The sequence below is a fragment of the Ranitomeya variabilis genome, chromosome 8 (genome assembly GCF_051348905.1).
Source record: "Ranitomeya variabilis isolate aRanVar5 chromosome 8, aRanVar5.hap1, whole genome shotgun sequence".
NCBI lineage: Eukaryota > Metazoa > Chordata > Amphibia > Anura > Dendrobatidae > Ranitomeya > Ranitomeya variabilis.
The window spans coordinates 63,802,604-63,946,782 of NC_135239.1; the positions used below are offsets into that span (position 1 = coordinate 63,802,604).

Genomic DNA, 144,179 nt, shown 5'->3' on the forward strand with positions numbered 1-144,179 from the left:
AGCCTTGGAAAAGTTCCCACGCTCGAGTTCATATGAGTTCATCCAGCAGAGGGTGCCTCACTGCGACTCAATGTAAGTACAGATCACCCAGCTTTCCTTTCAGCACCCGGGGTTTACAGGCACGAGCGAGTGCTTTAGCACAGCTCCTGCCTGTAAAATGATTAATCCCCTTCAGATGGATTTACTTCGTGGGACGTGACAGATCAACAGAAGGTATGTATATTGTTGGTTTATTATTTTGCCAAGCGAGGGTCTTCAGGTGGATTGAGAGAGCAATAAAATATTAAAACAACCTGTGTGTTTATTTCATTAAAATACTTTTTAATAATGTGTGTATGTTTTTTTAACCCTTTCATACAAGTGGATTAATAATGGATAGGTGTCATAATTGACGCCTCTCCATTATTAATCTGGCTTAATGTCACCTTACAATAGCAAGGTGACATTAACCCTTCATTACCCATATCCCACCGCTACACAGGAGTGGGAAGAGAGTGGCCAAGTGCCAGAATAGGCGCATCTTCCAGATGTGCCTTTTCTGGGGTGGCTGGGGGCAGATGTTTGTAGCCAGGGAGGGGCCAATAACCATGGACCCTCTCTAGGCTATTAATATCTGCCCTCAGTCACTGGCTTTACCACTCTGGCGGAGAAAATTGCGCGGGAGCCCACGCCAATTTTTTCCGCCATTTAACCCTTTATTTTAGCAGCTACAGCACCCAAATTTTGCACATACACACTACTAACATTAGTAGTGTGGAATATGCAAAAAAAAAAAGGGATATGAGATGGTTTACTGTATGTAAACCATGTCTCATATCCTGTCGGGTTTGGGAAGGAGAAATGAGAAGCCGGCAATTGAATAACCGGCTTTTCACATATATCGCGCTGAATTAAATATAAATACAGAATATATATATATATATATATATATATATATATGTGTCTCAATGACATATATATATATACTGTATATATGTTTTAACGAACATTTGAGCACATAAATCCATTAGATGTCGGTTTTGCAAGCCTGCGAGAAAATATCGCAGTACGGATGCCATACGGATTACATACGGAGAATGCCATGCGCAAAATACGCTGACACACCCTGCCTACGGATGACATACGGACCACTATTTTGGGGACTTTTCTGCGTATTACGGCTGTAAAAAACGGACCGTATTTACATACGCTGAGTGTGACGCCGGCCTATCACTGTATATTTTCTGTGGCACAAAATGAATGACAGATACCACAGACAACACTGGCACAGATTTGCCAAGATTATTCTCCCTTTATTTAATTTTTTTTTTTTTCTATATGGGAGACAAGTGATTTAATCAGGCCCACTATATCACTGTATATTTCCTGTGGCACAAAATGAATGACAGATACCACAGACAACACTGGCACAGATTTGCACAGTGACGTACACACAGCAACGCAGCGATCAGGGAGCCTTATAAGCTACAGAGCTGTTGCACAGAAATTTTGCCTCCACTGTCCCTGCAAAGAAAAGGTGGTGTTGGACAGTGGAAATCGCTACAGCACAAGCGGTTTGGGGGTTAATATACCCTGCCTAACGCTATCCCTGCTTCTGACGAAGCAGCAGCAACCTCTCCCTATGCTCAGATCAGCAGCAGTAACATGGCGGTCGGCGGGAACGCCCCTTTATAGCCCCTGTGACGTCGCAGAAAGCAAGCCAATCACTGCCATGCCCTTCTCTAAGATGGTGGGGACCGAGACCTATGTCATCACGCTGCCCACACTCTGTGTGCACCTTCAGTGGCTGAGAAATGGCGCTTTAAGCGTCATATGAAACGCGACTTTGGCGCGAAGATCGTGTACCGCATGGCCGATCCCATGCTGGGATCGGGTCGGGTTTCATGAAACCCGACTTTGCCAAAAGTCGGTGACTTATGAAAATGACCGATCCGTTTTGCTCAACCCTAGTCATTAGACATAAAAAAAGCCTTTGATTCTATTTCGTGGCCTTATTTGTTTACGGTCTTGCGGAAGTGGAAGTTTCCTGACCACTTTCTCTCTTGGATTTACGCTCTCTATAGTTCCCCATCCGCCTACGTACGTTATAATGGCTTCTCCCCTACGAGTTTTCCTATTAATAGGGGTATCCGGCAAGGTTGTCACCTTTCACCCCCATTATTTCTTCTGGCTTTTGAACCACTAGCTATTGATCTGCGCCGCAACTCCAATATACTAGGTGTGGAAGTGGCGTCAGTCTCTCACAAACTTATTTTGTTTGCAGATGACATGCTACTTTTTCTATCATCCCCACAGAAGTCCTTGCCGGCTTTAATTCACATCTTAAATCATTTTGAATCTATCTCCGGCCTACAGATAAATGCTGCTAAATCTTACGCCTTAAAAATATCCCTCCCACTGCCTATTGTATCACAGCCCAGCATGATTTTCCGTTTCAGTGGGTTACTAACCACTTAGATTATTTAGGGGTGAAACTGACGGCTGATCTAGACTCCCTTTATTCGGCTAATTATCCTCCTATGCTCCGTAAACTTTGCCTCCTGCTCCAATCTTGGGACAGGTTACATCTCTCTTGGCTAGGCCGTGTACGGGCACTAAAGCTGACTATTCTCCCCAAATTACTCTACTTATTCCGCGTCCTGCCTATCCCTATCCCCCTACATTTTCTTAAAATGGCCCAAAGATCAATAGATGCTTTTGTATGGAGAGGAGGCCTCGCCAGGGTAAACAAAGCTACCCTCTATCATCATCGTCTAAAAGGAGGCTTGGGAGTCCCCAATCTCTCAAAATACTACTGCGCAGCCCAATTAGGTCAACTGACCCTATACCACGCCTATACTGAACCTCCATTATGGCTATCTTTAGAAGCCTCAGAATTGCAATCCAGTACCTTAGACACACTATTATGGATTCTCCCATCCCAACGCAAACATATCTTGAACCCCATTATAAAACATTCCCTTACAATCTGGGACTCGGTGAAATATTCTTAACAGCTAATTTCACCTTTTATGCCCCTTGCTCCAATTTGGGGCAATATCCTATTTCCCCCAGGTATGGGATCCCTTCGAAATTTCCATATGTGGATGGCAGCAGGCATATCCAGAGTTCACCATCTCTTCAATGTCGACGGGATTATCCCATTCTCGGTCTTAAAAGAAAAGTACCATTTCCCTCCTGGAGAAATATTTCGTTACCTACAACTAAAGAACTTTGCTAATTCCTTACTAAAACATTCTACCCCTCCTTATTCCTTTACTCCTTTTGAACAAAAATGTCGTCAAAACCCACATGCTTAAGGAATCATATCCCTCCTCTACTGACACATCAACTCCCCCTCCCATAGACACTGCTTGAAATACACCTCTCGCTGGGAGTCCGACATTGGGTCTACCCTGACCGACCAGGAGTGGTCTCAAATCTGGTCTGCCTCTACTGGAGGCATACTGAATACTCTCATTTTGGAAACCAACTACAAGGTGTTGATCCGCTGGTACCTGACCCCAGCCAGAGTGGCTAAAGCAGTGGCTAACTACTCCCCAAACTGCTACAGAGGATGCAACTCCATAGGAGACATGTACCACATATGGTGGCTATGCCCGATTGTACGTAGGTTTTATCATTTAGTTTCCTTTATAACTAATACAAACCTAAAAAAAAAACCTTGGGAGGCCTTACTCAACAAACGCATTCCTAACATCCCCAAACACACTCAGACCCTTATCACATTCATATTTTTAGCCGCCAAACAAATCATAGCTTTGGCATGGAAAAAACCAAGTCTAGACTTTTCCGCAGTAAAATCATGCCTCTTTTGGTACATGATTAACAAGAAACTATCGGCCATACTCACTGGTAAAGTCTGAAAATTTGAGAAAATATGGTTCCCTTGGGCGGACTATGCCAACCATACTTTTTGCCGCACCTGCACTTTACCACACCGTCCCTGACCCGTCTGATTCAGAATGACTCACTACAGCTAGCAGATGCAACAAGCTTTTCTCCTCGGGCTTCCCTCGCCCCCCTGTCCCCCACTTGTTGTTAATTGATATGACTGCGTGTTATTTGTTTACATGCATTATTATATCTACTATATTTACAGCTCTGTATTGATATTTTCTTTATTATCACTGAATATGTAAATTGCAAACTTTCAATAAAAATTTATTGTTTAAAAAAAAAAAAATAATAAAAGACTGCTTCTAACGTTACTGTGAAAGTTGCTGTGTTTTCCAGAGACCTGAAGGAAAACGTGTTTGGCGCGGCTGGATTCCAGTTCTGGATACACGCCTTGTAGCCCACCCAAGCCCAATGTTGGGGGTTAATGACGGGTCCCTCACTTCGTTGATGCTGTTCTAAAGTTAATAATTGACTTGAGTATTAATTGCACTACCTCAATATTGAAAGACTTGAATGTTGACTTGTTGCACTTTGCCAGTTAGAATTATATGTTGCATGATAGAAAGTTATTATATATTAATGAGTTAATATAGTAAATAAAAATAAAATTCAGCTGTGAACTTAGATAGTATTGTATACAGATAGTTAAAATGAACAAGATATAGTGAGCCCATGGGGGTTGGTTGAAAGTTTTACACTTGAATAAGGAAAATGGTTGTTTTGCACTTTGAAGCCTTAAGATAGTATACCCATAGCGGGTAATAGCATTCCACAGTTAGTTAGTTATCTTACTGTTTTCTATTCTCAAAAATATGCATACAATGTAAATAGTTATTGTAACGTTCAAGTGTTCTCACCTCCCATAAAGGGAAGCTCTAGTTTACATAATATTAATTTGTTTCATAAGTTTATAGCATTCCAAAAATTGTTTGTCTTTTTGCTAATCTGTATTGTTGCTCTTCTTTTCCCAGTCTGGGAGTACTGGATTTAATGGGGGGGGTGGTGCCCCAGGGTCCTGGTCATCACAGTAGCATTGCTTTCCTCACGGGGAGAGTGATGTTACACTTGAAGGCAAGAAGGGATAACTGCAAGCAGGTACCACAAACATGCAACACATTCACACTCCAGGCCACCAGGGGGAGCTTTTGATCCTACTTGCTAGGTGACTTCCCATATATATAGAACTGGTAGTCTGTAGGGAAAGTCAGAGTCAGTTCCAGGCAGGTCCAGTCAGGAGACAGACTGGATCAGTCTGAGGCAGCAGAAGGTTTGCGGAGCTGTGCTGCCACAGTGCAGCAGCTCCTGGAAGGAGACATTGAGAATGCTGAATAGATTGCAGTGAACGTGCAGGAGAACAAAGCACAGGAGAGGATACCAGGGGGAGACCAGCCCCGAGCAGGCTGCCTCCTTCTGAGGCGCAGAGACCAGTAGCCGGAACACTGAGGGTGTAAGGACCTCTATGGCTTACATCAGAGACCGGCAGGACAGCTGAACTCTACGTTACCTGTCCGACCTAACACCCAGGAGGCACGGTGGCACCCCTCAGAGGCCAGGGCATGCTAGAGTCCCTATGAACAGCCTCAAGACACCAGTCTTATGGATTATTTCCTATCCTACCCGGGGGACAGAGAGAGGGATAACATCTATGAGGACCTTATGTGGAGCTTTAAGCTGTAAGGAACTACAACACCACAGCGCTAGAGGAAGGCTTTTGATGTCCACCTGGGTAAGGGGACTCCTAACTTGCCTTCAAGCCGGCCTGACCCTGCCTGCCCTGTGATCTGGTGCTCTGGACTGCGGATGCTGAAGTCTTCAGTAAACAGGGTAAAGAGACTGCAACCTTGTGTCCTCATTCTTTACTACACTCCTCACCATCTTCCATCTACACCACGGGAGCTCTGGGGATACACTTCACCTGTGGGAAGTTATACCATCTAGCTGCCATACCATCATCCCTGAGGACCCCTTAGCAGCATTGGTCCCCACTAACCGAATACCACAGGTGGAGTCACAAATACAAACTTTATTCCTTTTAAAGACCTTTCCCTTTTACATGAGCGCACAGGGCCACGGACCAGTTCGCAGCCACCGTGACATCCCCCTGTGAACTCAGGACCTGGTACCGAGTACCCCACAGCCCTGGCGGGGTGACTCACAAACCTAACCCATAGTCAGTTCTCCTTTACCAAGGTGCCTGTCTTTACACTCAGGCATGCTGTATCAAGGTACCTCTCTACTTTCTCAGCCCTGCTATAACAAGGTGTCTGTCTAAATACGTGACTCTGCCGTAACAAGGTCTCTCTATATACATGACTCAGCTGTAATGGAGTGTTTTTCTGCATACACAACTCTGCTGTACTGTTTGTGTATGTGTGTGTGTCCAACTAGTCTCTTGCACTGCTTGGTCCCTGACAGCTTTTAAAGTATGTTTTTCTTTGAAACTCCTTAGTGTTTCAGGGTCGAAAATCATGGTTGAAATCATACATTATTTTGGTCTCATCTTGGTCCACTGTGACTACTGTGACTTTTTGGAACTAATGGAGTCACAAAGGGGAGTAGCGTAAAGGTAAGTGCATTATGCCTACAGTAAAACATAGTGGTGGCAGAGTCCTCATGTGTGGCTGCATGAATGCTGCTGGTGTCGGAGAGCTACATTTCATTGATGGTATCATGAATTCACAGATTTATGGCTTTATATTGAAAGAGAAGTTGCTAGAATCACTCTGTTCCCTTTGTAGAAGTGCCACTGTTCCAACAAGTCACTGATCCAAAACACACATCTAAGACCACTGTTGCATTTCTGAAGAACAGGGTGAAAATGATTAAGTAGCCAAGTATATCTGTAAATCTGAAGCCAATTGAACACCTATGTGGAATTCTGAAGAGACAAGCTGACCATCACTGTCCATGCAGCATTCAGGCTCTATAATAGGTCGTTCTTGAAGAATCGAATAAGATAGATGTTGCAAGTGCAACATATCGCCGACTTGTTCCTTCCATTTCTAGAAGACTTGGTGCTGTTGATTAAAATTTTAATTTTCAAATGGGGTTTTCTCATTGATGCTCATTGTACATATTATATGCATATAAATATATAATGCAGACACAGTTTGACACCAAGAGGAAGCCACCTCCTGTGGTGACACGCGTGGGGTACTCTTTCCCACATGAGACTTTTTATATGACCCAATTTACCTGGGTGACTGCACACGACTCTTTATAGCACATAGTTATTGCTTATTTTCTTTTATGTATTCTTTTGATACTGTATTGTTTATTGACTGTACATGAGCATTGCACCTTTTCCTTTACTAAATAGTACTTGACATCGCTTTAGGGGTAGTGTCCATTCATACTTATCTCAGACATCAACCACATTTACATGGCCTCTATTGGTTATTATGCTTGCCATATGTGTTATATTCAGTGCCAATTTTTGGCCTAGGAAACAGGTTCTGTCATAATATGCGTAATTATAAATGTTCTTATTTGTCTTGTCTAGGTTTCCATGTTTGTTGCTTAATAAAAATGTACATTTTCTAAAATTTAGGAAGTGCAACTCATCTTTCATACATGTCTTTACCCTTTTTTGTGACCATAAATGGTGTAATGTACCTCAAAATGGGGCCACTGACAAATGCAACTAAGCCCACAAACTCCTACATCTAAGGCCCTCTTTACACGTCCGTAAAAAACCGACTTTGCAATGTTAATCACAGACTGAACACTGATGCCATCCATGCATGCGCTGTACGTGTTTTTCACAGACCCATAGAGATGGATATACTTTTTAACATTCACAGATTATAAACTAGGAAATCTGGAAGAGACTCCGACTTGCAGTTGACGCATGACATGGGCTGCGCAGTACACCTGAATCAAGATTTTTTTTATTTAGCATCAAAATATATGGAAATAATGAACATCAACTGCATTCAATAAAAAAATATTCATCTATTGATCATTTCTAGGTTCGGCTTTACATAGTTGGAGACATTCTCATTATTCAGAGATTCTGCCCTAAGATAGATAGTAACAGTAGATATAAAAATAGATATTACGTAATGTCAACACCATCAATGGTTACACAAGCTGTAATGACAGGTAACAGCAGATCAGCAGAAACACTACTGGAATTTTCACTATTTCCGCAGTATCATTTGTGCTGGTAGAAGGACGAGCGGTGGTGGCATCAGCAGGAGCAGCAGTGGTGGCATCAGTAGAGTTAGACCTGTCTACTCTAGGAATAATTAGAGCTGCCTGCGCTATGTTGGATGGAGATGATGCCTGAGAGGCTTTATCTGCTGCAGATAATGCAAAGTACAGGATTGTACCATTTTGAATGACAACATTTTCAGGAACAAAACTAAATGTTTCACTGGATCCAGCCACCTGTGGAATGAGGTTGGAAATATCCACGGGTAATGAGGTGTTAAATGAGTCCAGGAGCTCCTTGGGATCAGTGCTCATTCTCAAGTCATAGCTCGATGCTGAAATAAGAACACAAGAAAACAAAATGAGCTCAGGGCCAAAGGGTCAAAAACTAAAATGGTTCCTCATGAATCTGGGATCGTGGCAGGGTTACCAACCATCCAGGAACTCCAGGATAATCATGGATAAGCTGCCCCATTCAAGTTCCAAAGACATTCAAGCTGTCCTGCAAGCTCAGGTGCATCAGTGTCAGAGCAAACTAATATTTGACATTTGAATTAAATTAAACGCTATGTCAGGAGACCCAAAGGACCCTACTGCTGACATAGAGATATAAAAAAGCTAGACTGCAGTTTGACAAAATGTGTGTGAGTTAGTCAAAGTCCTTCTGGGAAACTGTCTTGTAAACAAATGAGACCAAGATAGAGCTGTTTAATGAAGATCATCACTCTACTGTTTAACAAAAATGGAATGAGGCCTATAAGAAAAGAACTCAGTACCTACAGTCAAATATGGTGGAGGTTAAAAGATGGTTTGGGTTTGTTTTGCTGCGTCTGGCAATAGTTGCCTTGACTGTGTGCAAGGCATCATGAAATATGAAAATTACTCAAGGATTTTTGGTAGAAATAGAGTGCCCAGTGTTCTGAAGTGACCAGGTCTACATCCCATTGAACATCTCTGGAGAGATCTTAAGATTGCTGTTGGGAGAAGTCACCCTTCAAATATGAGAGACCTGGAGAAGTTTGCAAAAGAAGTGTAGTCCAAAACTCCAGTTGAGAGGTATAAGGAGCTTGTTGATGGTTATAGGAAGCGATTGATTATAGTTACTTATTTCAAAGGGTGTGCTACCAAATATTTAGTTGAGGGTGCCAAAAATTTTGTCCGGACCATTTTTGGGGGTTTGTGGGAAATGATATCCAATTTGCCTTTTTTTCCAATAAACAAAAATGAAATAAACGTGTTTAGCAAAACGTGTGCAGTGCCGGCGTCTCTGCATGCTTCCCTCTTTCCCCGGCAGGGATGCCGACTCCCTTACTGCCGCGGCCCCTGTCCTCCATTTCCTCCTCTTTCTACCACTGCACAAGGTCTGCACATGGCTCGCTGATCCCCAGGCACTGTGCTTATGGAGCGCGAGCTCCCTTCTTGTTAAAGGGACAGCACAGGCCATCCTAAAGTGTCCCCGGCTGATGGCTGGGAGACACTAATTATTTAAGGCACCGTCACCTGATGGTAGGTGCCTGAGCAACATGTTCACTCTCCCTTGTTGCACGTTTGCTAATTATCAGGTCTCCTGTATCTGCCAGTACTTGCCTGTCACTGCATGTTCCTGCCAGTACCTGTCTTCCCATACCTGCTATGTGTTCCTGTATTCCAGACGTGCTTGTGTCACCTGCCTGTCTGTATATGAGCCATGCCCGCGAGCACCTCTACCTGTTGTGCCTGCCTGTATACCACCCGTACCTGCCTGTTTACCAGCTGTACCTGCCTGCACCTGTCGTGCCTGTCTGTAAACCAGATGTTCCCGCCTGCACCTGCTGGGCCAGTTTGTATACCAGCTATACCTGCTTGTATTTGCCATGCCTACCTGTATATCAGTCATACCTGCCTACACCTGCCATGTCAATCTGTATACCAGTCGTACCTGCCTGCACTTGTCGTGATAGTCTGTAAACCAACTGTTCCTGCCTGTACCTGCCAAGTCTACCATTCCTGGTACTTCCAACTGCCTTCCCCTTTGGGAGTCAGCTACCGTGTGTCTGAAGTCTGTGCTGGAGTAGCACCTGGCGTAGATCCGGTGCTAAGTCTAACCCACCATCAGTGGCTCTAGCGGAGAGTCAGTTGTTCACCTAGTCACGCCCCTCCAGGCTACCCTCAGTCCACAGAACAGTGTTTCCAATACTTTTGTTACAATGTGTAATTGCACTCATTTTCTGGAACAATTTCAAGGGTGTCAACACTTTTGGCCATGACTATATATGTTAATGTGTGTATTTGTTGAACCCACACAGATTAGATATTGATATTATATTTTAGGAATATACAAGATTACCAATGTGTATAACAAAACAACTTGAGTTTTGTTTTGTGATTGATGTGAGCCCAACCACTTGGACACCATGAAACCTGAGAAAGCAAGGAAAACAGTACTTTTGTAGCCCTGCACCCCATAACTGTTTTCTCTTGCAGACTGATGACAAAGCCCGATTTATTTATAAGAAGAATTATTTATTTAAAGGGAATTCATGAGGATTTCACATCCTAAATTATTTATATGTCAATGAAGTGCTTTTAAAGACCTCTTTTAGCCATACCTTTACATGGCCAGCCCATTACTGAGAAATCAGTGTTTCAATAGATATGTAAATGAGGCTATAGATCTGATGCCTCTGTCACTCCCACCTAGTGCTACCTTTCCTTGCAATCAAAGGAACCGTTGGTCAAGTAGGAGGGGGGGAGACACTGGTCAGGAAATTGAGCTGTAGTCCAGACAAAGGACGCTAGAATGCGTTTTGAAACTCATATCTTTTTTTTTCTGGGAGTAATATGGAATACAATTTTACATTTTTCCAATAAAGGTTTGCATTTTATCTCGAACTGGAACTACTTTTCTTCTATTGGATTTTCTATGTTTGCTGAGAACAGAATCCTATGCCCCTGTACTTTATGAGCCATATGTGGGGAGCTGCCTGCAATTTCTTCTTTTTGCTATTTAGCCGATACTAATAGAGCTGGAGTGACAGAGGCTTCAAATCTACAGCCCCATTTGTATATCAATTCAGCGCTGTTTTCTAAGTAACGGAGGAACAGACTAGACATAAAAAATTATTGCTGGAATTGTCTTTTTGCCTACATGCACAAATAAATGATTTAGAATGTGAAATCCTGCTGATAAATTTCTTTTAAATAAGTTCTTCTTATATACACAATGAGCTCTGCCACCAATCTGCGAGAGAAGAACAGTAATGGGGCTGCAGGGCTACTCAAGTACTGTTTTCTCTTCTTCCTCATGCTTGATGGTGCCCAAGTAGTTGACCATCCCAAGTACAGTAATAACACTTCATATGAAGAATAAAAAGTGTAATTACAAGAAAAAAAAACAAATATCACAAGTAAATGTCTCACCAGCTCCTTGGTCCAGATCATCACCAGTGGCCGTCCAGGAGAGCACAATTCTGTCTCCCTCTATCTTTGCTTTTAAGTCAGATATCTTCTCAGGTGGAAAAATATCTCGACTGGGACCAGAAGGCACATTATTTACCACAAATGATCCTCCTGATGATATCCTGCTGAAATTTCCCAAATTAGCATCAACAGCTGTATCGTTCTCAATAGGATTTGGAGCATTCATGACTATTGTACCTGCAATAGAAATAGAATATTTCTGTGATGTGAAGAAACATGTCATTTGTTTTATTAGCCTGTTCTGAGAAATTAGTGTAGGGTTTACTTATAAGATTCTAATCTCTAAGGCTTCATTCCCACAATGAGAATTTTCTGAGTTTTTAAACCTGTCGATTTTCTACAGAATTTCTACACCCATTAGCTAAATAACGTTAATTTTGTTTTTTGCCTTGTGTTTTTGAGTGCGTTTTTAGCATACGTTTTAATCACGTTTTTGACAATGCGGCTTTTCTCTCTTTTTTTTATGTCATATTTTAAATTAAGCTGCTTTGTTTTTGACACTTCCTGGCACTTGGCTCTAACAAAACTTTATTGATGTAACCGTGTGGATCACAAACGTATTTAGTGAGTTTCTGCAGCATAAATTCAATAAAAGCACAAAAGCATTTTTCTACCTGCAAATGAAATTCATTGGAGAAAATCCACAAATAAAATTCCACGTACCCGCAAGAGAAAATGAATTCTTGAGGATTTCAAACACGCAGCGCTGGTAAGTTTACGCAGTGTGAAGAAAAGGCACAGTGGGGATGAGATTTCTATAAATCCCATCCACTTTTCTTGAACTGTAATTTGCTTCATTTTTTTGTGCAGCGAAAATATACAGTGTCGAAAACTCACCATAAACTCAGTGTGTGAACTTAACTTTTGCCAGAGTGGAAAATGGTTACAAAGACTATGGGGCTGGTTTTCTTTTACCAGAATTTTGGCATTAAAACTGTTTGAAATATCACCAGATTTTTGGGCATCTCATATTTGCTGAAACAATTTGCAACATTTGACATTTTTACGTCAATTCCCAGCTAACTATTCCAAATTTTTGAAAATTGCCCAAATACAGCTAGCAAATTCATCATAATTTACACTACAAATGTGCCATAAAAAATGAAAGAACTGTTCTTCCTTCTCTGACTGAAATACATTTCTCACAGTGCTATATGGCAGCTGAAGGGTTATCCAAATTCATTTGGACCACATGTCTTAATGAAGGCGGCACATCTTATGCAAACTCATTTTTCACAAAGACTGGCATGCAAAAATGCAAAGTCTTGATGATTTGGGGCATGTATATTTTTAAGCTGATTGCTCAAGCTCCCAGGTGAACAAATTTTACTAATGAAGTGATATAAAAAATGTTTAAAACTTGGCTCTTGCAACTGGTCTTCTATTTTAATACAAACCAAATATGTTTTAATTTCCCTATCAACACAATAGGTTTTATTGCAGGTGTTATTGCCAACCTCACAAGTATAATATTTTTGCGACTTACGACGTACATATATGGGCAAAAGTCTGGCTTTACTGCACAGAGCAGGCTCAAGAGTTGATCCTGCTACATTCAGCATGGGTGATGCAACTGCAATGATCGGAGCTAACTTTGATAGCCATAGTTCAACCTCTTAAATGCTGCTTTCACACATGACAGGAGCAATTAAAAGAATTTAAAGGCCTCCAAAACTGCAACCTCCACTCTGGAGGCCATCGCCCACCTTCTTCCCCCATGAAATGTGTTCATAGGTTGCCATGTCAGCCAGGGGCCTTCTGAAGGCCTCGATGTCTGTCATGATATTTCTAATATAAAGGAGACTAGTAATCATACAACAGACTGCATTAATTTAATATAGTAATATAGTTTACAGGCAACTAAGAGATTGCAGGTTCAAGGTGCTTATGGGGACTAATACAAAAATTAAAAATAACTTGAGAATATATGGAAAAAAATTAAGAAAATATATAACATCCGACATTATAGCAGCATAATCTGCTATGTTCAGGAGTAACAGGGACTCTACAGCAATAAAATTGAAGGACGTTTCTAACAAAAGTTTATTCACAAGACATATTTCGAAGACATTTGCTTGATATCTAAATTTTAAGTAGATTTCAATGGACATATGCTACTTACCATTTTCCACATAGCCAGGCACATAAAGGGCCCGATTTGTGGGTGCTACCAGTTGACTACCATCTTTTCCTTCTACACGTACTTTTAAGCTATATCTTCCATTTCCAGTATAAGAGAAGAAGTACTTTGAGTAGATTCCATCATTCTTCACTACATCCGCACCTTAATAAAGCAACCGAAACAATTTTCAGCCACAATTGCATGAGTAATAAAATGTAACAAAGCAATGCAGTACAGTATAGCACACAGAGGGTTAACGAAAAAGGTTTTAATAACTTTGGAATAAATTACTCTTGAAACCATTTTGTCATGTACTGGTAAACCAATATATGTAGATATGGTTATATAATACAAGAGTTACAACGTGCGAGAGTCACTATAATTATCTGAGACCAAAGTAATATAAGCTCACACAAAACAAACAAACAAAATAAAAGACTAAATAACAAAAGGATAAAGGAGATAGTTCCAATAACAAAAATGGTCCAGGAATAAATTTGAAGAATTGAATTCGAAAATCCAACCCAAAAACAAGGTAATGACTCTATTGATTTGTCGGCTGTTTATAAGGTCATGAAAACAGACCAATTGCTTTTTGCACCCAATACATTTTTCATACTGCCAATATTCCATACATGCAATAAAGCTGTTGTGTGATAGCTAGTGATGGACGAACCCCTGGATGCTCGGGTCTGGCGATTTCAGCCGAACAGTTAAAACAAAGTTTGACTTGGGTACCAGAACAGTACACGAAGCCGGATCCTATTCAGATGAAAGGGGGTCCAAACATCCTTATTTTCCATGCTGTCAACTGCATAACAGCGTGGAAAACACAGGCTCTGATCGTCAGCAAGATCATTACCACCTGTCAGAAACCTGCGGTTCCCACACTGTCAGATGACAACGTAAGCCAGCAGCTGTGATCGGCTGATACCAGCAATAGCAGGCTTCGGCCAATGGATGTATATATCAGTGTGAAAATGACAGAACAGTCTTTTCTTATGTCACTAGTGGCAGTTATAGGTCCTAGTGAGAGCCACTAGGCACTTGAGGGCATGTGCCTAGGGCGCCAGGATGTGGGGTGGCAGCACCTGAGCAAGCTTTTTTTTTTTTTTTTTTAAGTCTGGGGTCAGCCGCCTGCGGACCTACCTCCCCACCTTCTTGAAGACATCATACTCTCCCACCTCCAGTGGTGCCTGCAACTCCGATGGTCTCAGCGCTGGCAGCTCTTCCTGTGCTCAGTGGTCACATGGTACCGCTCATTAAGGTGATGACTATGGACGCGACTCCAATCCCATAAGCAAGGAGTGCATATTCCTTAGTTTAATGAGCAGTACCATGTGCCTGCTCAACACTGGAAGGAGCTGCAAACCCCAGGACGAAGCAGGGAAGTGCAGAGACCGCGCCAGGAGGGTGAGTATAATGGGGGAGGGTGAGCCATGCGATATTCACAAGTCCCTGTTCCACCGCCGGGCTGGGTCTTTCACGTCCTCTGGCTGTGATGTTCAGGTCAGAGGGTGCGATGACGTGTTTAGTGCGCGCCTTCTGCCTGAACAGTCACTGCAGAGACCCGGAAGACACAGTGGCGCGCTGCGGTGGAACGGGGACAGATGAATACCGCAAGTGCCGGGGGCCTGAGCCAGCGGCGACACCGGCACCTGGCCCCCATAGCGCGCCAGGGTCCCCGCCTGCTCAGGACACCGGCACCTGGCCAGGTTAGAATGTCATTTTATTTTTTTTTTAATTGCAGCAGCATACGGGGCATATTATTCTGTGGAGCATCTTATGAGGCCATCAACTTTTATGGAGCATTATATGGGGCATATTTTAATATAGAGCATCTTATGGGGCCATTATTATCCTTTGTGCAACATTATATAGTGCATATTTTTTGTATAGACCGTCTTATGGGGCCCATCATGAACTCTATGGAGCATTTTATGTGGCATATTTTAATATGGAGCATCTTATGGGGCCATCATGAACTGTATGGAGCATTATATGGGGCTCCTGATTCAATATGGATATTCAAAAACACTTAAACTACTGATGTCTCAATTAATTTTACTTTTATTGGTATCTATTTTTATTTTTAAAATTTACCAGTAGTTGCTGCATTTTCCCACCCTAGGCTTATACTCGAGTCAATAAGTTTTCCCAGTTTTTTGTGGCAAAATTAGGAGTCTCGGCTTATACTCAGGTCAGCTTATACTCAAGTATAGACGATAATTCTCATGTTTTTATTTATGCTAGGAGCATTAAAGGGAATGTCCAGGTTTGTAATGAGTCTGCAGTCATTCTCTGTGACTGCAGACTTCTGACTTCTCACAGTGCACACTGCACGCTGTCAGGATTCTCTCGTGCTGGGGATTTACATTCATGCTGTCACGTGCTGACTAGACATGTGTGGCCTCAGTCAATGAAAATGAACTGAGTGAGGCCGAGCACGTCTAGTCGGAATGTGGTCAGAAGTATACAAATCACATACTTGTGCAGACATGACCGTTCACCGGCAAGGGAGAATCCTAAAAGTGTGCAGTGCATTAGCTGTGAGAATTCAGAAGCCTGCAATGTGAGGATTCAGCTCTGCAGGTTCCAGTAGTCATCACATGGACACTTCACTCATATGCGAATCTCATACTTGTGGTCCTGTGACACCGAGCTTCTCTTCTGCTTCTCTCAGTTTTGCACTGAACATTGAGAGCATTAGGGAGAGGAGCTCGTGGGTACATGACTAAGTGTGCAAATCGCATATGTGCTTGGGAAGGGGGGGCACCAAAATGAATTCTTGCCCCTGGTGCCAGAAAACCTAGACACACCTCTGCTGGTATGCTACTGTGAGCGGTGGTTACCGGGTCTGGTGGAGGGATGTCTGTGCACAGTGCAGCACAGGCAGTGAGGCAGGGACTGAGGGTGTGCACGGAGAATGGAGACCTGGAGACACCCGTCCCAGTCTACGCCGTAGCCTGGAGCCCTCATTATCATAGGAATATGTAAGTTAATAAATTGTTTTTCTAAAGCTTTATAGTGTAGTTTTAGGTCAGAGAGGGATGGCCAGGGATGAGCTAGGAAGCTGCAGGGACAGGTAGTGATGGCTACTTGCGGATATGTGCGGCACTTGCGGTTTTGCACTTGCAGTGAGACAAAAAAACACTGCTAGCAGTTTTTTTTTTTATTGCTGCAAGTACCATATTTTCCAGATCGCGGCAAAACCACAAGTGCCGCACATGTCCGCAAGTCCCATAGGGAATGAATGTGGCTGAACACAGTGTTGCCATAAGTGATCCGTTACGCGGCAGATGCAGGAAAACTGCTGGATCTGCTGCAAAAGGCTACTTTCACATCAGCGATTTTTGCCAAAGTCACTGCCGATAGTATCATACTCGCCAATGGGGGAGGCAGCACTAAAAGTGCCTAGGGCAGCAGAAACTCTAAATAAAGCCCTGGTCCTAGTGGATCCACATGTGAACAATGCAAAAAAGTAGACCCCAAGAGAGAATTTGGATGACTTTGGAAATCCAGAGTTTCTCAGTCTCCATCCATTTATATCAGCTTTATTGACAGACCCAATTGAACAGATTTGTTACCAGGGATTCAAGCTTGAGGAGGATAATTTGCATATTCCAGGTGCCTTCTGGGAAAAGTGAAGAGTCTCCCTCAGCAAGAAGATCATTGGGTACAGCCGGGACCAGCTGCTTGGAAAGCATCACCAAACCAGGGATTCAAGCTTGAGGAGGATAATTTGCATATTCCAGGTGCCTTCTGGGAAAAGCGAAGAGTCTCCCTCAGCAAGAAGATCGTTGGGTACAGCCGGGACCAGCTGCTTGTAAAGCATCACCAAACCAGGGATTCAAGCTTGAGGAGGATAATTTGCATATTCCAGGTGCCTTCTGGGAAAAGCGAAGAGTCTCCCTCAGCAAGAAGATCATTGGGTACAGCCGGGACCAGCTGCTTGGAAAGCATCACCAAACCAGGGATTCAAGCTTGAGGAGGATAATTTGCATATTACAGGTGCCTTCTGGGAAAAGCGGAGTCTCCCTCAGCAAGAAGATCATTGGGTACAGCCGGGACCAGCTGCTTGGAAAGCATCACCAAACCAGGGATTCAAGCTTGAGGAGGATAATTTGCATATTCCAGGTGCCTTCTGGGAAAAGCGAAAAGTCTCCCTCAGCAAGAAGATCATTGGGTACAGCCGGGACCAGCTGCTTGGAAAGCATCACCAAACCAAAGAATTTTTGCCTGTAGGTCATTATTGCAAGAAAGCTTGGTGCAGACAACAAGGATTCGGATTCCTGGACCACGGTGTGAATTACTTGTACGATGGACTCCTCGCCAGAGACGGACTACACCTCAACAAACCTGGGAAACACACATTCACCAGAAGACTCGCTACACTCATCAGGAGGGCGTTAAACTAGAAGAAGAGGGGACGGGAAGAAAAACATTAGACTCGAACAAAGAAGACCCAGGAAAACATACTCAGAAGGGAGGTAAGAACATTTCTAAAACAATCCACAGCGAGGAGATTGAAACAAAACAAAATCCTCTAAACTGCATGCTCGCAAACGCCAGAAGCCTGACAAACAAGATGGAAGAACTAGAAGCAGAAATATCTACAGGTAACTTTGACATAGTGGGAATAACCGAGACATGGTTAGATGAAAGCTATGACTGGGCAGTTAACTTACAGGGTTACAGTCTGTTTAGAAAGGATCGTAAAAATCGGAGAGGAGGAGGGGTTTGTCTCTATGTAAAGTCTTGTCTAAAGTCCACTTTAAGGGAGGATATTAGTGAAGGGAATGAGGATGTCGAGTCCATATGGGTCAAAATTCATGGAGGGAAAAATGGTAACAAAATTCTCATTGGGGTCTGTTACAAACCCCCAAATATAACAGAAATCATGGAAAGTCTACTTCTAAAGCAGATAAATGAAGCTGCAACCCATAATGAGGTCCTGGTTATGGGGGACTTTAACTACCCGGATATTAACTGGGAAACAGAAACCTGTGAAACCCATAAAGGCAACAGGTTTCTGCTAATAACCAAGAAAAATTATCTTTCACAATTGGTGCAGAATCCAACCAGAGGAGCAGCACTTTTAGACCTAATACTATCTAATAGACCTGACAGAATAACAAATCTGCAGGTGGTTGGGCATCTAGGAAATAGCGACCACAATATTGTACAGTTTCACCTGTCTTTCACTAGGGGGACTTGTCAGGGAGTCACAAAAACACTGAACTTTAGGAAGGCAAAGTTTGACCAGCTTAGAGATGCCCTTAATCTGGTAGACTCGGACAATATCCTCAGAAATAAGAATACAGATAATAAATGGAAAATGTTTAAGAACATCCTAAATAGGCACTGTAAGCGGTTTATACCTTGTGGGAATAAAAGGACTAGAAATAGGAAAAACCCAATGTGGCTAAACAAAGAAGTAAGACAGGCAATTAACAGTAAAAAGAAAGCATTTGCACTACTAAAGCAGGATGGCACCATTGAAGCTCTAAAAAACTATAGGGAGAAAAATACTTTATCTAAAAAACTAATTAAAGCTGCCAAAAAGGAAACAGAGAAGCACATTGCTAAGGAGAGTAAAACTAATCCCAAACTGTTCTTCAACTATATCAATAGTAAAAGAATAAAAACTGAAAATGTAGGCCCCTTAAAAAATAGTGAGGAAAGAATGGTTGTAGATGACGAAGAAAAGGCTAACATATTAAACACCTTCTTCTCCACGGTATTCACGGTGGAAAATGAAATGCAAGGTGAAATCCCAAGAAACAATGAAAACCCTATATTAAGGGTCACCAATCTAACCCAAGAAGAGGTGCGAAACCGGCTAAATAAGATTAAAATAGATAAATCTCCGGGTCCGGATGGCATACACCCACGAGTACTAAGAGAACTAAGTAATGTAATAGATAAACCATTATTTCTTATTTTTAGGGACTCTATAGTGACGGGGTCTGTCCCGCAGGACTGGCGCATAGCAAATGTGGTGCCAATATTCAAAAAGGGCTCTAAAAGTGAACCTGGAAATTATAGGCCAGTAAGTCTAACCTCTACTGTTGGTAAAATATTTGAAGGGTTTCTGAAGGATGTTATTCTGGATTATCTCAATGAGAATAACTGTTTAACTCCATATCAGCATGGGTTTATGAGAAATCGCTCCTGTCAAACCAATCTAATCAGTTTTTATGAAGAGGTAAGCTATAGGCTGGACCACGGTGAGTCATTGGACGTGGTATATCTAGATTTTTCCAAAGCGTTTGATACCGTGCCGCACAAGAGGTTGGTACACAAAATGAGAATGCTTGGTCTGGGGGAAAATGTGTGTAAATGGGTTAGTAACTGGCTTAGTGATAGAAAGCAGAGGGTGGTTATAAATGGTATAGTCTCTAACTGGGTCGCTGTGACCAGTGGGGTACCGCAGGGGTCGGTATTGGGACCTGTTCTCTTCAACATATTCATTAATGATCTGGTAGAAGGTTTACACAGTAAAATATTGGTATTTGCAGATGATACAAAACTATGTAAAGCAGTTAATACAAGAGAAGATAGTATTCTGCTACAGATGGATCTGGATAAGTTGGAAACTTGGGCTGAAAGGTGGCAAATGAGGTTTAACAATGATAAATGTAAGGTTATACACATGGGAAGAAGGAATCAATATCACCATTACACACTGAACGGGAAACCACTGGGTAAATTTGACAGGGAGAAGGACTTGGGGATCCTAGTTAATGATAAACTTACCTGGAGCAGCCAGTGCCAGGCAGCAGCTGCCAAGGCAAACAGGATCATGGGGTGCATTAAAAGAGGTCTGGATACACATGATGAGAGCATTATACTGCCTCTGTACAAATCCCTAGTTAGACCGCACATGGAGTACTGTGTCCAGTTTTGGGCACCGGTGCTCAGGAAGGATATAATGGAACTAGAGAGAGTACAAAGCAGGGCAACAAAATTAATAAAGGGGATGGGAGAACTACAATACCCAGATAGATTAGCGAAATTAGGATTATTTAGTCTAGAAAAAAGACGACTGAGGGGCGATCTAATAACCATGTATAAGTATATAAGGGGACAATACAAATATCTCGCTGAGGATCTGTTTATACCAAGGAAGGTGACGGGCAAAAGGGGGCATTCTTTGCGTCTGGAGGAGAGAAGGTTTGTCCACCAACATAGAAGAGGATTCTTTACTGTTAGGGCAGTGAGAATCTGGAATTGCTTGCCTGTGGAGGTGGTGATGGCGAACTCAGTTGATGGGTTCAAGAGAGGCCTGGATGTCTTCCTGGAGCAGAACAATATTGTATCATACAATTATTAGGTTCTGTAGAAGGACTTAGATCTGGGGATTTACTATGATGGAATATAGGCTGAAATGGATGGACAAATGTCTTTTTTCGGCCTTACTAACTATGTTACTATGTTGTGGAATTTTCTTCAACTGAAAGTCTTCTCTATACATCTCAATAGGGTAATATGCAGCTTGTGTATGGATTTCTGAGATGCCCCATTATGACGAAATGGACAACTGCAGAAACTTCAGTGGCGAATGATTTAAGTATGAAAACATTCTGTACATTTAGCCATTGAAAGCTGTAATCAAATATTTTAACATTTCGCACAATGTGAAAGTGGTTATTAGTCTTTCCTAACATTCACATTTTTTTAGTTTACACAATAGATTACCTGCTCCATTGTCCAATAGGTCCAGATAAGTTAAATTTCCCACATCGGGTTCAATAATGGCGGTAACTTTCACCCCTGTCACAGGTTGGAGCCCCTGAGTGACTGATGCATAGGCAATCATTGGATTAGGATAGCTATTTCGGACGGCATTCATGTGAGCTTGGACGGTAATCGGTTGCACGTTCTTATCTACGGCTTTAGAGTTTACAATAATTGATATGTTTTCACTAACTGTAAGTGAGTTGCACAGGCTGTACCGCCACGTTCCTCTCTGAAAATATAAAGATACCGCAAGTCAAGAAGTCCAAAAACACAAATTAAACCATTAATTAACTCTTTAATTCAAAATCAGCTTTATTAATTTCCAAGTGACTTCAACCTATCTAGTAAGGAGTAAATGGATGGTAACCGGTGGTAATCAACAACGGTATTCAGGTAGCACGTACGGTTCTAATAATAAACTAGTACAGCAGTGAAGTATGCAAATATGTATACACAAACCTTTGTTTCAGGATTTATGTTTAGTGGCAAAATTTGGACATGGGTATTAAAAGGAGCACCTTGCTTTCAGTGTGGGAAAAATAATAAAAGATGCTGTTAAAGCGTTTTTCTTATTGCAGTGAATTACAGATCAATCAATTCACAGTCACACTGACTATGCAGGTACAACACCTCCCTATATCACTTGAATCGTTGGAATATTATTCACAGACTGAGAGTACCACTCCCATTTTCTGCAGTCTGGTACTGCAACACAGTCCAATTGGTCATTTTTCTGTCCCTATGTGGAATAAACTGTGTGATCTGACCTCTATCCCTACATAGGAAAAAAATGGCGTTACTTGGCCAGCTCTCACATTTAGAGTCCCTGTGATAGTCTCCTCTGATTGGTTATGCTTGACCATGTGATCTGATAGCTGCACAGTATAATTGGGAAACCCGCATGTCAGCGTGGCCCACTCTCTGAGTCTCCAGCAGTGCGTGAAATGACTCGGGGCATTTTTTTCTTTTGCAATCCTCGCGAATCGAATTGGAAAGTGTTCAAATTTGTAGACACCTGAAAAGTCAAGGAAATTCTACTCAAAGTCGATCTTCTGCAAATTGATCTGCTCATCTCTATTTAGCAGCTGTTGTTGAGTCCTGCAGATCAGCACTTATTCAAGAGACTAAGAGATGGTCTGCAGTACATGGCAGCGATCACAACACTTTGAATAGAGCTGTACACAATGTTCACATCCAACCACCACCAGAGCTGATAACAGCTGATCCCCATTGGTGCCAGGTGGTGCTATCTACCTACCCCACAGATTTGATATTTATGACCTATCCTGAAGTAGGTCATAAATATCGTGACCAGACTACCAATATTGATAACTGATTAACACAAAATATCCATAATTACAGATAAGTTTTACCTGAGCCGTTCCTGGGATTGCCAGTCTGGAAGATTTCGAGGTAGAGTCACTGACGAAATTTGCCTCTGTATATAATAGGCCATTAGGATCATGTAACGTAATGTTTGGTTCTGCAGTTCTCCAGGTAACTAGAAAGAAAGTGTCATTTCCCACCGTGCTGTCTATTATGACGCTGCCATTCATACATTTGCTCGGCTGAACAGTTGATCCAGTGCTTTCCAGCTGTTAAAAATATCAACAGGAAAAGTTTCCATAAAAATACAAGGAAGTTCACTCATCTCTGGAAATATTCATGTTAACATCATTTGTTACATGTGAAAATTTTGCAATAATTGCTATATTTAATGTATATTTATTCTGCAAACATTCGGTCAGATTTGTGAAGCTGTCTTTGTTTCCAATCACAGCGTAGTTTTCATTTTTCAATAGCAGATTATGAAATAAAAGCTGTGCTGTGATTGGTTAGTACAGACAATAAAGACAGTTCTTATAAATGGCTTCATAACTCTCTCCCTTATAATGTTTCTCATTATATTCTGTTTTTTTTCTACTTTTCTCTTTTAGAAATTATGCTTAGCAATATTCCTTTCACAAACTTTCAGAAATCAAATTAGAAGCAACGGCCATAATTTTTTAAAACATTTTAAATATTTGTTTCAGATTTGACACTATTGGTGTGTCAGTTGGCTTCTGTAAATGTGTAAGGCCTCGTTTTCCTGAGCATACTCTGTTTTCAATGCCACTGGTCCAATAAAAATTCCAATACAACCCCTCAACCTAAAATGCATTTAAGGGATTGTCAGGGAAGAAATTATTGAAAATGTAAAGTATTTTTTCATTTTTTTTTTTACTGGCTTGTGTCAAGTAGAACTTATCCCCTGTAAATATGATAGCTGTTAACTTCCCATTCACTGGGTATCTGACCACTGAAACTCCAGAAACAAGGCTCTTCTTGATGGGTAGAGTCAAAGGAGCCTCACAATCTGCCTATAGTCTTTTGAGATGTAAATCTGGTACTGGAGATTTCTGATATTCCTTTATTTTCTTCTTTAATGAGACACTAATCTGAACATTTTTAGATTAGGCTGGGGCTACAAGACGACTTTGGTCACAGAATAAAGTTGATAATGGTTACATTGTGACCCCTAGGGTACTGCATCCACAACAAGCAAGTCGCAACAAGTTCAACCCCATTGGACTTTTTACAACTTGCTTGTTGCGGTCTTGTATTGCGCTATGATGTAGCAAAGTCACCGTCTAGTCCCATCCTTAAACTATGGAAAAAATGGAATACAGAAACACCGCGAAAAATATTAAACGTTTCTGATCTGATAGAGATACAGATATAGAAATGTGAAGGTGTCCCACCTGAATAGAAACGTCTCCAGTTAAAGGCTGAATTCCACTGAAAGCATCTATCAAACCATTGCTGTCCACTTTATCCGTGGCTCTGTAGTTTAATCCACCTGGGGAAAAAAAAATTAAATGTTATTTGTTTGTTGCAATCACCCTAAAATATACTTTGCACATTCATTCCTTTTCTTCCTTTTCTTGTCTATTCATGCCTAAAGCTACTGTAAATTCAATAGTCTTTTACTTTCCCTTTGGCAGCTTTTGCATCACGACGATCTTTCATCCACATACAGTTGGGCAATTTTTACTCACTTAACAGGTTTCATACATGCGAACAGAAAGGGGCACATTTTTACGGTCATGGCTCATGCACTGAGCTGCAGTACTGCTGTTTTGTACTTTTTATGAGGGGCTGTAATAAGGCTGCTATTAAGGTGCATGAGGTCTCTACTGTACCCCTTTATATTTTTGTTTTTATGCAGAATTTTATATTTGATTTTGCACAAGCTCCATACGTATCCCATATATATTGGATGTTTTCTCCTAGGAGCAATGCTTCTAGGAAGAATATCTCATTCAGAACCTGTTCATCATTGCAGATTTCTCTAAAGCTCCAAGTGCCATAAGGTTCTGTTACAGTGTGTATGAGTCTTTATTTCTAATATTTGTAAACCCACCTGTCATTTCAGCAATATCTTCCAGGGATTTGGAGGCGCTTGGACCAAGAGCTATGAAATTAATAATTGCGCCACTCTCTGTTATATTAGGAAAGCAAAGGCTGGTGTTATAATTGTCTTCTCCATCTGTCAGTAAGACAATTTCTGTGCCGTCTGTTGACCCATCAAATTTTTTGTTCACCTATAAATACGTGACAAATGCATATATGGAATGTAAAATACATAAAAGGTATATTGCAGTATATCTCGTGCTATAGTAATAAATTCTTATATTTCATATTTGCATGGATGTAAAGTGCAAATAATTTGCAAAATATCAGGTCAGAGAAGGTGGAAATCATTAAAGAAGTTGGCTCACGAAGACTGCCAAGCTCAGACTGGCCCATCAGAAAACTAAAGAATTCTTCAATGGGCCCAACACCAAAAATGTTTACGCTTCGAAGTCAACTAACAGATGTGCAAAGTGTGTTAGAACAAGGATAATATCCTGTGTCCTGTTGCTCTCCGATCACAGAAAGGCCCAACTACTCCCTCTCGATGGGCCTCTCCTAGAAGAAGGAGAAGGTAAGTCACAGCAGCAATGCATAATTCATCACTACGTACTTCTTCAGGGAATCTGCTGCTCCAGCCAGTTTGCAGAGGCAGTACTTTTGATGGACAGGGAAGCCTCCTGGTCCGCCAGGCTGTGTTTTGATTATAAAAAAATTGCAAGCAAAGCCATAATTTCTCATGATTCTTCAGAACATGGAGAGAGATAATCACTGAGCAGCCATGCTAGTAAGAGGGTCAGAAGGCTACCTCATTGCCGAGAGACCACCAGCTGGAAGAATCTGCAGGCTCCATCACCCACAATATCCCGCATCCCACCCACATAGCCCCTCATCTGAACCAGGTAAGAATTATATACATATAACATACAGTAGAACAGATGACAGATGCCAGGGGCACAGTCTTTTAGGCTGCCTATCAATGGATTGTTTGATCAAGTCAACTTGTGGTACTAATAAATATTGCAAAAAAATACATTTTTTCAGTATACAGTCTTTTAATCTCATAATAAAAAACAAAAGACACATATCTTACATGTATTGCCATGTATGTAACAGCCAGTACAATAAAAATATATTACTATCCAACCAGGTGAATATCGCACAAAAAAATCCAAAGACTATGTCTTACTTGCCATTTTTGCTCATTCTTCCTCACATACAATGAATATCACTTATCAACAGTGAAATTGCAACACCAAGTCATTGAATTATGAAAATCACAGGTCCAAATGACATGATAATGATGAAAAAAGGGAAACAACATCTTAAAAACCTCTCAATTTATTCAGTATCAAGTGTTATGCTGTGCACAAAAATGCACGCACTAACACGCCCCATCTGCTATTAGTGAGGTTATTCATGGTTTTCTGAGGAATGTTCTGCCACACTGAATGCATTTTGGGCAAATCATCAAGATCCGCTGCTGGCAGCTCACTTTGCAATTGCCCATCAATGACGCCCCAGAAGTGTTCGATGGTACATAAGTCCAGAGACACTGCAGGCCATAGTAGCATGATTAAACCATGCAGGCTGCTCACAGTAGCACGATCAACATGCGGACTGGCATTGTCATGTTGAAAATGACTCCTGGGACACTGAAGAAATAGTTGTACCACTGGTTCCATGACCAAACCAATGTAAAGATGATTTGTTAGTTTTTCTGGAATGAAGACTAAAGAGATCCGGCTACTGTACATTATGCCTCCCAACACCATAATCTCAGGAGTAAGACTGATGTGACATTCCCTCCAGAAAAACTTTTTATAGCATTTGACTCATCAGATTTGAAGAATGGTGTGTAGTGATCTATTTTTGCAGTCTAAGTGAAATTACTGTAAATATCATGTAAAAAGACTCTCAGTATATTCTACAAAAAAATACATTTTTCTTAAATGATTTTTTTCTGTGTGTGCAAAAGCAAGAAAATATAACAAAAGACAATATAAATTCTATATCATTCTAATCAACCCATACTATGAAATGATATCTTTATCAAGAGAAAGCCAAAAAAAAAGAGTTAACTGTATAATAGGTGTAAATCTTGACAAGCATCCATGGTGATCGAGTCACTGAAGAGAGTGTTTCCCAACCTCCGATCCACAGGGACCAAAACAGATCATGTTTTCAGGATCTCCTTAGTATTGTCCAGGAATGAGAGAATCTGTTCCGATTTCTGATGCCTTGATGATAATTCCATCACCAGTGCAATACAATGGAAATCCTGAAAACATGACGTGTTGGGGACCCTGAGGACCAGAGTTGGGGAAACACTGCTGTAGAGGAAGCACTGGTTGCTTATTAGTTATTTGACATTTCGGTGGTTGTATCAATGAACATAAGGGTCATGGGAAAACTGTCTGAAATTAAATTGGCACCGTGCTTGCAAAACACAAAATAATGCTACATAAAGCATGTCTAATAATTACCTGAAAACCAGTCAGGATTCCTCTGCAGATGTCTGTTCCACTAATGGTCGCAGTTGGAAGTAAAGATTTTAGATGGTTTCGTTGGACATCGCTGGTTATTTTCACCAATGGTGATATTTCATATGCATCAGTTGAGAATGTGACGATTCCAACGGAGGATCCAGTTTCAATTATCTGAGTGATGAAAATATCTGCAGCTTGATAGAGTCTCTGGAGACGAAATTCCTGTATGTGTAAAATAACGAAAAGTCAGTTTTTAAAAGTTTTTATTTAGTTAACCAAAATAATTGATAATATGTTCTCATCAGGCAAGAGACAAAAACCAAAGACAGAAACATAATGATTGAATACCCTGCAGTAAAGAAATAAATAGCATAGTGCATGAAAATAATATAGGGTTTACTGCTTTTGGAGCGCCCCCAGTAGGGCAGCGGGGTACTCGGTACCGGGTCCTTCAGTACTCTCTCGGTGGGGATGTCATGGTGGCTGACCCGGTCCGTGGCCCTAGGGGAACGTCCATTGTAAAATAAGGGAAAGGTCTTTAAAGGGGAAATGTTCGTGATGCCACCTGTGGTATTCGGTCTGGGTGACTGACGCTGCTTAGGGGTCCGCTGGGGTGATGTTATGGCAGCTTGATGGTATACCTTCCCACAGGTGAAGTATGTCCCCAGGGCTTCCCAGTGTGTAGATGGTGGATGGTGTGAGGCGCAGTGAATAACGAGGACACAAGGTTGCAGTCTCTTTACCTTTACAGAAGGCTTCAGTGTCCACAGTCCAGGGTACGGACCACAGGACAGGCAGAGTCCGGCCGATCTGAAGGCAAATCCAGAGTCCACTTATCAGGTGGAATTCAATAGCCTTCCTCTAGCGCCTGGGTGTTGTAGTACCTCCCTGCTGAGCTTCTCGGTAAGGTCCTCACAACTATTGGAGATGTTAAGTCTCTTTCTCTCTGTCCCCCTAATGGATAGGATAGGACAAAACCTGTATGACTGGTGGCCTGAGGCTTTTTACAGGGACCCTACGACGCCCCGGCCCCCACAAGTTGCCACCGTGCCTCCTGGGTATAAGGTCAGGCAGCTAACGTGGAATTAACTGTCCTGCCAGTCTCTGAAGTAAAGCGTAGAGATCCTTACTCCCTTGGTGTTCTGGCCACCGGGATTCCTGCGCCTCAGAAGGAGGCAGCCTTTCACTGGGCAGAACTCCTTCTGGTTTCCTCTCCTTTTGCTATGACTTTGTTTCTCACTCACTGCAATACACTTCTCTTCAATGTCTCTTTCTTAGGATGCTGCCGCACGTGGGGCAGGCGCAGCTCCGTGGACCCTAGTCCTCCTCAGACCGCAGTCTTGATCTGGCTGGAGCTCACTCCAGCCAGCTTCTGCCAAACTCCGTCGGGTTCTGACTGGGTGAAGCCCAGTCACTTTCTGACTAACTTTCTAACCAAACCACCAGTTTTACCTAACCGTGAGGAGTGCCCTAATAGATAGAAGCGTAGCTCCCCCTTGGCGGCCTGGAGTGTGAAGTGTGTTGTGTGGTTTATGATACCTGGTAAAGAGATCTCCTTTATTGCCTTCAGACGTAATATCACTCCCCCTGGTGGAAGAACGACATTACTGCAACGACCAGGACTCTGGGGCGCTGTACTTTATTTTCTGCAGGGAATTTAATCATGTTTCTGTCTTTGTTTTTTTTCTGTTCAGTGGCCAGTGTGAACGTGCGCTTACACGCTGCATGTACACCATTTTATATCCCAGTCAATACTTTTGGGTTTTTTTCAGGCATGAGACAAGTCATAGGCAGATTGGTGACTTTAATACAACAGCCTCCCCTTTTGACAGTAACTGACGCAAATTATATTGGGGTCCTGAGTGTTGACACAGTATAGGCAGGTACTTTGTGGCTGAAGCACTCTACCTGTAGTACTTTCTTGTTGTTGGAGCACTTTATATATGGGATATATTCTGGCTGAGAACTTTATGTGGAGGACTTTTTTTTTGCTAGAGCACTGTACAAAATATAATAATAGTCCAGTCAAAATCCGAAAAAAAAATACTTAACCCTGAACAAATTCCAAGAAAGCGTTTTATAGTTTTTTTTTTTGTAGTATTACATGTAGGGAAAAACATACTAAAAGTTTACCAAGATAGGGTTACCATAAAGGTCCAAATGTGATGTCAAAGAATATGGCCGCCAAAGCTGTAAAATGTTAAATGCGACTCGCCTTTCAGTGTCTATCATATTTACAATTACTACTATTATTATATTTATTATTTAACAATTTATTTATCTTCTTTTACAGAGCTGAGAATGATGGAAAGTCAAGAAACTTGCCCCTTATGCAGCCATGAAGTAGAAGATGACGGTGGAAGAGTGGTGATTGGTGGGAAAGGAGCTAAAGGGATCAATAAAGCCAGTATTGAGAGGGGCGTTAGCACTGTGGTAGCTGCTGGAGCAGTGGTACGCAAGAGATGTCGTATGAACTACATAAACAAGAAGCAAATAGACTTGCATAAAAAAGCTACTTCCATTCATCGTTCACCTGCCAAGAGAGGTACACGGGTGTCTACTGGATCCTATGATAGCACGACGCTGTGTTTGTTCTCTGGACATGAAGTGGTGAAGACAAGATCTAGCAGTGATTTCGATGACTATAGCTTTGTTAAAATGGATGGATTTGTAAGGTCCATCATGTCACATTGCAAACAGCATAATGATGACTGGGAAATCACCATTCAAGGGAGAATCGCATACTTTGGGAAGGACTTACATGCTGCAGACTGTCTGTATCATCGTTCATGTGACATTAATTTTCAGACAAATTACTGAATTCCTATGCGTCATGGTTGTGGATCTACTACAAAGAAACCGTGGGAGGTAGGGAGGCTGATGAACATGGACCAAGAGCAAGCATTCTTGAGAATGTGTGCGTTTCTCGAGGACAACGATGAAGGGCAAATGACTGTCACAGGTCTTGCAAAGAAAATGACGGAGTATCTTGTCGAAGGAGACAGTGCTGCCTATAGTAATAAAAGGCTGAGGTATAGGCTGGAGGAGAGGTATGGCGATTCGCTATTCATAGCAGAGTGTGAAGGGTTGCCTAACATTGTAACGTTCCGTGAAAAGACCAGAATAATCCTGAGGGACTATTTCCATAGTCAGGAAATGGATGAAGAAGCCCAGAAGAGAGACATCAGAGACTGCGGCCAACTAATCAAGAGCGATATCAAATCTAAGATCCCATCTTCAACCAATGAATATCCGAAGACTTCTTCACCTGAATGTCAGTCTGCCTTAGATTATCTCCCCCTGAGTTTGCTTTGCTTGCTTGAAACCCTCTTCGTTGGAAAGGACATTCACAGGAAAGTCGCAAGTATTGGACAATCAGTTGTTCAGGCTGTACTTCCCAGGGCTGTAGTAGCTCCATTGCAGCTTTGGTTCGCAGTCCAGCTCCATCATCATTTCAGGTCTCGATTTCTTGAAGACAGTCTCTCAGCCATGGGATATTGTTCATCATATTCGGAAGTTCAGCGATTCGAGGAAAACGCTGCCGCTTCTGTTGGCCAGGATGTACTCGGTGGTACCATAGACACACTGGATACGGCACTGCTGTTCGCTGTGGACAACGTCGATCATAATATCATCAAGTAAGATGGGAAGGGGACTTTCCACGGCATGGGGATGGTAGCTACTGAGACTCCAGGAAGGAAGGTCAGTCGCACTGTTCTCAGACGGAAGACTGCGGACTTGGAGATGAACAAAGCAGAGTTGATGTAAGGGAATACCGTTTCGCAAAACACACTCGCCGAAACATAAAATTCAAGCCCTTGCCATTTCTCGACGCCATTGACCATCGTGTTGATGTATTGTCGGAGATGTCTTTACACTTCAAACAGCCTGCACCGAGCTGGAATGGAATGATGCACATGCTACAGAAAGCCTGTGATCATACGGGGTCGTTTTCGGTAATCTTCCTGCCCATCATTGACATGTATTCCGGGGACAAGTCATGCATCTTCTCTACTCTTGAATATCTGTACAACCTTGCTGATAAACACCGATCCGCTGCAGTTGTTACATTCGATCAGCCACTCTACTGGAAAGCGTCAGAAATCAAACACGAGGTGCCTGAAGACAGCCTTTTCAAGATGTTGTCCTGATGCTCGGGAGCTTCCACACATGGATGAATCTTATGGGTGCCATAGGAACGTTCATGGATGGGAGTGGAATCAAAGAGATCTTGGGAACAATTTACGGTGACAATGCTGTGCAACACATCATGACTGGAAAGGCAGTTCAGCGTGCAGTTCATGGCCATCTCCTCCTTGATCAGTGTCTTACTCAACAAGTTGCAGACAAAGTACTTTGCGACCATCCCGGTTTTGCAGGCCTGTTGCAAGAACTTGAGCAGTTGTATGCTCGGACACGGACAGGGGAGAGTGACTTGAATTCGCTCATCACTTCTACCTTAGTGAAATTTTCCACCTCTTGTCCACCAAAAGAAATGGATTATCCGCTCACTCTCGCACAAGTAAACTATGGCTGAATTACCAACAGATGGTTGGAATTGAAAGGGAGCTTATCGAGGCCAATCGTACAGGATCTTGGCTGATGCACCTTCATGCTGTAGTCAAACATTTGCCCATTCTTGCAGCTGCTGGGCATGGGAACTATGTGAAGGCCGCCTACCTTTACCTCCAGTCTATGACCACTCTGGAAGATGATATGCCATCAGTCTTCCATAGATTTATGAATGACTTGCATGTTGTAAGGCGGACTGATCAGTACTGGGCAGGCCTGGGTTGCGACCTAGTCATCGAGCAAGCTCTGATGCGCTCCCTAAAAACTGCAGGAGGACTCACCAGAGGAAGTGGAATGTTCGAACATCAGAGGGCCTTGTGGACTCTGTCTGTGCCAGTGTCCTCTTCCTACAGTGACGCAATGCAGGGTTTCACTCGCCAGAGCTTTGTCACCAGTGAACAACACAAGGAGGCAAGAACATCAAGGACGAGAAGAGATCGAGAAGACCTGGAGAAAATTGCAGATAAACTCAAGACCTTTTCACCTTTCTCTGATGAAGTGTCTCTTCGCAACATTATCACCGGTGTCAGTGCAAATAAGGATGTGAATGTCCATAACCTGTTCACCATTGGCAGAGAAATAGTGGCAACAATGGAGGGTCAATCACTGTTTTCAGTTAAGTACAAGCAGTCAATGAAAGCCAAGACCCTGGCATCCAGTGAGGCTATTGACGTTGCTAAGGACAAAACAATAGACCCCGCTATAGACCCCCAGGATACTTCACCCGTGCCAGAAACACTTCTGAAAATAATTCACTGCATTTGTTCTCGTGGTTGTAGTACACTTCGGTGCACTTGCAAAAGACACGGACTTACCTGTTCACGGGTATGCGGACCATGTCAAGAAGGGCATTGTGACAATGAGTGAGGAAGCAGTGTCTGATGATGAAAATAGTGACTATTGACCTGACACACTTATTCAGTGATGAAGTAGGTCTTAAAATGCACTGTGTATTAATTCTATAATTTCTAGAAATGTACATACCGTATATGTCATGACGTCATTGATGACGTCATGACCTCGCCTGTCCATGTAGTTAGTATAAAACTTTGTATAAAAATTGTTATATGAAAATATATTATACAAAATGCAAACTCTTCTGTAACCTAAAGCTACAGCTTTGAAATAGGGAAATATTCGTTATTTTTAGTGCGATGGCTGTCATCGTATTATGACGTCATAGTTAGGATCTTTGTGGTGATCAATTTTTGGAAAACTTTTAATATGTTGTTCCCCACATATAATAGTAATAAAAAAAAATCATAAAACGCTTTCTTGAAATTTGTATTTTGACTGGACTATAATGAGAGCATCAATGTGAGATGCAGCACTGATGTTTGTATGGACAGTCAGATATTCTCCTGAGCAAGATCTCTGACTGGATGGTTCCTATTATTATTATTAATGTATGTTCATAGTTTGCAGATTTGTTGTAAAAATCTGATTGGATTTTCAAACAAATCCATGCATATGTTGCAGAAACAGCCGCATTGTGAATTATGGAATGTTTTTAAGTCACAGAATTTTTGCACCAATTCTGCTGCATGTGAAAATGCCTTTATGATTTTACTAATTACTATTGTATGATCCAAATATTACATACAATGGTATTGATAACTTACAATGCCCATACTTCCGGAAACATCCAGTACAAGAGTGACCACCCTGTCTCTTTTCTGAATAAGTGTGAAAGTAGGGACAGGAATATTGGTGCTGGTCATCGGAGGAGTGGACGAAATGTCAGTAGAGTTCATTATGACTTCCCATGTACTGAGAGAGTTACACATTTTATTCTGTAGATTTGGAGCTTCAATGTTATGGTTACTGGAATCGCAGAATTCAGTTACCTGAAAAGAGAAATATGTAAATTAAACATTGAATATGTTCTGTTTTGTATTTTATATTTTGCTTTTAACATTTGTGTTTTTTTATTTATTTGCTTCTGAAATACAAAACTAAGCAACATTCAAAATAGTCTTCATTAGAAATGTCCTACCACTTTGCTGTAAATTCATTCACTTAGCTAGCTGGTCTGAAAAATCTTATATAAACCTGTCAAAGTTCTGCCCCTGACTTAGACATCTCTGTTTTCTTTCCCTCTTTTTTCTCAGCATTGGAGAGGATTTATGTAGATCAGAGCGTGGAGAGGGAGGAAGCATCTACATTCTCTAGGAGGGCAAAGGAAACATGCTGCAGAAAGAAAACCACAGAATGGGAAATCATTACCGGAATGAAGCTGTGCTGATATGTGAGAGCTAGTGAAGGAAGCAACATGCTGTAAACACAGAACTTACATACAGCACGTATTACCAGTACGAAATCACACATGAAAAAATTTAAAAACTAGGAGCAGGTTGCAAACTCTCTATCAGGGAGTCTGAAAAAAATTAAGAAATCATAATGACAGACATAATATTAGTGAAACTTTTCTAACTAAAGATACTGTGAATGAGTATAAAAAACCCAAATATTTTTCCTCCATTTCTACCTAAGCCTGTGCCGCTAAAACTTCCTATGCTGCTTCAAATCATAGAATTCTTGGCTGTATTATACCTGTAATGTTTGAAGTACCTGATCGATCACATAACCAGTGCAGATTTTTATCGACCATAATAATAAAAAGTAATAACTTTTCAACATACAAGAAAAAAAGAAAAATAACATTTATTTTTCAAAACTTGGAATACACATTTAAGTTTAGGCAATAACATAAGATAAAAGTGAGGTACATGTCTTATATTCTTGCATATATTCATTATTCCTAAGCCGCCTATAAGCAGGTCATGAAAAGTTAAAGAAAATGATACCATGATATCTGCTATCTGATGCCAGGCACATATGTCCCTCAGAATCTACCTCCAGAGCTTATTTTAAATTAAAGGGTTCACTGCCAATGTGAGCTATGTAATGGTTCCTCTCCCCATCTCACCAAAGTGCTGAGTGTGAATATAACTAATACAGTATAGCAGAGCTGATCTTTGTCTGATTACAAACACATCTGCAGCTGCAACTCTCGGCTCATAGTGCTGTCAGATGATGGAGTTCTGTCAGCTTAGCTGTACTTCCCACCCCTATACTGGCGATGGAAGTTGAGAATGTGTTAGTTGATGTGTCAGCAGAAGAAATAACAGCACTGTGATGGGAGAGCTGCAGCTATACCTGGGTGTGTGTTACTCACCTTTCACGGATCCAGGCTTTAGTTCCCTCACCCTGGTCCACTAAACTCTGTTGTGCCCCTTTTCGGACATTGCAAACTGCCCAGCAGTTAATCCATGTAATCAGCTGTCTAGGCCAAAAAAAGGCTCAACAAGACAGACACTTGTGTCTTGGTGTTAAGACTTTAGTGTTCCTGAGTTCTGTCTGCCTGTGGCCTCCAGTACCTCATTTACCAGTGCTTTGTCTGCCTGCGGCTTCCAGTACCTCTTCTATCTGACTGCTGCTTCCTGGACGTCTCCAGTCTGTTGCCGGTCTTCCAGGACCTCTGCTACATGTCTGCCAGTGGTTGCAAGGACTTCTCCTGTACACTTGCAGCTTCCAAGACCTCTACTACCTGTTCCCAGTCTTCCAGGACCTCTACTACGTGTCTGGCTGTGGATTCCAGGACGTCTTCTGTCCACTTAAGGCTTCCAGGAACTCTGCTATCTGTCTGAAATTTCTAGGACCTCTGTTACCTGTCTGCAGTTTCCAAAACCTCTGCTATCTGTTTCCCACATGCCTCGGCTCAGCTGCTTACTGCACCAAGGACTGACAAGCTCTGGAGGCAGATTCTCAGGGAGATCTGTGTCTGGCCCAGTGCAGCTCATTTACATATTAAGAATAAAGTGAATTTCTATTTAATTTACTATTCGATTTTCTTTGATCTGCATTGCCACATGTATGGCTTAAGAGTAGGGATTAGCGAATCCGAACTGTAACCATACCGGACTCCGAACACGGACTTCTTACTATTAGTGATGAGCGAGTATACTCGTTGCTCGGGTTTTCCAGACCACGCTCTGCTGGTCTCCGAGTATTTGTTAGTGTTCAGAGATTTAGTTTTCATCGCCGCAGCAAAATGATTTATAGCTGTTAGCCAGCCTAGGTACATGGGGGTTGCCTGGTAGCTAGGGAATCTCCACATGTATTCAAGCTGGCTAGCAGCTTTAAATCATTCAGCTGCGGCAAGGAAAATTAAATTTCCGAGCACTTACAAATACTCGGAGACCACCCGAGCGTGCTTGGGAAAACCCGAGTAACGAGTATACTCGCTTGTCACTATTTACTATAAGTCCTGTTTACTGTTCAGGTTCGGCAGACTAATAAAGCTTGTTGAAAGGCTGCAGCGCAGATCCTTACTGTGACCATTTTACAGCCTTATAACAGCACCAAAGTTCAGGTCCCTATTGACTTATATATGGTTTAGGTCGGGTCCGGGGTCAAGTTTGGGTCAAGTTCTGGAACCCAAACCAACCTTTGTCCTCAAGTTCGTCCGAACCCGAACTTCCACTGGTCTGTTCATCCCTACTTAGGAGGGCTGAGTCTTCTGATAGATTCCCCTTAACAAGAATCCAAACCAGGTGACAATTTTCATGAATACTCACAGATGGAATTGCTTGTGAATACATGATGGATTGCTTGATGTTTTGGTTCTTTACTGGAACAAAAACACAACCAGTTTCATATAGGCCTGTATTTGCATCAAAATTGCAGATCTTCATTTCACAAGAATTTCCTTGACACTGATCTTTTCTCTTTAAATTAACACCACGAATGTATCTGGAACACCTGGAATACAAATAGCACTTATATTATTCCTATTTAAAAAAGAGAGAATGAGTAAGCAGGAAGCGTATATAAGCACTGTTTCCCTGGAAAGAAAGAATAAAGGAAGAAACAAGAAGGAAGTAAGGATGGAAGTGACATAAATGGCTAAAGAGCTTTAATTTTGCAATTTGCACTTGTTTTGTCTAGGGACTCAATGAACATAATATATCAAAATGGTTGCCATCTTGTTACACTAACGAAAACCTGTCCTAAAATTTTAATAGGACCATTGTCTGTGAGCATGTGCAGTAGAAAGCTCTGCCACATCTCTTTGTTTTTGTTTGTAGGAATATGTGTTCAAAGTGGAAATTTTGATCTAGTATTGGAGATACTAGGAGTACTGAGTTAAGAAGAGGCTGCTCACTCTGCTGTCAAGTGTGTCTTCCTGACCTAAAACTGGAAATATCAGATGAGGTAAGATGAGGCTGCTGACACTGCTGTCCAACCTGTCTATCTGATGTAATATGGGAGATACCAGGGATGCTGAGGTAAGAAGAGGCTGCTCACACTGCTGTCCAACCTGTCTGTCTGATCTAATACTGGAGAAACCGGGGGTGCTGTGGTAAGAAGAGGCTGCTCACACTGCTGTCCAACCTGTCTATCTGATCTAATATGGGAGATATCAGGGATGCTGATGTAAGAAGAGGCTGCTCACACTGGTGTCCAACCTGTCTATCTGATCTAATATGGGAGATACCAGGGATGCTGTGGTAAGAAGAGGCTGCTCACACTGCTGTCCACCATGTCTATCTGATCTAATATGGGAGATACCAGGGATGCTGTGGTAAGAAGAGGCTGCTCACACTGCTGTCCACCCTGTCTATCTGATCTAATATGGGAAATACCAGGGATGCTGTGGTAAGAAGAGGCTGCTCACACTGCTGTCCAACCTGTCTATCTGATCTAATAAGGGAGATACCAGGGATGCTGTGGTAAGAAGAGGCTGCTCACACTGCTGTCCATCATGTCTATCTGATCTAATACTGGCAATACCAAGAGTGCTGTGGTAAGAAGAGGCTGCTCACACTTCTGTCCACCCTGTCTATCTGAACTAATACTGGAGATACTAGGAGTGCTATGGTAAGAAGAGGTTGCTCACACTGTTGTCCATCTTGTCTAGCTATTCTAATACTGGAGATACGAGAGGTGGGGAGGTAAGAAGAGGCTGCTCATACTGCTGTCCACCCTATCTATCTGATCTAATACTGGATATATCAGGGATACTGAGGTAAGAAGAGGCTGCTTACACTTCTGTCCACCCTGTCTATCTGATCTAATACTGGAGATACCAGGAGTGCTGTGGTAAGAAGAGGTTGCTCACACTGCTGTCCATCATGTCTAGCTATTCTAATACTGGAGATACCAGTGGTCCTGAGGTAAGAAGAGGCTGCTCACACTGCTGTCCAACCTGTCTGATCTAGTACTTGAGATACCAGGTGGGGCTGAAGTAAGAAGAGGCTGATCATGCTTCTGTCCATCCTGTCTATCTGATGTAATACTGGAGATACCAGTAGTCCTTAGCACAAAACAGGCTGCTCGCATTGCTGTCCACTCTGTCTATCTTATCTAGTACTGCAGATATCAGGGGTGCTGAGATAAGAAGAGGCTGCTCACACTGCTGTCTTTCTGAATACAGAGAAACTGCTTTGACCTGGAGATAGGTAACCTATATTACGCATTATAAAGTTAATAGTCAAAACAGCAGAGCTTACCATTACACAAAAAGAGAAGAAGTGGAGCTTTATTCTGCAGATGCTCGCAAGCACCTGTTCTGTTAATATTCTAGGACAAGTTTCTGGCAGTGGAACACTGTATAACATGATGGTAGCCACTTTAATACACTATAGTGATTACATTTCTTGACTAAATGTATATAATATCCTAATTAACGATATTTAGAAATGTAATAATTATAGCATTTTCTTTCTTCATTTTTTGCAATTCTCTGAAAAAAATGCTTTAATATATACTTATTAGTTAAGTGAAGTGATCTATTTTTCATTGTAAACCAATTTCATAGTTTCATAGTGATAATGCCTGAAAGAAAACACAAGTCCATAAAGTTAAGTCTGTAGACCTAACATGCTTATTCATGTGAAAGTTTTCAGACTTAAAAAAAAAATACAGTGTCTAGCTATGCTGATAATGACTTCCCAACCACCTTTTGACCCTGCAGTCGATCAGGTCTTCCTTAGATTGCTAGAGCAGCAGCAACAGGGCAGTGAGTGGATTCCTTCTATCAGAATGATTTCCCAAACTATTTTTTTTTTATGTTTTTTAACCCCTTAATGACAGGGCCACATTTTTTAAAAAATCTGACCATTGTCACTTTATGTAGCAATAACTCTGAAATGCTTCAACATATCACTTTGATTTGGAGACTGTTTTTTCGTGACACATTATACGGTACTTCATAATAATGGTAAATTTAGGTTGATATGTTTTGTGTTTATTTATAAAAATATCAAAAATGTGACAAAAAAATTAGCAATTTTGAAACTTTGATTATACCTTTAATCCAGATCATACATCCGAGTATTTGTTATTGCTCGGAGATATAGTTTTCATCGCCTCAGTTGCATGATTTACGGCTTCCAGATACGCTGAATACATGTGAGGAATGCCTGTTTGTTAGGGAATTCACACATGTATTCAGCGTATCTGGAAGCCGTAAATCATGCAACTGAGGCGATGAAAACTATATCTCCGAGCAATAACAAATACTTGGAGGTCACCCGAGCGTGCTCTGGAAAACCCGAGCAACGAGTATACTCGCTCATCACTATCTGTTAGCCATGTAGATGCTGTAGACACTATTTACAGTAGTATTTACGGGGTTAAACGGCCATGTTCGGTGCAAACACTGATCTTTGTTAATGCACCAAGTTGTCATCTATAGTCTACATCTGACAGCTGCTGGATTGTAACCCGACGGAGGATGCTATTGTCTTATACCGCCGGTCAGTTTCAAGTCGCATTGGTGGCCATTAAGGTTTTTTTGTTTTTTTTAAGAAGGTCAGAAAATCCAATGGATTACAATTTCTAAAAAAACAAACAAATTGAATATAATAGAAACATGCTAGCAAAATCCTTTACTAACCACAACGTACGTCACATCTGTGCTTCACCAAATCATTGTTTTTTCTAAAGCTTCTAATCTGACACCATACATGATATGTTGATCCAAGCAATAAGGTAAAGAGGATACATCTGTTAGAGGAATTAAAGGGAACCTGTCACCTGAATTTGGTGGGCCCTTTTTTCGGTCCGATGGGTGGTGTTTTCGGGTCTTTTATTCACCCCTTCCTTTCCCGCTGGCCGCAATATTGTCTTGAAGTTGATTCGCTTTCCTCCGTAGAACATGCCTGCGCAAGGCAATCTTGCCTCGCGCACGCGCAGTATGCTTTTCCCAACTGCGGGCAAAGCCGAAAAGCATTAGTGCGCATGCGCCGGCACCCTATGTCCCGGAACACAGCAAAATACTTCCAGGAAATAGTGCGCCGTTGCATGTGCACTAATGCTTTTCGGCTTTGCCTGCAGTTGGGCAACGCATACTGCGCGTGCGCAAGGCAAGATTGCCTTGCGCAGGCATGTTCTACGGAGGAAAGCGAATCAACTTCAAGACAATATTGAGCCCAGCGTGCGGCCAGCGGGAAAGGAAAGGGGTGAATAAAAGACCCGAAAACCCCGCCCATTGGACCGAAAAAAGGGCCAGCCAAATTCAGGTGACAGGTTCCCTTTAAAACAAATCGGAATCCACCTGGAATATGTTCTTAGATTTGAGTAACAGCTGTGGAGCACCTCGAAGTGTTATAATGGTTGTATTCCAAACTTACATACACAAGAGTGAAGCCTTCAGAAAATCACTTTCCTTGACAATATTATAAGGACGGATTCATTATATTGAAATGGGCAATGTCTTATTGATTAAATTGTATTTCCTGTCTCTGAAATATTTAAAGAGAACCATTCAGCTACTTCATGCTACTTCTCTGAAATAAAAATTCCTAATAATATTTATTTGTTTTGAGTAGTTTATAACTATGAGGTGATTTGCTCAAGCTCGCATTTTAATTCTAACAACTCTCAACCATCTTCTTGCAAAAAACTTCCAATGTATTTATGAGTTGTGGTTTTCCTTCACCCTTGAGCTGCTGATTGACAGCTTTCTCCATGTTACTATGCATATGGGGAAATCTGTCAATCAGCCATATGGGGGGAAGAAGAGTCGGCATAACATGAATACATCCGACACTTCCTGCACAGAGCTGGTATCACAGGACTAGGGGGTGAGTTTGACCAAATGACTCCTTAATCATAAATCATTAAAGGGAACCTGTCACCCCCAAAATCCAAGATGAGCTAAGCCCACCGGCATCAGGGGCTTATCTACAGCATTCTGTAATGCTGTAGATAAGCCCCTGATGTATCCTAAAAGATGAGAAAAAGAGGTTAGATTATACTCACCTGGGTGGGCGGGCGGTCCGGCGCCTCCTATCTTCATCAGATGACGTCCTCTTCTGGTCTTCACGCTGCAGCTCCGGCTCCGGCTCCGGCGTACTTTGTCTGCCCTGTTTAGGGCAGCACAAAGTACTGAAGTGCACAGGCGCCGGGAAAGGTGAGAGAGGCCCAGCATCTGTGCAGTGCAGTACATTGCTCCGCCCTCAACAGGGCAGACAAAGTACGCCTGCGCCGGAGCCACAGCATGAAGACTAGAAGAGGACGTCATCTCTGATGAAGAAAGGAGGCGCTGGACCACGACGCCCATCGGACCGGACCGCAGCGGGACCTCCCCTGGGTGAGTATAATCTAACCCAGTGTTCCCCAACTCCAGTCCTCAAGAGCCACCAACAGGTCATGTTTTCAGGATTTCCTTAGTATTACACAGGTGATAATTGCATCACCTGGACAGGAAACAATTCAATCACCTGTGCAATACTATGGAAATCCTGAAAACATGACCTGTTGGTGGCTCTTGAGGACTGGAGTTGGGGAACACTGAAATTCTAACCTCTTTTTCTCATCTTTTAGGATACATCGGGGGCTTATCTACAGCATTACAGAATGCTGTAGATAAGCCCCTGATGACAGTGGGGTTACCTCACCCTCGATTTTGGGGGTGACAGGTTCCCTTTAACACTGGATCAGATTTAAGGTACCTTCACACGAAGCGACGCTGCAGCGATAGCGACAACGATGTCGATCGCTGCAGCGTCGCTGTTTGGTCGCTGGAGAGCTGTCACACAGACCGCTCTCCAGCGATCAACTATGCCGAGGTCCCCTGGTAACCAGGGTAAACATCGGGTAACTAAGCGCAGGGCCGCGCTTAGTAACCCGATGTTTACCCTGGTTACCAGCGTAAAATCTAAAAAAAACAAACAGCACATACTTACATTCACGTCCCCCTGCGTCCACTTCCTGACTGACTGAGCGCCGTACAGTGAGAGCAGAGCGGTGACGTCACCGCTGTGCTGCTTTCACTTTCACTTTGCGGCGCTGAGTCAGAGGAGGAAGCAGACTGCAGGGGACGCAATGTGAGTATGTGCTGTTTGTTTTTTTTTACATTTTACGCTAGTAACCAGGGTAAACATCGGGTAACTAAGCGCGGCCCTGCGCTTAGTAACCCGATGTTTACCCTGGTTACCAGTGTAAAATATCGCTGGTATCGTTGCTTTTGCTTTCAAACACAACGATACACAGCGATCGGACGACCAAATAAAGTTCTGGACTTTATTCAGCGACCAGCGACATCACAGCAGGATCCTGATCGCTGCTGCGTGTCAAACGAAACGATATCGCTAGCGAGGACGCTGCAACGTCACGGATTGCTAGCGATATCGTTATAATGTCGTTTCGTGTGAAGGTACCTTTACTTTTGTGAGTGTTCCACCTTAAAGGGGTTGTCCAAGACTTTGGGGTTTTGTTTTTACACCATACATAGCCGGGGCACATTAATAAGATTATCTCAGTACAGGGACATTTTAATACATCCAATTGTGAAACTTATTTTAATTCCAAGATTGATTGATTGAAATTTACATTATTTGTGGGAAAACCTCTTTAAGGTCAGGAGACAATGAGATGATGATTGGGGCTTTAATACTTGTGTCCTTCGAGCAAGATAATTGTTTATTTATCTCTTTCCTTCCCAGGTTTATAAGATCAGATCCCAGCCCATTGCCTCTCCTGTCATTGAACATGCTGCGTCCTGTAGGGATGTATTACTAGCAGCAAAGCAGATGCAGGTTTTGGGGGTATTTATTTGGCTGGTGTCCAAGGCCACCTACTGCTATGGCGGCTAAGTCTGTTGTTCAGCCTCTGGTAAGATTCACTTTCTTGTTCTTTCTCCCATTACATTCACTTTGGGTGAAAATATTTCCTTCTACCTTATTTCTTTACAAATTTGTTAAGAATTTGTAAATATATCATAGAAAAATAGATGCTACAAGGGTCCTAATTTTGAAGAAAATGTTGTATGGGCAAAAGAAGAATAATTAGATAAGTGGGGAGGGGAAATAGGCCAGTCAAAAAAAATGTGTTAAAACTGGGGGTATTGGGAATTAATCAAATTGTCTTGGGTAGTGCATTCCAAAGAATTAGCATAGCATGCGAGTTTTAACCCCTTAATGACCGCCGATACGCCTTTTAACAGCGGCGGTTAAGGGTACTTAAACCACAGCGCCGTTAATTAACGGCGCTGTGGAAAAAGTGAATAGCGCCCCCCAGTCGGATTTTCTCTGGGGTCTCGGTTACCGGGGGTAGCCGAAACCCCAGAGAACATGTTTCGGGGGGGTTTTACCGACCCCTGGGTTGCGATCGCCGGTAATTAACCGTTTACCGGCGATCGCAAAAAATAAAAAAAAAACGCGATTTCCTATTTAATTTCTCTGTCCTCCGATGTGTGATCGCATATCAGAGGACAGAGAAATGGGGTCCCCAATAGCCCCCCGATACTCACCTGTCTCCCCTGGTGCTCCTCGTGGCTCCCGATGGGCACCGCCATCTTGTTCCGGCCAAAAAATGGCGGGCGCATGCGCAGTGTGCCCGCCGGCCGGCACCAGAAAAATCTTTGGGGTCTCAGCTGCCCGGGGTAGCCGAGACCCCAAAGAACATGATCGGGGTCGGTTTTTACCGACCCCTGTTTTGCGATCGCCGGTAATTAACTGTTTACCGGTGACCGCAAAAAAAAGCAACGTGTAATTCTTTGTCCTCTGATGTGATCACACATCAGAGGACAGAGAAATAGGGGGATACAGGGACCCTGTTATACTTACCAGTGTCCCTGGGTCCTCCTGTGTCACCTCCTGGCCGCCAGCTTCTTCCTCCGGTAAGAAAATGGCCGGCGCATGCGCAGTGCGCCTGCCATGATCTGCCGGCCGGCAGCTAGAGGAGTTGGGGCTAAATTTAGGGTTAGGGTTAGGGTTGAGGCTAAAGTTAGGGTTAGGGTTGGGGCTAAAGTTAGGGTTAGGGTTGGGGCTAAATTTAGGGTTAGGGTTTGGGCTAAATTTAGGGTTAGGGTTGGGGCTAAATTTAGGGTTAGGGCTAGGGTTAGGGTTGGGGCTAAAGTTAGGGCTAGGGTTAGGGTTGGGGCTAAATTTAGGGTTAGGGTTGGGGCTAAAGATAGGGTTAGGGTTGGGGCTAAAGTTAGGGCTAGGGTTGGGGCTAAAGTTAGGGCTAGGGTTGGGGCTAAAGTTAGGGCTAGGGTTGGGGCTAAAGTTAGGACTAGGGATGGGATTAGGGTTAGGGTTTGTATTAGGGTTGGCATTAGGGTTACGTTTGGGATTAGGGTTAGGTTTGGGATTGGGGTTAAGGTTAGGGCTGGGATTAGGGTTAGGGGTGTATTGGGATTAGGGTTAGGGTTGAGGTTAGGGTTGAGATTAGGATTAGGGATGTCTTGGATTTAGGGTTCTGATTAGGGTTATGGTTGTTTTGGGGTTAGGGTTTTGATTATCGTTAGGGTTGTGATTAGGATTATGGATCGGGTTGGGATTAGGGTTAGGGGTGTGTTGGGGTTAGGGTTGGAGTTAGAATTGGGGGGTTTCCACTGTTTAGGTACATCAGGGGGTCTCTAAACGCCACAGCCAATTTTGCGCTCAAAAAGTCAAATGGTGCTCCCTCCCTTCTGAGCTCTGCCGTGCACCCAAACAGTGGTTTACCCCCACATATGGGGCATCAGTGTACTCGGGATAAATTGGACAACAACTTTTGGGGTCCAATTTCTCCTGTTACCCTTGTAAAAATAAAAACTTGGGGGCAAAAAAATATTTTTTGTGGAAAAAAAAATATTTTTTATTTTCACGACTCCGCATTATAAACTTCTGTGAAGCACTTGGGCATTCAAAGTTCTCACCATTTGTGGGGGGTTTCTACTGTTTAGGTACATCAGGGGCTCTGCAAACGCAACATAATGCCCGTAGACCATTCTATGCAAGTCTGCATTCCAAAACGGCGCTCCTTCCCTTCTGAGCTCTGCCATGCAACCCAAACAGTGGTCCCCCCACACATGGGGTATCAGTGTACTCAGGACAAATTGGACAACAACTTTTGGGGTCCAATTTCTCTTGTTACCCTTGTGAAAATAAAAATTTGGGGGCTAAAATATCTTTTTTTGTGGAAAAACATTTTTTTTTTCATTTTCACGACTCTGCATTATAAACTTCTGTGAAGCACTTAGGCATTCAAAGTTCTCACAACACATCTAGATAAGTTCTGTAAGGGGTCTAGTTTCCAAAATGGGGTCACTTGTGGGGGGTTTCTACTGTTTAGGTACATCAGGAGCTCTGCAAATGCCACATGACTAGTGTTGAGCATTCCGATACCGCAAGTATCGGGTATCGGCCGATATTTGCTGTATCGGAATTCCGATACCGAGTTCCGATATTTTTGTGATATCGGAAATCGGAATCGGAAGTTCCCAGTGTATGGTTCCCAGGGTCTGGAGGAGAGGAGACTCTCCTTCAGGCCCTGGGATCCATATTCATGTAAAAAATAAAGAATTAAAATAAAAAATATGGATATACTCACCCCTCCGGTGACCCCTGGACCTTAGCGATGTAACCGGCAGCCTCCGTTCCTAAGAATGCAGTGAGTTTAGGACCTGCGATGACGTCGCCGCTTGTGATTGGTCGCTTGAGCGGTCACATGAGCGGTCACGCGACCAATCACAAGCCGCAACGTCATCGAAGGTCCTTAACTCTGCATTCTTAAGAACGGAGGCACCGCTAAGAGCAAGGGCCGCCGGAGGGGTGAGTATATCAATATTTTTTATTTTTATTCTTTATTTTATACATGAATATGGATCCCAGGGCCTGAAGGAGAGTTTCCTCTCCTTCATACCCTGGGAACCATTCCGATATTTTGTGTCCCATTGATATGCATTGGTATCGAGTATCGGTATCAGCGAGATCCGATATTTTGCCGGTATCGGCCGATCCAATCCAATACCGATACCTTTGCATATCGGAAGGTATCACTCAACACTACACATGACGCCCGCAGACCATCCCATCAAAGTCTGCATTCCAAGCGGCGCTCCTTCCCTTCCGAGCCCCGATGGGTGCCCAAACAGTGCCCCCCACATATGGGGTATCAGCGTACTCAGGACAAACTGGTCAACAGATTTTGGGGTCCAATGTCTCCTGTTACCCTTGAGAAATTAAAAAATTGCAGGCAAAAAAATAATTTTTGTAGAAAAAATGCGATTTTTTATTTTCATGGCTCTACGTTATAAACTTCCGTGACGCACCTGGGGGTTTAAAGTGCTCACCACACATCTAGATAAGTTCCTTAAGGGGTCTAGTTTCCAAAATGGTGTAACTTGTGGGGGGTTTCCACTGTTTAGGCACATCAGGGGCTCTCCAAACGCGACATGGCGTCCGATCTCAATTCCAGCCAATTCTACATTGAAAAAGTAAAACGGCGCTACTTCTCTTCCAAGCTCTGCAGTGCGCCCAAACAGTGGTTTACCCCCACATATCGGGTATCAGCGTACTCAGGAGAAATTGCACAACAACTTTTGTGGTCTAATTTCTCCTGTTACCCTTGTGAAAATAAGAATTTGTGGGCGAAAAGATCATTTTTGTGTAAACAAATGCAATTTTTTATTTTCACTGCTCTACTTTATAAACTTCTGTGAAGCACTTAGGGGGCTCAAAGTGCTCACCACACATCTAGATAAGTTCCTTAAGGGGTCTAGTTTCCAAAATGGTGTCACTTGTGGAGCGTTTCCACTGTTTAGGCACATCAGGGGCTCTCTAAACGTGACATGGCATCCGATGTCAATTCCAGCCAATTCTGCATTAAAAGTCAAACGTCGCTCCTTCTCTTCCAAGCTCTGCGGTGCGCCCAAACAGTGGTTTACCCCCACATATGGGGTATCGGCGTACTCAGGAGAAATTGCACAACAAAATTTATGGTTAAATTTCTGTTTTTACACTTTTGAAAATAAAAAAAAATGGTTCTGAAGTAAAATGTTTGCAAAAATGTTAAATGTTCATTTTTTCCTTCCACATTGTTTCAGTTCCTGTGAAGCACGTAAAGGGTTAATAAACTTCTTAAATGTGGTTTTGAGCACCTTGAGGGGTGCAGTTTTTAGAATGGTGTCACACTTGGTTATTTTCTATCATATAGACCCCTCAAAATGACATCAAATGTGATGTGGTCCCTAAAAAAAATGGTGTTGTAAAAATGAGAAATTGCTGGTCAACTTTTAACCCTTATAACTCCCTAACAAAAAAAATGTGTTTCCAAAATTGTGCTGATGTAAAGTAGACATGTGGGAAATGTTATTATTTAACTATTTTTTGTGACATATCTCTCTGATTTAAGGGCATAAAAATACAAAGTTTGAAAATTGCAAAATTTTAAAAATTGTCACGATATTTCCGTTTTTTTCATAAATAATCGCAAGTAATATCGAAGAAATGATTCCACTAACATGAAGTACAATATGTCATGAAAAAACACAATCTCAGAATCAGCAGGATGTGTTAAAGCGTTCCAGAGTTATAACCTCATAAAGTGACAGTGGTCAGAATTGTAAAAATTGGCTCGGTCATTAAGTACCAAATTGGCTCTGTCACTAAGGGGTTAAAGATGTGAGAGGAACGTTCGGATTATTGAGGATCTCAGGGTATGTGTCCACGTTCAGGATTGCATCAGGATTTGGTCAGGATTTTATGTAGGTCATCAGCGACAGGTGCAGTCAGGCCGTGAATTGGTGCGGGATTTAAACCACGCTTCGCTGATTGCTCACGCCCGGCCGGCCGCAACCAATCAACGATATTGCAGCGGGATTTAAACACCACTTCGTAAATAAAGTACATACATATTCTAGAATACCCAATGTGTTAGAATCGGGCCACCATCTAGTAGATATATAATAGCAAGGCCGATGTTTATGAATCAATGTTTAATTTTAAAAAAAAAATGGGAAAAAAATGGCTCCCACACAATTTTCTGCGCCAGAGGGGGAAAGCCGACGGTCGGGGGCCAATATTTGTAGCCTGGGAAGGGAGTAATACCCATGCCCCCCCCCCAGGCTATGAATATCAGCTCGCAGCTGTCTGCATGGCCTTTACTGGCTATTAAAATAGGGGGACCCCAAAAAAAATTGACGTGGGGTCCCCCTATAATTTATAGCCAGAAAGGCTACGCAGACAGCTGCGGGCTGATATTCATAGCCTAGAGAGGGGCCAATACCTTCCCGGCTACAAATACCAGCCCACAGCCGCCCCAGAAATGGAGCATCTGTAAGATGTGCCAATTCTGGCACTTAGTTCCTCTCTTCTCACTCCCTTGTAGCGGTGGGATATGGGGTAATAAGGGGTTAATGTCACCTTGCTATTGTAAGGAGACATTAAGCCGGGTTAATAATGGAGAGGCGTCAATAAGACGCCTATCCATTATTAATTCTAGAGTAGTGAAAGAGTTAAAAAAGAAATAGACACAATAGATATTTCACCATACTTACCATACTCGGTTGCCTGCAAAAAAACGTAAAATAATAAACCGTATACTCCCTGTCCGACGCAGTCCAATTAATAACGAGTGTCCCACAACAATCTCCCCAATAGAACAGTGACATCGGGTGATGTCACTGCTCTATAGGACCTCCAGTGACACACTGACATGAGACAATGGCTCCTGCAGTGCATCACTGAGGTTACCTTAGTTCAGAGTCTCACTTTATGGCAATTGCTGCCTGGGAAAATTTCTCACACACAGCAATGCCAAAAGTGAGACTAGGGACTATTTTCTCACAGGGGCGTAGGAATACATTGTGAGGAATACATTGTGGAAGGATACCCTCCATCTTTGTATTCCTGGAGCCCCTGGAGAGCGGTCACATCAGCTGATGCGGCTGCTCTCCATGTGAGATCGTTGTGGGACACTCGTTTTAATTGGATTTCTGTGGATCAGGGAGTATAATGTTTGTTTATTATTTTAATATTTTTTATAGGTGACACTGGCTTCGGGGATCAAAGTGACAAGTGATGGTGAGTATGTACTCTATGTTTAATGTACTGTATGTCTGTATGTATGTTGTATGTATGTACTGTATGTATGAGTTGTATGGTGTATGTTGCATGGTGAATGTCGTATGGTGCATGTCGCATGTTGTCGCATGTTGCATGTCGTTGCATGTCGCATGTTGCAGCATGTCGCATGTTGCATGTTGTTGCATGTCGCATGTCGTATGTTGTCGTATGTTGCAGCATGTTGCATGTCGTCGCATGTTGCAGCATGTCGCATGTTGTCGCATGTTGCATGTCGCATGTTGTTGCATGTTGCATATTGTCGCATGTTGCAGCATGCCGCATGTTGTCACATGTTGCATGTTGTCGCATGTTGTCGCATGTCACATGTCGTTGCATGTGACAGCATGTAGCATGTTGCATGTTTTTGCATGTCGCATGTTGCCGCATGTCGCCGCATGTTGCATGTCATCGCATGTTGTCTCACGTTGCATGTCGCATGTCGCTGCATGTCGCATGTTGCATGTCACATGTTGTTGCATGTTGTATGTTGCATGCCGCATGTTGTTGCATGTTGCATGTCGCATGTTGTCGCATGTTGCATGTTGTCGCATGTCATCGCATGTTGCATGTCGTCGCATGTTGCATGTTGTATGTCGCATGTTGTCGCATGTTGCATGTCGCCGAATGTTGTATGGTGTTTGTTGTGTGTTGTATGTTGTGTGGTGTATATGCACACAGTGTAGACGAGTTCAGCTCTGCTACATCTGGATGCCTGACATCTAGATGTAGCAGAGCCTGTAGATGATCGCCAGAGATAACTCTCCAGCGATCATGTACACGATGATCATGATCAGCTGTTTGCGAGAACCAGACTAGTGACCGGAGATAAGTCCCGGTCACATGCATGGCAGTTCTCGCAATAACATAAGTTATCGCGAGAACTGCAGTGGACGAGGGACTTCCGGCGGCGGGACAGGTGAGCCGGCATGGACATGCGTAGTGAGCTGCTTGTACGCAGTTTCTACGCATGTGATTAATCATTAGATGTGATTATATCACATCTAATGATAGTCTATGGTAAATACACGGCGCGGCGACGGAACGTCGCCGCTTTGTAAACAAACATGCTGCGTTCTGATAAGACGCGCCACATGTCCGTTTACGCCGGTCTGCCGCCTCCATGTTTTACCGCGTAGTGGAGACGGGATTTCATGAAATCCCCTCCACTATGCTGTAACATCTGGACGCTGTGTGTTTGATGCTGCGGCTCTACGCAGCGTCAAACACGCAGCGTTTCCTGAATTAGTAGAATGGAGGTCATGAGCAGGATAGTAGACTGAGATAAGGGAGGAGATGTAATGTGGTGCTGAAACGTGGAGTGCTCTGTGGTTGAGAGTGATACGTTTATATTGAACACTGTAGTAGATGGGCAACCAGTAGAGTCATCAGTGTAGCGGTTGGAAATGAATATGATCCTCACTGCTGCATTCAGTAAGGATTGGAGAGAGCTCAACCAGAAAAAAAAAAAGTATATACTATAGTGTCACAATACGGACAAGGTGGACCGCGCTCAGGGGTGCGAGCTGAGTGGTGATGAGCGGCAGGAGGCTGGTATAATGATGGGTTATACCTTAGTTGCCACTATATACCCAGACCTGCTGTGAGTGAAATCAGAATATTGTTATAGATGTGTATGCCTGTGTCGGCTATACAGAGAGGTGCTTACCTAGCTGTGTATGTTGTAGCACTCCAGCGTCCTAGGTGTACCCCAAACAGGCGTCCGCTGTGTAGTCTGATGCGGCGTCCGTGGGGAGTGGAAGAGCGGGGGGGCAGAAGAGGACTCTGCAGCTGACGCGGTACCTGGGAGCCCCGGCCGAGGCGTCCCTGGTAACCGCGAGGAAAAAAAGATGGCCGCTGGTGCCGGCTCACTGGTGCCTAGGAAGTGACTTCACTAAGGTACGGAGCGGCGTTGGAGCCAAAAAGGTAGCGACTAACCAACGCGTTTCGAAGGTGCTCGGCCTTCTTCGTCAGGGTTACCGTATGTCAATACCTCTTCTCCCTTTATACGCTACAGATGGGGTATTACCCCGCCCTCAGCCCGCCTCCACGTGAAATTACCTCGGACAGGTGGTGTGTGTTCTTTGGATATTGCAGCCAGCGGACAAAGGAGGTGGGATTGTGGTTCTCGATCGCACAATGTACCAGGAGGAAGCTGAAAGAATTCTGAGTGACGGAACAACGTATAAGAAGTTACTAGGCGACCCTACCTCGCACTATGTCAGCAAACTCAAGGTTTTGTGCATGAGGGGCAAAGCTCAGGGTATCCTGAATAAAAAAGAATACCAGTTTGTGTATAGGGAGAACCCAAGCATAGCCGTGTTTTACCACATACCAAAGCTACACAAGAGCAAAACAAAACCACCAGGAAGACCTATTATTTCCAGGATAGATAGCCTGACAGCTAATCTATCCCGGTATGTGGACACTCATTTGCAGAAATGCATGTCGCTCATCCCGGCATATTTGAAGGACACAGGACACGTGCTACAAGTTCTAAACACAATCACCTGGAAACCGCAATATTTGCTAGCAACCCTGGATATAAAATCCCTATACACCGTGATCAACCAAGTAAAAGGGTGTCTAGCGGCGGGTGGCTTCCTCCAGAAACTAGGAATCTATCAAAGTAATCAGATCCAGTTCATTCAAGAAGGGATCTCCTTTATCACGAAACACAACTACTTCATGTACGAGGATGGATTCTTTTTGCAAACATGGGGGACCGCGATGGGCACGCGGTTTGCACCCAGTTTCACAAACATATACATAGCAGAGTGGGAGGCATCCCATATATACGAGAACGGACGTCTAAACGAGGGCTTGATATTATGGCGAAGGTTTATAGATGATGTAATAATCATCTGAGACGGCTCATGGAAGTCGCTGGAATCATTCTTGTCCAACCTTAACAACAATGACTTTGGTCTTGAATTCACGCCCACTATTAGCGCTAGTAGTATTAACTTCCTGGACCTTACCATATACATTGAAGGAGGCCAATTGCACACCAAATGCTATCGCAAGGAGGTCGACGCGAATAGCTATATTCATTTAACCAGCTGTCACCTGCCAGTCTGGCTCAACAACATCCCCAAGGGCCAGTTCACCAGAGTCCGACGGAATTGCACGAATGTAAAGGACTATGAGAACAAATCGGAATACCTGAAACAGCAATTCATGGAGAAAGGGTATCCCCTGACCGCACTAGAGAGAGCCAGAAATGAAGTGAGGGACATACCGAGAGACTCATTAATAGGCGGGAATAAACCCATAGTGGGGGAGATGGCTAGTATTCCAGAACAAATAAAAAACCTACCAATTGTTACTCAATTTCACACAGGATACAAGAGGTTCCAGAGTATCATACGGAAACATTGTGCAATCTTGTTAAGGGATAAAGTGGTGGGGGAGTTCTTACCACGGCACTCCAAGTTCGTTTTTAAGAAAGCCCAAAATTTGGGCAATCTTCTTGCCCCAACAAGTAAACTAGCCCTCAACAAGTCAGCACTGCCTACTAGAGCTCCCCCGGGTTCCGATGTGGGGTTCACACCTTGTGGTAGATGTTTTAACTGCATCAATACAACATTCAAGAAGACCCGCCAAGTCCAGTTCATGGACAGTAATAACACCAAGACCTTCAGGATTAAAAATAAAATCTCCTGCTTCTCAACAGGGGTTATATATATTATTATTTGCCCTTGCAAGAAACTGTATGTTGGTCGCACCAAGCGGGAACTCAGAATACGAATTAAGGAGCACTTCACCAACATCCAGAAGGGATATATGGGACACCCCTTATCACGGCACTTTGTGGAGCACCATGGGAAGAAAACGAAAGACATATATTTCTGTGGCATCCAGAAAATTCAGCCGAATGCTAGGAAAGGGGACTTCCTTAAACAGATGTCAAGAATCGAGTCCCAATGGATATTCTCACTGGATAGCCTAGCTCCGAGGGGTCTTAACCAGGAGTTAGAATTATATGCCCTCTAAAATTTAAGTCCAAAATCATTCCTTACACATTCCAACTCAGGTGGTCCATCCCTTCGCTGTAGTCCACCCACCCCTCCATCAGCTTTCTCTCTCCTTTCCCCCCCCCCCTGTGTATATCAGTCAGTGCATTCATGTGCTAACAAGTACCCCCGTCCATTCCCATAATAGGGATATACATTGAAATTCAGGGGTCATCACTCCGTCCCATTCTTTTAATAGGGACAAACTTTAATTAATGGGTATGAATCGTAGTTTAGTGCGTGCAGGGACTGTTACCAACCCTATAATGGTCTAATATATCCGTAGGTACGGGGATGCGACTACACCCCTGTCTCAGTTGTCCTCGCACAGCCCAATTAATACCCTCTATTTAGTAGGTTTTACATATTTAATACTTATATATTTAATACATTTTTTATCTCAAGATAGTCGTTTTTCTTTTAGCCGCCGGTTTTATAATTGCCCGAGCGCAATGTTTTTGCAACATACATTATTTGTTTTTAACCAAGTATTTTTAATAAAGTATTTATTTTTAACCAGCGACCACCTATCTAAGCGATAGTAAATGTTTTATGTACCCACACCAGTCATACCCCAGATATAGGGTTGAGCGAAACGGGTCGGTAATTTTCAGAAGTCGCCGACTTTTGGCAAAGTCGTGTTTCATGAAACCCGACCCGACCCCTGTGTGGGGTCGGCCATGAAGTCGGCGATCTTCTGAATCTGGAATCGGAATTCCGATACCGATTCCCGATATGTTTAAGATATCGGGAATTGGTATCGGAATTCAGATTTAAGTGTAAAATAAAGAATTAAAATAAAAAATATCGCTATACTTACCCTCTGACGGGCCCTGGTACTAACCGGGAACCTTCCTTCCTTAGAATCAGCCTTCCAGGACCTTGCGGTGACGTCGCGGTGACGTCGCGGCTTGTGATTGGTCGCGCGGCCGCCCATGTGACCGCTCGCGCGACCAATCACAAGCTGCGACGTCACCGTGACGTCACCGAAGGTCCTGGAATGGCTGATTCTTAGGAAGGAAGGCTGCCGGAACGAAGCCGAGGGTGAGTATATTCCTATTAGGTATATACTCACCCTCGGACACGCCCTGCTTCTTTCCGGCAGCCTTTTTTCCTAAGGGTACTGTCACACAGTGCAATTTTGATTGCTACGACGGCATGATTCGTGACGTTCTAGCGATATCGTTACGATATCGCTGTGTCTGACACGCTACTGCGATTAGACATCACGCTGAGAATCGTACGTCGTAGCAGATCGTTTGGAACTTTCTTTCGTCGCTTGATCACCCGCTGACATCGCAGGATCGTTGTGTGTGACAGCGATCCAGCGATGTGTTCGCTTGTAACCAGGGTAAACATCGGGTAACTAAGCGCAGGGCCGCGCTTAGTAACCCGATGTTTACCCTGGTTACCAGCGTAAACGTTAAAAAAAACAAACAGTACATACTTACATTCCGGTGTCTGTCCTCCGGCGTCTCAGCTTCTCTGCACTGTGTGAGCGCCTGCCGGCCGGAAAGCCAGCACAGCGGTGACGCGGTGACGTCACCGCTCTGCTTTCCGGCTATGGTGCTTACACAGTGGAGAGAAGCAGAACGCCGGGGGACAGACACCGGAATGTAAGTATGTACTGTTTGTTTTTTTAACGTTTACGCTGGTAACCAGGGTAAACATCGGGTTACTAAGCGCGGCCCTGCGCTTAGTTACCCGATGTTTACCCTGGTTACCCGGGGACTTCGGCATCGCTCCAGCGCCGTGATTGCAAAGTGTGACCGCAGTCTACGACGCTGGAGCGATAATCATACGACGCTGCGACGTCACGGATCGTGCCGTCGTAGCGCCGAAAATTGCACTGTGTGACAGTACCCTAAGAATCAGCCCTTCCAGGACCTTCGGTGACGTCACGGTGACGTCGCGGCTTGTGATTGGTCACGCGAGCGGTCACATGGGCAGCCGCGCGACCAATCACAAGCCGCGACGTCACCGCGACGTCACCGCAAGGTCCTGGAAGGCTGATTCTAAGGAAGGAAGGTTCCCGGTTAGTACCAGGGCCCGTCAGAGGGTAAGTATGGCGATATTTTTTATTTTAATTCTTTATTTTACACTTAAATATGGATCCCAGGGCCTGAAGGAGAGTTTCCGCTCCTTCAGACCCTGGGAACCATTGGAAACCCAATGCACTGCATTGGGTTTCGAGTTTCGGCCGACCCCGACCCCGACTTTTTTATAGGATCGGCCGATTTCACTCGACCCGACTTTTGAAAAAGTCGGGTTTCGTGAAACCCAACCCGATCCTATAAAAGTAAAGGTCGCTCAACCCTACCCAGATATAATGACATTAAATATACATAAACAGGGCGCAGAGCCTTGCCTATTGCAATATCCAAAGAACACACATCACCTGTCCGAGGTAATTTCACGTGGAGGCGGGCTGAGGGCGGGGTAATACCCCATCTGTAGCGTATAAAGGGAGAAGAGGTATTGACATACGGTAACCCTGACGAAGAAGGCCGAGCACCTTCGAAACGCGTTGGTTAGTCGCTACCTTTTTGGCTCCAACGCCGCTCCGTACCTTAGTGACGTCACTTCTTAGGCACCAGTGAGCCGGCGCCAGCGGCCACCTTTTTTTCCTCGCGGTTACCAGGGACGCCTCGGCCGGGGCTCCCAGGTACCGCGTCAGCTGCAGAGTCCTCTTCTTTCCCCCCGCTCTTCCACTCCCCACGGACGCCGCATCAGACTACACAGCGGACACCTGTTTGGGGTACACCTAGGACGCTGGAGTGCTACAACATACACAGCTAGGTAAGCACCTCTCTGTATAGCCGACACAGGCATACACATCTATAACAATATTCTGATTTCACTCACAGCAGGTCTGGGTATATAGTGGCAACTAAGGTATAACCCATCGTTATACCAGCCTCCTGCCGCTCATCACCACTCAGCTCGCACCCCTGAGCGCAGTCCACCTTGTCCGTATTGTGACACTATAGTATATACATTTCCTTCCCAGGATAGGCACAGATCCTGTGTGGTCCCAGCAGCTAGGGGTGTTTATTCCACTACCCACTCTCCCTGTCACCAATTCTTGCCCCCCTCCCTTTTCGTGGTGAGCGCCATAGTGTGCGTAGTTTTCTTCAGAAAAAAAAACAATTTGGTAACTTCCCTTTCTGATAATGTTATCAAAGCTATAATGGAAATCACTTTACTATGAACGTACGCCAACTTCACCATTCTATACCTAAGTACAAGAATATAATGGGTACCTTGTTGCTTCTACTCTTCCATTTTGTCCGATGTAGTAGGGAGTGTCTGTACTGTACTCATCATAGACACCCCATCGTAGGTGAGCCCATTCATGGACAAACACTCTTCCTTAAGACATAATATGATATGTGTTACCAAACATGCTCAATGAATTGTTGAGTAATTATAGGAGCTAAATCACCCCCAAATATTAAGAATTTATAATCTATTTAAAGGTGTTTGATGGTTATCAAAAAGTTTCCATAAAAGCTTCAACTTCTCACATCACTACAAAAATAGATCTCAATGGTGTTTAGTGGCTCAAAGAAAGAAGGTCTTTGGTTACAATATAAGGGAATTTAATGAAGGGAAAATGTACTGAATATTATGTGATTATAAGGGTATGTGCAAATATTAGGTATTTGGTGCAGAAATACTGGGTTTTTGTGGCAGATGTTCCCCCACTCATTAGTATGGGTGAAATCTGCAGCAAAATCTCTAAAAATTTACATTCTGCAGATTCAAGTCTACACCAAATTTGCAAGGGAAAAATTAGAAACGTGTGCATGAGACTTCAAGATTCTCATTCACTTTGCCATAATCAGGAAACTCTTCTGGTTTTGTGACAAATCTGAGTAGAAAAAACTCCACAAAAACGTGATAAATCTGTGCAATGTGTGAACAAGGCCTTAAGGCCCCGTCACACACAGCGACGCTGCAGCGATACAGACAACGATGCTGATCGCTGCAGCGTCGCTGTTTAGTCGCTGTGTGGTCGCTGGGGAGCTGTCACACAGACCGCTCTCCAGCGACCAACTATGCCGAGGTCCCCGGGTAACCAGGGTAAACATCGGGTTGCTAAGCTCAGGGCCGCGCTTAGTAACCCGATGTTTACCCTGGTTACCAGTGTAAAATGTAAAAAAACAAACAGTACATACTCACCTTCGCGTCCCCCGGCGTCCGCTTCCTGCACTGACTGAGCGCCGGCCCTAACAGCAGAGCGGTGACGTCACCGCTGTGCTGTGCTTTCACTTTACGGCCGGCAGTCAGTCAGTGCGGGAAGCGGACGGCAAGGGACCTGACGGACATCAGATGGTGAGTATGTACTGTTTGGTTTTTTTTACATTTACGATGGTAACCAGGGTAAACATCGGGTTACTAAGCGTGGCCCTGCGCTTAGTAACCCGATGTTTACCCTGGTTACCAGTGAAGACATCGCTGAATCCGTGTCACACACACCGATTCAGCGATGTCAGCGGGACCTCAACGACCAAAAAAAGGTCCAGGCCATTCTGACACGACCAGCGATCTCACAGCAGGGGCCTGATCGCTGGTACGTGTCACACATAGCGAGATCGCTACTGAGGTCGCTGTTGCGTCACAAAACTTGTGACTCAGCAGCGATCTCGCTAGCGACCTCCCTATGTGAGACGGGGCCTTTAGACTGTAGGATGCTGCGCCATAAAATACAAATTAACAAGCACAACTGCCCACACTTTACTGATTACAGGGTAAGGCTTTCTGCACACATTGTGTTTTTGCTGCATTTTTTAATGCAAATTAAAGGCTGCTTTTTACAGTACCAGCAAAACCTATGAGATTGAGAAATATCATGCACAGGCTTGTTTTTTTTTTCTTGGCTGATTTGGAAAACTGCTGCATTTTTGACAACTGCAGTAAGTCAATTCTTTCAGCATTTTTGCAGCATTTTTTCACACATATAAAACAACGAGTAAGTGCAAAAACACAACAAAAACACTCATATTAGTTTCTCACAGCGTTTTTGGTGAATAAAATCTCAGGTAGTGCAGGATGTGAAAACCATTTATTTTTGTAATTTTCCCAAATGTAAACCATAATATCTCACAAAAAAACTATAGGAGAGAAAAAGCACACATGGGGTCTTATCTGACAATTCCTGAATCTGTTATTCAGAAAACTGCTCACCTGGTGCCCCATTGATAGGGCATATAAATGTCAGCTGCCGCAGATCCACAGGTCAAGGATTGACCATATCAGCAACCATATAAAGGATTTTTGTGGATATTGTCCGCGCTGTTGAACAAATGGAAATCCGGACGTATTGATGAAAAGGAATGGTGGTTTTATTCCACGCGTTTCAAAGTCTGTATATGAATTCTTCCTCATATACCACACACATATCTTCGAAACGCGTTGAATAAAACCACCATTCCTTTTCATCAATACGTCCGGATTTCCATTTGTTCAGCAGCGCGGACAGTATCCACAAAAATCCTTTATATGGAACTATAATATCTTGGTATTCTTATATGAGCATGGCTGATAATATTAGTACAGTTTAATGAAATGAATGATTTGTGTAAAAGTAAACAATGTCCAACCAAATCAATGCCCTACTAATGTGTTAAGTAACCAATGCCCTACCAATTCAACTTCCCCTGTTTTGCATTTGCAATTGTGTATTTTTCCATTTTTCCATGAACTCAGGTGACCTTAGAGTGGAAGTAAAGCTGAACTTTGGGAGCTTAGAAAAACACAGCAATAAAAGCAACAAAAATGCAGCAAGGAAAGCAACATATAAGGCAGCAAAACCTGCATTTTATTTCCAAGTTTTTTTTACTGAAAAGAGATCAGGTTTTGGCTGCAGAAAAAATGCATCATGCAATGTGAACATGGCCTAAGTTGCTAAATATATAATTTTGCATGTTTTACACTATGGATCAAGATGAAAATATCACACATTTTATTTAAAATCAACATCAATTTATTTGCTATGAACCAATATTAAACATATTGTCCACTACTTTAATAATGATGATTTGTCCATTGGATTTGGATGTTAATATCATGTCAATCCAGGTCCAACATCCAACACCCCCATTGATCAGCTGTTATCGGCTTCAGCAGTTGGATGTAAACAATTTTCGTATTCAGAACAGCACAGCTCTTAACACACTGTTGAGTGGTGGCACCCAGATGCCTGAGCTTAGCTCCTAGTATTTGTGAGCAGCCACTAAACAGTGGACAGAGCTGTGCTGTTCCAGCTCCATACACAGTTTATATGTTAACTTAGCTGTCGCTGGAGCTGGTAACAACAATTTATTGGGTGTCAGTCCACCACCGATCTGATATTGATGACCTAGCCAAGAGCATGTCATCAGTACCACAGTAGTAGAAAATCCCTTTAAATATTCAGTTCTAAGTTTCCATACCTCGAGGTCCATACACTGAGATTAGATTGTCATCCAGTAAGAAATTAGGTGTTAGGTGAATGTACTTTCCTGGTTCCCCGCAGCGTCCGTATTGTAAAGTGTATGGATCATCTTTGTATTTCAGGTAAGGGCTAGCAATAATAACATCCGCCTAGATGGGATATATATGGAAAAATTAATAATTAGTTAATGTAATTGGTGTTAAATAATGATTGCAATATAATTAGGGTAATACCAATCAATTGAAAAACACTTTCTGGCTGGGAGGCGGATTGCTGTGGTAGTGACCTTCACCCCATTAGGGTAATCTTTGCGTGAACTAAAAAGTGAAGTCTGATTCTTGTTTGTTTCAGAATCCCACACAGACTTGTTTTTCTCATTAATTTCTACTTTTTGTCATCCTACAATTATTAGCCAATACTACTGATAACTGGTATTCTAGAACTGCATCTCATGCCAATCCTTGGAAATTCAGTAGAATATACAGTATATCTTTATTATTGTTATAAGTGTGAACTCCGCCTGAAACCCAAGTTAATCCCACTCCACTTAATCATTACTAAAGCGTGGTTATGTAAGGGAAAAAGTAGTAGTGTGGGAAAAAATAAGTGATTTGAATTTGGTTATTATTAGTTCTTCCAGTATAACTCAAGGTGCCCATATTTGCTAAATTTAGCTTTCATTTTAATTTTTTTTTTTAACAGAATTGTTTGCAATGTATCAAATTATCTCTTTTTTTTTCCACAAATCAGTATTAGAGGAGTTAATTGCCATCCATTTTTTTGACAAACAGTCTGACAAAAAAAAAATTGTTGTTGTAAGGTTTCTAAATTTGTGACAAATACTTAAAGCCACTCTAGCACCCATATATATGAAGCAAGTTTATAGCACGTGACCATTTTCTTTTGCACATGTTTATATTCTTAGTTGCATAACATTTTGCAAAAAGATTTGCTACATCAAGCATCTCCAGTGTATGAGAAAAATATCAGCATCGTCTGCATTACATCATAACTATACTGATGAAGATATCATTACCAGATATTTTGTACTTCTGGAGATGTAGTACGTCACGATAATAATAGAGGTTGTCCAGACTTAAATGGAAAGTCTGCAGCCATTCTGTGTGACTGCAAACTTGTGAATCCTCCCAGCGGACGCACTTTGCTCTGCAAGGATTTGCCTGTGTTTGTCCCGGGAATGGTTCTCAGGTATCCGATATGTATACTTGTTATCAGAAGCCCTCCAGTGAGCGCGGCCTTGCTCATTGCAAGTGTATAGAGTGAGGGCGCGCCCACTAGACAGGTTCTGCCCCGGAGTATGCATATTACATACCTGACCACTGTTTCCGAGGCATACAACAGCGCATCTTCGCTGGGAGGATTCACAATTCTGCAGTCATACGGAGTGACTTCATACTTTTCATTTTAGACTGGAAAACTCCTTTAAAGGATTTGTCCCATGTTCTCGCTTCCGAAGTCCAGCATTCCCCTGCGTTCCAGCTTCATTCCTGCAGAGAATGGTTAATTCCTGATGACTGACCATTGAGTCCAGTGGCATGGTTGTGCCACTGGTCCAAATGAGTGCCCGCCGATGCTGCAGACAAAGCTTTGTGCAGCATCAAAGAAGCATAGGGGCCCTGAAACTGGCCAGATTGAGCTATCGACTAGATTAAGAACAGTGTTTGCAAGCTCTATAGAAAAGATGATGCTTTCCTTTTCACCCTACACATTACAAGTGCCGGAAAAACTGGATCAAACCAGACACCTAGACAGATCTATCTCTAAATCCTACAAAACAGTTGCTTGTTTCTTGGTATAAAGCCCTTTCTTCCAGGGGTGTATATATATATATATATATATATATATATATATATATATATATATATATATATATATAAAAATATATATATATATAATCTCTGGCAGGACACTGTATATGCTGCTCGTCACATCACAACACTTCTAATCTGGCCTTACAACTCTGGTAGGCCCGTTGCACCCACAGAGACCGTCATATTGCTGATAGACAGCAATGAAGTTGAAAAACTTAGGCAACAAGCAGTACATGATACAATTCTTGAGAATAGAAAGGATTTTTTAATAAGGGGCAAATTGCAAAGTTTCTTGTTTTTACAATCTTGTTGCAATGTTACCCATTTAATAAGATGAGACAACTCATTAACATTTATTTTTCTTGGTAATTTAGTCACGTTCATTATGCTTTCTGATTGTTACATTATTAAATGCCCAAATCTGCATTTTTTAATAGCAGGTATCTCTAATGATTCATAATTGTGTAATATTCCTCCTGTAAGTAGTTGGAAGTTGTGTCCACGTTCCTTCTTGTTGATATGTGCTGTGATGTGATGCAGTATAATGTTTTACAATTATTATCTGATAGAGTTGTGTTCTGCCCAGTGTAAGGCAGCAGTAGCATCGTACGCAGTGAAGAAGCAGTGACCCACAAATTCAAACACAAAAGTCTCTTTTAATGTGTTTCTTCACAGCATTAAAGTCCAATTCACATAAATGCATACAACTTCAGTGGATATTTTCAGTGACCAGTTTACACCAGTTCAAAGCAATACATATCACATGGCTTTAGATTTGCGGTCTCTAAACAGGCCAGACTTCCCTTGTCCAGTTTCCCTGGGCAACCGCACGCCATCTCACAGTCTCTATACGTCTCCATACACACAGCCTCATATGTTGCAGACACTACACACGCCAGCCCTCCTCTGACTAGTTCTCGTGGGTGTCCTGCATCGCTGTATCACAGTCTCTTTACAGACTCTTTAGTCACACAGTCATACACAGTTCAGGATATCCACCGGATAGCAGCCGGGCACCATATCCACCTGTTTGCAATCGTTGCACATGCTAGTCCTCTTTCGGGCACAGGACATCCACCTCCGGGCACAGGACTGTCCACATCTGACTCCTTCGGGCACAGGACATCCACCTCCGGGCACAGGACTGTCCACAACCGAGACCAGTACCATGGACGACTTGCATCTCTGTGTACGCTGCGGGTGCCAGGCTATTCAGCTGCCCTGGGTGCTGGCTCTGCTGGCCTCTGCCTCCATGCACTCTGCCGACCAGCACACACCAGACTGACACTGATGTGCACCTTGCACACCTGAAACGACCCCTGAAACACCCATACCCCTTACAGCAGGGTTTTTAAACACAAACAAACCTGTGGCCTTCAGCCACATGGAAAACCCGGACCGGAATTCCGTGACTCTCATGAACACCTATGGACTTCATCCGTCTGCATGCACATTCTGGGGAGGACAAACAGTGCCCCCTAGCTGTATCAGAGGCCACAGCCTCACACCAGCAACAGGTAGTGAGCAGGTATGGATAGAGTAAAGAGTTGGGACTAGCCCAGACATGGAAGGGCTATGTAGCAAGATCAGAAAGGACTTCTTCATAGTGAGTCAGATAGGGCCCACCATGCAACAGAAGCAGGCCTAAAGTCTGACTAGTCAGCGGAGCTACGTGACGTGGGTATCCCTGATGTAGTAGAGATCGAGGCAGTGGAGAAAAAAAAGTCAGTTGTTGAAAATCAGCCGTACTTGCATGGAAAACTTTGAATAAATGGTTGTATTTATTTAATTAAGTACAGTATTCCACCATAGTGCTGGGTAGGAGGAAAGAAAAAGACAGGTAGAGTTATGTTTCGATCCTTCCTGGGTCTTTTTCAAGAACCGCTGTGTCCAAAGGTCAAGATGGAGAGGTGATTAGCGCTGCATGGTGTCAAAGCGAAAGAAAGGCAGAGTGATGCACGGGTCCTACGACAGTATGTCTAGCAGTACGGCCACGAGTACACAAGATAGAGTGGTAACGGACTAGGATGGAACTGAAAACATGAAAGGAATTGAGTGTCCCTGGCGATAGTTCCAAGGGGTCAGCAAGCAAAGAAGTTAAGTAACGGCCATAGTGGCAAACTAGTTCCCCTAAGGGAAAGGAGGATGCAGAACCGTGGGTTGAGGACAGGATTCTTACTAACTGGTGTGTAGCCCAGTGCTGGGATGTGGTGAAGGCAGAGGAACTTGGAGGCAGAAACAAGTAAGCTGGGAAGAGGTAGAGAGACTGTGTGTGAAGATTCTTCATGTTGTAAAGGAAATGTTCATGAAGTTATGCACCCGCTATCTATTGTACATAGTCCCAACCAAAATGATGTTCAAAAAGACTTTATGTTTAGTTAATGGTCTCACGCATTGATCTTTACACTATCTGATCATGATCAGCTGAAATTACCGGCATCATGACGTCAACACACCTAGCCAGGACCCCCATTTTTAAGCAGCGTGCCAGCGGGCATGGAAGACGAGTACCTTGGCCGCGGCTACTGCCCTGTGCCACATTACACTCCCTTATATTTTAAAATAAAATAAACTGTATTCTTATTACAGACATTAATGTCACATCAACAGGATATGCCATAAATGTCTTATAAATGAGGGTTTCACCATTGATTCGCACTTATCTAAGAAAGTGGGTCCCATAGCATACCATCCCGCCTGTGCTGTGGTTGCTGTAAGTGGAAAGGCGCACATGCACAATCCACAGCGCTTTCAATTGACTTATATAGATTTTCAGATAACAGCTGTGCACACCCATAGTCTAACATTTGTCATAGCTGCAGAAAATAGACCTTCTGGCATCCCAGTCTGTCTGGTGCTGAGATCGTTGGCAATAAAGAGTTGACATTACACCACACAAAAAATACATCTAAACTTTACATATTTAGATTTGCATTATAAAACTGTAGCGCCAAGTGAATCAATTACTAATATAATAAAGAAAAACATTTAGGAACAACATGGAGCATTTATACTGAACCTTGTCATAGGTCTCTGTTTTACTCTTGGTGTAATTTCTGTTGGGCCAGGATGCAGGGATTAGGATTTTTACGCTTCTTATATAAAGTCGTTTCTTGGTGGCGTAGAACAAATATGTGGTTGCATCTTTTATCATATCCTGAAAAATATAAAACATGGAGTAATGGAACATGTTTTCCATTTTAATAATCATTATCTAGTGCCATCACATTCATTGAATATTCACAATACATTAAAAAGCAGTGAATAATCAACAAGGCAAATACAAAAAGAGAACCTGGTCCTATGAGCTTACAGTCTAATATGTGATTACTCAGTAACTTAAAGGAATCTATCTGGAAGTACCTGGATTTTGGTGATTATTTTTGCATCTTCTTGTAAATTTGGGTTAATGGCGATGACGATGTCTTCATATCCACCATTGTCAAGTTTAACCATAGAACTGCTGGCACTCCAGAAGACTTCTGATGCCACAATGAACCCTGCGAGCATCCAGAGCTTCATCCTCTGCTTTGTACAGGCACCGTTCACTGACAGAATCAATTATGAAAGCCTCCTATATATATGTTTGCTCTGTCCATACAGTCATCTCTGTTACCATTGGAGGTGAATGTTTACCTGCAACTGTCAGTTAATGATGGAGAGGGAGTTTCCTCCTGACATATTGATCAGGTTTTTAATATTCCCTGTATGTACATAAGGAAATATTAAAAACTTTAAAAATGTTATCTTTTAGTGATATCCCCCTATTATTTTAGTACCTTTTATTTAACAATATTTGCAGAACTGTTAATCTTGGCAGGAGCAGTCAAAGTGGAGCTGTCACTTGCCACAAATATAACATTGTTTTTCTTTTATTCCTGCTCCTCTCTGTTCCCTAGGTATATGGAGCGCCCCCAGATGCAGGGCCACGGGGTACTCGGTACCGGGCCTCTCTGTCTCAGTTCTGGGGTTGTCACGGTGGCTAGACCCGGTCCGTGACCCTGCTAAGGGGCGTCCAATGAAAGGTGTGAGGATGGTGCGTGGTGCAGGTCGCGGTGAATAACGAGGACACAGGGTTGCAGTCTCTTTACCTCTTTACTGAAGGCTTCAGGATCCTCAATCCAGAGTACTGTTAACAGGGCTGGCTGAGACCGACCGGTCCGATGGCACCTCCAGAGTTCCCTTTGCAGGTGGAAATCTGTGCCTACCTTCTAGCGCCTGTGTGTTGTAGTACTTCCCTGCTGAGCACCACGGGATAGTCCTCACAACTGTTGTGTCTGTTTCTGATGTTCTTTCTCACAACTTATATCTGTTCTGATGTTCTTCTCCGTCCCCCAGATGATATGGCTAGGACGCACCCGTATGACGGGTAGGCCTGGAGTTCTTCCGGGACCCTAGTGACGCCCCTCTCCCACAGTTGCCCCCTATGTCTGCTTAGGTGATTTAGGTGAGACAGCAAACCTATAATTAACTGTCCTGCCGTTGGTTTGAAGTAATGCTTGGAGCCCAATACTTCCTCGGCGTTCCGGCCACCGGCTACGTGCCTCAGTAGGATGTTGCCTCGATCTTACGGCACAACTCCTACTGGTGTTATCTCCTTTTTGCTGTGATCTCGTTTCTCACTCTTCACAATAAACCTCGCTTCTTGTCCTTTCTTGAGATACCGCCGCAATGTCATGCAGGCGTGGTTCCTTAACACTCTGTCTTGTTCGCTAGGCCTCTGTCAGGATCCCACCCCTGACAGGGACCCCCTGAATCTTTTCCCAGCAACACCCCCTGCCACAGGATGTTGCCTGGTTCCAACCCAGTCAGCTTTTAACTAACTTCCTATCCAACCCCCAGTTTTACCAGATTGTGAGGAGTGGCCTAATACATAGTACCCTTTGCTCCCCCTGGAGGCCAGACTGTGAAGTGTATTGGTGTCTGTGATACCTGGTCAGGTGAACTCCTTAAGTGCCATCAGACGTACCATCTGCATATATGACCCCTATTCCCAGTAAGTAAATCTAGTCTCTTTATCCAAGTGGGTGTGGTTCTCATGTTAAAAAAGCTAGATTTACATACAAGGAAGAGAGGGGCTAAATCTCAGGAATGGTGGTTCAAGGAAGCAAAAGAAAAACACCACCAGATTCAGGAGAACAGCTGCATATACATCACTTAAAAATACATATTTGTGGCACCCCAGAGTCCAGTTGCCACGGTGACATTGCCTCCCTCTGAAGGGTGATGTCATGCCTGGAAGCTGGAAGAGGTCCCCATGCCAGGTAATACACAGCATGCATCACAATTCCGACCTCAGGCCAGAAGGGGGAGCTCTAGACCCGACTTCTGGGAATCTGCCCTCTCTGGTCGGGAGGAGGAGTTAGTGTAGTCTGTGAGGGAGTGAGTGTGAGGAGAGAGGAGCAGAGACAAGGACTCTGGGGAATTGCAGCTGCTTTAGAGCTGACCCCGGAGCGCTGACAAGAAGGATGCCAGAGTCCTTGGCTGTGCGGGTGCTGTACGCCCCGACAGCCAAATCTGGAGGGCAGGGGACTGTAAGCTCCCTGGCCACACCGAACACCCAGAGGCACCAAAGCAGGCCAAGAGCCCGGTGCTGCCAGTGAAAATGCAGTGCCCATGATAGGCTCGCGCTGTCTGCCATACAGGACAAAGCCAACACGCAGGAGAGGGCCGCAGCTTAGCTACAGGCAGCAGGGACCTGATAAGGGAACGCAGCAGGAAGGCCTCCAACCCCACCTGGTAAGGTGGACCCCCTGAATGCTTCCAGGCTAGCCGAACTCTTTCCGTCATCGGTAACTGGTACCCCGGATTGCATGTTCATCTACCAAGAAGTAAAGGTAAAGAAAACTGTATTTTTCTGCATCCCTTGCTTATTCTCCATACCCCAAAGTTCACCACCACCTGAACCGCCTGTTTATTTGCCCTTGGGCCCCGCTCTACCCATGGGAGCTGTACCATCTTTGCTGCGTCACCATCAGCCCCAGTGGACCTGAACCACAGCGTCGGCCATCCCTTGCCAAACACCACGGGTGGCATCACGAATCAATCCCAAATAACTTTCCACCTTGTATTTTTATTGCACGCCCAGGGCCACGGAGTCGGGTCATGGCCCCATGACTTCCCCAAAGAACTGTCCAACCCGGTTCTGAGTACCCCATGGCCCTGGGGCATATTTATGGCAAGTAACATGTCCTCTTTGGCAAATCTCTCTACATAGTTTATATAGTATTAAGGTCTTATTCACTCTTATTGAAGGGAATCTGTCTGCAAGATTTCACAACCCATACTATGTGCATGATGCTCTCTCAAAGAAAACTCCAAAAATACCTTTATATCGCCAGTCTGGTCCTCTATTTCTGTTAAATCAGTGTTTGAATTGATATGCAAATGAGCTGAAGGACTTAGGGTACTGTCACACAGTGCAATTTTGATCGCTACGACGGCACGATCTCGCAGTGTCTGACACGCAGCAGCGATCAAGGACCCTGCTGAGAATCGTACGTCGTAGCAGATCGTTTGAAACTTTCTTTTGTCGCTGGATCTCCCGCTGTCATCGCTGGATCGTTGTGTGTGACAGCGATCCAGCGATGCGTTCGCTGGTAACCAGGGTAAACATCGGGTTACTAAGCGCAGGGCCGCGCTTAGTAACCCGATGTTTACCGTGGTTACCAGCGTAAAAGTAAAAAAAAAAAAAACCGTACATGCTCACCATCTGATGTCCGTCAGGTCCCTTGCCGTCCGCTTCCCGCTCTGACTGTCTGCTGGCCGGAAAGTGAGAGCAGATCACAGCGGTGACGTCACTGCTGTGCTGTGCTCTCACTGTACGGCGGCACTCAGTCAGAGCAGGAAGCAGACGGCAAGGGACCTGACGGGCATCAGATGGTGAGTATGTACGGTTTGTTTTTTTTTACTTTTACGCTGGTAACCATGGTAAACATCGGGTTACTAAGCGCGGCCCTGCGCTTAGTAACCCGATGTTTACCCTGGTTACCCGGGGACTTCGGCATCGCTCCAGCGCCGTGATTGCAAAGTGTGACCGCAGTCTACGACGCTGGAGCGATAATCATACGACGCTGCAACGTCACGAATCGTGCCGTCGTAGCGATCAAAATTGCACTGTGTGACAGTAGCCTAAGGTAGATCTGAAGCCTCTGTCACTCCAGCTCTAATTCCCCACCCAGCACCGTTTCCTCCTGCCTGACTGATGGATTAGGAGCAGGGGAGTCACAGCACAGAGCAGGGGTGTCACTAGCATCAAAGATCTGGGGCTCCAGCCCTGAATGTTTTGCCCGAGGCCCAAGAGACGGAGGTTGCGGTGTCGGGTATCAGGATTAGATGAGTATAATCTTTACTGTTTTATTGGGTTGTGAGGACATAATACTATATAGTATTTATAGATAGATTTATTGGGGCAGAGCATTCGTCTGTGTGCCTTTGTCCCCCAGATGAAAGCACGCATCTGAAACATGCGTCGGGGTAGTGGCACCTCACCACCCAGAGGTTTATAATATACTGTAAATCAGTTTACCTGCTGCAGTGTTTTTCTAATACATTTCTGACAAAATTTTGATTGTCATATATCTATATTACTTTTCACTTTACTTCATGGTTTCTTTTTTACATTATTGGTCTCAGGGCTCGCTTACACCAGCATATAAATGGAAAGGGTGCTATCTGATTTTTCATCAGGTAGCATTTGGACCAATGATATTCAATGGGGCAGTGGTAACGACCAATTTCTTTTACTGATGGAATCTGTCTGTGAACAAAATTAAAACATGCTACGATATCACTCCAAAATCCGTTAGGTGAGAGAAAAAAATCGTATACCATATGCAGCGCCCCAGAGTCCTGGTCGTTGCAGAACTGTTGCTCCGCCACTAAGGGGAGTGATGGTACGTCTGATGGCACTAAAGGAGTTCACCTGACCAGGTATCACAGTCACACATTACACTTCACACTCCGGCCACCAGGGGGAGCAAAGGGTTCTATGTATTAGGCCACTCCTCACACTCTGGTAAAACTGTGGGTTGGATAGGAAGTTAGGAAGAATCTGACTGGGTTTTGCCCAGGTAACATCTGGTGAGAGAAGAGCGTTGCTTGGGAAGATCCAGGGGGGTCCCTGTCAGGGGTGGGATCCTGGCAGAGGCCTAGCGAAAAGGACAGATCGTTACGGAGCCGCGCCTGCACTTCATTGCGGCGGCATCCTAAGAAAGGACACGAAGCGAAGTATATTGTGGAGAAGTGAGAAACGAGATCACAGCACAAAGGCGATAGAACCAGTAGGAGTCGTGCCCCGAGATCGGCAACATCCTACTGAGGCGCGTAGCCGGTGGCCGGAATGCCGAGGAAGTATTGGGCTCTACGCATTACTTCAAACCAACGGCAGGGCAGTTAATTTTAGGTTGGCTGCCTCACCTTAATCACCTAATGAAGACAACGGAGGCAATTGTGGGAGAGGGGCGTCTCTAGGGTCCCTATAAAATAACTCCAGGCCTACCCGGTCATACGGGTGCGTCCTATCCATATCATCTGGGGGACGGAGAGAAAGAACAGAAACATACACGACAGTTGTGAGGACTATCCCGTGGTGCTCAGCAGGGAAGTACTACAACACCCAGGCGCTAGTAGGTAGGCACTGATTTCCACCTGCAAAGGGAACTCTGGATGTGCCTTCGGACCGGCCGGTCTCAGCCAGCCCTGTTAGCAGTGCTCTGGATTGCGGATGCTGAAGCCTTCAGTAAAGAGGTAAAGAGACTGCAACCCTGTATCCTCGTTATTTACTGCGACCTACACCACCACCTACACCTTTTATTGGGCGCCCCTTAGCAGGACCACGGACCGGGTCAGGCCACCGTGACATCCTCAGAACCGAGAGAGACCCGGATCCGAGTACCCCGTCGTCCTGCGTTTGGGGGCCGCTCCACATACTTAGCTACAGTATAGCATCCAATTTTTACAGATGCATTACAATTCTGTAAAATAGGAAATGCTCCTATAAATGATTAATAACTGCTGAGCAAAAAAAAACGGATTGCACTCAGATGACAAGTGAGAAAAAAATTGCCCTCTTTTCTGGATGAAAATTGAACCTAACTTGATTGTTATACTTCTATGCCTCTTGGTGTCTTGTAGTGCCATCCATTGGATGACACTCACTTTTTAAGCTGCATTTTACATGTTTTGTTTATTCAAATAAAGTTATATATTTTTACTGACGTTTTTGCATACAAAATGAAACAGATTTATTTCTAGCATAAATTATAGTAAATGTGGAAGTTCTGCTCACCCACTATAATCTTGCCCACTTTTTTTTTTAAGTGGCTAGAGCAGTGAGAAAAAAAATCCCACAAATTTTTGCACAAATCAAAGGTATACCAAAGTTAGCAACTTCACTTCTGTTAGAATCCTGGCACAAAGTGGATAACAAACATTTCCATTTATGTAACATTAATCTCAATCTTTCCTCATTGGCTCAAGAGACCCTGACTTTTCCTTCCATGATACGTTGTTTTTTGAGTTGCCATGTGTTATAGGTTCTGCTTTCCCAGAGTCCATGGCAATTTGATAGATAGAGGAAGAAAGTATATAGGGTGCCACTTATTTGCCAATTCCATGTCCAGGATGCAAGCACTGATGTGTCCAGCCCTAACACTGTCGTTGCACATTTGCAAGCACTATCAGCAACCACATCCACTTACTTTCCCCACGCAGCACTTAGCTGTTCCTACCACAAGCCTTGAAATGAAATAAAATACCTAGCCACAGGTCCAAACTCTAAACGGGCAAATTCACAGACTACTTGCCTTGGAAATCTTGCCAATTAGGCTTGTGGACACTGTGGGTTTCCAAGAGCGGCGTACGTCCCTTGGTGCTTGGTCCCCTTCCACCACTATTTTTTGCAGTGCTTTGTCCCCACCTTACATAGCAACACCCATGCCCTCACCAACACAGTTACTGTGAATATCCATCTAACGACCGACATGTGGACAAGTGCTTGTGGACAGGGATGCTAATTTTTGGCGCCCCCAATGAATGTTGGCTGGCAAATAAATTTGGGAAGGCCATCAGGCAGCCGTCAACCAGAATTTTTGGAGGGCCATCAGGCGGCCCTCTATTATGTATTTGGGAGGGCATTCAGGCAGCCCTCTACCATTAATTTGGGAGGGTCCTCAGGTGGCCCTCAACCATACATTTGGGAGGGTCTTTGGGCAATCCTCGACATTAATTTGGGAGGTCCTTCACCATAAATTTGTGAAATGGGGGGGCCTTTTTTATTTTAAAAAGCTGGAATTACTGCAGGAATCATTTTTGGGTAGATCATCAGTTTACACTGTTGTAATTATTCTAAATTATCTGCTTCACTGGCTTTTTGCTAATTTTTTCAAAATGTTTGACCAGCAACAATACTGAACTGTTAGCAGGAGGAGAGGTAGGATGAAAGGGAAGAGGAGGAGGAGATGGAGAGTCCTCTTTCTTGTGGGGACAGGGAAGTCTTGACTATTGGGAGTCTGGCAGACATGGCTAATTTTATGTACCACTGCGTTTCCCATGACCCATGTGTTATATGCGGTTTGGACAAAACTGTTTACTGTTTTTTCACCCTTCTCTACCCACGCTCCAAGGAGAATTCATAAACACACAGCCCTCACTTATAAATTTTTGAGAGCCTGCAACAAGCTCTCACTCCTAAATTAATCATTTTGGAGCACAATAAATAAGCTCATCCATGAATTCTAGATTACTGTCATACTTTGCAGGGGTGTGTGGAACAAGAATCTATAAAGCATAACCGTGCACACAGGTGGCCAGTTGTATAGCAGATAAGACTTCCAGTATGTTTACCATCACCACCCTGTCTTCCACACAGTCCAGTCTCAGGGTACTGTCTCACAGTGCAATTTTGATCGCTACGACGGCACGATTCGTGACGTCGCAGCGTCGTATGATTATCGCTCCAGCGTCGTAGACTGCGGTCACACTGTGCAATCACGGCGCTGGAGCGATGCCGAAGTCCCCGGGTAACCAGGGTAAACATCGGGTTACTAAGCGCAGGGCCGCGCTTAGTAACCCGATGTTTACCCTGGTTACCAGCGTAAACGTAAAAAAAACAAACAGTACATACTTACATTCCGGTGTCTGTCCCCCGGCGTTCTGCTTCTCTCCACTGTGTAAGCGCCATAGCCGGAAAGCACAGCGGTGACGTCACCGCGTTACCGCTGTGCTCGCTTTCCGGCTGGCAGGCGCTCACAGTGCAGAGAAGCTGAGACGCCGGAGGACAGACACCGGAATGTGAGTATGTAGTGTTTGTTTTTTTTACGTTTACGCTGGTAACCAGGGTAAACATCGGGTTACTAAGCGCGGCCCTGCGCTTAGTTACCCGATGTTTACTCTGGTTACAAGCGAACACATCGCTGGATCGCTGTCACACACAACGATCCAGCGATGTCAGCGGGTGATCAAGCGACGAAAGAAAGTTCCATACGATCTGCTACGACGTACGATTCTCAGCGGGGTCCCTGATCGCTGCTGCGTGTCAGACACTGCGATATCGTATGGATATCGCTAGAACGTCACGAATCGTACCGTCGTAGCGATGAAAATGGCACTGTGTGACAGTACCCTTAGTAGCCAAGAGTCTGGACCACCTAAACATCAATCTAATCCTCCTTCCTCCCACCATGGCAAGTCTCAGGAGACAAGTGATCCAACACTCCGACACTCAGAGGAGCAAGTGTTGACATTTGCATTTATTGATTCCGGCCTCCAGTTAATGAAAAGAACTACCCGAAAAAGAAGCAAATAATTTGCATTTTTTTCAAGCAAAGGTGCTACTAACACTTTAGGATTGTTGATGAAAAAATTATCAAAAATGTTCCAAAAAGCCAGTGAAACAGATTTTTTAAAATCACTGTAAACTGATGTGCCAGAAAATTATTCCTACTTTCATTACAGTTTTTGAAAGAAGGAACGCTGTGTTTGGAAAATTTCCCTCACACGGATTGGGGCACAGTGCCCATGGAGAGGCTGTTTTACAATTCCACCCACAGAGTCTGACACTGTCTCTTACTCGAGTGCATCCTATCCCTACACTAGCCAGAGCACAACATTTTTTTCAGCTGACAGGGGCATGCACCTATGAGTTATTATGTTCCTGGCAGCACTAAAAACCTGTTCTGGCAAAATGCTAGCAGCAGGGCAGGCAAGCACCTTCAAGGTGTAGAGGAAAGGTTCATATCACGTGTCCAGAATGGGCACCCAATAGATGTACAGCACAGAGGAATCACGGAGGATGCTGGTACGGTCGGCTAGATACTCATTCTCCATCTTCATGGACTTTTCCCTATTTGTCAGAGTACCCAGCAAATCAGGGCCTGGGCACTGGGAGGGTCTAATAAAACTGTCTCAGACCTTTGATAGTGTTAACCTGCCTCTGTTGGACCTGTTGTGTGACTCCCTCCTCTCTGCTCCTCGGTTGTCCAAAGAACTCTGACCTCTGCTGCTAGTGTTGTCAGATGGGAAGTTTTTGACCAATTCCTTTAATAAGGCCTTCTGCTATTGCACCATTTTACTTGCCCTCTCTGCCACAGGAAGGGGAGATGGAAAGTTCTCCATCTAGTGTGGGTCTTGAAGGGTAAGCAACCAGTACTAGGTGATGCCAAAAATGCGTATTACGCGAGATTCAAGTGAAAGGCAGCAGGGCATGAAGTCTGCCATGTGTGCAAGACTCCAAACAGTCAAGATTTTACTGTCCTCGACAGGAGGATGATGCTCCATCTCCTCCTCTTCCCTCTCCTCCTCTTTAAGCCATCCATAGCGCAGGTAACCATCTCTTGTTTCTCCTCCTCAGCCTCCTGCTCCTCATTATAACCCAATTTGCACTGAGAAGTTGAGATGAGACAGGGCTGGGTAGTATCACCATGTCTACTTTCTTCCTCCATCGCCAACAGGTCAGCATGCAAAGCTTCATCTTTCATTGTGAGCAGATAGCATTTGAATAGAAAAAGAAGCAGGATGGTCATGCTAATTATGTCGTCATGGCCACTCACCATCTTGGTTGATTCCTTGAAGTTTTAGGGAAACGCACAAATGTCAGACATTCATGGCCACTCGTAAGTTGTTATGTGTGGAGGCTGATAGGAATACTAATGAACATGATGAAGCTTGCATTCAACTACTGCCCTCTCCTGCTCACAAAGCCTTGCCAACATATGCAATGTTGAGCTCCAGGGCGTGGGCATAGCACAAACCCAGTCACTGAGGCGGCAGTTTACAAGCACTGCTGCACCACTGCCAGAAATGCGATAGCTCTAGATTACTTGTGGAAATGGGCGCAAGTAAAGTGACATACTTTGACAAGCGGCTCAGGCAAACTGGGGTAGGTTTTCAGAAAGTCCTGAACCATTAAATTGAGCATGTGTATTGAGCTTGCCAAGCTTCAAAGTTGCCATCAGGTTACGGTCACTATCACACATGATCGTGACTGGCTATAGGTTCAGCAACGAGAGCCACAGATTTCTCTGGTCTGTTAGACCTTTCAACAACCTTTCCGCGGTGTGCTGTCTGTCACCTAAACAGATGAGTTTAAGCAGAGACTTTTGCCGCTTCGCCAAAGCAGTGCTGCAGTGCTTCCAACTTGCGAATGATATGAATGATAAATCAATGATGGAGGATGTGGAGGAGGAGGGGGTGCAGGAACTGGTGTAGGAGAAGGGGAGAACTCTGATGGAACTTGGGCCCGCAATTCTAGGCGTTGGTAGCATGTGTGTGGTTCCAGGGTCCAACTCAGAGAAATGTAGCATCCCTGGCCACAAGCACTTGTCCATGTGTCGGTTATTAAGTGGACCTTCCCAGTATCTGCATTGGTCAGGGCAAGGGTTATGTTATGGGATGCGTGCTGGTGTAAGGTAAGGCAGGTATGGCTTTCCGGGAGAAATAGTGTTAGCTGGTGAGCCAGTACCAAGGGACGGACGCAGTCATGAGATTGTGAAAGCCTTTCCACAAGCCAAGATGGCAATATTTCCAGGGCAAGGAGTTTTGAATAGTGATGGGAGAACCCGAATGATAAAGTTCGGGACCTGTACCAAACACCTACTATTTGTGCACGGATCCAGAACACGAACAGGAAGTCTGTGCTACTGTTCGGGCTCGGCAGCCTGAAAAAAGTTTGTTGAAAGGCTGTGGTGCAACCAATCAACCTGCTTTTCCAGTGCAATCACAATCATGACAAGTATTTATTTAAACTTCCAACTTGCCCTGGTGCGGTGGCAAGTGGGGTAATATTTGTTGTGGTTAATGTCAGCTTTGCAATGTCAGCTGACTAGAAATGGACGGTTCCCTGGATGTTCCGCTGTGGCGGGTTCAGGTTCGAGTACCAGAACAGTACCTGGACCCGAACCCGGACCCCATTCACTTGAATTGGGGGCACGAACATGCAATGTTTGCCATGCTGTTATGTGCATCACAATGCGGCAAACACTGCTTCTGATCCGTGGTAAAATCATTACCGCCTGTTAGACAGCTGCGGGTCTCACTCTGTGAAATGACAATGTGAGCCCGCAGCTGTGATCGGAGGTAAAAAGTTTACTTTGTTCTGCACTAGCTCACAGACGCACAAAGAGGACTTAAAAATCCTCCAGAAAATTGACAAAAAAAATCACAGAGAAAAAAGCAGAGATGGTTACCTGCTGAAGCCTCCAAACAAATGCACCAGCAGGGCGCATCGGACCCGATTAATGATGGCAACAACACAGGTGCAAAAAATTGGTAATTTTTGCACCTGTGTTGTTGCCATTAGTGTTGAGCGATACCGTCCGATACTTGAAAGTATCGGTATCGGAAAGTATCGGCCGATACCGGCAAAGTATCGGATCTAATCCGATACCCGATACCAATACAAGTCAATGGGACTCAAGTATCGGACGGTATCCCTGATGGTTCCCAGGGTCTGAAGAAGAGGAAACTCTCCTTCAGGCCCTGGGATCCATATTAATGTGTAAAATAAAGAATTAAAATAAAAAATATTGCTATACTCACCTCTCCGACGCAGCCTGGACCTCACCGAGGGAACCGGCAGCGTTCTTTGCTTAAAATGCGCGCATTTACTTCCTTCCGTGACGTCACGGCTTCTGATTGGTCGCGTGCCGCCCATGTGGCCGCGACGCGACCAATCACAGCAAGCCGTGATGTAATTTTCAGGTCCTCAATGCCTAATTCTAGGCATTGATGATTTTAAAATTACGTTCCGGCTTGTGATTGGTCGCGTCGCGGTCACATGGGCGACGCGACCAATCACAAGCCATGACGTCACGGGAGGCAGGAAACGCGCGCATTTTAAAATTACGTCACGGCTTGTGATTGGTTGCGTGCCGCCCATGTGACCGCGACGCGACCAATCACAGCAAGCCGTGACGTAATTTTCAGGTCCTGAATGCAGAATTAGGCATTCAGGACCTGAAATTACGTCACGGCTTGCTGTGATTGGTCGCGTCGCGGTCACATGGGCGGCACGCAACCAATCACAAGCCGTGACGTCACGGAAGGAAGTAAACGCGCGCATTTTAAGCAAAGAACGCTGCCGGTTCCCTCGGTGAGGTCCAGGCTGCGTCGGAGAGGTGAGTATAGCAATATTTTTTTATTTTAATTCTTTATTTTACACATTAATGTTGTTTCGATACCGATACCCGATACCACAAAAGTATCGGATCTCGGTATCGGAATTCCGATACCCGCAAGTATTGGCCGATACCCGATACTTGCGGTATCGGAATGCTCAACACTAGTTGCCATCATTAATCGGGTCCGATGCGCCCTGCTGGTGCATTTGTTTGGAGGCTTCAGCAAGTAACCATCTCTGCTTTTTTCTCTGTGATTTTTTTGTCAATTTTCTGGAGGATTTTTAAGTCCTCTTTGTGCGTCTGTGAGCTTTTACTCAATGTTTAGCGTTAGGACCGGCAAAAATGTAAGGACCCTTGACGTGGGTTGCCGGCTTACGTATTGAGGCCCCAATATAAACTAATACCTTACATACATTGATACAGTTCTATGAAAAAGTTTGGGCACCCCTATTAATCTTAAGCTTAATGTTGTATAAAATTTGTTTTTTTTGCAACAGCTATTTCAGTTTCATATATCTAATAACTGTTGGACACAGTAATGTTTCTGCCTTGAAATGAGGTTTATTGTACTAACAGAAAATGTGCAATCTGCATTCAAACAAAATTTGACAGGTGCATAAGTATGGGCACCCTTATCATTTTCTTGTTTTAAATATGCCTACCTACTTTTTACTGACTTACTAAAACACTTTTTTTGGTTTTGTAACCTCATTGAGCTTTGAACTTCATAGCCAGGTGTATACAATCATGAGAAAAGCTACTTAAAGTGGCCACTTGCAAGTTGTTCTCCTGTTTGAATCTCCTCTGAAGAGTGGCATCATGGGCTCCTCAAAACAACTGTCAAATGATCTGAAAACAAAGATTAATCAACATAGTTGTTCAGGGGAAGGATACAAAAAGCTGTCTCAGAGATTTAACCTGTCAATTTCCACTGTGAGGAACATAGTAAGGAAATGGAAGAACACAGGTACAGTTCTTGTTAAGGCCAGAAGTGGCAGGCCAAGAAAAACATCAGAAAGGCAGAGAAGAATGGTGAGGTCAGTCAAGGACAATCCTCAGACCACCTCCAGAGAGCTGCAGCATCAACTTGCTGCAGATGGTGTCACTGTGCATCGGTCAACTATACAACGCACTTTGCACAAGGAGAAGCTGTATGGGAGAGTGATGCGAAAGAAGCTGTTTCTGAAAGCACGCCACAAACAGAGTCGGCTGAGGTATGCAAAAGCACATTTGGAGAAGCCAATTTATTTTTGGAAGAAGGTCCTGTGGACTGATGAAACCAAGATTGAGTTGTTTGGTCATACAAAAAGGCGTTATGCATGGCGGCCAAAAAACACAGCATTCCAAGAAAAACACTTGCTACCCACAGTAAAATTTGGTGGAGGTTCCATCATGCTTTGGGGCTGTGTGGCCAATGCCGGCACCGGGAATCTTGTTAAAGTTGAGGGACGCATGGATTCCTCTCAGTAACAGCAGATTCTTGGCAATAATGTTCATGAATCAGTGACGAAGTTGAAGTTACGCAGGGGATGGATCTTTCAGCAAGACAATGATCCAAAACACCGCTCCAAATCTACTCAGGCATTCATGCAGAGGAACAATTACACTGTTCTGGAATGGCCATCCCAGTCCCCAGACCTGAATATCATTGAACATCTGTGGGATCATTTGAAGAGGGCTGTCCAGGCTCGGCGACCATCAAACTTAAATGAACTGGAATTGTTTTGTAAAGAGGAATGGTCAAAAATACCTTCATCCAGGATCCAGGAACTCATTAAAAGCTACAGTAAGAGACTAGAATAGAACAGAAGAAAACGGAGTTCATGTCCAAAAAATTACATAATATTTTATTAAATTACAGAAATACCAATAATTACCAACATATGACAATACACATAGATAAAAATCAAGATAGTTAGAGATGGAAGGTAGCACAGACAAAAAACGGTGCAGCACTCAGGCTGATGCCATATACATGAAAATCACCTGCATAGTGCAGAGTATGGCACAGGTATTAAGCCGGGGGGCATATGGAAAGATATATAAGAGTCTCATGAGCCCTGTACACTGGCTCATTTCTCACTAATTAGGCCATAAATCCCCACCCCAGATTCTTACCCACACGCTGGCACCAGGACCGGACCACACCGTTGCCCCAACGCGCGTTTCGTGACGAAGCCGACACGAAACGCACGTTGGGGCAACGGTGTGGTCCGGTCCTGGTGCCAGCGTGTGGGTAAGAATCTGGGGTGGGGATTTATGGCCTAAATAGTGAGAAATGAGCCAGTGTACAGGGCTCACGAGACTCTTATATATCTTTCCATATGCCCCCCGGCTTAATACCTGTGCCATACTCTGCACTATGCAGGTGATTTTCATGTATATGGCATCAGCCTGAGTGCTGCACCGTTTTTTGTCTGTGCTACCTTCCATCTCTAACTATCTTGATTTTTATCTATGTGTATTGTCATATGTTGTTGGTAATTATTGGTATTTCTGTAATTTAATAAAATATTATGTAATTTTTTGGACATCAACTCTGTTTTCTTCTGTTCTATTATATTGGCTTTAGGAGTGTCCTTATCTTATTAAAAATGTCTTTCTGGTAGACTCCCCCACTGTGGTTGTGAGCATGTGGAAGAACATTATATTGTTTTCTTTCATTTTGGGTTTGTTCTAGTAAGAGACTAGAGTCTGATATTTTTGCAAAAGGAGGATCTACTAAATATTAATGTCACTTTTCTGGTGAGGTGCCCATACTTATGCACCTGTCAAATTTTGTTTGAATGCAGATTGCACATTTTCTGTTAGTACAATAAACCTCAGATCAAGGCAGAAACATTACTGTGTCCAACAGTTATTAGATATATGAAACTGAAATAGCTGTTGCAAAAAAAACTATTTTTATACAACATTAAGCTTAAGATTAATAGGGGTGCCCAAACTTTTTCATATAACTGTATGTGGTTTTTTTGCACTTTATCTTGCAGGGCGCAGTTGGACTAAGATGGCTCTGTAAACTGTAGGCCTCTATTCACACAGCATGATTTTGTAGCACTGGGCAGCCCGCCTGTATGTGCTGTTATGATCTGGTGGCCTAAGAGCAGCATGAGACGTACTCTGGAGAAGATGGTACCTGTACTGACCGCAGACCCTGAACTTAACACCGCAACTAGAAGTAGCCGTGGAATGTACCTAGCACTCCCTGGACATCTCGACACAGCCGGAGGACTAATTACCCCTAGAGATAGAAAAGGGAAAACTATCTTGCCTCAGAAAAAATTCCCAAAGGATAGGCAGCCCCCCACAAATATTGACTGTGAGAGGAGAGGGAAAAAACATACACAGACTGAAATCAGAATTTAGCAAAGGAGGCCACTTCTAGCTAAATAGAAAGGATAGGACAGAGTACTATGCGGTCAGTATTAAAACACTAGAAAATATCCACCACAGAAAATACAAAAACTCCACAGCTAACTAAAGATATGGAGGGTATATCTGCATCTCCAGAGATACCAGCTTGGCTAAACAAATCCTTATACAGACCAAGCTGGACAAGACAAAAAACATGGAAAAGAAATGAACAATAAAGCCACAGCATGTGGACTGTTGTGAATTCCGTTCTTGAACTCCCTCCTGTGGTCATGAATGATACTTCGGCGAGTTCTGTCCATGGACTCCCTCTGGTGGCTCTGAGTGGAACTGCGGGTTCTGAGGTTGCTTCCTCAGCTGCCCTCATTTGCGGCTGGGTTGGCTTCTCTATTTAACTCCACTCAGATCGTTACTCCATGCCAGCTGTCAATGTATTAGCACTGGTTCAGATCTCTCTCTCTCGGATCTTTCTGATGACCTGTCTACTCCAGCAGAAGCTAAGTCCCTGCTAGTTCATTTGTTGTTCATTGTGTACTGAATATATTTCTTAGTACTTGCTAAAGTTCTAGTCCAGCTTGCTAACATGATATTGCCTTGCTACCTGGAAGCTCTGGGTTGCAGAGTGGCACCTCCGCACCGTGATTCGGTGCGGGGGTCTTTTTGCACACTCTGCGTGGTTTTTTGTAGTTTTTTGTGCTGACCGCATAGATCCCTTTCCTATCCTCAGTCTATCTAGTAAGTCTGGCCTCCTTTGCTGAAACCTGTTTCATCCCTGTGTTTGTGACTTTCCTCTTAACTCACAGTTAATATATGTGGGGGGCTGCCTTTACCTTTGGGGAATTTTCTCTGAGGCAAGGTAAGGCTTATTTTCCTATCTTTAGGGGTAGTTAGCTCTTAGGCTGTGAAGAGGCGTCTAGGGAGAGTTAGGTACGCTCCACAGCTATTTCTAGTGTGTGTGTTATAGGATTAGGATTTGCGGTCAGCAGAGTTCCCACTTCCCAGAGCTCGTCCTGTCTTCTAGTTTAACCATCAGGTCTTTCCAGGTGCACCTAACCACCAGGTCCATAACAGTGGACAGCAAAAAATCAAGGCCAGAACTTATCTTTGATGAAAAGAACTGCAAAGCAGGAGAGACCAGGCAGAGATGTGAATCCTCCAGGAACAATGGACAACTGGCACTGACTAAAGGGTGAAGCAAGACTAAATAGCCCAGTCAGATTTGCAAAAGGTGAACACACCTGATAAATGCTGCGATTCAGAGACAGCAGCGCTACCACTTACAACCACCGGAGGTAGCCCAAGAGCAGAATTCACAACAGTACCCCCCCCCCTTGAGGAGGGGTCACAGAACCCTCACTAGAGCCCCCAGGCCAATCCGGACGAGCCAAATGAAAGGCATGAACCAAATCATCAGCATGAACATCGGAGGTAACAACCCAAGAATTATCCTCCTGGCCATAACCCTTCCATTTGACAAGATACTGAAGCTTCCGCCTCGAAAAACGGGAATCCAAAATCTTCTCAACCACATACTACAACTCCCCATCAATCAACACCGGGGCAGGAGGATCAACAGAGGGAACAACGGGCGGCACATATTTCCGCAACAAAGATCTATGAAAAACATTATGGATGGAAAAAGAGTCTGGAAGGGCCAAACGAAAAGACACTGGATTGATAATCTCAGAAATCTTATAAGGGCCAATAAACCGAGGCTTAAACTTAGGGGAAGAAACCTTCATAGGGACATGACGGGAAGACAACCAGACCAAATCCCCAACCCGAAGCCGGGAACCAACACACCGACGACGGTTAGCAAAACGCTGAGCCCCCTCCTGAGACAACACCAAATTGTCAACAACATGAGCCCAAATTTGCTGCAACCTGTCAACCACAGAGTCCACCCCAGGACAATCAGAAGGCTCAACCTGCCCCGAAGAAAAACGAGGATGAAAACCAGAGTTACAAAAGAAGGGTGAAACCAAGGTAGCAGAACTAGCCCAATTATTAAGGGCAAACTCGTCCAATGGCAAGAAAGCCACCCAATCATCCTGATCAGCAGATACAAAGCATCTCAAATAAGTTTCCAAAGTCTGATTAGTTCGCTCGGTTTGGCCATTTGTCTGAGGATGAAATGCGGAAGAAAAAGACAAATCAATGCCCAGCCTAGCACAAAAGGCCCGCCAAAACCTAGAAACAAACTGGGAACCTCTATCGGACACAATATTCTCCGGAATGCCATGCAAACGAACCACATGCTGAAAAAACAACGGAACCAAATCAGAAGAGGAAGGCAACTTAGGCAAAGGTACCAAATGAACCATCTTAGAAAACCGGTCACAAACCACCCAGATAACTGACATCCTCTGGGAAACCGGAAGATCCGAAATAAAATCCATAGAAATATGCGTCCAAGGCCTCTCAGGGACCGGCAAAGGCAAAAGCAACCCACTAGCGCGGAAACAGCAAGGCTTGGCCCGCGCACAAGTCCCACAGGACTGCACAAAAGAATGCACATCCCATGACAAAGAAGGCCACCAAAAGGACCTACCAACCAAATCTCTGGTACCAAAAATCCCAGGATGACCAGCTAACACAGAACAATGAACCTCCGAAATCACTTTACTAGTCCATCTGTCAGGAACAAACAATTTCCCCGCTGGACAGCGGTCAGGTTTATCAGCCTGAAATTCCTGAAGAACCCGTCGTAAATCAGGGGAGATGGCAGAAAGAATCACCCCTTCCTTCAGAATACCGACCAGCTCAAGGACCCCAGGAGAATCAGGCAAAAAGCTCCTAGAGAGGGCATCAGCCTTAACATTCTTAGAACCCGGAAGATACGAGACCACAAAATCAAAACGGGAGAAAAACAGGGACCATCAGGCCTGTCTAGGATTCAGCCGTTTGGCAGACTCGAGATAAATCAGATTCTTATGATCGGTCAAGACCACAATACGGTGCTTGGCCCCCTCAAGCCAATGTCGCCACTCCTCAAATTCCCACTTCATAGCCAACAACTCACGATTGCCGACATCATAATTGCGTTCCGCAGGCGAAAACTTTCGAGAAAAGAAGGCACATGGTTTCATCAAGGAACCATCAGAATTCCTCTGAGACAAAACGGCCCCTGCCCCAATCTCAGAAGCGTCAACCTCAACCTGAAAAGGAAGAGAAACATCCGGCTGACGCAACACAGGGGCAGAAGTAAATCGGCGTTTAAGCTCCTGAAAGGCAGAAACAGCCGCAGAGGACCAATTCGTCACATCAGCGCCTTTCTTCGTCAAATCGGTCAGGCGTTTAACCACACTGGAGAAGTTGGCAATGAAACGGCGATAAAAATTAGCAAAGCCCAAAAATTTCTGAAGGCTCTTCACGGATGTGGGCTGGATCCAATCATGAATGGCCTGAACCTTAACCGGATCCATTTCTATAGATGAGGGAGAAAAAATGAAGCCCAAAAAAGAAATCTTCTGTACTCCAAAGAGGCACTTAGACCCCTTCACAAACAAGGCATTATCACGAAGGATCTGAAATACCATCCTGACTTGTTTCACATGAGATTCCCAGTCATCTGAAAAAATCAAAATATCATCCAAATATACAATCATGAATTTATCAAGATAATTCCGAAATATATCATGCATGAAAGACTGAAACACAGATGGAGCATTAGAGAGTCCGAATGGCATCACAAGGTATTCAAAATGGCCTTCGGGCGTATTAAACGCAGTTTTCCATTCGTCACCCTGCTTAATACGAACAAGATTATATGCCCCTTGAAAGTCAATCTTAGTAAACCAACTAGCCCCCTTAATCCTAGCAAACAGATCAGAAAGCAAAGGCAAAGGGTATTGGAATTTGACCGTGATCTTATTCAAGAGGCGATAATCAATACAGGGTCTCAAGGAGCCATCTTTTTTGGCAACAAAAAAAAAAACCTGCTCCCAATGGTGAAGAAGATGGCCGAATATGCCCCTTCTCCAAGGACTCCTTTACATAGCTCCGCATGGCGGTATGTTCTGGCACAGACAGGTTGAAAAGTCGGCCCTTAGGGAACTTACAGCCTGGAATCAAGTCAATAGCACAATCACAGTCCCTATGCGGTGGAAGGGAACTGGACTTGGGCTCATTGAATACATCCTGGAAATCTGACAAAAACTCAGGAATTTCAGAAGAGCGGGAGGAGGCAATTGACATCAAAGGAACGTCACCATGAACCCCCTGACAACCCCAACTAGTCACAGACATAGATTTCCAATCCAATACCGGATTATGCACCTGTAACCATGGGAAACCCAGCACAATAGCATCATGCAAATTATGCAACACCAGAAAACGACAATCTTCCTGATGGGCTGGCGCCATGCACATGGTCAGCTGTGTCCAAAACTGAGGTTTATTTTTAGCCAACGGTGTAGCATCAATGCCCCTCAAAGGAATAGGACTCTGCAAAGGCTGCAAGGGGAAACCACAACGTCTGGCAAATTCTAAGTCCATTAAGTTTAGAGCGGCACCTGAATCCACAAATGCCATGACAGAAAATGACGATAATGAGCAGATCAGGGTCACAGATAACAGAAATTTAGGTTGTACAGTACTGATGGTAACAGAACTAGCGATTCTCTTGGTACGCCTAGGGCAATCAGAAATAACAAGCAGAATCGCCGCAGTAAAAACACAACCTATTCTGACGTCTGATTCCTTGTCGTTCAGCTCTAGACACAATCCTATCACACTGCATAGGCTCAGGACTCCGCTCGGAAGACAATGCCATAGTGTGCACAACTCTGCGCTCGCGCAAGCGCCGATCAATCTGAATGGCCAGAGACATAGAATCACTCAGACCAGCAGGCGTGGGGAACCCCACCATAACATCTTTAATGGATTCAGAGAGACCCTTTCTGAAGATTGCCGCCAAGGCATCCTCATTCCATTTAGTCAGTACAGACCATTTTCTCAACTTCTGGCAATATGATTCTGCCGCTTCTTGACCCTGAGACAGGGCCAACAAGGTCTTCTCAGCATGATCCACTGAATTAGGTTCGTCATAGAATAACCCAAGCGCCTGAAAAAAGGTATCTACATTAAGCAACGCCGGATTCCCAGGTTCCAGGGCAAATGCCCAATCCTGGGGATCGCCACGCAGCAGAGATATAACAATTTTAACCTGCTGGATGGGATCACCAGAGGAACGGGGTTTCAGAGCAAAAAACAGTTTACAGTTATTTTTAACCCCTTCACCCCCGGAGCTTTTTCCGTTTTTCCGTTTTCGTTTTTCGCTCCCCTCCTTCCCAGAGCCATAACTTTTTTATTTTTCCGTCAATTTGGCCATGTGAGGGCTTATTTTTTGCGGGACGAGTTGTACTTTTGAACGACATCATTGGTTTTAGCATGTCGTGTACTAGAAAACGGGAAAAAAATTCCAAGTGCAGTGAAATTGCAAAAAAAGTGCAATCCCACACTTGTTTTTTGCTTGCCTATTTTGCTAGGTTCACTAAATGCTAAAACTGACCTGCCATTATGATTCTCCAGGTCACTACGAGTTCATAGACACCTAACATGACTAGGTTATTTTTCACCTAAGTGGTGAAAAAAAATTCCAAACTTTGCAAAAAACAAAACAAAACAAAATTGCGCCATTTTCCGATACTCGTAGCGTCTCCATTTTTCGTGATCTGGGGTCAGGTGAGGGCTTATTTTTTGCGTGCCGAGCTGGCGTTTTTAATGATAGCATTTTGGTGTAGATACGTTCTTTTGATCGCCCGTTATTGCATTTTAATGCAATGTCGTGGCGACCAAAAAAACGTAAATCTGGCGTTTCGAATTTTTTTCTCATTACGCCATTTAGCGATCAGGTTAATGCTTTTTTTTAATTGATAGATCGGGCGATTCTGAACGCGGCGATACCAAATATGTGTAGGTTTTTGGTTTTTTTTATTGATTTATTTTGATTGGGGCGAAAGGGGGGTGATTTAAACTTTTATGTTTTTTTTATTTTTTTCACATTTTTAAAAACTTTTTTTTTTTACTTTTGCCATGCTTCTATAGCCTCCATGGGAGGCTAGAAGCAGGCACAGCCCGATCGGCTCTGCTACATAACAGCGATCATCAGATCGCTGTTATGTAGCTAAAATGCAGGTGTGCTGTGAGCGCCGACCACAGGGGGGCGCTCACAGCCACCGGCAATCAGTAACCATAGAGGTCTCAAGGACCTCTATGGTTACAATGGAGGAGCATCGCCGACCCCCGATCATGTGACGGGGGTCGGCGATGCGCTCATATCCGGCCGCACGGCCGGATGCGGTAGTTAAATGCCGCTGTCTGCGCTTGACAGCGGCATTTAACTAGTTAATAGCGGCGGGTGATTGCGATTTCACCCGCCGCTATTGCGCGCACATGTCAGCTGTAAAAAACAGCTGACATGTCGCGACTTTGATGTGCGCTCACCGCCGGAGCGCACATCAAAGCGGGGGTCCCGACATGTGACGTACTATACCGTCACATGTCGGGAAGGGGTTAAAGCTCAGAAATTTGGACCTATCCCCAAAAAACAAATCAGGAGTTGCAATTCTAGGCTCTAAAACCGGAGTCTGAACGATATAATCGGAAATACCCAGTACTCTAGCAGCAAGTTGATCCACACGAGAAGCCAATCCCTGAACATCCATACCAGCGCCGAACTCCTGAGCCACCCAGAGGTAAAGAGGGAAGAAAAAAAAAAAAACACAACAGACTACAGAAAAAAAATGGCTCAGCACTTTCCTTCCCTTCTTTTGGGATGCGGTTAACTCATTGTTGGCCAGTTGTACTGTTATGATCTGGTGGCCTAAGAGCAGCATGAGACGTACTCTGGAGAAGGTGGTACCTGTACTGACCGCAGACCCTGAACTTAACACCGCAACTAGAAGTAGCCGTGGAATGTACCTAGCACTCCCTAGACATCTCGACACAGCCGGAGGACTAATTACACCTAGAGATAGAAAAGGTAAAGCTATCTTGCCTCAGAGAAAATCCCCAAAGGATAGACAGCCCCCCACAAATATTGACTGTGAGAGGAGAGGGAAAAAACATACACAGACTGAAATGAGAATTTAGTAAAGGAGGCCACTTCTAACTAAATAGAAAGGATAGGACAGAGTACTATGCGGTCAGTATTAAAACACTAGAAAATATCCACCACAGAAAATACAAAATCTCCACAGCTAACTAAAGATATGGAGGGTATATCTGCATCTCCAGAGATACCAGCTTGGCTAAACAATCCTTATACAGACCAAGCTGGACAAGACAAAAGCATGGAAAAGAACTGAACAATAAGGCCACAGCATGTGGACAGCAAAAATCAAGGCCAGAACTTATCTTTGTTGAAATGAACTGCAAAGCAGAAGAGACCAGGTGGGGATGTGAATCCTCCAGGAACAATGGACAACTGGTACTGACTAAAGGGTGAAGCAAGACTAAATAGCCCAGTCAAAATTGCAAAAAGTGAACACACCTGATAAATGCTGTGATTCAGAGACAGCAGCGCTACCACTTACAACCACCGGAGGGAGCCCAAGAGCAGAATTCACAACATAGGGTTAGGGTTGGGGCTAGGGTTAGGGTTGTGGCTAGGGTTAGGGTTGGGGCTAGGGTTAGGGATAGGGTTAGGGTTGGGGCTAGGGTTAGGGCTAGGGTTAGGGTTGGGGCTAGGGTTAGGGTTGGGGCTAGGGTTAGGGTTGGGGCTAGGGTTAGGGCTAGGGTTGGGGCTAGGGTTAGGGTTGGGGTTAGGGCTACAGTCAGGGTTGGGGCTAAAGTTAGGGTTAGGGTTGGGGCTAAATTTAGGGTTAGGGTTGGGGCTAAAGTTAGGGTTTTGATTACATTCATGGTTGGGATTAGGGTTAGGGGTGTGTCAGGGTTAGGGGTGTGGTTAGGGTTATGGTTGGGATTAGTGTTAGGGGTGTGTTGGATTTAGGGGTGTGGTTAGGGTTGGGATTAGGGTTAGGGGTGTGTTGGAATTAAGGGTAAGGTTGGGGTTAGGTTTGTGGTTGGGATTAGGGTTAGGGGCATGTTCAGGTTAGGGGTGTGGTTAGGGTTATGGTTAGAGATGGGATTAGGGTTAGGGGTGTGTTTTGGTTAGGGGTGTGATTGGGTTATGGTTTCAGTTAGAATTGGGGGTTTCCACTGTTTAAGCACATCAAGGGCTCTCCAAACGCGACATGGCATCCGATCTCAATTCCAGCCAATTCTGCGTTGAAAAAGTAAAACAGTGCTCCTTCCCTTCCGAGCTCTCCCGTGCGCCCAAACAGGGGTTTACCCAAACATATGGAATATCAGCGTACTCAGGACAAATTGGTCAACAACTTTTGGGGTCCAATTTCTCTTTTTACCCTAGGGAAAATAAAAATTAGGGGGGCTAAAAAACCCTTTTTGTGAGAAAAAAATAATAATTTTTATTTTCACGGCTCTGCGTTATAAACTGTAGTGAAACACTTGGGGGTTCAAAGCTCTCATAACACATCTAGATAAGTTCCGTGGGGGTCTAGTTTCTAATATGGGGTCATTTGTGGGGGTTTCTACTGTTTAGGTACATTAGGGGCTCTGCAAACGCAATTTGACACCTGCAGACCATTCCATCTAAGTCTGAATTCCAAACGGCGCTCCTTCCCTTCCTAGCTCTGCCATGCGCCCAAACGGTGGTTCCCCCCCACATATGGGGTATCAGCGTACTCAGGACAAATTGGACAACAACTTTTGGGGTCCAATTTCTCCTGTTACCCTTGGGAAAATACAAAACTTGGGGCTAAAAATAATTTTGTGAAAAAAAAAGAATTTTTAGTTTCACGGCTCTGCGTTATAAACTGAAGTGAAACACTTGGGGGTTCAAAGCTCTCACAACACATCTAGATAAATTCCTTAGGGGGTCTACTTTCCAAAATGGTGTCACTTGTGGGGGGTTTCAATGTTTAGGCACATCAGGGGCTCTCCAATGGTGTCCAATCTCAATTCCAGTCAATTTTGCATTGAAAAGTCAAACGGCGCTCCTTCCCTTCCGAACTCTGCCATGTGCCCAAACAGTGGTTCCCCCCCACATATCGGGTATCAGCATACTCAGGACAAATTGCGCAACAACTTTTGGGGTCCAATTTCTTTTGGTACCCTTGGGAAAATAAAAAATTATGGGCGAAAAGATCATGTTTGTGAAAAAATATTTTTTATTTTTATGGCTCTGCATTATAAACTTCTGTGAAGCACTTGGTGGGTCAAAGTCCTCACCACACATCTAGATAAGTTCCTTAGGGGTCTGCTTTCCAAAATGGTGTCACTTGTGGGGGGTTTCAATGTTTAGGCACATCAGGGGCTTTCCAAACGCAACATGGAGTCCCATCTCAATTCCAGTCAATTTTGCATTGAAAAGTCAATTGGCACTCCTTCCCTTCCGAGCTCTGCCATGCGCCCAAACAGTGGTTTACCCCCACATATGGGGTATCGGCATACTCAGGACAAATTGTAAAATAACTTTTGGGGTCCATTTTCTCCTGTTACCCTTGGTAAAATAAAACAAATTGGAGCTGAAGTAAATTTTTTGTGAAAAAAAGTTAAATGTTAATTCTTTTTAAACATTCCAAAAATACCTGTGAAACACCTGAAGGGTTAATAAACTTCTTGAACATGGTTTTGAGCACCCTGAGTGGTGCAGTTTTTAGAATGGTGTCACACTTGGTTATTTTCTATCATATAGACCCCTCAAAATGACTTCAAATGTGATGTGGTCCCTAAAAAAAAATTTTGTTGTAAAAACGAGAAATTGCTGGTCAACTTTTAACCCTTATAACTCCCTAACAAAAAAAATGTTGGTTCCAAAATTGTGCTGATGTAAAGTAGACATGTGGGAAATGTTAGTTATTAAGTATTTTGTGTGACATATCTCTGTGATCTAAGGGCATCAAAATTCAAAGTTGGAAAATTGCTAAATTTTCTAAATTTTTGCCAAATTTCTTTTTTTTTTTCACAAATAAAATAATATCAAAGAAATTTTACCACTATCATGAAGATCAATATGTCACGAGAAAGCAATGTCAGAATCATCAGGATCCGTTGAAGCGTTCCAGAGTTATAACCTCATAAAAAGACAGTGGTCAGAATTGTAAAAATTGGCCTGGTCATTAATGTGCAAACCACCCTTGGGGGTAAAGGGGTTAATTATTTTCCACCCTTCTTTCCCAAGAATCAATTTAATTGATAACTTGTATGAACACCAAGATGATATCATTGACAAAAAAAAACCACCTCAACACAGAAAAAACAGTTGTCTCTTTCGGAATGCAGTAATGATAAAATAAACAAATAAGAAATTGTGGTAAAGCTATAACTGGATGCATTCTTAAAGGAGTTCCCCATACAGAAATATTGTGCAGTCCCTCAATGTGCCAAACTGTGACAATGTGCGATATGTGCACTGCCACGATTCCTCTGTATTCCCCATGTGGGTTGGTGGTCACTTGACTGTAAATGAAAATTGTATAATGGGGGTAAAGTCCTGACTAGACTTTCCTGGCTTCTCTCAATAGAAAAGAATTGCGAGAATCGGGATAAGACTAGTCGGTACGTGACCACAAGTATTCAAATCATATACATATGGTAACATGACTGACCACCCACACAAGGTGTGTAGGGTTATAGTGACAATATCACAATTCATCAGACTGCAGACTTCTGAATTCAGCCAGGACAACCCCTTTAAGTGATTAAAGCGATTACATTTTACTTCCTTACTTTGTGTGATTTGAGTTGATCAAACAAACATACGTTCAGTTTCACCATTTGTGCGTCTGTTGTTCTTTTTCCTTGTGCTAAACAATAATTTACTGGTAATACTTCCTTGTTACCAGTTGTGTGTACAACCTTGCAATAGTTCTTGCATTCTGGAATACATTGGGGTCATTATATTGTGAAAATAACAGAATATTGTCACATCTGAACTGACAGATGTGCTTTATTCGTATGCACTGATGTATGTAAGCTGGATAAACATTTTGTCTTCCCCTTAATGGGAATCTGTCAGTAGGATCAAGCCTCCTAAGCCGTCTACATCAGAGGTGTCAAACTGCATTCCTCGAGGGCCGCCAACAGGTCATGTTTTCAGGATTTCCTTGCATTGCACAGGTGATAATTTAATCACCTGCACAGAATGATTCCAGCACCTTGTGGAATGCTAAGGAAATCCTGAAAACATGACCTGTTGGCGACCCTCAAGGAATGCAGTTTAACACCTCTGGTCTACATGGACATGAAGCTTATATAAAGTCTAATAAAATTACACCTTGATATCTGCAATTTGATGTCTTATTCAAGAGAAATCTCTCCATAAACTTCATATGTTCTACATATCGCAAACCTATCAGTGGGAATACCACACTACGAGCCAACAATGTCCATCCATTTCACACCATTGCATCCATACCTTAGGGGAATTTTCAAGAGCAAGAAGGTTATGCTCTGATGAAGGCAATTTTTTATTAAAGCATCTGACAACATAAAATCAAGACTCAAATACAGAGGATACTGCAATTAAATTATTGACACAGCATATCAAAAAGATTTAGGAATGAAAAGAAAATAATTGCTAATATATCATTAGAACAAGCAACCCTTGTGTGAATATCAACCAGTAGTATCGGTAGATATTCACACATGGGTTACTTGTTCTATTGATACTGTTTATAAGGGCATATTTGTCATTTAGAAATTTATCATGACTAAGGCTTGAATGCCAAAAAAGGTGTTGGTCTGCCCTATTCTCCATGATATGTCAGTAAAAGAGAAGTTTTATACTTACCTTTTCATCGCTGGAGCAGTCTGATTTGTTCTATTTTTTTGTATCCTGCATTAATGTCCCCCATCCTTTATTAATGTCTTCCATCCAGTAATAATATTCCCCTTCCTGGCCTCTATCAGTAATAAAGTCACCCATTCTGGCCCCTATCCAGTAACAAAGTCTCCCACCTTGGCCTATTCCTGTAATAATGTTCCCTATTCTATAATAATGTCCTCCGTCCTTGTCCTGTCCTGTAATAATGTCACCTATTCTGTAATGTCCCCCTTTCTGTAATATTGCACCCCACCCTGGGCCCTTTATTTAATAAGGTCCCCCATCCTGGACCCCTTAGTTTATAATGTCCCCTGCCTGGGTCTCTTTATTAATAATGTCTGGTGCTCTTTCAAAATATATTTAAAATAAATACATAATTCTTCTTACTTGTCCTCACTCCCACAGCAAACATTGTCTTCTTCATCCTCCACTGTCGGTGTAAAGTCATGCACCACCCATGACGGGCACAGAAATGTTGACTGTCGACATCTGAGTGGCCGGCGGCCTTTAAAGAGCTTGGGGTGTAGGGAGCAGCAATATATTTCACCTGAATGTGCGACCTTGGATGCACATACAGCTGAAAGGAGATAAAAAGGTAGGAAGACCAAAAAAACTACCATATACACCGTGTTCCAAATTATTATGCAAATTGGATTTAAGTGTCATAAAGATTTAAGTGTTTTGTTTTTCAAATAAACTCGTGGATGGTATTGTGTCTCAGGGCTCAATGGATCACTGAAATCAATCTTAAACACATGTGATAATTAGTTTTCCAGGTGATTCTAATTAAAGGAAAACTACTTAAAAATAATGTTCCACTTTATTAAGCAGGCCACAGATTTCAAGCAATATGGGAAATAAAAAGGATCTCTCTGCTGCTGAAAAGCGTTAAATAGTGCAATGCCTTGGAAAAGGTATAAAACATTAGATATTTCATGAAAACTTAAGAGTGATCATCATACTGTGAAGAGATTTGTGACTGAAACAGAGCACAGACAGAGTTCATGCAGATAAAGGCATAATGTCGAAGGTTTCTGCCAGACAAAATCATTGGATTACGAGAGCAGCTGCCAAAATACCAATACAAAGCAGCAAACAGTTATTTGAAGCTGCTGGTGCCACTGGAGTCCCTCGAACCTCAAAGTGTAAGATCCTTCAAAGGCTTGCTGTGCCAGTTGTGCATAAACCTACTATTCGGCCACCCCTAAACAGTGTTCACAAGCAAAAACAGTTGCAGTGGGCCCAGCCATACATGAAGACTAATTTTCAAACAGTCTTGTTTACTGATGAGGGTTGAGCGACCCTGGATGGTCCAGATGGATGGAGTAGTGGATGGTTGGTGGATGGCCACCATGTCCCAACAAGGCTGCGACGTCAGCAAGGAGGTGGAGGAGTCATGTTTTGGGCTGGAATAATGGGGAAACAGCTGGTAGGGCCCTTTAAGGTTCCTGAAGATGTGAAAATGACCTCTGCAAAGTAAATAGAGTTTCTGACTGACAACTTTCGTCCATGGTCTAAAAAGCAGAAACTTGCCTTCAGGAGCAAAATCATCTTCATGCATGACAATGCACCATCTCATGCTGCAAAGAATACCTCTGAGTCTTTGGCTGCTATGGGCATAAAAGGAGATAAACTCATGGTGTGGCCACCATCTTCCCCTGACCTCAACCCTATAGAGAACCTTTGGAGTGTCCTCAAGCAAAAGATCTATGAGGGTGGGAGTCAGTTCAAATCAAAACAGCAGCTCTGGGAGGCTATTCTGACTTCATGCAAAGAAATACAAGCAGAAACTCTCCAAAAACACACAAATTCAATGGACACAAGAATTGTGAAGGTGATATCAAAGAAGGGGTCCTATGTTAACATGTAACTTGGCCTGTTAGGATGTTTTGGAGTTAAATAGCTTTTTTGTTCAGTGAGTGTGACCTCCTAATGCTGAAAATTCCACAAATGAGCATCTTCAGTTCTTTAAAACATATCAAATGTTTAGAAATTCTACTGTGCCTAATAATGTGGAACAGTGCATTTTGAGTTTTTATTCATTTTGGAGATTATACTGTTATCATTGGGAGGTTTCTTCAATGAAATTCGATGTATACTCTAACCCCTTCCCGACCCATGACGCCACGTAGGCGTCATGAAAACCCGTGCCAATCCGACCCATGACGCCTATGTGGCGTCATGGAATGACCGCGTCGCTGCAGAGCGGGTGAAAGGGTTAACTCCGATTTCACCCGTTCTGCAGGGACAGGGGGAGTGGTACTTCAGCCCAGGCTTCACCCCCCCGTTGCTACGATCGCTCTGATTGGCTGTTGAAAGTGAAACTGCCAATCAGAGCGATTTGTAATATTTCACCTAAAAAACTGGTGAAATATTACAATCCAGCCATGGCCGATGCTGCAATATCATCGGCCATGGCTGGAAATACTGAAGTGACCCCCCCCCCACCCCACCGATCGCCCCCCCAAGCCACCGATCTGTCCCGTAGTCCCCTCCGTCCTGTGCTCCGCTCCCCCGTCCTCCTGTCCGCTCCCCCCGTGCTCCTATGTCACCCCCCCCGTGCTCCGACGCCCCCCCCGTGCCCCGATCTCTCCCCCCTTATACTTACCGAGGCTCCCGGTGCCCGTCCGCCTCCTCCATGGGCGCCGCCATCTTCCAAAATGGCGGGCGCATGCTCAGTGCGCCCGCCGAATCTGCCGGCCGGCAGATTCATTGCAAAGTACATTTTGATCGCTGTGGTAGGTTCTATCACAGCGATCAAAATAAAAAAAATAATAAATAAACCCCCCCCTTTATCACCCCCATAGGTAGGGACAATAATAAAATAAAGAAAATATTTTTTTTTCTTTTTCCACTAGGGTTAGGGTTAGAACTAGGGTTAGAACTAGGGGTAGGGGTAGGGTTAGGGGTAGGGTTAGGGTTACGGGTAGGGTTAGGGGTAGGGTTAGGGTAATGGCATGTGCACACAGTGCGGATTTGGCTGCGGATCCGCAGCGGATTGGCCGCGGATCTGCAGCGGATTGGCCGCGGATCCGCAGCAGATTGGCCGCTGCGAATTCGTAGCAGTTTTCCATCAGGTTTACAGTACCATGTACACCTATGGAAAACCAAATCCGCTGTGCCCATGGTGCGGAAAATTCCGTGCAGAAACGCTGCGTTGTATTTTCCGCAGCATGTCAATTCTTTGTGCGGATTCCGCAGCGTTTTACACCTGTTCCTCAATAGGAATCCGCAGGTGAAATCCGCACAAAAAAACACTGGAAATCTGCTGTAAATCCGCAGGTAAAATGCAGTGCCTTTTACCTGCAGATTTTTCAAAAATCGTGCGGAAAAATCTCACACGAATCCGCAACGTGGGCACATAGCCTTAGGGTTAGGGTTGGAATTAGAGTTAGGGTTGGAATTAGGGCTAGGGTTGGAAATAGGGTTAAGATTAGGCTTGTGGTTAGGGTTACGGATAGGGTTAGGGGTGCGTTGGGGTTACAGTTGTGGTTAGGGTTGGGATTAGGGTTGGGATTAGGGTTAGGATTAGGGTTGGAATTAGGGTTATGGGTGTGTTGCGGTTAGGGTTGTGGTTAGGGGTGTGTTGGGGTTAGGGTTGTGATTAGGGTTATGGCTACAGTTGGGATTAGGATTAGGGGTGTGTTGGGGTTAGTGTTGAAGTTAGAATTGAGGGGTTTCCACTGTTTAGGCACATCAGGGGTCTCCAAACGCAACATGGCGCCACCATTGATTCCAGCCAATCTTGCGTTCAAAAAGTCAAATGGTGCTCCCTCCCTTCCAAGCCCCGACGTGCGCCCAAACAGTGGTTTACCCCCACATTTGGGGTACCAGCGTACTCAGGACAAACTGGGCAACAACTGTTGGGGTCCAATTTCTCCTGTTACCCTTGCAAAAATAAAAAATTACTTGCTAAAACATACTTTTTGAGGAAAGAACAATTATTTTTTATTTTAACGGCTCTGCGTTATAAACTTCTGTGAAGCACTTGGGGGTTGAAAGTGCTCACCACACATCTAGATAAGTTCCTTCGGGGGTCTAGTTTCCAAAATGGGGTCACTTGTGGGGTGTTTCTACTGTTTAGGCACATCAGGGGCTCTGCAAATGCAACGTGATGCCCGCAGACCATTCCATCAAAGTCTGCATTTCAAATGTCACTACTTCCCTTCCGAGCCCTGACGTGTGCCCAAACAGTGGTTTACCCCCACATATGGGGTACCAGCACACTCACAACAAACTGGGCAACAAATATTGGGGCCCAATTTCTCCTGTTACCCTTGTGAAAATAAAAAATTGCTTGCTAAAACATCTTTTTTGAGGAAAGAAAAATGATTTTTTATTTTCACGGCTCTGGGTTGTAAACTTCTGTGAAGCACTTGGGGGTTGAACGTGCTCATCACACATCTAGATAAGTTGCTTGGGGGGTCTAGTTTCCAAAATGGGGTCACTTGTGGGGGTGTTTCTACTGTTTAGGCACATCAGGGGCTCTGCAAATGCAATGTGACGCCCGCAGACCATTCCATCAAAGTCTGCATTTCAAATGTCACTACTTCCCTTCCGAGCCCTGACGTGTGCCCAAACAGTGGTTTACCCCCACATATGGGGTACCAGCACACTCACAACAAACTGGGCAACAAATATTGGGGCCCAATTTCTCCTGTTACCCTTGTGAAAATAAAAAATTGCTTGCTAAAACATCTTTTTTGAGGAAAGAAAAATGATTTTTTATTTTCACGGCTCTGGGTTGTAAACTTCTGTGAAGCACTTGGGGGTTGAACGTGCTCATCACACATCTAGATAAGTTGCTTGGGGGGGTCTAGTTTCCAAAATGGGGTCACTTGTGGGGGTGTTTCTACTGTTTAGGCACATCAGGGGCTCTGCAAATGCAATGTGACGTCCGCAGACCATTCCATCAAAGTCTGCATTTCAAATGTCACTACTTCCCTTCCGAGCCCTGACGTGTGCCCAAACAGTGGTTTACCCCTACATATGGGGTACCAGCACACTCACAACAAACTGGGCAACAAATATTGGGGCCCAATTTCTCCTGTTACCCTTGTGAAAATAAAAAATTGCTTGCTAAAACATCTTTTTTGAGGAAAGAAAAATGATTTTTTATTTTCACGGCTCTGCGTTATAAACTTCTGTGAAGCACTTGGGGGTTGAACGTGCTCATCACACATCTAGATAAGTTGCTTGGGGGGGTCTAGTTTCCAAAATGGGGTCACTTGTGGGGTGTTTCTACTGTTTAGGCACATCAGGGGCTCTGCAAATGCAATGTGACGCCCGCAGACCATTCCATCAAAGTCTGCATTTCAAATGTCACTACTTCCCTTCCGAGCCCTGACGTGTGCCCAAACAGTGGTTTACCCCCACATATGGGGTACCAGCACACTCACAACAAACTGGGTAACAAATATTGGGGCCCAATTTCTCCTGTTACCGTTGTGAAAATAAAAAATTGCTTGCTAAAACATCTTTTTTGAGGAAAGAAAAATGATTTTTTATTTTCACGGCTCTGCGTTGTAAACTTCTGTGAAGCACTTGGGGGTTAAACGTGCTCACCACACATCTAGATAAGTTCCTTGGGGGGTCTAGTTTCCAAAATGGGGTCACTTGTGGGGGGTTTCTACTGTTTAGGCATATCAGGGGCTCTGCAAACGTAACATGATGCCCGCAGACCATTCCATCAAAGTCTGCATTCCAAAACGTCACTACTTCCCTTCCGAGCCCCGGCATGTGCCCAAACAGTGGTTTACCCCCATATATGGGGTATCAGCGTACTCAGGAGAAACTGGACAACAACTTTTGGGTCCAATTTCTCCTGTTACTCTTGCAAAAATAAAAAATTCTGGGCTAAAAAAATATTTTTGAGGAAAGGAAACACATTTATTATTTTCACGGCTCTGCGTTATAAACTTCTGTGAAGCACTTGGGGGTTCAAAGTGCTCACCACACATCTAGATAAGTTCCCTTGGGGGTCTAGTTTCCAAAATGGAGTCACTTGTGGGGAGTTCCTACTGTTTAGGCACATCAGGGGCTCTGCAAAAGCAACCTGACGCCCGCAGAGCATTCCATCAAAGTCTGCATTTTAAAACGTCACTACTTCCCTTCCGAACCCCGACGTGTGCCAAAACAGTGGTTTACCCCCACATATGGGGTATCATCGTACTCAGGAGAAACTGGACAACAACTTTTGGGGTCCAATTTCTCCTGTTACCCTTGGGAAAATAAAAAATTGTGGGCTAAAAAATCATTTTTGAGAAAAGAAAAATTATTTTTTATTTTCATGGCTCTGCGTTATAAACTTCTGTGAAGCACTTGGGGGTTCAAAGTGCTCACCACACATCTAGTTTAGTTCCTTGGGAGGTCTAGTTTCCAAAATGGGGTCACTTGTGTGGGAGCTCCAATGTTTAGGCACACAGGGGCTCTCCAAACGCGACATGGTGTCCGCTAATGATTGGAGCTAATTTTCCATTCAAAAAGCCAAATGGCGTGCCTTCCCTTCCGAGCCCTGCCGTGCGCCCAAACAGTGGTTTACCCCCACATATGGGGTATCATCGTACTCAGGACAAACTGGACAACAACATTTGGGGTCCAATTTCTCCTATTACCCTTGGGAAAATAAAAAATTCTGGGCTAAAAATCATTTTTGAGGAAAGAAAAATTATTTTTTATTTTCACGGCTCTGCGTTATAAACTTCTGTGAAGCATCTGGGGGTTATAAGTGCTCACTATGCATCTAGATAAGTTCCTTGGGGGGTCTAGTTTCCAAAATGGGGTCACTTGTAGGGGATCTCCAAAGTTTAGGCACACAGGGGCTCTCCAAACGCGATATGGTGTCCGCTAACGATTGGAGCTAATTTTCCATTCAAAAAGTCAAATGGCACGCCTCCCCTTCCGAGCCTTGCCGTGCACCCAAACAGTGGTTTACCCCCACATATGAGGTATCGGCGTACTCAGAAGAAATTGCCCAACAAATTTTAGGATCCATTTTATCCTGTTGCCCATGTGAAAATGAAAGAATTGAGGCTAAAAGAAATTTTGTGTGAAAAAAAAGTACTTTTTCATTTTTGCGGATCAATTTGTGAAGCACCTGGGGGTTTAAAGTGCTCACTATGCCTCTAGATAAGTTCCTTGGGGGGTCTAGTTTCCAAAATGGGGTCACTTGTGGAGGAGCTCCAGTGTTTAGGCACACAGGGGCATTCCAAAAGCGACATGGTGTCCGCTAACGATGGAGATAATTTTTCATTCAAAAAGTCAAATGGCGCTCCTTCCCTTCCGAGCCTTACCATGTGCCCAAACAGTGGTTTAACCCAACATGTGAGGTATCGGTGTACTCAGGAGAAATTGCCCAACAAAATTTAGGATCCATTTTATCCTGTTGCCCATGTGAAAATGAAAAAATTGAGGCTAAAATAATTTTTTGGGGAAAAAAAAGTACTTTTTCATTTTTACGGATCAATTTGTGAAGCACCTGGGGGTTTAAAGTGCTCACTATGCTTCTAGATAAGTTCCTTGGGGGGTCTAGTTTCCAAAATGGGGTCACTTGTGGGGGAGCTCCAATGTTTAGGCACACAGGGGCTCTCCAAACGTGACATGGTGTCCGCTAAAGATTGGAGCCAATTTTTCATTCAAAAAGTCAAATGGCGCTCCTTCCCTTCCAAGCCCTGCCGTGCGCCCAAACAGTGGTTTACCCCCACATATGAGGTATCAGCGTACTCAGGACAAATTGGACAACAACGTCCGTGGTCCAGTTTCTCCTTTTACCCTTGGGAAAATAAAAAAATTGTTGCTAAAAGATCATTTTTGTGACTAAAAAGTTAAATGTTCATTTTTTACTTCCATGTTGCTTCTGCTGCTGTGAAACACCTGAAGGGTTAATAAACTTCTTGAATGTGGTTTTGAGCACCTTGAGGGGTGCAGTTTTTAGAATGGTGTCACTTTTGGGTATTTTCAGCCATATAGAACCCTCAAAATGACTTCAAATGTGAGGTGGTCCCTAAAAAAAATGGTTTTGTAAATTTTGTTGTAAAAATGAGAAATCACTGGTCAAATTTTAACCCTTATAACTTCCTAGCAAAAAAAAAATTTGTTTCCAAAATTGTGCTGATGTAAAGTAGACATGTGGGAAACGTTATTTATTAACTATTTTGTGTCACATAACTCTCTGGTTTAACAGAATAAAAATTCAAAATGTGAAAATTGCAAAATTTTCAAAATTTTCGCCAAATTTCCGTTTTTTTCACAAATAAACTCAGAAATTATCGACCTAAATTTACCACTAACATGAAGCCCAATATGTCACGAAAAAACAATCTCAGAATCGCTAGGATCCGTTGAATCGTTCCTGAGTTATTACCTCATAAAGGGACACTGGTCAGAATTGCAAAAAACAGCAAGGTCATTAAGGCCAAAATAGGCTGGGTCATGAAGGGGCTAATGGGTGATTACTTTTATTAGACTGATTGTCATTTGCACCGGCCATTTAGGAAAATCCGAGAAACATGTAATTTGCATAATAATTTGGAACATGGTGTAGTACACAAATGTATGTAAAATATAATTTATCTTTATTACAAAAAGTGCATAACACAGGTGAGGAAAAGGTGCGCCAAATTGCACAAAACCCTATACAAATGCATAGCTGCACCAAGAACACACGGAGCCAGGTGAACAAACAATGCTCCACACTGCAATTGTAATGATCCTAGACCTCTCCATCCCCACAATGGGGATTAGTAAAAAAAATGGATGTTATAATGTGTGGAAATGTCTGCACATAATCAAGATATAGCTAAAATCACGAATCACAAATCTCCAAATGTAATAGAGATTTGAAGGATTACCAATAGTGATGAGCGAGTATACTTATTGCTCAGGTTTTCCCGAGCACGCTCTGGTGATCTCCGAGTATTTGTTAGTGCTCGGAGATTTAGTTTTTGTTGATGCAGCTGCATGATTTACGGCTGCTAGCCAGCCTGAGTACATGTGGTGGTTGCCTGGTTGCTAGGGAATCTCCGCATGTATTCAGCCTGTCTAGCAGCCATAAATCATGTAGATGAGTCAACAAAAACAAAATCTCCGAGCACTAACAAAATACTCGGAGATAACCCGAGCGTGCTTGGGAAAACCTGAGCAATAAGTACACTCGCTCATCGGTAATTACCAACTGAAAAGAGTCTACCGATGGACTAAGACATCATCCCAGTCACAGTCAAGACACCGGACTACTTCATTCTCATCTATTTTCTCCTTTGGTGAACCATCTGATGCCTCTACTTCCTCGATGGTAACACATTCGGGGGTCATAAATAAGAAGTCCCGCAATCATAATTATCATCCATAGAAGCATGAAGTTCCCCGTTCTCCAGATGGTGGTTATGGGGACAATAAGGTAATTAACTTGAGTGATTACCCACTATCTGCTTCTGACTTCTCTCTATTATGAAAGGGCCTCTCATTTTCTCCATCAGCGGGTCTTGATACTTTTACGGTTATTAAGGACTTTCACATTTTTGCTCGGCCCTTATTATTTAAGCAACATTTTTATGATGATCATCTACACACTCTCTTCCCCTCAGAAGAAGAACAAGCAGCATTAAGGACATTGAAGGAGTTATCTGACGAACACAAGACACCAGAGGGAGGTAGGATTCCTCCTTCCATTAGACCACGCTCCAGGAAATCCCCCACTTTCTACCTGCAGCAGTATTGATTTATTTGTGCAGGTAATAACTAAAGATTTTTTATGAATTCCTCAACATATACATTGTGATAATCCGATGAGAGATACGCAGCGGTGCCTCCATTATCTACAGAATTTACCAGATGTTGTACTGAAACCGGCAGACAAGGGGGGTAATATTGTCATATGGCCCACAGTCATGTATGAACGTGAGGCTTTTCATCAACCTAAAAATCCTATATGCTATTGAAAAAAATTACTTTTAACCCCTTGTCTGCCTACAGTGCACTTCTTAAGAAAATTCTATCAAATGCTATTGATAATGAGGTCATCAACAAGGAATTAGCTGCTGCATTAACAGTTAAGGAGCTGGTGATATCAAATTTCTATCTTCTTCCTAAAGTCCACAAAAACATGCACACTCCGCCAGGATGCCCAATTGTTTCAGGCCGGGGGAATTACCTGGAGCATGTCAATAAATGGATAGATTCCATCTTACAGCCCATTGTAGAGGGCCTACCATCATTTTTGAAAGACACTACCCAACTACTTCGATTGGTCTATGGTCTCTCACTAGACCCAGGTACCCTTCTGGTTACAGCCGACATTGAGTCACTGTACACCAGCATTAGGCACAAGGATGGTTTGCGTGCCACAAAATTCTTTTTGGAGACATCGGATCACTCTCCTAGTATGAGGGCCCTTCTTCTCGAACTACTGGAATTCACACTCACATACAATTTTTTTGTTTTTAAGGGGTCCTTCTACCTACAGCTCCAGGGAACAGCCATGGGAGTGGCCTTCGCCCCCTCCTATGCTAACCTGTTCCTGGGACTGTGGGAGAGGGACCTCTTCTTGTTGGACCAGCGGTCATCGTCAATTGTCTGTGTCCTCTCCTGGGCGCGGTACATTGATGACACCTTTCTGATCTGGCAGGGTACAGTATTGTCTCTTAAAGATCTCATTGAGGAACTAACACCTTAATATATACCTATGGGCAATTTGTTTTTATTTGTAGCTATATCTTGATTATGTGCAGACGTTTCCACACATTGTGGGGATGGAGAGGTCTAGGATCATTACAATCGCAATGTGGAGAGTTGTTTGTTCCCCTGGCTCTGTGCATTCTCGGTGCAGTTATGCATTTATATAGTGGTTTGTGCAATTTGGCACACCTTTTCCTCACCTGTGTTATGCACTTTTTGTAATAAAGATAAATTATATTTTACATATATTTGTGGACTATATGGTCGTTTTTTTGGTCTTCCTACCCTTTCTCTCCTTGTTAGTTAGCGATTAGTCCCTACTTTTTGTCCATTATTTATACCAGCAATTATTAATCTTTGCCAATTGGCTATTTGTCATGCTGATTTGTTTCATGAGCTATCTGACATACAGCTGAAAGCAGACATGGTGTCAGTGAGGACCCTGACTTCACAGACCTAGTCATGGTCGCACACTCTGCGACCGCGATCGTTACGCACTTGGTCTTGTGTAACAGAGTTCAAAAATATTTGGAGCAAACTCCCTCCTGGGTTCTTTCTAAGATTGAGTGCAAATGTACCAAGAAGAAGGGATTCCGTTTTGAAGGCAAAGGACCAACCATTGATTTGGGTTAGATTTCTCTTTTGTCCATTCACTTTGCATTTTGTTAATTGATAAAAATATATATATTCTACTTTTAAAAGCATTCTTACTTTGCAGCATGATTCCGCACCCGCCTAAAACGTTTGCACGGTACTGTATGTTTATTACAGAATGCCTTATTTTTCATATTACATTGAATAGGCAAAAGTTTGTCAATGTGGGGTTTGTTTTAAGTTTTTAAGTTACCTATAGTGACCAAGAATTTGGCTTCTGAAACCTCCAGTGATAATCTGTCACAAGCAGGGAAAGTTGTGGCCATACATACATTTTTAATCACTAGTCAGGTCAGGTCAACCAGATTGGAAGCCACTGATACTTAATGGCTCTCCGATCTCCCTAGTTGTATTCAGTTATTAATTACAATGAAATAACTATATGAGACACATGCATACCGTTTCCGTGATCCAAGTCATCACCAGTGGCCAACAATGATAGAATAATCAATCTATTTTCAATTATTGCATACAATTCTGTTATCTTTATATGGTTTATAGATGTCTTGTGGGATATTAGAGGGAATTTTAGACACATCAAATGCTCCCCCTGAAGTGACTGAATTCTCCCAGGTTCAGTTTACCATCATTCACTTCTGGTCTTGGAGAAGTCATAGATGGTGAATACACCTGTAGAGACAATAATTACCAATCAACTAAACAATGCTGTACTACAGGCTAATAAAACCATAACTTTTGTTGAAAAAAATTATTAAAAAACACACTATCAATAAATGAGCAGTGTAATACAATGGTGGACCATGTGTATAGGAGTAAAGATATCTAATGTCTAATATATAGAATGGTCTTGGCCGGACCCTCCTGTGACAATAAAAGTTAATTTTCTATGGATAATAATCAGTATGGATGCCGGACACCTTTCTAATTCTATTTGCCTGCAGATTATGCCTAGATCTCCAGGTAAATAGTGTTATTCGAAGTGACATATTCCGTTTAAATGCCCAATTTTTTAAACTAAAATTATTGATAAAAGTTGCTTTATTTCACATATAATAGGCTTGTCTCATCTGAGACAACCCCTTTCAGAATGTGGCTAGGACAGTGATCTACTGGTCAACCCAGATGCACATCCTGGTTTTGCCAGATGTCGAGGCCATGTAATATAAGCTGTTGGTACAGAGGGACAATTATTTTAAAGATTCATTAGAACAATAAAATAGCTGGCAAATGTGAATATAACTGTCACGGTTCAGCTGTCTGGTGACCTGGTACCAGGGGCTCCTTCTCTATCCATAACACTAGGGGGCACCCTAGCTCGCACTATTCCCTGGGATTCTTCTGAAGGTGAAGATGCCATGGCCTCCGCCCTATCTCTTAACTGAATTCAAAATATAGGTTGGGATAATGGTTAAGTGAATCATGTAGATGATGCAGAGCTATAGATGGTGCAAAAATGGCAGCCACACCTAGGCTTTTGTGCCTGAGAGAGCCTGTAGAAGGCCACTGGTGATATCAGTGGCACTTGGGACGCTGTTACAAATTTTGCACTAGGTCCCAGGAGCTTCATGTTACTCCTCCTTTTCCTCACATAAGGTTAGTTAATTTTGTTCTTAGCAACCAACATGTACATATTATTATTTTTTGGAAAACTTCATAAATTACATAATCTATCTCTATGTAATACGGGAAATTCCTTATCCTATGCTCCTTTATAATTTACTATTAGCAGTGGGCCCCCTGCCCGTCACCACAAGGTCAGCTGTATCGGCATTTAGCCGCTACAGCTGACCGCATTGATGACGGAAGGAGCGTGCAGCGCTCCTTCTCCCATCACCCCCCGGTCAGTGTCTGATGTCACCGACGCCGACACTGACAGTGGGCGTGGTGATGTCACCTCCCGGTGCCAGCTGTTAGGAGATGAGCGAGAGCAGGGAGCACCGCTGGCACAAGGAGGAAGAGAGGTGAGTATTTTTTTATGGGGGCTGCCTTATACTACAGGGTCTGTCTATGGGGGTACTGTCTTATACTTACAGTGTCTGCCTACTGTATAGGGGTGCTGCCTTATACTACAGGATCTGCCTATGGGGGTGCTGCCTTATACTACTGCATCTGCCTATGGGGTGCTGCCTTATACTACAGGATCTGCCTATGGGGGTGCTGCCTTATACTACAGGATCTACCTATGGGGGTCCTGCCTTATACTACAGGATCTGCCTATGGGGTGCTGTCTTATACTACAGGATCTGCCTATGGGGTGCTGCCTTATACTACAGGATCTGCCTATGGGGGTGCTGCCTTATACTACAGGATCTACCTATGGGGTGCTGCCTTATACTACAGGCTCTGCATATGGGGCTGCTGCCTTATACTACAGGATCTGCCTATGGGGATGCTGCCTTATACTACAGGATTTGTCTATGGGGTGCTGCCTTATACTACAGGGTCTGCCTATGGGGTGCTGTCTTATAATACAGGGTCTGCCTATGGGGGTGCTGCCTTATACTACAGAGTCTGCCTATGGGGTGCTGCCTTGTGCTATAGAGTCTGCCTATGGGGAGTACATTATACTATATTGAGGACTATCTGGTGCATTATACTATATGGAGGCCATCTAGTGGGCTATTGTACAGTCTGGAGATTACAGTGAGGGTGCCATCGTACAGTGTGGGGATTACAGTGAAGGGGCCATCATACAGTGCTGGAGCCATCAAACAGTTTGGGGGTTACTAAGGGGTCAGTATACTGTGTGGGGGTGCATTACAGTGAGGAGGCATCATGGTATGTATAAAAGAGCATCGTATTGTGTATAGAGAAGCTGTACAGGGGGAGACTCGGGACATTATTCAATGTGAAGTGGGCACTTATTGTTATAGGGGAACTCAGGTTACTGTGACTATTAAAGGTGCAAACAGGGCAATATTACTTTCTAGGGGGCAAAATGTGGGCACTGTTTTCTAGGGCACTTGCACCCGGGATTACTATATTATAGAGGGTTGCTTTAGAATTTAGAAGGCACAGAGAACCACACAGCAGGTGCAGTAATAGGGAACCATATGGCAGCAGCAGCTCAGTAATGGGGTATCGGGTGCTGTAGGACACATAGGGCACCAGCTGCTCAGTATTGGGGTATCAGCAGGATGAAGAGTTTGTGCAGGTTGGGAATAGATGGTGATGGGGCTGGAATATGAGAAGTGAAATGTGTGTTGCATTCTCTGCAGGTGAGTCGTTGCTGGAAGAAGTTGTCATGTCGGTCTGGGCCAGATGGAAAAGACGAGAAAAGTGAACAATTCCATCAGAAAGAACGTCAGCGGTAAGTCATTATCTGTAACTGTGCTGTGATCTGTTGTATGGTCTGTAGGACTGGTATCTACCACTGAACATATGGCGGTAATATCTATTTTGGTCTTGAAATAGAGCTTATCTTCAGTAATAGCCCGGTCATCTGCTGAGGTTCTCCTCCACTATTAGGGTGCGTTGCGTCACCGAGTTGTAATCAAGGTTACCTGGTTAGGGGCCCACTCAGAAGTTTCACCCCCCGAACCAAAACCCTAGCTACGCCTCTGACTATTAGCATTTTGTTTATGAACAATAGTCAGAGTGGAGACAGACTATTTACCAAATATTCTTATCTTGATGCTGTTCCTTGACCCTACAGAAGCTCACTCCTACCTCATTCTTATTACTTCAATGTTATCACTTTCCTATGCTGATCTTTGTTATTCCGTTAGTTAGTGATTCACTGTATACTGTACAGTATCGATCAGAAGTTTTGTCACAACTCTTCAAGCAATAGTTTTCCTTGTTCTTATTATTCAGACTGAAGGCAGCAAAACACAAAGGAACGTATAGATAAACATGGAGAAAAAGAAATTAACTTTATTTTATGCTAAGCCTTAGATTCCTAAAAGTGTCCCCCTTTTACTCTGATGACATCATTACACCCATTAGCATTTTTCCAAGTAGCTTCTTCTGGTAGTTACCTGGAATGACTTGTCAAGTGTTCATTTGTGCAATCACTGGGCTGGCTTCAGAAAGTCTTTGCAACCATCTTATTTTGCAGAGACAATGGTGGTACACAGTTTTCCATACAGTAATGAGCCCTATTACACATATGGTCTATTGCAGAATCTGTCAAGAACCACTTAACAAAGTAAAGAGAAATGTCAATCCATCTTTACTTTACATGAAGGTCAGTCAATCCAGAAAGTTTCTAGAACCTTAATGGTATCCTCAAGTGCAAACATGAAAAACATCAACCGCAATGATGAAACTGGCTCTTATGAGGACTAGCCCAGTAAAAAAAGACTAAAAATTACCTCTGCTAGAGGGGTTAAGTTCATCAGAGTTATCGGTTTAAGAAACCATAAATTAACAGAACCTCAGAAAACAGCCCTCATAAATGATGCATAGACGTGAATTAGCAGATCACTTCCGCATCGCCGGTTCAGAGAAGCCTGTGGGAAGCAAGCCTTTATGGTCAAATTGCTGCAAAGAAACCACCACTGAGGACCACAAGAAAGGAGAGAATTGTGTGGGCAAAATAAAACAAGGACTTAACCTTAAATCACTGGAAATCTGTACGGTGGTCTGATGAGTCAAAATTTGTGTTTTTAGGTACCAACTGCCAAGTCTTTGTGAGACACATAAAAAAAAGTTGAGTGAATAGTTTCTACATATGTGGTGCCCATCATGAAGAATGCAGGGGAAAATGTGATCTTGCGGGGGTGCTTTACTGGTGGCTACCACAGCATTCTGCAACAACATGCTATCCAATCTGGTTTGCTCCATTTCTGTTGCAAGAAGACAATGGCCCAAAACATATCTCAAGGCTATGTAAGAGCAAGAACCCAATTTAGTAGGTTTGGGATGAGTTGCATTTAAGAGTCAAAGCAAATAGCCAACAAGTGCTCAGCACATCTTGGAACTTTTTAAAGACTGTTGGAAGCCATTCCAAGTGGCCACCTAATGAAGCTGTTTGAGGGAATGCCAATGGGATTTAACGATGTAATCAGGAGAAAGAGGTAGTACTTTAAGGAATATAAGCTTTAACACACATTCTGATTTTTTTCAAGTGTGTTTCTTTATTTCTTGTTTCTGTATGCGTTCACGTAGTTATAACAAAACAGTTCTGGAGCTGTCCGTAGTAGTACCAGGGACAACAGACACAGGACTCACCTCACCGGGACCAGGAGATTGGGTACAGGTACCTCAGACGCTGTTTCAGGATTAGGATACCACCAAAGTGGTCACAGGAACACTGACAAACTATACTACACTAAAGGAAAGATAGGATAAGGGAATAACTTTAGCAGACTATGAAAGTGGGACCTGGCAACATACAGTTGCACACACCAGCACCACTAAGACTAAACTATAAGTGTTGCTCAGACACCTACCAATTGGGGAGGGTGCCTTTTATACAAGACTAGATGGTGGCCCGATTCAAATTCATTGGGTATTCTAGAATATGTATGTATGTACGTCGCGCTTAGCACAGCCACGTAGTATATAGCACAGCCACGTAGTATATAACACAGCCACGTAGTATATAGCACTGCCACGTAGTATATAGCATTGCCACGTAGTATATAGCATAGCCACGTAGAATATAGCAGCCACATAGTATATAGCAGTCACATAGTATATTACACAGCCCACGCACTATTAACACTGCCCATATAGTATATAGCAGCCAGGCAGTATATAACACAGCCCACGTAATATATAACACAGCCTGCATAGTATATAACACAGGCCACACAGTATATAACACTGCCCACGTAGTATATAGCAGCCAGGCAGTACTGTTATGACCCCAATGGCGAGGGTCTCAGAGGAACGTGGAAGTCTGCAGAATACAAAAATCCAGCTCATAGGGCAGTGGTAACTGGGTTGACCATATATCTACTCCTAACGCCAACACTAGAAGTAGCCGGGGATCATTCCTACGTTGATTCTAGATGACACGCGCCAGCCGGAGAATCTAGCTACCCCTAGTAGAGGAAAACAAAGACCTTTCTTGCCTCCAGAGAAGGGGACCCCAAAGCTGGATAGAAGCCCCCCACAAATAATGACGGTGAGGTAAGAGGAAATGACAAACACAGAAATGAACCAGGTTTAGCACAGAGAGGCCCGCTTACTGATAGCAGAATAAAGAAAGGTAACTTATATGGTCAACAAAAACCCTATCAAAATCCACACTGGAAATTCAAGAACCCCCGAACCGTCTAACGGTCCGGGGGGAGAACACCAGTCCCCTAGAGCTTCCAGCAAAGGTCAGGATATAGATTTGGAACAAGCTGGACAAAATTACAAAACCAAAACAAATAGCAAAAAGCAAAAGGCAGACTTAGCTGATATAACTGGAACCAGGATCAGTAGACAAGAGCACAGCAGACTAGCTCTGATAACTACGTTGCCAGGCATTGAACTGAAGGTCCAGGGAGCTTATATAGCAACACCCCTAACTAACGACCCAGGTGCGGATAAAAGGAATGACAGAAAAACCAGAGTCAAAAAACTAGTAACCACTAGAGGGAGCAAAAAGCAAATTCACAACAGTACCCCCCCCTTAGTGAGGGGTCACCGAACCCTCACCACGACCACCAGGGCGATCAGGATGAGCGGCATGAAAGGCACGAACTAAATCGGCCGCATGAACATCAGAGGCGACCACCCAGGAATTATCCTCCTGACCATAGCCCTTCCACTTGACCAGGTACTGAAGCCTCCGCCTGGAGAGGCGAGAATCCAAGATCTTCTCCACCACGTACTCCAACTCGCCCTCAACCAACACCGGAGCAGGAGGCTCAGCAGAAGGAAATACAGGCACAATGTACCGCCGCAACAAGGACCTATGAAATACATTGTGAATAGCAAACGACACAGGAAGATCCAGACGAAAAGATACAGGATTAAGGATTTCCAATATCTTGTAAGGCCCAATAAAACGAGGTTTAAATTTGGGAGAGGAGACCTTCATAGGAACAAAGCGGGAAGAAAGCCATACCAAATCCCCAACGCGTAGTCGGGGACCCACACCGCGGCGGCGGTTGGCAAAGCGCTGAGCCTTCTCCTGTGACAACTTCAAGTTGTCCACCACATGATTCCAGATCTGCTGCAACCTATCCACCACAGAATCCACCCCAGGACAGTCAGAAGGCTCCACATGACCCGAAGAAAAGCGAGGATGGAAACCAGAGTTGCAGAAAAAAGGCGAAACCAAGGTGGCGGAACTAGCCCGATTATTAAGGGCAAACTCAGCCAACGGCAAGAATGTCACCCAATCGTCCTGATCAGCAGAGACAAAACACCTCAAATAAGCCTCCAAGGTCTGATTGGTTCGCTCTGTCTGACCATTAGTCTGAGGATGGAAAGCAGACGAAAACGACAAATCAATGCCCATCCTACTACAAAAGGATCGCCAGAACCTGGAAACGAACTGGGATCCTCTGTCTGACACAATATTCTCAGGGATGCCGTGCAAACGAACCACGTTCTGGAAAAACACAGGAACCAGATCGGAAGAGGAAGGCAGCTTAGGCAAAGGAACCAAATGGACCATCTTGGAGAAGCGATCACATATCACCCAGATAACGGACATGCCCTGAGATAGCGGAAGATCAGAAATGAAATCCATGGAGATATGTGTCCAAGGTCTCTTCGGGACAGGCAAGGGCAAGAGCAAACCGCTGGCACGAGAACAGCAAGGCTTAGCTCGAGCACAAGTCCCACAGGACTGCACAAATGACCGCACATCCCTTGACAAGGAAGGCCACCAAAAGGACCTGGCCACCAGATCTCTGGTGCCAAAAATTCCCGGGTGACCTGCCAACACCGAGGAATGAACCTCGGAAATGACTCTGCTGGTCCACTTATCCGGGACAAACAGTCTGTCAGGTGGACAAGACTCAGGCCTATCAGCCTGAAATCTCTGCAACACACGTCGCAGATCCGGAGAAATAGCTGACAAGATAACTCCATCTTTAAGAATACCAACAGGATCAGCGACTCCAGGAGCATCAGGCACAAAGCTCCTAGAAAGAGCATCGGCCTTCACATTCTTTGAACCTGGTAAATACGAGACAACAAAATCAAAGCGGGAGAAAAACAATGACCAGCGGGCCTGTCTCGGATTAAGGCGTTTAGCAGACTCGAGATACATCAGATTTTTGTGATCAGTCAAGACCACCACACGATGCTTAGCACCCTCGAGCCAATGACGCCACTCCTCAAATGCCCATTTCATGGCCAACAACTCCCGATTGCCCACATCATAATTTCGCTCGGCAGGCGAAAACTTCCTAGAGAAAAAGGCACAAGGTTTCATAACAGAGCAACCAGGGCCTCTCTGCGACAAAACGGCCCCTGCCCCAATCTCCGAAGCATCCACCTCAACCTGAAAGGGAAGTGAGACGTCAGGCTGGCACAAAACAGGCGCCGAAGTAAACCGGCGTTTCAACTCCTGGAAAGCCTCCACGGCAGCAGGAGCCCAGTTAGCTACATCGGAGCCCTTCTTGGTCATATCCGTCAAAGGTTTCACAATGCTAGAAAAATTAGCGATAAAACGACGGTAGAAGTTAGCGAAGCCCAAGAACTTCTGAAGACTCTTAACTGACGAGGGCTGAGTCCAATCAAGAATAGCTCGGACCTTGACTGGGTCCATCTCCACAGCAGAAGGGGAAAAAATGAACCCCAAAAAGGGAACCTTCTGTACACCAAAGAGACACTTTGAGCCCTTGACAAACAAAGAATTTTCACGCAAAATTTTAAAGACCAACCTGACCTGCTCCACATGCGAATCCCAATTATCAGAAAAAACCAAAATATCATCCAGATAAACAATCAAAAATTTATCCAGATACTTCCGGAAAATGTCATGCATAAAGGACTGAAAAACTGAAGGCGCATTGGAGAGCCCAAAAGGCATCACCAAGTACTCAAAATGACCTTCGGGCGTATTGAATGCGGTTTTCCATTCATCACCTTGCTTAATGCGCACAAGGTTGTACGCACCACGAAGGTCTATCTTGGTGAACCACTTGGCACCCTTAATCCGGGCAAACAAGTCAGACAACAGCGGTAAAGGATACTGAAATTTGACAGTGATCTTATTTAAAAGCCGATAATCAATACAAGGTCTCAAAGATCCGTCCTTTTTTGCCACAAAAAAGAATCCCGCACCAAGAGGGGAAGAAGACGGACGAATATGTCCTTTCTCCAGAGACTCCTTGATATATGAACGCATAGCGGTATGTTCAGGTACCGACAGATTAAACAGTCTTCCCTTAGGAAATTTACTGCCTGGGATCAAATCTATAGCACAGTCACAGTCCCTATGAGGAGGCAGTGCACTGGACTCAGACTCACTGAAGACATCCTGATAATCAGACAAATACTCCGGAACTTCCGAAGGCGTAGAAGAAGCAATAGACACAGGCAGGGAATCCCCATGAATACCACGACAGCCCCAACTTGAGACTGACATAGCCTTCCAGTCCAGGACTGGATTATGGGTCTGTAACCATGGCAGCCCTAAAACAACCAAATCATGCATTTTATGTAAAACCAGGAAACGTATCACCTCGCGGTGTTCAGGAGTCATGCACATGGTAACCTGTGTCCAATACTGCGGTTTATTTGCTGCCAATGGTGTAGCATCAATACCCCTAAGAGGAATAGGATTTTCTAATGGTTCAAGAGTAAAACCACAGCGCTTAGCAAATGAGAGATCCATGAGACTCAGGGCAGCACCTGAATCTACAAACGCCATGACAGGATAAGATGACAGTGAGCAAATCAAAGTTACAGACAGAATAAATTTAGGTTGCAAATTACCAACGGTGACAGGACTAACAACCTTAGCTATACGTTTAGAGCATGCTGAGATAACATGTGTAGAATCACCACAGTAGTAGCACAAGCCATTCCGGCGTCTATGAATTTTCCGCTCATTTCTAGTCAGGATTCTATCACATTGCATTAAATCAGGTGTCTGTTCAGACAACACCATGAGGGAATTTGCGGTTTTTCTATCACATTGCACCGAATTAGGTGTCTGTTCAGACAACACCATGAGGGAATTTGCGGTTTTGCGGTTTTGCGCTCCCGCAACCGCCGGTCAATTTGAATAGCCAGTGCCATAGTATCATTCAGACCTGTGGGAATGGGAAAACCCACCATAACATTCTTAATGGCTTCAGAAAGGCCATTTCTAAAATTAGCGGCCAGTGCACACTCGTTCCAATGTGTCAGCACGGACCATTTCCGAAATTTTTGGCAATACACTTCAGCCTCGTCCTGCCCCTGAGACATAGCCAGCAAGGCCTTTTCTGCCTGAATCTCAAGATTGGGTTCCTCATAAAGTAAACCGAGCGCCAGAAAAAACGCATCAAGATCAGCCAATGCCGGATCTCCTGGCGCCAGCGAAAAAGCCCAATCCTGAGGGTCGCCCCGTAAGAACGAAATAACAATTTTTACTTGCTGAGCAGAATCTCCAGATGAACAGGGTCTCAGGGACAAAAACAATTTACAATTATTCACGAAATTCCTAAACTTAAACCTGTCTCTGGAAAACAGTTCAGGAATCGGTATTTTAGGTTCTGACCTAGGATTTCTGATAACATAGTCTTGTATGCCCTGCACACGAGTAGCCAGCTGGTCCACACTTGTAATCAAGGTCTGGACATTCATGTCTGCAGCAAGCATAGCCACTCTGAGGTAAAGGGGAAGAAGAAAAAAAAAACTCAGAATCTTCTTTCTTATAATCCCTCTTCTGCAATGCATTAAACATTAAATACTGGCCTGGCAAACTGTTATGACCCCAATGGCGAGGGTCTCAGAGGAACGTGGAAGTCTGCAGAATACAAAAATCCAGCTCATAGGGCAGTGGTAACTGGGTTGACCATATATCTACTCCTAACGCCAACACTAGAAGTAGCCGGGGATCATTCCTACGTTGATTCTAGATGACACGCGCCAGCCGGAGAATCTAGCTACCCCTAGTAGAGGAAAACAAAGACCTTTCTTGCCTCCAGAGAAGGGGACCCCAAAGCTGGATAGAAGCCCCCCACAAATAATGACGGTGAGGTAAGAGGAAATGACAAACACAGAAATGAACCAGGTTTAGCACAGAGAGGCCCGCTTACTGATAGCAGAATAAAGAAAGGTAACTTATATGGTCAACAAAAACCCTATCAAAATCCACACTGGAAATTCAAGAACCCCCGAACCGTCTAACGGTCCGGGGGGAGAACACCAGTCCCCTAGAGCTTCCAGCAAAGGTCAGGATATAGATTTGGAACAAGCTGGACAAAATTACAAAACCAAAACAAATAGCAAAAAGCAAAAGGCAGACTTAGCTGATATAACTGGAACCAGGATCAGTAGACAAGAGCACAGCAGACTAGCTCTGATAACTACGTTGCCAGGCATTGAACTGAAGGTCCAGGGAGCTTATATAGCAACACCCCTAACTAACGACCCAGGTGCGGATAAAAGGAATGACAGAAAAACCAGAGTCAAAAAACTAGTAACCACTAGAGGGAGCAAAAAGCAAATTCACAACACAGTATATAACACAGCCCACGTAGTATATAGCAGTGTGGGCACCATATCCCTGATAAAAAAAGAATTAAAATAAAAAATAGTTATATACTCACACTCCGCCATCCACCAAAGCTGTCCCGACGCGCGCGATGCAGCCGCCAGCTTCCGTTCCCAGTGATGCATTGCGAAATTACCCAGATGACTTAGCGGTATCGCGAGACCGCTAAGTCATCTGGGTAATTTTGCAATGCATCTCTGGGAACGGAAGCTGGTGGCAGTATTGCGCGCATCGGTGGACGTCAGAAGGTGAGAATAGCACAATTTTTTATTTTTTTTAATTATTTGTAACATTATATCTTTTTTACTATTGATGATGCATAGGCATCATCAACAGTAAAAGTTGGTCCAGGATGGGGCGACACACGGACACTGACTGAAGGGGAGTAGGGAGGGGGCACTGACTGGAGGAGAGTAGGGAGGGGCCAATTCCTGGCCGGACTGTGCCCATCGCTGATTGGTCGTGGCCGGCCATGACCAATCAGGAATGCGGGATTTCTGTGACAGACAAACAGACGGAAGTACCCCTTAGACGATTATATAGATAGATGCCTCCCAACTATTGACTGGGAGACACCTTGCAGGTGAATTCTTTAACTAAATGCCTCCCAGCTGTAGCATTGCCTGCCGGAGGGGATGGCCACACTGGTGACACAGCAGGAAGCACAGAAACAAGTCTCCCCTTGTGACCCTCTTAAAATGCCTGGTTTTTATCATGCAAAAAAAAAATCACAGCAAGGAAAATTATTTCAGTACTTTTTCTACCTTTGATGTCACCCATATTCTCTACAAATTCATTGAGAAAACAAACTGAAATAATTTTATGGTGAAAAATAAAAAAAATGATGTGATTACATAAGTGTGAACACCATCTTTTAATTGGGGATATGGTTGTGTTTAGAATTAGGCAATCACTTTAAAACTCATGTTATAGTTGTCAATACACAGGTGCCATCATTTACAGTGATTCTGGCCCCTTAGAATGTTTAGCTGTTCACCTGTTCTAGTAGGATTTTCCTGACATACAAAGGTGATGCCATTATCGCTAGTTTGTCTTTCAGGCTAGTAGTTTGTGGTATTTGTGTGATGGTCAAAAGAAAGGATGTTGTAGGGATGAGCGGAACTGTGGAGGTTTGGGTTCATTGGGTTCGTCAGGCAGCCCCCTCACGCCCTCTCCTGCTCCCACCTGCTAACACTTTCTCTGCTACTTCTCACTGCTGGTGATATCTCTCCAAATCCTGGTCCTCCTCACCATATTCCCACAGTCATTTCTACCTCCCACCCACGCTCCATAACAAACTTCCGTAACCTCTCTAACCTTGTACCCATTCACCCAGCCCCCGCTTCCCCAGTCCCACTAACAGGAGCTCTGTGGAACGCTCGCTCTGTCTGTAAAAAGCTTCACTACATCCATGATCTTTCTGTTACTACCAAACTTTCCTTCCTCGCCATCACTGAAACCTGGCTCACCCCTTCTGACACAGCCTCCCCTGCTGCACTCTCTTACGGTGGCTTCCACCTTTCTCACACACCCCACCCCAGCAGCAAGCATGGCGGAGGAGTTGGTTTTCTCCTGTCAGATAACTGCTCCTTCACCCCAATCCCACTGCCACCCTCTGTTATCCTCCCTTCCTTTGAGGTGCACTCTGTGCACATCTACTCCCCCTCCAACCTCCAACTGGCTGTCATTTACCGCCCCCCAGGGCCAGCCACCATCTTCTTTGACCACTTCACCACCTGGCTACTTCATTTCCTTTCTGCAGACATCCCCACTATCATCATGGGCGATTTCAACATCCCCATTGACACTTCCCTCTCAGCTGCCACTAAACTTCTATCTCTCACTTCCTCCTTCGGCCTCACTCAATGGTCTTCTGCAGCTACTCACAAAGATGGTCACACACTGGACCTCATCTTCACCTGCCTCTGCTCCCTATCTAACCTCTCTAACTCACCTCTTGCTCTCTCTGACCACAACCTTCTCACATTCTCATCTCTCTCCACTCCATGTCTTCAATCCCCACCCCACAAACTTTCACACCCTCGCAGAAATCTTAAACATCTTGACCTACATTCATCCTCTGAATCCCTCCTCCCTCTCACAGATATAAGTTCCATACACAATGCGGATGACGCTGCCACTCTATATAACACCACAATAGCTGTAGCTTTGGAATCTGCTGCCCCACTTACACATACCAAAGCTCGCAAAATCAACAGACAGCCCTGGCACACAAGCCTGACCAAAGAACTGAGGCGAGCTTCCAGGGCTGCTGAGCGCAGATGGAAAAGATCCCACTCCAACGACCACTTCATCGCATTCAAACAGTCCCTCACTACTTTCAAGACCACACTCGCCACAACTAAACAAACCTAATTCTCATCTCTCATATCCTCCCTGTCTCACAACCCTAAACAGTTATTCAACACCTTCAATTCTCTCCTCCGTCCCCCAGCACCTCCTCCCGCCCCACTTATCTCTGCTGAAGACTTTGCCTCATTCTTCAAGCAGAAGATTGATAACATCAGAGACATTTTTGGTCAACAAGCCCCAGAGCCCTTCCTCCCAACTTCCCTACCCTCCACCTCCAAAACCAACTTCTCCACCATTACAGAAAAACAACTCGCCACTCTACTCTCAAGATCGCATCTCACCACCTGTGCACTTGACCCGCTCCCATCCCCCCTCATCCCAAACCTCACCACAATCTTCATCCCAACCCTAACCCATCTCTTCAACCTATCACTAACAACTGGTGTTTTCCCCTCAAGCTTTAAACATGCCTCCATCACACCTATCCTCAAAAAGCCCTCTCTTGACCCATCCTCTGTATCTAGCTATCGCCCTATATCACTTCTCCCCTATGCCTCAAAACTACTGGAACAACACGTCTACGTTGAACTGTCCACCCATCTCTCTTCTTACTCCCTCTTTGACCGCTTACAATCTGGCTTCCGGTCACACCATTCCACTGAAACTGCCCTAACTAAGGTCACCAATGACCTCTTAACCGCCAAGAGCAAGCGACACTACTCTGTTCTCCTCCTCCTCGACCTGTCGGCTGCCTTTGACACAGTGGACCATTCCCTATTAATACAGACCTTCTCATCCCTTGGCATCACAGACGTGGCCCTATCCTGGATCTCCTCATACCTAACAGACCGGACATTCAGCGTCTCCCACTCACACACCACCTCCTCACCTCGCCCCCTATCTGTCGGAGTCCCACAAGCTTCAGTCCTTGGGCCCCTGCTCTTCTCCATTTACACCTTTGGCCTGGGACAGCTCATAGAATCTCATGGCTTTCAGTATCACCTCTATGCTGATGATACACAGATCTACATCTCTGGACCAGATATCACCTCCCTACTAACCAAAATCCCTCAAAGTCTGTCCACTATTTCATCCTTCTTCTCCGCTAGATTTCTCAAACTTAACATGGACAAAACAGAATTCATCATCTTTCCCCCATCTCACGCGACCCCCCCAACGAACCTATCCATTACAGTAAATGGCTGCCCACTCTCCCCAGTCCCACAAGCTCGCTGCCTCGGGGTAATCCTTGACGCTGATCTCTCCTTCAAACCACATATCCAAGCTAGTGTTGAGCATTCCGATACCGCAAGTATCGGGTATCGGCCGATACTTGCGGGTATCGGAATTCCGATACCGAGATCCGATACTTTTGTGGTATCGGGTATCGGTATCGAAACAACATTAATGTAATAATGTGTAAAAGAGAGAATTAAAATAAAAAATATTGCTATACTCACCTCTCCGACGCAGCCTGGACCTCACCGAGGGAACCGGCAGCGTTCTTTGCTTAAAATTCGCGCGTTTACTTCCTTACGTGAAGTCCCGGCTTGTGATTGGTCGCGTGCCGCCCATGTGGCCGCGACGCGACCAATCACAGCAAGCCGTGACGTAATTTCAGGTCCTTCAGGATTTTAAAATTACGTTCTGGCTTATGATTGGTCGCGTCGCGGTCACATGGGCGACGCGACCAATCACAAGCCGTGACGTCACGGGAGGCTGGACACGCGCGCATTTTAAAATGCGCGCGTGTCCAGCCTCCCGTGACGTCACGGCTTGTGATTGGTCGCGTCGCCCATGTGACCGCGACGCGACCAATCATAAGCCAGAACGTAATTTTAAAATCCTGAAGGACCTGAAATTACGTCACGGCTTGCTGTGATTGGTCGCGTCGCGGCCACATGGGCGGCACGCGACCAATCACAAGCCGGGACTTCACGTAAGGAAGTAAACGCGCGAATTTTAAGCAAAGAACGCTCCCGGTTCCCTCGGTAAGGTGCAGGCTGCGTCGGAGAGGTGAGTATAGCAATATTTTTTATTTTAATTCTTTCTTTTACACATTAATATGGATCCCAGGGCCTGAAGGAGAGTTTCCTCTCCTTCAGACCCTGGGAACCATCAGGGATACCGTCCGATACTTGAGTCCCATTGACTTGTATTGGTATCGGGTATCGGTATCGGATTGGATCCGATACTTTGCCGGTATCGGCCGATACTTTCCGATACCGATACTTTCAAGTATCGGACGGTATCGCTCAACACTAATCCAAGCCCTTTCCACTTCCTGCCGACTTCAACTCAAAAATATTTCACGAATCCGTTCATTCCTCAACCAAGAATCTGCAAAAACCCTAGTCCATGCACTCATCATCTCTCGCCTCGACTACTGCAACCTCCTGCTCTGTGGCCTCCCCTCGAACACTCTCGCACCCCTCCAATCTATTCTAAACTCTGCTGCCCGACTAATCCACCTGTCCCCCCGCTATTCTCCGGCCTCTCCCCTCTGTCAATTCCTTCACTGGCTCCCCATTGCCCAGAGACTCCAGTACAAAACCCTAACGATGACATACAAAGCCATCCACAACCTGTCTCCTCCATACATCTGTGACCTCGTCTCCCGGTACTTACCTACACGCAACCTCCGATCCTCACAAGATCTCCTTCTCTACTCCCCTCTTATCTCCTCTTCCCACAATCATATACAAGATTTCTCTCGCGTATCACCCCTACTCTGGAACCCTCTACCACAACACATCAGACTCTCGCCTACCATCAAAATCTTCAAAAAGAATCTGAAGACCCACCTCTTCCGACAAGCCTACAACCTGCAGTAACCACCGATCAACCAACCGCTGCACGATCAGCTCTATCCTCACCTACTGTATTCTCACCCATCCCTTGTAGATTGTGAGCCTTCGCGGGCAGGGTCCTCACTCCTCCTGTACCAGTTATGACTTGTATTGTTTAAGATTATTGTACTTGTTTTTATTATGTATACCCCTCCTCACTTGTAAAGCGCCATGGAATAAATGGCGCTATAACAATAAATAATAATAATAATAATAATAATTGGGTTTGACAGAACTGTGTTCAAATGTTCGTTTCAGGTGCCAGACCTCTACTCAAACTTGAACCTGAACCCCATAGAAGTCAATGGTGACCTGAACGTTTTTGCTGTAAAATGATCGTAGTAAGGGCTAGAGTGCTGCAAAATGAAGCAAAATGGAGGAAAGAGCAGGACAATGCCCTGAAAACAAATGTGAATAGGGAAATTACTTAAAAGAACATGCAATGAAAAAAAAATAAATAAAAATCTGGAACCAGGAAGTAGAGATCTAAGTGGAGGATGAGGTTGAGGAGGAGGTGGACGTGGTGTTGTAGGTGGAAGACAATACACTCACCGCAGGGCAGGCCAGCACCTCTAAGGCATAAAGGGCAAGTTAAGGTCATGTGTCCAATTTGGAGACCCAGAAGTTAAATGGGGCTGACCTATCACTCAGCACTTGGAGACGTGTGGACACGTACTCTTCCACCATGTTGTTGAAGCACTGCCTCCTGCTAATACATACCATATCAGATGGTGGTGTTGGATGATGTGGCGTACTGAGGAAAGTTACCCACATTTCGGCCAGGCTAACCCTACTTCCAAGGTGGTGCTGGTGCTCGAACTGCGTTATTGACTTTCTCCTGTTCCTCTGCCTTGTACTTCCACTGAGCCCCAGCTGTCAGATGTGAACGCCATCAGTAGTGCGTCAACTAGCATGTGCTTGAATTCCCACATTTTCCGATCACACTCCAGTGACAGAAGTAAGGATAGTACATTGTCCTTGAAGTGGAAATCAAGCAGGGTGGCCAGCCAGTAATCAGCACTTTTAACAATCTGGGCAATTTGGCGGTCGTTGGGCAGACACTGCAACATGTATTGGCTCATGTGTGCCAGGCTTCCAAGAGGTAACGACAAGCTGTCCTTCTTGGGAGGCATATCGTTTCTGTCCTCTGCATCCCCCAGCCACCCTCCAGTGATGCTTGTGAGCTGTTTTCAGTGCCACCCTGCTGTGAGCATGGTTCCTTCTCCTCCTCTTCCTCATTCTCCAAATCTGTTCTCTGGCTGAACAGTTGTGTAAATGGCCACTGTTGGTACAGGAACTGACCCTCTGAGCCATTTGTGCATGACTGGCCTGATAATAATGTAAATGGTCCCTGTTGCTCCTCCTCTTCCACCTGTGCCACCACCTCATCCATCATCGCCTGAAGCGTTTTTTCAAGGAGGCATAGAAGAGGGATTATAACGCTGGTGTTGGTGCTATCAGTGCTTCCCATGTTCGTTGAGTACTCAAAGCAGCGCAACATAGCACACATGTCCTCCATGGAGGCCCAGTTTTTGGTCATGAAGTGGTGTTTCGCAAAGTGACTCACCCACGCGTGCTGCAGCTAAAACTCCATAGTGATGATACAGCGTTTTATCTTAATTATGCATGATATCTATTTTCAGTAGATCACAGGACATAAGCTATTGTCTGAATGCTGACTATTGAATTTACAGTATGTGGTTTTCTTAGGTTGGTCAAGAAGCAAAGACTATTGTTCGTATGAGTTGATTCTTGAATTGATGTTTGAGAATTGCTGAATGGCTGCTGTTTACCTATAAATGTCAGTGCCTACAAGTTATTGTCTGCTGTCCTTGGAAGTGAAAGAAGCAGGGTCCTTGAGCAATTATTGTTTTCTAATATGTTGAGTACCCATTGTACAGGGCCATGCAGTTTGTTGACTTGCAAACATTGAAGGATAAAATATGAGCCCTCGAGCAATGCTAGGTGAGCTCCTGCAACCTTCCTGAAATCCTGTGAAAAAATGCGTGATTAAGAACTGTGAACTTTAAAAGGGGATCTACCTCTGCTTTCAGTGTGACTTGACAGAACAACAGCCAGGACACCATGACTCTTTGAAGAGAGAACACTCTAAAGAACAACTGCCAGGACACCATGGCTCCATCAAGAGGGACACAGATTAGATATTCTACAGGATGCCAGCCTAAAGGACCTTGGCCCTAGTTGGAATAATACAGATTTGCACCACTGACCATAACTGAACCCATAGATTTGTTTGGGGAAGCCAGGTTGTCACTCTCCAGTCAACTGACCCCATGAATACTTTTGGGAAGCCAGGATTGGGACCCACCAGTCACATGGCCCAGTGAAGATGCTCGTAGAAGCTAGGCTGTGAGCCTTTGCTCACCTGGCCACGTGCCTCAATGGACTGTCAGCTTCCTAAGCTTGTCGTTACCCCCTTTCTGTAGGTGCCTGCCAAAATCGGGGTGCCACTGATGGAGGTAGTCAGCTTTGGAAACCCTGAAGTTGCAACTGCTCTAATCCCAGTGAGTCAGCGGAAGGATAAGACTCTGTAATTTGCACCATCTTGGGTATTTGCCAGGATTGCTCTATATGTTATTGTTTGTTTGGAGGTTCAATAAAGCATTGCCATGCTGTTTTACCCTCACCTTGTATCATCTGAGTAGTATTTTGCCCATGGGAAAGAAGTGCAGGCGATTAGTGGGATGAGCTCTGGTCCATGTAGTCTTGGGTCAGCTGACGAGAGCACTCACTGACCCCCAAGTCTCCACATCTACTATCGCCTGCTGCTTGCGTAGTCTCTCCAGCGTATGCAAGACGGAGTTCCACCTTGTGGCTATGTCACAAATGAGGCAGTGAGCAGGAAGGCAGAAGTGACGCTGCAGCGCAGACAGGCAAGCAGCAGGGTGAGAATGCCAAAAGCACGCACAAACGTCCCACACTTTCTGCAGCAGCTCTGACATTTCTGAGTAATTTTTCAGGATGCTCTGTACCACCAAATTCAGTACATGCGCCAGGCATGGGATGTGTGTCAAACTGGCTAGGCTAAGAGCTGCTATGAGATTTCACCCGTACACCACCAGGCCGGGTTTAAGATTTAGTGGCACCAACCACTCATAGGACTGTTTTTTGATCCCCGCTCATAGCTCCTGCGCAGTGTGAGATTTTTTTCCCCAAACTCACGAGTTTCAGAAAAGCCTGCTGTCATTTCCCCCTGGCTGTGCTGAAATTGGTCATGCACATGTTACGTTGACCGGGCGAGGAGGTGATGGAGAAAGCTGAGTAGGAGGAGGGGGTAACATGGACAGAGAAAAATCCAGCAATCCTCGGTGGTGGAAGAACATGTGCCAAAAAGCTTTCCGCATCAGGCCCAGCTGTCACTACATTTACCCAGTGGGAAGTTAGGGAGATATAATGTCCCCGCCCATGCTTACTGGTCCACTTATCAGTGTTTATGTGAACCTTGCCACTGATGGCGTTGTGCAGTACACACATCTGATTTTGTCTGCAACATATCCATTGAGGGCAGGGATGCCCCACAGGGAAAATTAGTGATGGCAAGGGAACTACACACTGTGGGTCGGCCACCGCTATAAGACTTTTAAAACTGTCCATCTCCACCAGTTGGAATGGGAACATTTCAAAGGCTTGGAATTTCGAAATGCTGGCATTCAAGACCAAGGCTCGTGGGTGGGTAGAGAGGTACTTCCTCTTTGTCACCAGTGTTTGGGGGATAGACAGCTGAACGCTTCCATGGGTTTGTGTGGATATGCTCAATGACACTGCTGGTGATGGTGCTGTCACATTATCTCTTTGTGGGGAGACAGATGGCCTTGTTGGTCGGGAGTGGGAGGAAGAGGCAGAGACCGCACCAGAAGAGGTGGCCAGAGGAGCTTCAGATCTTTCCTGTTTTTTCAGGTGTTTACTGCAGCTCATGCATTGCATTCAGATGCCTCGTCATGCAGGTGGTGCTCAGGTTAAGAACATTTACGCCTCTCTTCAGGCTCTGATTAAATAGCATGCAATTAGATTTTGGTGCACAAGGGCTGGATTGTGCACTAGGTCTTCTCTCTATTTGTGATTTTCCATCCCCTCCCGCTGCCTCCAGTCTGCAAATGATATGCCTCTTCTGTTTGAAATCTCAGCCATGACATGTCATTCATAGACCGCAAACAGGGAGGAAAAGACCTTCTGTACAGTCCAATCCCTGTGTTCCAAACTCTAATTAGCAGAAAACTTCAAATGGTGATTAAAGAATAACCACAAATTGGATTTCTTCACCAAATGAATCAATATATTCAGTAGTACAAAATACACATAGTACCCTGATGATTGGTAATATAAAAGGGACAGCACCATGCAGGATCTAAGCGCAATATTAAAAATGTCACAAATAAAAGTGCAAAGCTGATGCACTCACCAAACTGAAGTTGAAGGAAGAGCGTATTGGCCCTGGGGGAGTGTCCCAACCGAGGTCCTAGTTGCTAGGTTTGCTGCACGGCTCCTGGTCAGCGGGGCGATTATCAATCGTCCGAAGGTGAAAAGTAAAAAGAAGCCAAAATTCAGTCAGGTGCCGGTGCTCCCAAAAATTTAACATGTGATAAATTTGCTTTTTAAGAAAAAACTTTATTCTGAAATGTACCAAGTACTTGTCACATGTTGAAATTTTCGGGAGCGCCGGCGGCACCAGACTGGATTTCTGTTTCTTTTTATCAGTAGTACAGTGCATTGCTGCCATGTCTTTACTTTACATAAAAAAAAATCATGCTGGCAGGTTGTCTTTAAAGGGAACCTGTCAGCAAGATTGTGCTGAGTAACTTACAGACATTGTCAGATCTGCACCATTATTTTGATTATAATGATACCTTGGTTGATGAAATCCGTCTTGTGGTTGTTGTTTAATCTATATTTTAACTTTTGAGGGCAGCCTGTGGAGGAAGTCAAGAATATCTTCCTCAAAATGGCGCCGGCCACGTCTGCGCAGTAGCATTAGTCTTAATGCTGCTGCGCAGGCACCGCCTTGGTGGAGGCAATTTTTTTTTTCTCTAGCAAAATGGCACTTGGCAGTGGCGCCTGCGCAGTAGAATCTATTTTGTTCCAAATTATGATACTATGCAGGCACAGCTGGCCTCGTTTAGAAGAAGAAATTTATTTTCTAAAGAAATTGATATGACGAAATAAAATAAAAGTATGGATATCACAGATCCGATCATGCTACAGTGCAGGTGCTGCAGTCGGTGCTTGCATAATGAAGGTAATTTTTATTTTTTCAAAACAATAAGATATATAGTATGTAAAAGAGGGACAGGTCAGTGAGGGATCAGTGACCTGTCATAAGCTATACAGATGAATATGTAAGCAGAGCGCCACATGAAACCCCGCCCACAGCCCCGCCCCAGAGCATGAGAATCTAATTAACTAAAAATTGCAAATACAGATTAAACAACAACCACAAGACGGATTCAATAACCCAGGTATCATTTTAACCAGTATAATGGTGCCAACCTGATACTGTCTGTAGGTTATTAAGCATGATCCTGCTGACAGGTCCCGTTTAAGCTACTATATATAAATGCACTGTTTTTTCCTACCTGCAATACATGGATAGCTCCACCATACCAAGTAAAATATCATTAACAGAGTACTATTGCATCTTGGAAAGAAATGTAATCTATCTATATAATCATCTAAGGGTCACCTCCGTCTGTTTGTTTGTCACGGAAATCCCACATCCCTCCTTATTCCCCAGTCAGTGCCCCATAGCGGTTTAGCAGTCCGTTAAACAGACTACATTACACCGCGGCATAACACGGTGTAACGCAGTCCCTTAACGCTGCTATTAACCCTGTGTGACCAACTTTTTACTATTGATGCTGCCTATGCAGCATCAATAGTAAAAAGATCTAATGTTAAAAATAATAAAAAAAAAATAAAAAATCATTATATTCTCACCTTCCAGCGCCTTTCCCGCTCCTAACGACGCTCCGGTCCCAAGAATCCATTGCGGCAATGACCGGAAATGATGTAGCGGTCTCGCAAGACCGCTACATCATCACGTGTTATTGCCGCAATGCATTATTGGGAACAGAGCATCGCGACGAGCATTGCTAAAGACCTGGGCTGGATCCAGGGGCCGTCGGAAGGTGAGTATATAACTACTTTTTATTTTAATTCTTTTTTTAACAGGGATATGGTGCCCACATTGCTATATACTACATGGGCTGTGTTATATACTACGTAAGCTGTGTTAGATACTGTGCGGGCTCTGTTAGATACTACGTGGGCTGTGTTAGATACTTCGTGTCCTGTGTTATATACTGCATGGGCTGTGCTATATACTATGTGGGCTGTGCAATATACTACTTGGCTGTGTTATATACTACATGGGCGGTGCTATATACTATGTGTCTGTGCTATATACTACACGAGCTGTGTTATATACTACATGGGCTTTATTATATACTACATGGGCGGTGCTATATACTATGTCTCTGTGCGATATACTACATGGCCTGTGTTATATACTGCATGGCCTGTGTTATATACTGCGCGGGCTGTGTCATATACTGCATGGCCTGTGTTATACACTGCGTGAGCTGTGTTATATACTGTGTGGGCTGTGTTATATACTGCGTGGGCTGTGCTATATACTATGTGGCTGTGCAATATACTACGAGGCTGTGCAATATCCTACGTGGCTGGGCAATATACTACGTAGGCTGTGTTATATACTACGTGGGCTGTGTTATATACTATGTGGGCTGTGTTATATACTACGTGGGCTGTGTTATATACTACGTGGGCTGTGTTATATACTACGTGGGCTGTGCTATATACTATGCGGCCTGTGTTATATACTACGTGGGCTGTGTTATATACTATGTGGGCTGTGTTATATACTACGTGGGCTGTGTTATATACTACGTGGGCTGTGTTATATACTATGTGGGCTGTGTTATATACTACGTGGGCTGTGCTATATACTATGCGGCCTGTGTTATATACTACGTGGGCTGTGTTATATACTATGTGGGCTGTGTTATATACTATGTGGGCTGTGTTATATACTATGTGGGCTGTGTTATATACTACGTGGGCTGTGCTAAAAACTACATGGGCTGTTCTATATACTACATGGGCTGTGTTATATACTGCGTGGGCTGTGCTATATACTACTATACATATTCTAGAATACCCGATGCGTTAGAATCGAGCCACCATCTAGTTTTATCAATAAGAGCCTTGGAGAGGGACAGTAAATTGTAAGAAAACGCAAAACAATTGTACACATGGTTGACAAATTGCATATGTATTCATCAGATCACAATACATACCAAAAATTTTAGTTTGTACTTCTGTCTCAGTTTAGATAATTATTTTTATGTCACCTATGGCTGTTGAATAAAAAAAAATGTGCAAACTAATATAAATTTTGTAACTTATTATTGATCATTAAGGGAGTCTTCCTTAAATTTTTCTTACCCTATCATCTTGAACATAATGTACACAGTGTAAAAACAACATTGTTGTGCATACGTTCAGTCTTTTGTTGCTACTTTCAACCTCTTCAGAGTTCAGAAATCACACAATTAAAAGAATGATATATATCTTGGTACCGTGTTAGCCAGTGGATAGAAAAATATTTAGATTTGAGAGTCCTCAGTGCCTGATACCTTTTAATGGCTAACTGAAAAGATGGTAACAAACTGCAAGCTTTCGAGAGTACTCAGGTCTCTTCATCAGGCATAGACTAATAGAAATTCTTCAGAATTTCTATTAGAGTTAGCCATTAAAAGGTATCAAAACCACTGAGGGCTCTCAATTCTAAATATTTTACAATTAAAAGAAGCAATTTTGTTGTGAATTCCGTTCTTGGGCTCCATCCTGTGGTCATGAATGGTATTTTTGGGAGTTCTGCTCTTGGGCTCCCTCTGGTGGTTTCAAGTGGAACTTAGCAGCTGCTTTCACTAATCGGTGCCCTGGCCTTGTTATTTAACTGGGCTTTAGGCTGTAGATGATGCTGCCAGCTGTCAATGTTTCTTCCTGTGGATTCAGTCCTTTCCTGGAAGTTCTCTGTTGGCCAGTCCATTTCAGCTTAAGATAAGTTCTGCTAGTTTTTGGGTGTTTCCCTGCTTATGACCTTCTGTTCAGTTTAAGTTATGTCTCTTTTGTCCAGCTTGTCATTATGAATTATTCCGGCTAGTTGGAAGCTCTGGGGTCGCAGATTTGCCCCTCCACACCGTGAGTCGGTGTGGAGGTTATTTTTTGTAAACTCTGCGTGGACTTTTAGTTTTTATATACTGACCGCACAGTAGCCTTTTCTATCTCTGTCTATTTAGATAGTGTTGGCCTCCTTTGCTAAATCTAGTTTCATTTCTGAGTTTGTCATTTCCCTCTCCACTCACCGTCAATATTTGTGGGGGGCTATCTTTCCTTTGGGGGTTTCTCTGAGGCGAGATAGTTTTCCGTTTCCATCTTCAGGGGTAGCTAGTTCTTAGGCTGTGAAGAGGCGTCTAGGCAGAGATAGGTACGCTCCACGGCTATTTCTAGTGTTGGTGTTAGGAGTAGGGATTGCGGTCAGTAAAGCTACCACCTCCCCAGAGCTAGTACTTTATTTGTTTTACCCACCAGGTCATTTCAGTTCTGCTCCGTAATCACCAGGTCATAACAGTGATTACTGTCAGTGGAGCTGCCACCTCCACTTAGCTTGTCCATGATTGGTTTTACCCACCAGGTCATCTCAGTACTGCTCCGTAACCACCAGGCCATAATAGTACAGCTGGCCCACAATGTTTTAAATGCATCTCAAAAGAGGGGAAAAAAAGTTCTGAGTCACTGGTTTTTTTTTCTTGTTGCCTGTTTTGTCTTTTTTTTCCCCTTGATTTTTGGATGGTGCAGGAGCTTGGTGCTGATATGGAGGTTCAGGGTCTGTCTGCGCGTGTTGATCACCTCGCTGCAAGGGTACAGAGTATCCAAGACTTTGTTGTTCAAACTCCTGTTTCTGAGCCTAGAATTCCTATCCCTGATTTGTTTTCTGGGGATAGATCTAAGTTTTTGAACTTTAAAAATAATTGCAGATTGTTTTTTGCTCTGAGACCCCGTTCCTCTGGTGACCCCATTCAGCAGGTGAAGATTGTTATTTCTCTGCTGCGTGGCGACCCACAGGACTGGGAATTCTCCCTTGAGCCAGGGAATCCTGCATTGCTCAATGTAGATTCATTTTTTCAAGCACTTGGACTCCTTTATGACGAACCTATTTCTGTGGATCAGGCAGAAAAAATGTTACTGGCTCTGTGTCAGGATCAGGAAGCAGTAGAAATATATTGTCAGAAATTTAGAAAGTGGTCTGTGCTTACAAAATGGAATGAGTATACCCTGGCAGCTATTTTCAGAAAGGGTCTTTCTGAAGCCCTTAAAGATGTTATGGTGGGGTTTCCCACGCCTTCTGGTTTGAACTAATCAATGTCTCTGGCCATTCAGATTGATCGGCGCTTACGTGAACGTAAGATGGTGCACCATATGGCGGTGTCCTCCTGGCAGAGTTCTGAGCCTATGCAATGTGATAGGATTTTGATGAGAGCAGAACGGCAGGAGTTCAGACGTCAGAATGGGCTGTGTTTTTACTGTGGTGACGCTACTCATGCTATCTCTGACTGCCCGAAGCGAACTAAGAGGGTTGCTAAGTCAGTTACCATCAGTACTGTGCAGCCTAAATTTCTCTTGTCTATTACCCTGATTTGCTCATTGTCATCCTTTTCTGTAATGGCATTTGTGGATTCTGGCGCTGCTCTGAACTTAATGGACCTAGAATTTGCCAAGCGCTGTGGTTTTTCCTTGGAGCCTTTGCAGAGCCCTATTCCCTTGAGGGGGATTGATGCTACGCCATTGGCCAAGAATAAACCTCAGTACTGGACACAGTTAGCCATGAACATGGCTCCAGCACATCAGGAAATTATTCGCTTTTTGGTGTTGCATAATTTGCATGATGTGGTTGTGCTGGGGTTTCCATGGTTACAGGTACATAATCCAGTGTTGGATTGGAAATCTATGTCTGTGACTAGTTGGGGTTGTCAGGGGATACATAGTGACATCCCCCTGATGTCAATTTCCTCGTCCCCTTCTTCTGAAGTTCCTGAGTTTTTGTCGGATTTCCAGGATATATTTGAGGAGCCTAAATCCAGTCCTCTGCCTCCTCATAGGGACTGTGATTGCTCTATTAATTTGATTCCTGGCTGCAAGTTCCCTAAGGGTCGACTTTTCAATCTGTCTGTGCCAGAGCATGCCGCTATGCGGAGTTATGTAAAGGAGCCCTTGGAGAAGGGGCATATTCGCCCGTCTTCGTCACCGTTGGGAGCGGGGTTCTTTTTTGTTGCCAAGAAGGATGGCTCCTTGAGGCCCTGTATAGATTATCGCCTTCTCAATAAGATCACGGTCAAATTCCAGTACCCTTTGCCTTTGCTGTCTGATTTGTTTGCTCGGATTAAAGGGGCTAGCTGGTTTACCAAGATTGACCTTCGAGGGGCGTATAATCTTGTTCGCATCAAACAGGGTGATGAATGGAAAACAGCATTTAATACGCCTGAAGGCCATTTTGAATATCTTGTGATGCCTTTCGGGCTCTCTAATGCTCCATCTGTGTTTCAGTCCTTTATGCATGATATTTTCCGGGAGTATCTGGATAAATTCATGATTGTATATTTGGATGATATTTTGGTTTTTTCTGATGATTGGGAGTCTCATGTGAAGCAGGTCAGGATGGCATTTCAGATTCTCCGTGCTAATACACTGTTTGTGAAGGGGTCTAAGTGCCTTTTTGGAGTTCAGAAGGTTTCTTTTCTGGGGTTCATTTTTTCTCCCTCGGCTATTGAAATGGACCCTGTTAAGGTCCAGGCTATTTTTGATTGGACTCAACCCACATCTGTGAAGAGCCTTCAGAAATTTTTGGGCTTTGCTAATTTTTATCGCCGCTTCATTGCTAATTTTTCTACTGTGGTTAAACCTCTGACCGATTTGACCAAGAAAGGTGCTGATGTGGTGAATTGGTCCTCTGCGGCTGTGGAGGCCTTTCAGGAGCTTAAGCGTCATTTTACTTCTGCCCCTGTGTTGCGTCAGCCAGATGTTTCTCTCCCTTTTCAGGTTGAGGTTGACGCTTCTGAGATTGGGGCAGGAGCTGTTCTGTCTCAGAGAAGTTCTGATGGCTCTGTGTTGAAACCGTGTGCTTTCTTCTCCAGAAAGTTTTCGCCTGCTGAGCGTAATTATGATGTCGGCAATCGGGAGTTGTTGGCTATGAAGTGGGCATTTGAGGAGTGGCGACATTGGCTTGAGGGAGCTAAGCATCGTGTTGTGGTCTTGACCGATCATAAGAATCTGATTTACCTTGAGTCTGCCAAGCGGTTGAATCCTAGACAGGCTCGGTGGTCTTTGTTTTTCTCCCGTTTTGATTTTGTGGTCTCGTATCTTCCGGGATCTAAGAATGTGAAGGCTGATGCCCTGTCTAGGAGTTCTTTGCCTGATTCTCCTAGAGTCCGTGAGCCGGCTGGTATTCTCAAGGAGGGGGTGATTCTTTCTGCTATCTTCCCTGATTTGCGGCGGGTGCTTCGGGAGTTTCAGGCTGATAGACCCGACCTCTGTCCTGTGGGGAAATTGTTTGTTCCTGATAGATGGACTAGTAGGGTGATTTCTGAGATTCATTGTTCGGTGTTGGCCGGTCATCCTGGGATCTTTGGTACCAGAGATTTGGTTGCCAGGTCCTTTTGGTGGCCTTCTTTGTCACGGGATGTGCGTTCCTTCGTGCAGTCCTGTGGGACCTGTGCCCGGGCTAAGCCCTGCTGTTCTCGTGCTAGTGGGTTGCTTTTGCCTTTGCCTATCCCTGAGAGGCCCTGGACGCATATTTCCATGGATTTTATTTCTGATCTTCCTGTTTCTCAGAAGATGTCTGTCATCTGGGTGGTTTGTGACCGGTTTTCTAAAATGGTCCACTTGGTACCTTTGCCTAAGTTGCCTTCCTCCTCTGATTTGGTTCCTTTGTTTTTCCAGCATGTGGTTCGTTTGCATGGTATTCCGGAGAATATTGTGTCTGACAGAGGTACCCAGTTTGTTTCTAGGTTTTGGCGGTCCTTTTGTGTTAGAATGGGCATTAATTTGTCTTTTTGTTCGGCATTTCACCCTCAGACAAATGGACAGACGGAGCGAACCAATCAGACCTTGGAAACCTATTTGAGATGCTTTGTGTCTGCTGATCAGGATGATTGGGTGACCTTCTTGCCGTTGGCCGAGTTTGCCCTTAATAACCGGGCTAGTTCGGCTACTTTGGTTTCGCCTTTTTTTTGTAACTTTGGTTTTCATCCTCGTTTTTCTTCAGGGTAGGTTGAGCCTTCGGACTGTCCTGGGGTAGATTCTGTGGTGGATAGGTTGCAGCGGATTTGGACTCATGTGGTGGACAATTTGACATTGTCTCAGGAAAAGGCTCAACGTTTTGCTAACCGCCGTCGGTGCGTTGGTCCCCGGCTTCGGGTTGGGGATTTGGTCTGGTTGTCTTCTCGTCATGTTCCTATGAAGGTCTCTTCCCCTAAGTTCAAGCCTCGTTTTATTGGTCCTTATAGGATTTCGGAAATTATCAATCCGGTGTCTTTTCGTTTGGCCCTTCCAGCTTCTTTTTCCATTCATAATGTGTTCCATAGATCTTTGTTGCGGAGATATGTGGTACCCATGGTTCCCTCTGTTGACCCTCCTGCTCCGGTGTTGGTGGAGGGGGAGCTGGAATATGTGGTGGAGAAGATTTTGGATTCTCGTCTTTCAAGGCGGAAACTTCAGTATCTGGTCAAGTGGAAGGGTTATGGCCAGGAGGATAACTCTTGGGTTTTTGCCTCCGATGTCCATGCTGCCGATTTGGTACCTGCTTTTCATTTGGCTCGTCCCGATCGGCCTGGGGGCTCTGGTGAGGGTTCGGTGACCCCTCCTCAAGGGGGGGGTACTGTTGTGAATTTCGTTCTTGGGCTCCATCCTGTGGTCATGAATGGTATTTTTGGGAGTTCTGCTCTTGGGCTCCCTCTGGTGGTTTCAAGTGGAACTTAGCAGCTGCTTTCACTAATCGGTGCCCTGGCCTTGTTATTTAACTGGGCTTTAGGCTGTAGATGATGCTGCCAGCTGTCAATGTTTCTTCCTGTGGATTCAGTCCTTTCCTGGAAGTTCTCTGTTGGCCAGTCCATTTCAGCTTAAGATAAGTTCTGCTAGTTTTTGGGTGTTTCCCTGCTTATGACCTTCTGTTCAGTTTAAGTTATGTCTCTTTTGTCCAGCTTGTCATTATGAATTATTCCGGCTAGTTGGAAGCTCTGGGGTCGCAGATTTGCCCCTCCACACCGTGAGTCGGTGTGGAGGTTATTTTTTGTAAACTCTGCGTGGACTTTTAGTTTTTATATACTGACCGCACAGTAGCCTTTTCTATCTCTGTCTATTTAGATAGTGTTGGCCTCCTTTGCTAAATCTAGTTTCATTTCTGAGTTTGTCATTTCCCTCTCCACTCACCGTCAATATTTGTGGGGGCTACCTTTCCTTTGGGGGTTTCTCTGAGGTGAGATAGTTTTCCGTTTCCATCTTCAGGGGTAGCTAGTTCTTAGGCTGTGAAGAGGCGTCTAGGCAGAGATAGGTACGCTCCACGGCTATTTCTAGTGTTGGTGTTAGGAGTAGGGATTGCGGTCAGTAAAGCTACCACCTCCCCAGAGCTAGTACTTTATTTGTTTTACCCACCAGGTCATTTCAGTTCTGCTCCGTAATCACCAGGTCATAACAGTGATTACTGTCAGTGGAGCTGCCACCTCCGCTGAGCTTGTCCATGATTGGTTTTACCCACCAGGTCATCTCAGTACTGCTCCGTAACCACCAGGCCATAACACAATTTGCTCTTTCCTCATTCCTACATGATATCCATTTTTTTGAGTTTAGGGGTCAATTGACTTGCACAGGCAAGCTTGATCAGCAATACAAATCAAAGTAGGATATGTCTCAATTTTTTTTATTATATTTTGTGAACTATTGGTCCATCTAAAAAGGATATATAAAAAGGCACATTCATTGTAATGGATCTGTGATCTAAATGTAATCTTAGTCTCGTTTTGTTCTTTATATAACATTAATATTTCCTGAATGCTATATTAAAATACACATATAATCCAGTGTTGGCTCTGATACCATCTTGATATTAGGAGGATTATCTTTTCGCTCATTCATAGCTTAGCATTGGAGCCAGTATTCACAACATCCAATCTAACCAGTAGTATAAATAATTGCCTTTTATCTACAAACACACCTGTATTTTCTGATAAGGCTTCCAGTTCAGGGTCAGCACCAGGTCCCATGTCAATGGTGTGAATAACTGAGCTGCTCCTTGAAACCTTTGGCAACACAAATTTCAAACAAAAGTCACACTAGTACTCATACTAAATAAAAAAATGGAGCCAGTATATAAAATGCATACTATAGAGGCTGGTGGAATCTATGTATATCAACATATATATTAAAAAAAAATATGAAAAAAACTGCAATACATACAGTACCATATCTCCCAACTTCTTAAGAAGAGAAAGAGGACAGATTCATTTTGACCATACCTTTAGTGACACCCTAAGCCATGTCCATGTTCTATACGAGACTGCAGGGCGTAGACCCAAATCCGGTACTGTCTCAATGTATCCAATACATTTGGGACTAGAGATGAGCGGATCAATTCACAAGACTCCGGTCCAGTGTCTGTCTGTGTACCTGGTGACTGGATGGGAGGTCAGGAATCTCTTACCTTCCGGCGTCCACAGCAGCTTTTGATTAGTCAGGGCTGGTGTGACTACATCTTTACATCATGCTCATCTCCAGTTGGGACCTATATTTTTTTTCATCATTCAGTCATAGTCAAAGCAGCCAGAACTTTCTCACCTTGTTGTAAGGTTTGCTAGACAATATCTGGCTTTTTGGTGTCTCTAAGGCCGTGTTCACACAATGTTTAAATAATGTGTCTTTTGTTTTCTGCAAGTTCCAAACTACACAGTAACAATCTTCTTTGATTATTACATTTTTGATGCATTTTTGATGCCTTTTCCCCCTTGTTTGATGTGTTTTTGGTGTATGTCACGTTTCCTCCTATTGCTGTGTCTGGATGCAGTGATTGACAGATCAGTCGTCCAATCTATGGCAGGGGTGTGCTGAGCTGTCAGTACGGTGAAAGACAGCTCAGCCGTCCAATCGGAGGCTGGGGCATGCAGAGCTGTCAGTGTGGTGAATGACAATCCAGCTGCCCAATCAGGGCCAGGGCATGCAGAGTTTCTTCCATGTGTCTCCTGCTCAGAGAAATTTCCTGCCTATTTAGCTGGCTCTCTGCCTCCAATCACTGGCAGTGGTAGCTTATGATCATGGGAATATTCGTGCCTTGTGTTTCTATGCTCAGTCTCAGATTTATTGTTACACACTGTCCTCTACAGCTATGAATAATGCCGCAGTACACAAAAGAGATTCTAGCTAAAATATAAAATAGTATTCTTTATTGATACAAAAAACATAAAAAATAGACAAAACAGGGCGGGAAAAGACATCCAGTGGTGGGAGGTGCAAAAAGTATAGCTGGGTTACCTCAAGGTCCATGAATACACGACTGCTATATACAGTGGGGCAAAAAAGTATTTAGTCAGTCAGCAATAGTGCAAGTTCCACCACTTAAAAAGATGAGAGGCGTCTGTAATTTACATCATAGGTAGACCTCAACTATGAGAGGCAAACTGAGGCAAAAAAATCCAGAAAATCACATTGTCTGTTTTTTTATCATTTTATTTGCATATTATGGTGGAAAATAAGTATTTGGTCAGAAACAAAATTTCATCTCAATACTTTGTAATATATCCTTTGTTGGCAATGACAGAGGTCAAACGTTTTCTGTGAGTCTTCACAAGGTTGCCACACACTGTTGTTGGTATGTTGGCCCATTCCTCCATGCAGATCTCCTCTAGATCAGTGATGTTTTTGGCTTTTCGCTTGGCAACACAGACTTTCAACTCCCTCCAAAGGTTTTCTATAGGGTTGAGATCTGGAGACTGGCTAGGCCACTCCAGGACCTTGAAATGCTTCTTACGAAGCCACTCCTTCGTTGCCCTGGCGGTGGGCTTTGGATCATTGTCATGTTGAAAGACCCAGCCACGTTTCATCTTCAATGCCCTTGCTGATGGAAGGAGGTTTGCACTCAAAATCTCACGATACATGGCCCCATTCATTCTTTCATGTACCCGGATCAGTCGTCCTGGCCCCTTTGCAGAGAAACAACCCCAAAGCATGATGTTTCCACCACCATGCTTTACAGTAGGTATGGTGTTTGATGGATGCAACTCAGTATTCTTTTTCCTCCAAACACGACAAGTTGTGTTTCTACCAAACAGTTCCAGTTTGGTTTCATCAGACCATAGGACATTCTCCCAAAACTCCTCTGGATCATCCAAATGCTCTCTAGCAAACTTCAGACGGGCCCGGACATGTACTGGCTTAAGCAGTGGGACACGTCTGGCACTGCAGGATCTGAGTCCATGGTGGCGTAGTGTGTTACTTATGGTAGGCCTTGTTACATTGGTCCCAGCTCTCTGCAGTTCATTCACTAGGTCCCCCCGCGTGGTTCTGGGATTTTTGCTCACCGTTCTTGTGATCATTCTGACCCCACGGGGTGGGATTTTGCGTGGAGCCCCAGATCGAGGGAGATTATCAGTGGTCTTGAATGTCTTCCATTTTCTAATTATTGCTCCCACTGTTGATTTCTTCACTCCAAGCTGGTTGGCTATTGCAGATTCAGTCTTCCCAGCCTGGTGCAGGGCTACAATTTTGTTTCTGGTGTCCTTTGACAGCTCTTTGGTCTTCACCATAGTGGAGTTTGGAGTCAGACTGTTTGAGGGTGTGCACAGGTGTCTTTTTATACTGATAACAAGTTTAAACAGGTGCCATTACTACAGGTAATGAGTGGAGGAAAGAGGAGACTCTTAAAGAAGAAGTTACAGGTCTGTGAGAGCCAGAAATCTTGATTGTTTGTTTCTGACCAAATACTTATTTTCCACCATAATATGCAAATAAAATGATAAAAAAAAACAGACAATGTGATTTTCTGGATTTTTTTTTCTCAGTTTGTCTCCCATAGTTGAGGTCTACCTATGATGTAAATTACAGACGCCTCTCATCTTTTTAAGTGGTGGAACTTGCACTATTGCTGACTGACTAAATACTTTTTTGCCCCACTGTATGTGAGCTACTTGCAGAGAAATAGCTGACTAGTAAGTGAGAAGTGAGGCATAATGAGAAACAGTGGTCTCGGTCATTCCCCCTGAATCTGTCCACTTACCTGAGGCAGCACAGATGGAGTCTGGAGCACCAGCTCTTGGATCTTTGAGAGGAGACATTGGCGTGATCTCGGACTCTACCTCTACTGTGATCGTACTGGACATTTTCTCGAGGATTGCTCAATTTGCCATTAAGCAACCAAGCCACCTAAGTCTGGGTGATTGTCAAGAAGGTCATCCAGACTTCCAAGCACCTTTTTACTCCTCAGTGTTCTGTCACACTTGCGTATAAATTAGACGAGTGCAATCTGATAAAAAATTTCACTGAGCAATGCAGACTTACCACATTCAATAGATTCTATTGGTGAAATTTCTGTTGCGGAGACTAGAGTGTCCGCAATAGAAATTGACATGCTGAGGTCTTGATAAAGGTGGCGCATGTCAGTTTCTGAGAGTGATCCGCAGGTGTAGGTGCACGAATAGTGAACATGGGATTTATTGAAATAATAATAATTATTATTATTTATTATTATAGCGCCATTTATTCCATGGCGCTTTACATGTGAGGAGGGGTATACATAGTAAAAACAGGTACAATAATCTTGAACAATACAAGTCGCAACTGGTACAGGAGGAGAGAGGACCCTGCCCGCGAGGGCTCACAATCTACAAAATCACACCCATTATGCTGTAACATCTGACCGCTGTGGGATTTTTGTATAAAAATACAGTGTCAAACCAGCAGCAAATCCTGATCACGGGCACAAGACCTTACTGATCTCATGCACTGCAGTACATGAGTACTGCAGTGTATAAGAGCAGTGATCAAAATAAAATTTCCACATGTCTCACAGTGGGGCTAAGTTAAAAAGTATAATAAAATATGTAAAAAAAAAAAGCGCACACAAATCACGAACATCTATTTCGCCACACAAAATGCAGCATTTGTGATAAAATAAAACTAAACAAAAAAGTACACATAATTAGTATCATTAAAGCAAAAAGGGGGTGATCCAAAATTATCATGTGCTAGACTATATAGTATCAAAATCTCTTCTGTATCACTAAACTTCCTTACACTGAAAAAGGTGGCCAGAAAATAGTACAGCAAACTTTATCATGAAAAATCAATTACATTTTTTTATTAAATATACAAAATAAAGTTAGAACAGAAAAAAATTTAAAATTAAATTTATATGATTACAGGCATACAAATTATGTATGATATTTGCTGATTTGTGATGTTTATTTATTTTAATTTTTTTAAAAGCGCATTCGTTTTTTTTTGTAGTTTTACAGGAAAAAATGTTTATTTTCCCTCTAGAATACAGGGACATAGAAGGGTACTTGTATCTTCAGATGTAGCTCTGTGTACCAGTATAATCTGTCTATGGAGTCAGGGGCTGCACTGCAGCTTTAAGTGTAAGGGAGTGAAGGATTATGCTTTCTTCCGCTTTTCCTCCTTAACAGGTCCTGATGCTGTCTGGTATATATATTTTTCATTATGTATATTGGTATTGCTACATGGGTACATGTATTACTGCCTACTTTCATGGTACTGCTACACTCTTAGGCCGGGATCACACATGCGAGAAACACGTCCGTACCTCGCATGTGAAAACCAAGCTCTGGCCCCGGCACTTGGGAGCGGAGCGTGCAGCTCCATGTGTTCCTATGCAGCCGCACGCTCCACTCCACAGTGCCGGCGCCAGAGCTTGGGTTTCACATGCGAGACACGGACGTGTTTCTCGCATGTGTGATCCCGGCCTAAGTGTATTATCGTGTGTTGTAAATATGTGTTATTTGTTGCATTTGTTATAGGGAAAGTGTAGTGCACCCGTTGGCCACTAGATGGGGACAACCTTGTACATAGCTCTCACCTGGTGCCTAGGACAGTAAATAGTTAACGATAAGAGGGGCTGCTGTTTGGTAAGCTAGGGACATTTCCTGTAGAGAGTCAGAGGGCTAGGGATGCCCGAACCGTCCACACGGGCAATAGGCCCAGGATGAGGCAGCAGTCATGCAATGTGAAAGGAATAGTACTTCAGTCATCCACAGCTACAGTACGGACAATCAGCGGGTTAGAACAGTTGAAGACTCAGAATGTGGCAACTCATGGTCTGGGAAGAAACCCTTAGTACTGGGGCGAATCGGTTCAGGGTCCCCATGAAGGCAGTGAGTACAAACAGTAATAATGTGGTACCAGGGCAGACGGCAGAGCAGATGGGCAGTACTCTCTTTCAGTGGCATTATACGACGGTGATTAATGATCTCGGGTCTGGGGCGAAACAGACCAATGGAAACATTCCCACAGTAGAGCTGCATAGAGAAAATGCTGTGGGACCATCAGGGACGGTCTGACCCGGGCCCACTCTTTATGATCATGAGAGAAGTGCAGGGTAAGAAAAGAAGTGTTATTGTGTGAAACCCGTTGTCAAGAATGTGAAGTCTTTGGATGTGCTGTGTAACGGAATCAGTAAAGATGTTATTGTTGAAGTTTACTTGGACTGTGTCTCAGTTTCTCCTGACTCATTTGGAGAGGATCTCCCACAAAGGGAAAGGGAGACTGAAGGAGCTGGACCTGAAGGTGCAGGTATGCTGATAAATGGAGAATGTGTTTCTGTGGGGAGAGGGCAGGGCACTGATGTTCCAGAGTGTTTGGCCATGACTACAGCCCTGGCCCAGATCCTTACATAAGTATACAAAATTCTTTCACTGCTGTGACTGGAGCTTGTGGCTTGTGTCTTTAGCTGGTGTCTGCAGTTATAGAGGATGTGCGTTCAAGTCCCAGGGACCCTCAAAAAAAAGAAAAATAATGTTTTTTGGGTTTACTGCCTGAAATACAGCTTAAAGGGAACCTTTCAAAAGTTTTTTTTTTTTAATATCCCAACAAATGCCACCACCTTTTTCTGCTGCTGTCATGCATTTCACAAATGATTACATTGCCTCTTGACTCCCTCTGTACACCTCAAAAATGCTATTTGATTTAGTCTGTGATTGTTGTCTTCAGGGGCAGGAACAAGATACAACAGTCCACATCCCGACATTGGGTCTATTTCACACTTATTAAGTCTATAACATCTGATCCTTAAAACAAACACATATGAGACTGGTACACAAGGTGCTTTCTACTTCATCTTAGGCCAGTCTCACACGTCCAGATAATTCAAGTACCGGAAAAATCGGTACCAGAGTTATCCGTGTCCATGTGTCCGTGAGCTCATCACATCAGTGTGACACACGTGCGGCAGCCTTGTGCCGCCCATGTGCCAACTGGGTACCACACGGACCGTGCAGGAGACAGCTCTACAGTAAGCGCTGTCCCCTGCTTTGGGTGCTGAAGCCGCCATTCATCTCTCCAGCAGCGTTCGCTGGAGAGAAGGAATGAAAAATCATTGTTTTTTTTTTGAGGTTGAAATAAAGTACCCTGTAACCAACCCCCTCCCACCCCCTGTGCGCCCGCCTGCTGGAAATAAAATACTCACCCAGCTCCCTCGATGCGTCCTCTCAGCGCCGCAGCTTGTCCTGTATGAGCGGTCACATGGTGCCGCTCATTACAGTGATGAATATGCGGCTCCACCTCCCACATCTGCGATACCTATGTCCAGTCTCCTTGTGTGACGAGTGTGACGAGTCCTGTGTCCGTTGTCCTTGGTCCTAGTGCAGCCAAGTCCAGAACTGTTTCCTGATAGCTACGAGTGTGAACAAGAACCTATCTTCAATATTCAGGTTGTCCGTACAGATGGTCAGTCTCCGTTACCTGCTTGTCAATTACCTTGGTCACATCTCCCCGTGTCAGTGAACCTGACTGATGGGACTGCAGTACCAACAACTGCCTAGGAGTGGTATCTGGCGGCTACCTGCAACCCAGGAGCTCCAGCGAACATCGGTAGCCGCTTAGCTACGCCCCTTAATAGGCAGATCCGGCCCTGTGGCACAGTCGGTCCATGACTCACATGCACCACTAGCGGATCTGACAGTTATGGTGATAGCCGAGTCTGTGAGTCCCATCTAAAAGGATGCCAAGAACTTACATCTGTGCGTGCTATTTGTTGTATATGAATGCAAATCAACCATTAAGAAATACCCCTGAGAGCTGGAGGTACCAAAGGTGATTAATATACATACTACATACTGTACATAAACAAAATGACTAGTTTTATCAGAGAGAGCTAGTTTTGGAGACCTTGAGAAAGGTTCCTGTTAGGTCCGAAACGTCGCTTCTGGGCTGATTAAATAGCTCCTTTTTACTACAAACGGTGTGCTGCCTCCAATTTGTCTGGATTTTTAGAATTGAGGTTTGGTATTTGCCTGGGGGGCTCTGCACCCAGACTCTTTCTTTGTGCTGCTCTAATTCTCTTTCTCTAGTTTTGGAGACCTCTACAACCTCAAAGTGGTGGATATCTGCCCTTCTCCCTGTAAGCCAGCCTTGTCTACATTCCACAATATACTAATACATTAATTACCTTTCTATACTTTACAATGTATTTGACACAGGGAATTCAGATTGTGAAATGGGGGTAGTCCTCTGACAAAGATAGTTTTGTGATGATGTTTCATTGTAGTCTTTCATGAATGACCATTGTAATTAGTGACTATAACTCTATGTAGTAATTTGCTGCATGCTACTCACCAGTACTAGCTGTAGTGCTGTGCTCTGTCTCCTTCTCCACTGGTCGGTTCCATCTGCTTCAGTGCACTTTGGACTATTATGGTAAACCTGTGCACGCAACTGATATCACATTACAAGACTTTTGTAAGCCAGCTCAGGCAGCATCACCCTGCCTGAATATTCAGGTAGTTCGTTTATGATGCTACCATGTTGCTGTTCTTTTCAATGACCCTTCTGTCAAAAATCAACTCAGCCGCTCTGTCAATGTGATCCACCAGACAAACCAGGTAAACCACACATACTCAGTTGTGCTATACCAAAGCACCTTTCTACATACTCGCCCTTTGGTACCAAAGTGTCTGTGTACATATGTATGCCAAGAGAAGAAAAACAAGAACAGCAAGTTGCTAAAGTTAGTTATATTTTTGGTAAGAATTAAAACCAGGATAAAAACAGAGGTAAAAGGTACAATAAAATAATAAAGACAGTGACTGAATGAGTGCATGAATGGATGAATGAATGCATGAATAAATGAATGAATGTGTTTTCGATCCTTGGTCAGGATCATCCTCAGGCTCAGGTGCTCATAAGCTAAGGTCTCATTCAGACATTAGGTTTTTTTTTATCATACAAGAAAACCGTACTGAATTGTGTCAGTGATTTTTATCAGAGTTTGGTCATAGTTTCATCAGGTTTTTTTTCACTGATGAGAAAAAAAAGTTTCTTGATCATCTATCTGTTAGATCCGAGTGCTGTCTGATTTTTTTTTTTTCAGAGACCCATAGGTTTTCATTGCCAAGTTTGATTAGACACTCAGATCAATATCAGACATGTCTTCGTGTTTTTGAACGGATCAAAGCATAGCACTGAAAAAAATGACATTTGGCTGAGCCCTAACTATCTTTAATATTCAAGTTGTCCAGTTTGGGTTCAAATATTATTGCCTCTAACATTCAAGCAAAAGTCATCCCCTTGCATTTAATTGAGAGACCTGAAAAGGAAGCTAATTCCGAGACCCAGAAGAGAAGACTATTCCTGATAAACATGATTATACCTGTTAAAATGACATACCAACTTACTGGTTCACATATATCTTCATTCCTTTTGTACCTATTTGGTGGGAGCTACATAGCTTGGTTTGTAGCTGCTGTGATATATGCTGAACTAGCATTTTGTTTCTGGGGAAGTTATCTGAGTCCTTTGAAAAATTAACATACATATTTATTAATTGCTTCCATGTCTGGTCTATACAGTACTCTTTGAATATATAGCCTTATGCTAATATCAACATTGATTATACTCTTTAAAGGGAACCTGTCACCAGATTTTCCCAATATAAACTAAGGCCACCCCCTTTAATGCTTTTTTTACAGCAGTTGAGCAAGTTGTATACAAGTCCCCAACCCCCTCTGTAGATCCCCAAAACTACGTTTTATAATCCCCCCTTACAGAGCGGTCCAGTCCAATGGGCGTCGCTAGTCTCTATCCCCTCTATCCTCACAGTCACCGTCCTCCTGCCCTGCTTCTTGTGGATGTCTTATGTCATCCACACAGTTGCCCCACATGCTCATTATAGGTCCTTGCTCTGTCCTCAGCTGGTCAGAGGGAAGTGCCCAGGAGCAGACTGGATGACCAAGTGTGGATGACCTAAGACGTGTCATCTAAACGGAAGGAGGACGGAGATTGCGAGGATAGAGGAGGCTCTGAAGCAAGCCTAGCTACGCCCAATATTTTTGGGATGTGCAGAGGGGGTTGGGGACTTTTATTCAGGGTGCTAGACTTCTGTATTCGAGGCATCAATACAGGTGGTTTTAGTTTACATTTGGAAAAATATTAGTGACAGACAGGCTGTCTTTAAGAATTTAGCATGCAGAGTGATGAGGAAAGCTGTGTGAGAATATGAGAGGTGGTTGGAGGT

At 43.9% G+C, this 144,179-nt stretch overlaps 1 protein-coding gene across 1 annotated transcript; it reads right to left on the bottom strand.

Annotated features, from left to right (window-relative positions):
• Window positions 1-7,770: 7,770 nt before the first annotated feature.
• LOC143788383 (calcium-activated chloride channel regulator 1-like) lies at window positions 7,771-65,006 on the bottom strand. The gene is made up of 14 exons (XM_077278035.1): window positions 64,823-65,006; window positions 64,479-64,616; window positions 59,626-59,776; window positions 56,452-56,560; window positions 36,414-36,597; window positions 33,456-33,680; window positions 27,259-27,483; window positions 24,783-24,963; window positions 24,121-24,218; window positions 22,753-22,974; window positions 21,338-21,608; window positions 13,637-13,798; window positions 11,455-11,691; window positions 7,771-8,390 (listed from the first exon to the last, which is right to left on the bottom strand). Exons 1-14 carry the CDS (start codon window positions 64,979-64,981, stop codon window positions 7,984-7,986), a joined length of 2,769 nt encoding a protein of 922 aa, XP_077134150.1. The 5' UTR covers window positions 64,982-65,006; the 3' UTR covers window positions 7,771-7,983.
• Window positions 65,007-144,179: the final 79,173 nt, after the last annotated feature.

Excerpts from the sequence above, each read along its gene's own strand:
- LOC143788383 (XM_077278035.1), bottom strand. The coding sequence starts at position 64,981 with ATGAAGCTCTGGATGCTCGCAGGGTTCATTGTGGCATCAGAAGTCTTC. Across the intron at positions 11,692-13,636 it reads GCCTGGCTATGTGGAAAATG|GTACAATAGTCATGAATGCT; the intron begins GTAAGTAGCATA and ends TTTCTATTGCAG. Across the intron at positions 8,391-11,454 it reads TGATCTGGACCAAGGAGCTG|CATCGAGCTATGACTTGAGA; the intron begins GTGAGACATTTA and ends TTCTTATTTCAG.